The sequence below is a fragment of the Psittacula echo genome (genome assembly GCF_963264785.1).
Source record: "Psittacula echo genome assembly, chromosome: 3".
In the NCBI taxonomy this organism is placed as follows: Eukaryota; Metazoa; Chordata; class Aves; order Psittaciformes; family Psittacidae; genus Psittacula; species Psittacula echo.
This window is the reverse complement of record NC_137736.1, coordinates 48258678-48402856: the sequence shown is the minus strand read 5'-3', so window position 1 is coordinate 48402856 and position 144179 is coordinate 48258678. Positions and strand designations below refer to the sequence as shown.

At 42.1% G+C, this 144179-nt stretch overlaps 4 protein-coding genes across 7 annotated transcripts in view; 2 read left to right on the top strand and 2 right to left on the bottom strand.

Annotated features, from left to right (window-relative positions):
- Positions 1 to 35911: 35911 nt before the first annotated feature.
- BMX (BMX non-receptor tyrosine kinase) lies at positions 35912 to 65569 on the top strand (the record flags this gene model as incomplete). Its single annotated transcript, XM_080613520.1, is given in 19 exon segments — positions 35912 to 35957; positions 35960 to 36048; positions 37039 to 37080; positions 37084 to 37143; positions 44655 to 44797; positions 46782 to 46832; positions 47765 to 47824; positions 48603 to 48657; positions 49220 to 49299; positions 49668 to 49738; positions 49741 to 49791; positions 56174 to 56279; positions 62055 to 62163; positions 62167 to 62173; positions 64360 to 64377; positions 64380 to 64489; positions 64493 to 64516; positions 65495 to 65518; positions 65522 to 65569. Coding segments are annotated over 19 exon segments (1194 nt in total).
- A 3432-nt stretch (positions 65570 to 69001) lies between these two features.
- Positions 69002 to 97584, bottom strand: ACE2 (angiotensin converting enzyme 2; the record flags this gene model as incomplete). Its single annotated transcript, XM_080613256.1, has 18 exons — positions 69002 to 69122; positions 69761 to 69955; positions 71205 to 71321; positions 74132 to 74232; positions 78302 to 78360; positions 79300 to 79472; positions 79825 to 79947; positions 80580 to 80678; positions 85935 to 86079; positions 86894 to 87120; positions 88106 to 88275; positions 89778 to 89875; positions 90606 to 90714; positions 91257 to 91369; positions 92176 to 92319; positions 92905 to 92998; positions 94884 to 95042; positions 97396 to 97584. The coding sequence occupies 18 exons, from the start codon at positions 97582 to 97584 to the stop codon at positions 69002 to 69004; spliced, it is 2436 nt and encodes an 811-aa protein (XP_080469382.1).
- Positions 97585 to 107582: 9998 nt separating this feature from the next.
- Positions 107583 to 131678, bottom strand: CLTRN (collectrin, amino acid transport regulator; the record flags this gene model as incomplete). Its single annotated transcript, XM_080613762.1, has 6 exons — positions 107583 to 107739; positions 112387 to 112578; positions 117023 to 117139; positions 124727 to 124812; positions 131168 to 131226; positions 131612 to 131678. The coding sequence occupies 6 exons, from the start codon at positions 131676 to 131678 to the stop codon at positions 107583 to 107585; spliced, it is 678 nt and encodes a 225-aa protein (XP_080469888.1).
- Positions 131679 to 139347: 7669 nt separating this feature from the next.
- ZRSR2 (zinc finger CCCH-type, RNA binding motif and serine/arginine rich 2) overlaps positions 139348 to 144179 on the top strand; it is a 15570-nt gene continuing 10738 nt past the window's right edge. For 2 of the 4 annotated variants that reach the window (XM_080612579.1, XM_080612576.1), the window contains exons 1-5: positions 139348 to 139425; positions 141265 to 141344; positions 141479 to 141578; positions 141873 to 141981; positions 142324 to 142410. In XM_080612579.1, the coding sequence (XP_080468705.1) occupies positions 139379 to 139425; positions 141265 to 141344; positions 141479 to 141578; positions 141873 to 141981; positions 142324 to 142410 (423 nt within the window). In that variant the 5' untranslated portion in view covers positions 139348 to 139378. The other 2 variants (XM_080612577.1, XM_080612578.1) reach the window with 2 other exon arrangements.

Below are 144179 nucleotides of genomic sequence, written 5' to 3'. Positions count from 1 at the left end.
CAAAGATGGCCAAGGCAATTATTAGTTCTATGCATGTGAATTTTTACTTTTGTTAGGACAGATCATTGTGATAATTTTTTACTATCATTCTTTTGTTGTTTTCTGCTTTTGCAATGGATATCCTTTCTGCCAAGATCACAGCCTATCAGTTGCATCTGCAAACAGAATTCCTTTCAGCTAAACATAATTTCACACCAGTTCAAGATTCTTCCTATGTAGATAGACTTAGATTATAGACTTTTCCAGGCAACGATCACATTTGTGTGATTCTATGAAGTGCAGAAAACACTTTGGACAGCTAAAAACCTTCTGCAATCAAGAAAAAATTTTACACTGGAGACAGTGTTTAAAGACTACAAGCCAGTGGCATGATGGTAAGGAGAGTGAGAAGGAACAAAATCTATTTCATTTTTAAGAGCAGTAACAACCTCCAAGTCAATAATTTCCTGGCAGTTAATGAACAGACGGATTAAGATCTCCTCCAGATGGCCATTAACTGCCAGGAAATAGTCGACTTGTTGTCCATTACTGCTTAAAACACCATTAGGATGCTGCTCTTCATTAGTCACATTCACATGATGTTACTATGCATTGAGGATATGAATGCAGCAGAAAGCCTTAGTTTGAAAAGACAGAACAGAACAAAAGAAGAACAGAAGAAGAACAGAACAAAAATAGCATCGGAAAAAGATGGATAGTTTCACTAATGCAGGGCTGTGTTGCTGCTAGAACAGTAAGAATGTGATACTTGCGGAAATCACTGTTAGCAATGTAAGACTCCAGACACTAATCCACTTAGGTGCCTTCTCTTATGTCCTGAAGGGACCACCCCAAGGGGTCAAAGGTTAGTCTCCATGCCAAATCAGCTGATGGTTTCCCTGCTAAGATGTCCAGAAAAGTATGTGACTGTTGAAATTAGGTTACTTGACAACTATTAACAGACAAAAATTCCAAAGCATAGAAAGCACAACCTTTTAGTTTTAGGTACACACATACACATAAGTTAGCATCTTTAAGACAGACTACAATTTCTTCCAAGCAATCTATCTCTAAACACTGTAGTTTACTGTAGTTTATATATATATATCTTACTATATATAATAAGTTATATTTTATATATTCTATGCTGTAGTTTATTTATACTATACTATAGTTTATATATAGTTTTCTATGATTTATATAGTTTACTACAGAACTATGGTTTTTTTGAATCATGTTGTATATACATATAACTACTCCTAGCTATTAAAATATATGTACTGACCGATGAACTCACAATTAATTCGAGACTTATTTATCATAAAATTTCCAAAGTTAAAGCTGGATGACTAATCTACCTTTAAAAATAGGTTTTTTTTCTGATTCTTTTTATGTATGTGATCAAACATGAACATCTATGAACTGAAAAGGGAGCAATTTGTGAAGTTGTAGGTAGAATAGTTGGGGAAAAATAACCTGTTCATGTCACTAGTGCAAGATAACTGAAGGACAGCAGAATTAAGGACAGCAGTCTTCAAAAGAACAGTGAATACACCTGGAGCTGTGTTAGTCTTACTAGTTTTAAAAACAAATACAAATACTCCTGTTTGGTCACCAGCCAACCCTTTTCCAAAAGAGATAGTCAGTCTCACTGTATCTTTGCAAATTTATAGTATTTTTGCAACATATTTTACGCAAAGGGCATGTTAAACCTTACCTAGATAAATCTAGTGAAGAACTCACAAGTTTTTCTGCAAAATTAAATATCATTGCTCACTTGGTGCTGGTGCCTTGAGGCTGACACTGCAGCCCAGCTTACCCATTTTGAGAGATGTGCTATGTAATACTGTAATATTAAAAAATATTTTAACAGTCAGGTACACTGCAGAGGAGCTGCCAGTAAGGTCTTCTTACCAAGATCCCCTGTATTGCATTGTCCCTGAGCTTTGTCTCCTACATATGCTAAAACCTGTTTCTACCAGATGCTGCAGACATGTTAAAAGATTGGACAGAGCTGTTTGACTGGGTCAAAGCTGTCTTCTTGAAAAATGAGGATTTTTCCATTACTTTCTTCTTTTCTTCTGCATTATTTTACTACAGCAGATTATATTTGCAATATATTTGCTGAGGTCTTCTTAGGGGGGAGATGCAATTCAAAGTAAGCCAATGCATTAAAAAAATATAGCTATATAAAAAAAATAAAGTTACAAAAATGAGCATTCGCAGAAGATTCTTAGATGCTTTCTGAAACACAGAAAAACACAGAAAGAAATCCCCCCCCAAAGGAATCATTCTAAAAGTGCCTGAAACCAGAAGGTTTATAGAGGAGGAGTGAAGGAATATTTAGTGATGCGAACATGTGTAAATAGTAATTCTGGATGCAACTGTTGTGAGCTCTTAAAATAATCCATCAATTAATGAGGAAGACTATTGAAAGCATACATGAACAACTGGGGCTGGCAACCAGCCTGGGTAGTCATGAAGTGTAATCTTAACACCTTCATATAACTTCTATCAAGCTGCTTATCTTCACAGACACCTGAAAAAAAAACAACGTAGTGCAGCCACAGTATGCTATTGTAGCCCAGTGGTGTATTAACACAGCATTTGGCTGACACTTATGGCAAAATGCGACAACGGGAGAGAGCAGGATTTCTTTTAATCCATGCACTCTGCATTGGTATGCTAATGTCAAAATGATTTCAAACAACAAGCTCAGAACAGGCTTCTGAATGTCCTATATAGCAATGACTGAACATGCCCAAATATGCTACTCAATTTTTCACTTAGTTCCTTGTTCTAGTGATTTATATGCTTTTCTTCTGTATGTGCCCTGCTAAGCCTGTTCTGGTGAGCAATCAGCTGGTTTACTCACTACTTGATTACCTCATTCCTTTCTTAGCTAACAAGAGTCTCTGCCAATTACAGGGTACAGATGTCTTACAGAGTTCAGTGCCAAAGAAGTAGAAAATGCTCCTCTGTCCACAGGCAAGAGCAACACTAGAAACTTACCTTTTATAATGAGGAATGATGACTTAAGTTCCAGCTTTGAACAATTTAGACATAAAGCAATCAAGTTGTATCTGAATGTCACCTGCCTCAGGCAGAATATACACAGAATATTCTCTTCATCTGTTGATGGCAAAACATCTACTGCCTTCACGAGGAACAGAATTGCACTCCAGAATTTTTCGGGTAATTTGTATCATTAGGAATGCTAATGTGGGAAAAAATGGCAATTATATTTTTGCGGTTGATTTTATTGGCAATAACATAAAGTACTGATTTGTCAGTACTGTCACTGTGTGACTGAGTGTCCCTTTGAGGAAGTCTGTTGAGGATATTTTACAAAATAGCAAGCTGCAATGATAATGTGAAAAGAGGGTGTTTCTGAAGACAGCACCTGGGCCAGCAAAGCAGAAGATCAGTCTCTGTATCCAGCCCTTCTGCCAATTATCTGGCTGGGTAAACACCTCCTTATCTATTAACAAAGCTAACAAGTGGTGTAGTATCCTCCATTTTACTCCTATTTTGCAAGCATTTTTTTCCCCATTACTGGCTGGAAGAGATGTGAAAGACAAACAAAAAGAGAAGGTTTCCTCCCTTTTTTTGTTAAAGGGGAGGGGGGAGGAGGAGAAATAAAAAAAAACCCAACCACATGGACCCACTACGTTCTTGCCAGAGGGCAGTAAATGTCAACACTGTAGTATATTTCCTGCTTTGAAAATGAACCAATTTAATTCAGAACTATTAAACTTCACAGCAGTGGTAACTCCTTCCTGTGTGTTGTTATTCTATTGGGCCAGTCTCTTAAATCATTCAGCGCTGTGCCTGCTAGAAACTGAATCCTCAACAAACAAATCTACCCCTGCAGTCAGATTTCTGCAATAAGGCTATGCTTTGATCAGAGCCTTACTTCTTTCCCCAAGGATGAGTTAACCTCATAAAAATGCATATCCTGCCCAAATGTTTGCTTGCTCTCATTTATTTCTTCCTTAATACTAATAGCAAAATCACTGAACAAACAAACAACTGTGTCTGGGTATAAATACCCACCCTTCAATGGCCATTTGTTGAAAGTGATCAAGGCCATCCTACAATTCATGCTCTACTTGGAGGCTGGGCAGATGCTGTTTTTCTTGTGTTGGTTCAAAGACACCCACTGAGAACAAGCACCTGGTCTTGGAAAGGGAGCAGGGACATAAAATCTGGACAGTAGGAACAGACACAAATCTGAGGGTTTTTTTTAAATCTGTCTATAAATTCTTCTGTACTCCACCTCAGTATAGACAGTAAAATCCTTTTGGGGAATGTAGATATGTATGTAGCCACAATTGCCTAAAAGGCTTTGTTCAGCACCACCTGAAATTAGATCTGGTAGTACAGGCTCCTTCCCTTAGCTGCACCCTACTCATCAACGAAAGGATTGTGGAGCAAGACAGGGAAGACTCATCTATCTATAAAAGTGTTTGGTGCAAAATCATAGAATCATAGAACAGTTTGGGTTGGAATTGACTTTCAAACATCATCTAAATCATGGAATTATTCTCTATTTTATAATAAAATACTGTAGATTACTATCTGAGAAGTAGGCAGCCTAGTTTCTCTTCCTCAAAGTCAAAATGAATGATGTAGTAGATGTACCGGAGACAGCCCATAAGTGTTAAACATACTGTGGCTGCACACAGGTTCTGTCCCCAGATGAAAGACTGAGACATATTATATGATAATATACCTTATTACTAACTGGAAAAAAAGACTATAAAAGCAAAGATACAAGGCACATGTAATGCCATCAAATTCATGTTACATTTGCAACTTTGTCCACTGTTATTTCTTCAATACTTTTACTCCTAAAGGATCTCTAACACAAAGCTCATGCTTTCCTTGGTATTAGGGATTTAGATTTGTACTGGCTTTGTCAGTGATGCTGGTTTTTGAGAGGTTTTGGGGAGGGTAAACAGAAGTCTCAGTAGGAAAGTTACCAACATCATCCAGCCACTGTCACAATTGGAAATGTGCTGCCAGCTTGAACAAAAAACTTCAAAAGGACTGAGCTGTTCTCACATTCAGTGTGCCTTTCCTATGGATAAGGGGAAGCATTCCAGCTTTTCAGAACACTAAGAAGCTTGTGTTTAACCATTAGACATAACAGAACCCATGAAAAACTGAAAGGCATCTGATTACAAATGCTAGTAGGAGATACAGAAATGTTATTTCAACATGTATTCACCTTTTCTTTCTCTCCTAAAGGTTATTCTTAATAAAGATAATAAAAGCACAGAGATGTGTATCTCTGCAAAACAGATAAACAGGCATAAAAATGAAGGAGCTACATATGACTGCCTTATGTCATGCAGCAAGGGTGTCTAAAATGCACTACGTCAGAGGTAGTTATTAACTGGGGATGATTAGTTAATAAACATTAATTCAGACCTTTCACTGAGACAACAGTTTAAATTGCAACGGCCTTATTAACCATGAAAAATGCAAAAAGCCATGTGCGCTTTCATAAACTAAGGCAAAGCACCAATTATTTTCTGGCAAAGAAAGTCTCCCATGGCATATGTACTGAAAATCTGGCTCCACCCTGTTGGTAATGAATAGTTGACTCTTATCTTGATTTGCTGAATTGTTTATAAGCTCCAGGACATGTCTCTGTTGCCCCCAAAATACTGGCGCAGCAGTCAGAAAGCAGTAAGATTTTGTTTTGAATGGACAAAACAGCATCAGAAGTTTGGCTTTAAATGAAAAACCAAGTAGTCTACACCCTCGTGTCAAGCCTACAGGACCTGGCAACGCTGTCTGCAGAAGGGAAGGAGCTGGAGAAGGCAATGTTCTTCTTGGTAACAAGACTTTCTTTAAACTCAGTTTTAGTGGAGTCCAACAAATCTGTGAAGAACATAGTTCCCAAACTTCACCTTTCCATATGTCCGCCCTCATGAAAAGTATTATAGAATCATAGAATCATAGAATAGTTAGGGTTGGAAAGGACCTTAAGATCATCAAGTTCCAACCCCCTTGCCATGGGCAGGGATGCTTCACACTGAACCATGTCACCCAAGGCTCCGTCCAACCTAGCTTTGAACACTGCCAGGGATGGAGCATACATATTTTTAAGTAAGTTCATAGAGATGGCAGAAGCAGCTCCAGTTCTGTGTCCAAGGCCTGTGAAAGTGTGTGGGGAAACAAAAAAATTCTTATCTTCTCCAGAGACAGCTGAGACCTCTAAAATCAGGGGAAATCATTGCACTCTTTGCCTTTCAAAAAAATCTGTCATGCAGCATCAAGCCCAGAGTCCTGCTATTCAGCATCCCTCTGTGATCTTTGACACTTCAGTTACATCCTTTTCTTTCCCTTACTGTAAATACGTACTTGCTCCACCTGCCAAGGGGGAAACCATAAACCTCCTCTGACTCTACTTGTCATTCTGGCATATTTGCAGTACTTCACACAGACAGAGTGTATTTAGACAAATGGCAGAAAGAAAACACTTCTGCATGCGTGTAAGTGGAAGCCTCAGCTACAAACAGTATTTCTACTGTGAGTTCCTGGTGCTGCACATCTTGAACTCAGCTGCATCGTCTGTCTTTCAGCACGACATTCATTGTTTCTTCATGACTGCTTCTGTCAGAAATACAAGATTAGTGGATGAAAAGAATGCATCAAATACCACCCTTGAATTATAGCAATCTGCCTTACAAAATCTCACTTGCAAAATTAATGTGAGCCAGCTAGCATGAGAACAGTAATGGACTGGAAAACTCCATGAACAAAAGCAAAGAGGAATGATAAATAGCCAAGTACAGAGGTCAGGGGTTGCAGCTAATGGAAGATTTAGGGATTAGTGTAAATCTGGTTTTATTTAGAGTATATATTTAGGATCAAGAAAAGTAAGGGGATACCACAGAAGTGTCACTTTTTGACATTACTAAACCAGAAGGAATGTCAACCACCAGTCAAAAGTGAGTAATCATGCAAAGAGTCTTTAACCAAAAGTGTAGGCTGAGAGCTTGGTGAAACCATTCTGGCAATCTGAAAAACTGAATGCATAGAACAATAGAATAGTTAGGGTTGGAAAAGACCTTAAGATCATCTACTTCCAACTCCCCTGCCATGGGCAGGGACACCTTATACCATGTCACCCAAGGCTCTGTCCAACTCCACCTTGAACACTGTCAGGGATAGAGTATTCACAACCTCCCTGGGCAACCCATTCCACTGCCTCACCACCCTCACAGTAAAGAACTTCCTCCTTATATCTAACCTAAACTTCCCCTGTTTAAGTTTGAACCCATTACCCCTTGTCCTGTCACTACAGTCCCTGATGAAGAGTCCCTCCCCAGCATCCTTGTAGGCCCCCTTCAGATACTGGAAGGCTGCTATGAGGACTCCACGCAGCCTTCTCTAATCCAGGCTGAACAGCCTCAATTTTCTCAGCTTGTTTTCATATGAGAGGCGCTCCAGTCCCCTGATCATCCTCGTAGCCCTCCTCTGGACTTGTTCCAACAGTTCCATGTCCTTTTTATGTTGAGGACACCAGAACTGCACACAATACTCCAAGTGAGGTCTCACGAGAGCAGAGTAGAGGGGCAGGATCACCTCCTTCGACCTGCTGGTCACACTCCTTTTGATGCAGCCCAGGATACGGTTGGCTTTCTGGGCTGCGAGCGCACACTGAAGCCGGCTCATGTGCATTTTCTCACCAACCAACACCCCCAAGTCCTCCTCTGCAGGGCTGCTCTGAATCTCTTCTCTGCCCAACCTGTAGCTGTGCCTCGGATTGCTCTGACCCAGGTGTAGGACCTTGCACTTGGCATGGTTAAACTTCATCAGGCTGGCATCAGCCCACCTCACAAGCGTGTCAAGGTCCCTCTGGATGGCATCCCTTCCCTCCGGCGTATCAACCAAACCACACAGCTTGGGGTCATCAGCAAACTTGCTGAGGGCGCACTCAATCCCACTGTCCATGTCAGTGACAAAGATGTTGAACAAGACCGGTCCCAACACCGATCCCTGAGGGACACCACTCGTTACCAGTCTCCAGCTGGACACTGAGCCATTGACCACAAGTCTTTGTATGCGGCCATCCAGCCAGTTCTTTATCCACCGAGTGGTCCACCCATCAAATTGATGTCTCTCCAATTTAGAGACAAGGATGTTGTGTGGGACAGTGTCAAAGGCTTTGCACAAGTCCAGGTAGATGATGTCAACTGCTCTGCCCCTGTCCATTAGTTTCGTAGCCCCATCATAGAAGGCCACCAAATTGGTCAGGCAGGATTTCCCCTTAGTGAAGCCATGCTGGCTGTCACCAACCACCTCCTTGTTTTTCATGTGTCTTAGCATGCCTTCCAGGAGAATCTGCTCCATGATTTTGCCAGGCACGGAGGTGAGACAGCCTGGTCTGTAATTCCTCAGGTCATCCATTTTCCCCTTCTTGAAAATGGGGGTTATATTTCCCTTTTTCCAGTCGTCGGGAACTTCACCTGAGTGCCATGATTTTTCATGTATGATGGACAATGGCTTAGCAACTTCATTCGCCAGCTCCTTCAGGACCCGCGAATGGATTTCATCAGGTCTCATGGACTTGTTCACATTCAGGTTCTTAAGATGGTCTTGAACCAGATCCTCTCCTACAGTGGGCCTGAGGTCTTCATTCTCACAGTTCCTGTGTCTGCCTTCCAAGTCTTGGGTGGTGTGATTATAATTATATTATCCCTTAACACGGATACTAGAATTAAAGAATGTTAGAAATCCCATGTCACATAAGGCATGCAAACAGAAGTAGTATATTCCATAACAATTAGGCTCGTTAGCCTCATGAATCAAAATACTTTTCCCACTCTTTGACCTTCTGTTTTAGGGCATTGTTCATGTAGACAGTGACGGATCTAGCATGGCCTTTAAAGATGAGAGATACAGGTCAAGAGCTATAGAGGCTCATGACTGAAATGTAAGGTCAGAGAACACCTCGAAAGCATTACTTAGCTCATGCTCCTTGATGAGATTTTTACTGCAACATGGCTTTACTTTAAGGAAAGTCTGGGACACCCAATTTATCACTTAATGTATCCAGCATCCAGTTTCACTGCCTTGTGTAGGTGCTCTGGCATTGCATCAAAAGCTGATAGGATAGATGTCAGTGAAAGCAAGCAGAACACACCCTGCAAGAAAAGGTGTAACGGGAGTAGTGACTAGCTGCTGCAGATGGTTTCAGTGACTTACAAAAGGACAGAAATTTAGCAGCAAGTAACAGTGAGATCTCAGCAGTAGGGGCAGGAAGAGATTTCCCTACAAGGACAGAGCTGGGAAAGAAGTATTAAATTTAGGAGAGGAGCCTGGCCAGGTAAACATAATTCCATACCTTGAGGAACAGACAGAATGACAAGTAGAAAACAGGCAGGCAATAACTTTTGTTTTATATTTTCAATAACCCAGGACTGATGAGGTCTATTCTTAATTTGGCAAATGGGCCATGTATGATGCTGCTAACTACCCCACGGACACAGTGAAAGCGAAACCAGAGACAGAGACTTCCGTGAGGGTCCACTGAAGTGTAGTCTGCTTCAGCTTCATGAACTTTGAGATGGTATTTCACATGATTTTCAAAGCCATAAAAATGCAAAGAACCATCTGAAGAATAAGTTTGTACCTGAGGCTTTTGTCAGAAATCTTCAGTCTTAGAGATAAAATAAATTATTAAAACTTTTTACGCTCCACTTTAAATGGTTCTCATTACTATTTTCATTAGTGAGAAACAACTTCATACAGCAACTGGGGATCTGTGAAATAAGTGAATGTGTACAATCAATTATGTTTCAGGAATTTGTTAGAAGTGGAAACAAAAGAAATGAGAGGCCAAAGCAATTCAGACAGACATCTGGGTTTTCCACTGCTCTACTCTTTCTATATGAGATGATCTCTGCTCTTTGGTTTACTATAACAGTGGTCTGGCAAAGAACAAAATGCTAACAGGAATATCACATGCTAGGTGTTACATACTCATATATAAATGCCCATAAAAGAGAAAGAACTCACATCTTCTGCCTTGAACTGTTTCAAGGATCATTTTAAATAAACACATGTGAAAATGATACAATATATAGAGACAGGGAAAAGGAATTATTAAATTAATACGCCCAGCATCTACCCAATTGGCCAGCATCCTTTTTATAAATAGCAACAAGCACTAGGTACTTCAGAATAAAAGTAAGAAATCCCACATTAGACAGATGTGGGAACAGAAGTCTTTCTGGTTTTTAACAGAGACTGTCTCAAGCCCAGAAAGATGTGGTTTAATAGCATTCTGATTTTATATTAACCAAAATTTTACATAACTGCCACAAGCTTGAATGTTATTAACGCTGTAATTCTGTCAAATTGTTTATATATTTTTTATATTCTCAGCATCAACAGGCTCCTATGGCATGAGTTCCAACGCCTAAATACAGTTTGGTCAAAAAAGTATTAGCTTTCATCAGTCTTCAATTTGAAAACTTCACATTTTCACTGAATATCCCCTTCTTGTCTTTTAACATCAGAAAACCAAGTGTTCCTAGATCTATTTAAGTATCATACTCTGTTTTGAAAAACAACATTGTTCTCACTATTAGCTCACTTCTCATAGTTGTGTATATTATTTGTTAATCTCTCTTTCTCTAAATAATTTGGTTTGTTAATAACCACTCTCTCTAAAAAATGTCCCAGAATACATTTAATTTTTCACTAGCTCCCTTCTGCTGAAATGGAATGAGACATTTGGTGTGACATCAGGAAGTTGCCTGTGGTACTAAACAACCACCAAAAGCTCTACCTGCGCTACAGAAAATAATGTAACAATATAGTTAGAAGTCATCATCAATTAACTTGTAATATAAACACAGTGGGGTTTTGTGTCCCAGGCTATTACTGCCCTAAACATAGACCATTCGGGTGCATGCACATCAGTTGGATTTTCTCTTTTGTTGAAAGAGAAGTTTTGACAAGGAAGCACTCATTTGTCCAGCATTCTGGATGTAGCAATAAATCCTGATTCTGTAATGTCCTTTTAGCTCCTATTTGTTCTTACAACTAATGAGATGATCATTACATACTCATGGCATCTTTGCTAGAAGACATTTAGCTACTTACGTTTTTAAGTCTGGCTATTTGTCTTTGCTCCTTTAAAGAGAGGAGAGATCCTGAAAAACCTTATTTTTTAAGCATGAAGCCAGCAACAGCAAAACTTTTCTTGCAGAAAAAGTACAGACACGGATTGAAGTATTTCTTGAGGGACCTGATTTCAGGTGAACTTCCTGATGACTGGAAAAAGGGAAATATAACCCCCATTTTCAAGAAGGGGAAAATGGATGACCCGGGGAATTACAGACCAGTCAGTCTCACCTCTGTGCCTGGCAAAATCATGGAGCAGATTCTCCTGGAAGGCATGCTAAGGCACATGAGAAACAACGAGGTGGTTGGTGACAGCCAGCATGGCTTCACTAAGGGGAAATCCTGCCTGACCAATTTGGTGGCCTTCTATGATGGGGCTACGAAACTGATGGACAGGGGCAGAGCAGTTGACATCATCTACCTGGATTTGTGCAAAGCGTTTGACACTGTCCCACATGACATCCTTGTCTCTAAATTGGAGAGACATCAATTTGATGGGTGGACCACTCGGTGGATAAAGAACTGGCTGGATGGCCGCACGCAGAGTTGTGGTCAATGGCTCAATGTCCGGCTGGAGACCGGTAACGAGTGGTGTCCCTCAGGGATTGGTGTTGGGACCGGTTTTGTTCAACATCTTTGTTGGTGACATGGACAGTGGGATTGAGTGCGCCCTCAGCAAGTTTGCCAATGACACCAAGCTGTGTGGTTTGGTTGATACACTGGAGGGAAGGGATGCCATCCAGAGGGACCTGGACACGCTTGTGAGGTGGGCTGATGCCAACCTGATGAAGTTCAACGATGCCAAGTGCAAGGTCCTACACCTGGGTCGGAGCAATCCCAGGCACAGCTACAGGTTGGGCAGAGAAGAGATTCAGAGCAGCCCTGCAGAGAAGGACTTGGGGGTGTTGGTCGATGAAAAAGTGAACATGAACTGGCTTCAGTGTGCACTCGCAGCCCAGAAAGCCAACCGTATCCTGGGCTGCATCAAAAGGAGTGTGACCAGCAGGTCGAAGGAGGTGATCCTGCCCCTCTACTCTGCTCTCGTGAGACCTCACTTGGAGTATTGTGTGCAGTTCTGGTGTTCTCCAAATAAAAGGACATGGAACTGTTGGAACAAGTCCAGAGGAGGGCCACAAGGATGATCAGGGGACTGGAGCACCTCCCATATGAAGACAGGCTGAGAAAGTTGGGGCTGTTCAGCCTGGAGAAGAGAAGGCTGCGTGGAGACCTCACAGCAGCCTTCCAGTATCTGAAAGGGGCCTACAAGGATGCTAAGGATGGACTCTTCATCAGGGACTGTAGTGACAGGACAAGGGGCAACGGGTTAAAACTTAAACAGGGGAAGTTTAGATTGGATATAAGGAAGAAATTCTTTACTGAGAGGGTGGTGAGGCACTGGAATGGGTTGCCCAGAGAGGTTGTGAATGCTCCATCCTTGGCGGTGTTCAAGGCCAGGTTGGATGAGGCCTTGGGTGACATGGTTTAGTGTGGGGTGTCCCTGCCCATGGCAGGGGGGTTGGAAGTAGATGATCTTAAGGTCTTTTCCAACCTTAACTATTCTATGATTCTATGACTGTTCATTCTTAAAATCCTGGTCCTTTCTGAAAGTCCCTCTTTGCTTGAGTCTTCTATGGTTGAAGGAATTCTCCCTAATTATCTACCAGTAACACAGATGACAACAAATAATTTCTCTAGTCAGCTTGCTTATTCCTAAAGGCATATTTTTTTCAAGAAATTTAATCACAGCATTTCATATGACCTGCATATTTGCAAGCCTGAGACTTGTTATGCACCCAGCTGAGGTTTTAAAGTTAACATCCTTGTAACTCCAACCAACTTACCTAGGCAATAAAGAATTTAGAGTGATCAGGGTTGCACAGCATCGTGGAAGTGCCTATTACTCTTCACTGAGAAAGGCTATGATGAGTATAGGCATTGCTTAATACAGGTAGCAAGGAACTAAAATTGAAATGAACCTAGGCCTATCTTTTATTTTATTACATTTTCAGAGGAACTCTCAAGCTTTTTCACTTAGAAGTAATCTAGCATGCATTCTTATACTGCATCTCTTAAGAACAGTTCTGCCTTCTGTTTTTTTGCTGGCATAACCTTGCTTGATATTCATATTTTTTTAGTGCCAGGTTTTCAGCAGGCATGTCTATTTTCGTTATCCCCGGTATTTCTAAATACGCTGCAGTCAGCTAATTATTTTGTTTGGGATAAAAGAAAAAAGATATTTTGGTGCAATCTTGGTAAGCCAGGACATAATTTCCAACAAGAGGTAAGAATCTTCATATATAGCAATTCTTTTGTACATGAAGGAATTTCTAGCTGCAGTATCTTCTACTTGCAGAATGATTTGCGTCAGTCTTAGAAATATACTTTTTAAGCAAATTCTTTGAATGACATGAGCTCTGTGTTATGAAGCAATGCTCTATAATTTTGAGTTTCTTGCTTCAGTCATGGCACTTACATGTTGTTGACTTTGTATGAAACAACTGTACTTCAGGCTAAAGGTGTGTTAGGACAGCATCCACTAGTAATAGAAAGAGGTCTATAGAACAAATAATAAAATACCGCAACACTTCGTAAAAGATACCCCAGAGGACACCTAATTTATAAAATTTTTCCTCTGATGGTATTCCTAGAACTTCCTTTAAGGCTACTCCCCAAAAATCCTTTCTATTATCCATAACACTCTTGACAGCCAGTGAAAAAAGCTTGTGCTCTGTGTTCACTTTTACTATGCTTCATAGACTGTTTGGAGAGGAAGAAATTTCCTGTGCCAAGCTACAGTTTGTAGGAGAAAAATTTGATCCCTTCTCATCCATAGTTCCCAGTATACTAGTTTATATCAGCCTATCAAAAACAAATTAGAACAGCCAAAAAAAGCTAAACATTCCTGAAACTACTGATGCTGTTTCTTCTCTTCATTTATCTGTCTGCAATTACAGATGGAACCCATTACCACCCACTTCCTCAGTTAAGAAATGGTTCCTCTGTACATTTTATACATCTACTCAGATACTCTGGGTGCATTTATCTAGATAGTTATGAGTGAGTTCTGTCCCTACTGCAAGCGAGTCAAGCGTAAGCCAGCTATGAAGCAGATGCCTTATGGATAAAGTCAAAGATACCAGCAAATAAACCCAATGAAAAATTTGGGATTGCCTGAGCATTTCACCAAGCTGCATAGCAGAGCTCCCTGCCCCTCTGAACCAGCTCAAACGTCTGACAGAGAAGCCAAAATCTGTCTGAAAACACTGTGTAGATGCATCTCTCTATAGGGGGCTTGTAATCAGAGACTTGCTAGATAAGCTGGTCATGATGCCCTGTTACTTATATGCGTACAGTTCATTTCTTTCAACACTGCATTATTTACAGTCAGCCTCCAAAAAAAACCACGTCAGGCCCACATCTTATAATAAGAGTTTTTGCTGCCTAACCTTCTGTAAAAAAGGTGAAGAAAGAGAAGCACCTGCACAGTTAGTTCATGTGGTCTGAAGAACGTGTGTAAAATAGAATCTTCTTTTCTCATCAATTACTCATGATCTCCAGATGTTAAGCTAATTTCTGTAGAGCCCTACATGCTTTACAGGAAACACAAAATGGACAAGCTTTCTGACTGAAGAAAGTTACAGCTTGGAGATATTTTTGGCCTGGGAAGAATACAAGGATGTTGTCTGGGAAGCTAGGGACCAGGTTAAGAAAGCTAAGGCACAGTTAGAATTAAACTTGGCTAGGTATGTTAAGGATAACAGGAAGGGATTCTACAGGTACATTGCAAATAAAAGACAGACTAGGGACAACGTGGGCCCTCTCCGGAAGCTGTCAAGAGAACTGGCTAGCCTGGATTTGGAGAAGGCTGAGGTTCTTCATGACTTCTTTGCCTCAGTCTTCACTGGCAAATGCTCTGACCACAACTCCCAAGACTTGGAAGGCAGACGCTGGGACTGTGAGAATGAAGACCCTAGGCCCACTGTAGGAGAGGATCTGGTTCAAGACCATCTTAAGAACCGGAATGTGAGCAAGTCCATGGAACCTGATGAAATCCATCTGTGGGTCCTGAAGCAGCTGGCGAATGAAGTTGCTAAGCCACTCGCCATCACATTTGAAAAATCATGGCAGTCAGGTGAAGTTCCTGATGACTGGAAAAAGGGAAATATAACCCCTATTTTCAAGAAGGGGAAAATGGATGACCCAGGGAATTACAGACCAGTCAGTCTGACCTCTGTGCCTGGCAAAATCTTGGAGCAGATTCTCCTGGAAGGCATGCTAAGGCACATGAAAAACAAGGCAGTGGTTGGTGACAGCCAGCATGGCTTCACTAAGGGGAAATCCTGCCTGACCAATTTGGTGGCCTTCTATGATGGGGCTACGAAACTGATGGACAGGGGCAGAGCAGTTGACGTCATCTACCTGGACTTGTGCAAGGTGTTCAACGCTGTCCCACACAACATCTTTGTCTCTATATTGGAGAGACATCAATTTGATGGGTGGACCACTCGGTGGATAAAGAACTGGCTGGATGGCCGCATACAAAGACTTGTGGTCAATGGCTCAGTGTCCAGCTGGAGACTGGTAACGAGTGGTGTCCCTCAGGGATCGGTGTTGGGACCAGACTTGTCAACATCTTTGTCGGTGACATGGACAGTGGGATTGAGTGCGCCCTCAGCAAGTTTGCCGATGACACCAAGCTGTGTGGTTTGGTTGATACGCCGGAGGGAAGGGATGCCATCCAGAGGGACCTTAACACACTTGTGAGGTGGGCTGATGCCAACCTTATGAAGTTCAACCATGCCAAGCGCAAGGTCCTACACCCAGGTCGGAACAATCCCAGACACAGCTACAGGTTGAGCAGAGAAGAGATTCAGAGCAGCCCTGCAGAGAAGGACTTGGGGGTGTTGGTCGATGAGAAACTTAACATGAGCCAGCTTCAGTGTGTGCTCGCAGCCTAGACAGCCAATGGTATCCCGGGCTGCATCAAAAGGAGTGTGACCAGCAGGTTGAAGGAGGTGATCTTGCCCCTCTACTCTGCTCTCGTGAGACCTCAATTGGAGTATTGTGTGCAGTTCTGGTGTTCTCCAAATAAAAGGACATGGAACTGTTGGAACAAGTCCAGAGGAGGGCCACAAGGATGATCAGGGAACTGGAGCACCTCCCGTATGAAAACAGGCTGAGAAAGTTGGGGCTGTTCAGCCTGGAGAAGAGAAGGCTGCGTGGAGACCTCATAGCAGCCTTCCAGTATCTGAAGGGGGCCTACAACGATGCTGGGGAGGGACTCTTCATCAGGGACTGTAGTGACAGGACAAGGGGTAACGGGTTCAAACTTAAACAGGGGAAGTTTAGATTGGATATAAGGAGGAAGTTCTTTACTGTGAGGGTGGTGAGGGAGTGGAATGGGTTGCCCAGGGAGGTTGTGAATGCGCCATCCCTGGCAGTGTTCAAGGCAGGTTGGACAAAGCCTTGGGTGGCATGGTTTAGTGTGGGGTGTCCTTGCCCATAGTGGGGGGGTTGGAACTTGATGATCTTAAGATCCTTTCCAACCCTAACTATTCCATGAGTCTTTGATTCTATGATCTGACTGACAGCCCTTATTCATCCTCACTGAGCTGGAGTCAGAACAGTAAGATACAGGCAGTTATTTAGGGCACTAAGAAGTATCACAGAATGTTCCGTCTTCATGCAGTGGGAAGAAGGAAATCAAAAGGATTCATCAGAAGGTAAAACAATAAGTGCTTCTCCCTGCACATGTTGTTTATTTTGCACATATCCTTTTTCTAATTCTGCAGGCTCTCTCCTGTAAAGCCCCTGCTGAATGAGCACCTGGATCGAACTCCCTTTGGGCTGAGGATTGCCAAATAGATGTGTGTATCTGACAGCAACACTTACATGCTCTTGACTTGCTACAGAGCTGGCTGCCAGGTCAAAAGAAGGGGATGAATGCAGAGGCCTAGGTCAGAGTTGAAGCTCGGAGTAAGAGGGTGCATGCACCACTTCCCTGTGTGGGCACAAGGAAGCAGCTCTGCAAGCTTTGTTTTTCCTTCCCAACCTTCTCTGATATAAACAAACATCCTGCTGGTTCACAGCAAAGACAACTCAGTTTTCTTTCACAAGACACATTCCTGTAGATCACAGAGGCATTCTTTCTTTCCAGAACCTCATATCTGAAGAAACTGACTCTCTCTTTCATTTAATTCTAGATCTGTGTGTAAACAAACCCTAATAACACATTGCATTCTAATACCAAAACTATGAGTGAAAATAAGCAGCTTGACTCATGCACATTCAATATCTTTCATCCCAAATACAAGAAAGATTGGATTCTTTGTTTTAATGGCTCAGAAACAAGAAGTAAAACATGAAACAAAAGCACTTTTCATTGTGCTGTCATTCTTCTGACACAAGGCACATTTTGCCACAAAAAAAAAATAAAAATACTAGGATAGGAAATTACATAAGCAGGTGAAGTTAAAAATTATTTTTTGCCATTATTTAATTTTTTCCATTTCATATTACGCTAGTACTCCATAGATATTTTTCCAAAAATAGTTCCTGTTTGACCAGATATTTGTAAAAAAAAATGTGGGTTCTTTATTTTTTTTTTCTTTTTTTAACAATAAGCTAATAAGGTAGCTGTCTTTCTGATGCATGTAACTTTCATTACCATGTGCTACAACTATGTATTTTTTAATACATCTCTCTTCAGATGTAAAGAAAATCTCTCTTGAGGCTTTGTAACAGCCTGTGCCATCAGTTCTCACAGGTGGAAAAAGATTGAAAGACTGCCTCTCTGTCCCCTTTTGCTTGGGTTTAAGTGAAAACATAATATCATGCAGAACCAGGCCTCTTTTTGCAGTCTGCTTACTGCAATTCCCAGATACCCTACAAAGAGTAGCATGCTCCTCCATGCTAGAGGAACATAACTGCACCAGGACAGGAGGAGCAGGTAAACATCCAGCTTTGTAAACCTCTTCTGACACTCAGTCCCTACTGCACAGACATCCTAGGAGGGCATAAAGCCCTATTCATGCTACCTACCTTGACACAGTTTTTCCTACTACTCTTGCTTCAAACTCTTAAGCCCACCCCATAAAAAGCTATACAACAGGACCTATTGCCAACATGACAAGACCCCTGGATGAGTTATTTTAAAGAAATACTGTTATCCTGGTTTAAGCATCTGCAATCTGATGTTAACTAGCCCCTCTCAGACAAGCAATTAGGGTGGATTCAAACTATACATGGGAGTCAGCTGTACAGATAAGCCCTGTGCAGAGAGACATTGATGATATTCGTCCCCTAACAACATGTATACATAAGACTCTTTTTCATTCCGAGTGGAGAACCGCATCATAAATACGATTTATAGTGTATCAAATGAAGGAATCATTGTAATAAAATTAAGTATTGCAAGAAATGTATCTTGCTAATTAGAAATGACAAGATGGAACATTTACCACAGAACTGCAATTCTCAAAACTTATTTATAAAATCCAGAGAATCTTTAGTCTTAAAGTACAAGGAAGCTGAGACAAGCTAGGTTTAAACTTGTCTACAGATGTATGATAAATAAAGCTCTATAGCACACAAATCACTTGCATATACTGACCAGTTGTCACAGTGTTCTAAAGAATTTACCTTTACCCCCAGCATCTCTCCTGAAGTGATGGATGGGATTATTTCATTCTTGCAGGGTTTTGGAATTGCTTCAGTTGTCTTTCATGATCACAGAATGGTTTCGGTTGGAAGGGACATTAAAGCTCATCTAGTTCCAACCTCTCTCCCATAGGCAGGGGCACCTTCCACTAGACCAGGTTGCTCAAAGTCCCATTCAATCTAACCTTGAACACTGCCAGGGATGGGGCAGCCACAACTTCTCTGGGCAACCTGTGCCAGTATCTCACCATCCTCACAGGGAAGAATTTTTTCCTAGTATCTAATCTATTAGATTAATCTAATATCTATCATTAATTAAGATAATAAGATATAATGATAGTGAGGCCTTACCGTTTTCTCTGATCTGCTCAAATTGATTCAGATTTGCAGGTCATGGACTAGTTTCTCTGAGTAAGAACTCTCTGCATGAAGACCTGTTTGTCTCATCCACTAAAGAAGAAGAGGCTAACAAACAGATAACAAACAAAAACCAGAAGTCAGACACTGAATTTTAGAACACAGGATCACAGGAGCATAGCAATGTCACAAAACATTTCCCAGTGTAAGAAAGACACACAGCAAAATACTAAAAGACAAAGTACAGCGTGGTGACATAGGTATAAAACTCAAAGTATTAAAGGCATCATAAATATCCCTACACTCCTTCAACAGGGGATACCAGATTAGAGGAAGTATGGATGGAGAAAAATATACGAGAATTGCATTTTATGGGACAAATTTATACAGCTGAGGCTTTCACCTGATTGGAAGATAAGCTAAGTAAACACTTGCTTTCATACCTATTATCTGTTGATTTTCTTGTGTTCAAATGGTGCACTGAAAAATACCACTAAAATGTTAATCAGCATTAGCAGATCAAGAAAACATGGTAATTCACTGCTGGTGGAGATTTAATCAGCGCAAACCTAAAGATTCTCAGTAAAGCATGACATGTTGAAGATTCATCTGGAATGTAAACATGCTACATTCATGAGGGCAAAATATAACATTTGGCTGACTTCACCAGCTGGTTGCAACATACCAGAGGGATGCGGTAACAAAGGTAGGCAATACTTTCCGGTTGCAGTCTTCATCAATTCACATACAAAGGCAGATGGAGCCTCGTAAATATCAAGTACTCTTTTCTGTCAAGATTCCCTTACCTATGAACCTTGGCTTCAGTTTAGTCACATGTCCACAGAAATACTCATAAGCCATAAAACCTCTAATAGTTGAATGACCTTGAAGAACAAGGGATACAGATTAACAAGTGCTAGCTGTTTTCAAAATAATAACAAACCCAGACACTTCAAACTAACTATAGAAATACACTCTTTCTAGTTTTGTTTGCATTGTTTCTAGGACAGGAGAAAGAGGAGAAGAAATAAGCTAAGAAATTAAACCTGCACACCACGGTTTTTGTTACAATGGTAATACAGAAAACCCCACATTTTATGAAGACTGTCCTGAGGAAAGCAGGAGGAGAAGCACCACAGCACAAGCCATGGGCCATTTTTCATGCAACAATATATTGAGGAAAGCACTGCTGAGACATCTGCAGGTCTGGCTGTTCCTACAAGCACATAATGCTCGCTCTGAGGTTTTCAAAGAACTGCAAATTAAATCTGGGTGAACCAGCTGCCGAACTCTGTGCTTAGCTGAACTGTTAACTGCTGTGCTGAGGCAGGAAGAAATATCTTCCACTAGACAAGCATCTCTGGGCCTTAGTTAGTTTCAGCTGCCAGTTTGGTGTAGGCTCATACATTTCTCCACCTGCTTTTGCTCACCTCAGATGAGCCCCAACATCTGAAGCTGTAAAATGGTGTTGTGCTATCTCCTCTCTGGCTCAGTTTCACAAAAACAAGTTGTAGTTTGAGCAAAACTTAGGTCAAACAAGTTACAGATCTGGGAGAAGAAAGCCAAGAATTGAAAAAGGACAGAGTCTAATTACATGGAAGAGGAGTCAGAAGTCAAATATAAAGCAGCATTTGTGGGCATCTAGAATAAATAGCCAGTTAAACCAAATATGAACCCCCATGTAGGGACTGATGCAGAAGCAATTATCAAAAAGCCTACTTGTCTTTTGTCTGCCTACTCCAAGTGAAAGCCCATCTTAAGCATTTATAAACCACATGTCAGGCCTTCAGAAATCCTGCTGCTCTAATATATATATATATATATATATATATATATTTAGACATTGCCTACTGTGTCTATTTATTTTTTCAGGAAGCCTCCTAACTTCAGCACGCAAGTAAACAGTTCAAATTCAGTAGTCACTACAAAAGGGAAGCAGCAAGTAAGAGTCCCCTAATATCCACATGAGGGAAGCTCCATCTACCATATCAAAATCCCCTGTGCCAGGCAGATGGCTATTTCAACTCACCTCTCCTGTAACGTGTAGTCTCATCTGCACTATCTATTTCATAAGCCTTCACAAGCCCCCTCCCAGGACATCTCCTTTATCTCCTCAATCTGCCTACACACTCACATTGCCCTCTCTTCCACTGCATCCCACCCACCCAAGACCATCACATCTGCAGAATGCAGCTTTTCCTTTTTGTTCTTGTTTGGATTTGGGTTTTTTGGGGGTTTTTTTAGTAAGTTGAAAATGTCTTTAAATGAGTAAAGAAAGACAATGGCAGCCATTCTGATCCACCCTGACTCCATTGAAAGTGATGGGAAACTTTAGTTTTTATGAATGAGAAAATAAAATTCCAGGAGATGGAAGGCAGGAATAAGGAAATGTAAATTAGGGACACATCTCAGTATTAGGAGACTAAATTCACAGATATGTCACAGAGAGCAATAGTGATATGCTCACTTATGCCATGAGTGAATTTGGTCCAGAACAATTTTCATATTTATGAAGATGAAGAAAAATTTTCTCAAAATATTAAAAAGCAGTTTTTGCAGGTGTCCGCACAAATTATCACACACTCAACAAAAACATCTGTATCTTTTTGCAGCCATGGATTTATTTATGTGCTATAGTAAGGCAGTATTTTATACAGTTATGACTTTGTTTCAGTATTTGCATATAAAGGTTGCTGAAAATCAAATTTTAAGGACAGCTAATCCATCTCCGGAATTATACCCACAGCAATATTCTTACTCAACTCATGTTGGAGGTTACAGTAAAACCCTCTCCCCTTTTTATCAAAAAGCTTCAACCAGAATAATTTTTAACATTTATCCTGGGTATATAACAAGTTACTTCAATGTATGACTCAACTGCAAGGGTATTGCTAACAATTTTAGCTCTTTAAACTTAGATTTTTGTAGTTTATGGTGTTTGTAGTACACCATGCACCATGCATCAAGTGAAATACAATCTGCAGGATATTTATTATTTTACAATACCATCTGGTGATTTCCATCTAATCTGCTGTTTTCTGTACATCCCACTCCTTTACTTTGAGCTTCTGGTATTACGAGCAGTGTTTCAAAACAAAAAGCCGTGGTTATCATCTCCTAGTGATTTTCAATATGAATTGTAATCTGTGATATTGCATCTTTATTCAATGCCACCTAGTAATCTAACAGCAGTATTTCTCCACCGATTTTCCACCTCTTTACTCATGGAACTTTGAATGCCTTGTCCACTCTGCAAAAAAACTTATTTTCTCTTAAATTTATTTAGACATTTAGTTAATATGTTTCCTGTGATGTTGAAATGGTTTAATCATCAGTTATCAGTAAAACCTGCGTTTTATTATTTCTCCCAAGACACGAGGAGAACTATTCTGTTAAAAAGAAGGGTTAATTTACTACTACTACCACACTTAGATTTATGCCACTGAAACTTCACAGTGAGAAAAAGTCACCAGTGTTACACCATTACAAAACTGAAGTTGTACCAGGCCCTTGAATGGAGATCTAGAAAAGTTGTATGGATTAATCTGTGCTGAATACTTTTTTATAGGTTAAGTTTCACCTTTCATTCTGTTATACTATGAATAGGTCCAGAAAAGTTAAAGCTGCTTTAGATTTTGTTACCACATCTTTACACAGCTTTTTGTTTAAAAGACCTGACTTGTTTTTTTTCTAAACCTAACAATCTAAAGTGCATAAATTCAAAAGAAAGAACTGCCGGGTGTCTGAGCTATGGGAACAGGTAATGCAGTTACCCTTGGATCACCTCTTTAAGGTGAGTTTCAGAGAGCTGCCACTGGCAGAAAGGCTGTTCATCCAATTGTAGAAGCCCAGAAAAAGAGAAGTTTCATTCTGCTGTACAGGTGACTTTGGATCTCTTGCTGAAAGGAAATACTGCTGAGATAAAGCAGTAGAGAAGAGAACCAACAATAAGAGAGAAACATTACCAGAGACCCCGGAATGTTTTCCAAGGAAGAAGATATCAAGCATGCATTGCTGCTCCACAATTATTAACTCCGCAGCAGTTTTACTGCTGGCTGTGCTCAGGCAATTTAAAATGCAATGCACCAGTAGAACAATTTACAGATGCGTTAATCACTACTTACTCATTAGCAAAGAATGTATGAAGCATCTTCCAACTTTAAGGCAAGTGCCATATAAAGTTCATCTGATAGAGCCAATTTTCATCCTGAAACAGTGCATGGTTTTATTCGTAACATTTATTGCAATGAAGGAGAGCTTAATTTTCAAAGGGAGACTACCATTCATTAAATAGTTGAAGAAAGTTTTACACACAAATTCTGTTTCATAACAGCCAAATCAGACACACGCATAGGGTAATAGTGTCTCATCAACTCAGAGTGCTCTGTCCACAATAGCATTTATAGATTTTAACCAGATCATTATTTTCTGTCTAGGAGATTCTGCCAGATTAAAAAAGGTGGCAAAGGAGGAATAAAAACCACTTTAATAGTAACTAAAGAATAAAGAGTGGTTTTGCCAGTGGAACATATTTGTTTGGGGCAGTGTCAAGAAAAAGAGAAAACCTGAGTCTTTTAACATAATTTGAAACCAGATCCTGCTCTGAGGAATGGAAACAGGAAAAAGAAAAAAGAAAAAAAAGCTGTTGTCCTGAGGCTAGGCATGAAGGCACTCTGCAATAACCCTAACTAAATGTCGTTGCCTCCATAAGCATCCTCCTGTAGACACATACTGCTGCACTGAAGCAACACAAGGCTGAGGGTACAAATGAAGTGGGACTACTTTATTAGATTTATTTTCCCGTGGGAGAATCCAATCAATGTGTCTAACATTAATACTCCTTTGAAAGTATTTCCTTTTAGATAGCATGGCTGGCAGATGGGGGCAGAGCAGGAGCCAACAGTATGAGAGAGACTACTCTGATGGCTAACAGCAGGAAGGCCCCACCACCTCAGGTGGTGAGCAAGAGAAAGAGGTGAACATGAAGCCCAATTGAAAAAATGCACTGAAATAAATGTTTTCAGGGGAATATTTTAACAAAATAGTGAGTCCAGAGCAGGGCCATGAAGATGATTAGAGAGCTGAAGAACAGGCTTAGGGCTGGGGTTGTTCAGCCTGGAGAAGAGAAGGCTCCAGCGAGACCTTAGAGCAGCTGACAAGAAACCTGGAGAGGGACATTTTACAAGGGCATGTAGTGATAGGACAGAGGGAATGGCTTTAAACTGAAAGAGGGTAGATTTAGATTAGACATTAGGAAGAAGCTCTTCATTATGAGGGTGGTGAGGCACTGCCCAGACACTGGCACAGGTTGCCCAGAGAAGCTGTGGCTGCCCCATCCCTTGGCTATGTTCAAGGACAGGTTGGGCGAGGCTCTGAGCAGCCTGTCTAGTGGAAGAGGTCCCTGCACATGGGAGGGGGTTTGGAACTAGATGATCTTTAATATCCCTTCCAAACCAAACCAGTCTGATTCTATGATTCTATGAAAATTATTGATTTAAAATAACCAAGATTTTCACTGAGAAGAGGGACTTGAATCAGCAATTGAACCAGGGCAATGGAGTTGCCTGGCAGTCAGCAGAGATGGGTTTCTATTATTCTAGCACCTCCGTTCCTTGCTCTCCCAGCCCTTCAGTCCCTATGCTTCGTTTAAGGAACAAGGAGGAGGCAGGCAAGCAGACAGCAGCTAGACAGTTAATTGCATTTCAGTTCTCTCAACAAACTTTTTTTCTCCCTCTAAATATCTGGTGGCTGTAGTTGAATCCCTTATGAGGAAAGGCTGAGGGAGCTGGGTCTCTATAGTTTGGAGAAGAGGAGACTGCGGGGGGACCTTATTAGTGTATATAAATATATAAAGGGGGAGTGTCATGAGGATGGAGCCAGGCTCTTCTCAATGGCAAACTATGATAAGACAAGGGGTAATGGGTATAAACTGGAACACAAGAGGTTCCACTTAAACTTGAGAAGAAACTTCTTCTCAGTGAGGGTGACAGAACACTGGAACAGGCTGCCCAGGGAGGTTGTGGAGTCTCCTTCTTTGGAGACATTCAAAACCCGCCTGGACACATTCCTGTGTAACCTTATCTAGGTGTTCCTGCTCTGGCAGGGGGATTGGACTAGATGATCTCTTGAGGTCCCTTCCAATCTCTAACATACTGTGATACTGTGATACTGTGAATCTATTTGCTTTCCTTAGTGTGAATCCAGACATATGAAGGTCCTGTCTCATTCCTACATCTTCCCTTTTCAGTTCCTTATTTCTAATCCTGGATCACAATTCCCAGCCCTCATAATGAAAATACCCTTTTTTTTTTAGCACATAGCAATGAGTTTATGGCAAAGACCACAAACAGTTTGTTAGTACAACTGAAAACAGTTATGTTAGTACAACTGAGAGGGTTGCAGGAATATGAAAGAGCAGCCAGCAGATGACAAAGGGCAAAAACTTCTTGTCTCCAAAGAAAACACACTGCAGAGCACTCTCCTGAGAGCTCAGCCAGCTTCAGCCAGACTCCTGGCTCTCCAGGACTATTCCCCAGGCCTTGGCCCAGCACATCTGCTCCCTCTCAGCATCAGCTGTACTTGCCATAGTAAGGTGAATTTCACAATACTAGCTGTTTTCCAGTAGCTCTTCTGCTCTGGAATAAAGAAAAAAAAATCACTTACCTTAAGAAACAAACAAAGAAAAAGCATTTGTGGTTTGAAAGACAAGTTTGATAATGTGAACCCTGATGACTCAACACATCTAGAAGGAAAAAAGCAGCATGAAACTAGTAATTTTTTAATGGCTTGATTTCATTTCTCTGTGGGCTGACTTATGAGCATAACGCTTAGTACCTGCAACACTCCACCTGCATTTCACTAGGACACAGGGTTGCTTTCCTCCAGTTTGTCCATGGTTTCCACCTAAAAAAGTCAACTTCCCTGTGTCTATAATGTGAACAGAGGTGCTTTTCTTATATATACAGACATGCCCACAATAAAGCAAAAGATTGCAGAATTAGGAAGAAGGCCATTGGCTTTATCCAGTCCCAGATGGAATAAACAGATTGACCATATAAATGAAGTTTGAGAACACCTGCTCTTCACCAGCATTATGACAGAAGCAGTTTCATGACACATGGCGAGCTACCATAAGAGCTTGCTCTTGCCAGCTACACACTTCCTGTTGCCTTAGTTGTGCCAGCTTTTATGTTGTTCATCATATTTCTCCATGAACCAGAGTAACTTATGCAATGCACAAAAACAACCTGACAAATAATGAAGACATTTCTGCTGTTATAGTGAGTCAAATCAGTTCAGCAGAAGGTGAACCACTAACCAACAACCTCTGCCAAGGAGAAAGCAACCTGAGTGATCTTGCTTAGATCATTTTCTCCTTTACCTCAGCTTCCTTTTTGTAAATGAGGCTCCTGCAGAAAAAGGCATGCTATTAGAAATGGTATTTTTCTTCTGAATGTTCACGAACTTCACCCAGTTGTTTTGGCTAGACTTGCTTCTGTTTTCCCAAATTTTGAGTTTCCTGTAGTTAACCAGAAGCCTATTACATGGAAAATGGAGGCTAAACAAAAAAGGCAAGTGGTCTCTAGTTAGCAGTTTGCCCACTGTCTGTGATTAGCAGTGAGCTACTCCATTATGCAAGGCTCTATCTAGTATAGCATAGCTATGTAACTCTGGAGGCGTATCAGCTTCAGCACAGCTGGCTTCAGTTCCAATGCTATACATGTTCTTGGGAAGCATAAGCATCAGGAAGTGTTTAGATCAGTCAACAACAAAGGCTTCTCTCACCATAGACTCTTATTTTCATATCCTAAATGAAAAATTTCCTTTAAGTGAAATTTGTAAGCATCAGAAACAAAGATATCAGACAGCTAGTATTTTTGTTCTGTAAGAATTGCAATTTCAGCACTCATCAATAAGTTATTCTTACGACAAGAAGAGAACACAGAAGTCTATACAGTACAATTTCTGACAGTTAAAAATAAATCCAGTCAACCCTTTCCAGACTTTTTTCTTGCTATTATTTTTGAATTTTGAGATTTAACCATTACTCTTCTTAGAGCTCTTCACAAAAAGAAGACATATTTAAATAACAAAGATTCTCTCAGATATGAAGAATGTATGGCCTGATACATTACTAATTGTTCCCTTCCTCAGTCTGCTCACAGTTTCACTACCCTGAATCATCAAGGCTCAGATTTGAACCATATTAGGTCATAAAGGTCGTTATTATCTTAAGCATTATTTCCATGTATTTCAGAACTTTAGTTGGAACATCTGTAACTCAGAAGATGGCAGGAGTCCTTTCTGGGGGTAAATTTACAAATCCAAACATTTTGAGTTAACAAAACCATTATGCAACTTAGTCTAAACTCACAAACACAATTCAAGCTCAAATCAGCCAGCTAGTGCAATGTTACACTTTCATTCAAACCACATCCACAACGATGTGTAGCACTAGATAGGATTATTTTGTGTGAGATTTGGCACATTTTCTTGTCTGAGCTTTATATGGGTTTGTACCTAATGAATCTTATTTAGAATTTGAGCCTAACTGCAAAATTGCTTCCTAAATTTGCTGCACAGGTCATGAAAGTTGAATCCCATATATTACACAAACACATAACAAGGGCCTTGGGTGTGAGGAAGACTCATGAAACCATCAACACCAACAAATGGCTACAAATAAACAAGAAGGCAGATTTAAATCTAGTTCTTTTAAAACATTTATAATCCTCTGTGAATTATTTGGCAGTCTTTTAGAGAAAGAACATTGACGTTAGTCCGGAAAGAGTCAACAAGAATGATAAAAATTGATGGTTAACATGCACAGAAAGTCTGGAAAAGCATGAATACCATAAAGTGAAATGTAAGCTTTTAAACTCTTCAAATGGTGTTTCATAAAAGAATAGAGCAAACCCAGCAGTTATCACTCCAGGAACGAGGCAGTGCATTTTGCAAAGCAATAATGGAGCAATAATGGAGTTCCTTGCTTGTGCTTTTAGGAGTCAGAGCTCTGTGGTTATACCCTGCTTAGCAATGAAGAACCTTGAGCCCAACTCTGAGCATTTTGGGTACTTTTACTCAGAAGTCAGCATTCCACACTAAACTGAGATACAAAGGTTCGGTTCAGTACAACCAAGCCCTTTCCATTACTTTGTCATTTCACACATTTTAAATATCAAAAGAAAAAAAAAAAAAAGGTAAGTGAAAGGAAAGATCAAGTTTTTTCTTCCTATAGAAGCATGTGATACTGTTGTGCACACGAACTGCCATCCTTACATGGGGGATGCAAGAAAAAGTGTATGTATCCACAGTGTGTTTCCTGGCACTGCATCACATTTCTGAGGATACATCCTATTTCCTGTTCCCCCTCTCCCCCCTTTTTGTCCTTACTCTGGACCTTATTCAATGGCATTATTTTGACATTAAAGGGAATTTAGATTAACAATCACCATATGTTATTCTTCATGACCCTTTGCTATGGCTGGATCCTGGTGTCAGAGCACTGACATTATCAGGCTGATGACAAACAAAGCTCACGAAATTCCAGCACTCCTAGGGCAAAGAGCTTCCTACTTCAGCACATGGTGGTAAGTGACTCTACAGACTCTACCCGCCTGATGAAGCTAGACTGAAATGTTCTGTCCTTCTCTGTTTGGCCGTCATTTCTGGCCACTAGACAACCTCTGCTGCTGTTAATTTCCATCAACTCATTTAACTGACTCAATTTTGAAGCCCCACCTTGTCTGCTAAATTCAGTAAGTGTTGAACATTATGAGGAATGGGAGCAGTAATCTTTTTTCAAAGTGAAAGCGTGAGTGAGACATAAGGAAGACATTAAAATGGCTGAGGGCACACGTACACTGTGCAGTGGATTATGGCACAGAGATCCTCAAACTATCATGCAATAAATGAGCTCCAGCACAAGCAGCATTAGAACTGCACTGTCTGTGGTCTAATCAGACTTGCCGAGAAGCACTTCATTAATGCAGTTATAGTGTTTCCAAGATGCAAGATCCCTGGTTTTGTGGTTAAATCAAAACAAAAACTCATTTCTGTTAATGCAAAACTTTGAAAAATAGTGATCTGGGCAAAAATAACATTAGAAACCCCAATAATTTATTGCTATTCATTGTGGGCATTTTTTATAATGAACAATGCTAAACTCGTAAGGGCAGAGAAGCAGCCCTGAAATCTCTCTCATGTTCCCCACAGTCTTGGCACCTTTGCAGAAGGGTGCAGTTCACTCCTCTGCTTCACTGTGAGTAAAAGTTTTAACTAAATCTTTGTCTCCTGCCTCAAGCAAAGGTGGAGACCCATTACATTCATCCTTTTACACCAGTTCCAGTACCTAGAAAACTACTGGCCACAGGGAAAGAGACTGACACTGTGATGGTGATTAACAAATTCTTTGGAGAGGTTTTGGTTTCAGCTCTTAATCCAGTACATATTTCAGAAAAGCAGCTTCAAAGATCAGAAGAAACCACCCTGAATCCCCTGCAGCCTATGGCAAAAAATCTCCACAGGAAAAAAAGGACCACATTTCAAATTCATTTCCCAAACCTGACAAAGAAATGACTTAAGGAAAGGTGTTCTTTTTCCTCCCACTCTTCAAAATGAGTACTCTGACCACTGTGTTATGAGGGTGGGCTTCCAGGGCTAGCACTAAGTCCATTGAATATTATTCCTGAATTTAGTCAAAACAAGTTTCATCAAATTCACCCCATACTACCATTACTCACTCAAATGCTCCTTCGGACACCTCAGTTTGTCCCACTCAAACATTCATACAAGTATGTTGCTACTTCATCGTATTAAACACTTTCAAACTGTTCAGTTTGGACCTGCGTCATTGTCCTGTAATTAGGAGCAGCAGCATTTCAACACCAATAAAAGATAAATAAGCCTTTACTCCAAGAACTCAGCTAAAATTTCTAAACTGACAGTAATCACAAAGACTTCAGGTGCAAATAGTCATCAGCTTATAAAAACTGTTTATACTACATGTCTGCTCATTTCCGTGAGCTTTTCCCAGAGGTTAAAGTAATGCATACATACAAGCTGACAAAAGCTAGGGAAAACCTTCCAGTTGTGACATTAACTTATGCTGGATGTACCTGAACACGGTACATGGCAATTACTCACTTTCTCATTCATATCTGTTTACCAAGGCAAATATTACTTAACCAGAAGTCTTTTGCATCACTGGAATTTTTTTATCCCATTACATTTGTTTTTATATATTTATGCTTGTATCAAAGCACAATAACACGAACAGCATAGTAAATCAACAATAAAATTAGATGGAGCCTAATCATAGAATCATAGACCAGTTTGGGTTGGAAGGGACATTAGAGATAATCTAGTTCCAACCCCCCTGCCACGGGCAGGGACACCTTTCACTACACCAGGTTGCTCAAACTCCCGTTCAATCCGGCCTTGGACACCTCCAGGGGTGGGGCATCCACAAATTCCCTGGGCAACCTGTGCCAGTGCCTCACCATCCTCACAATAAAGAGCTTCTTCCTTATATCTAACCTAAATCTGCTCTCTTTTAATTTAAAACTTGCTCTTATACAAAGTCCCTAATCATCTCTAACAACCATTTCTGTTCACGTGAAAAAAATCACACAGAAAGTGCAGCCTGCTCCCTGCCTCTGCATTTCCCAAGGACTCCACAGATGCTCACCAGAAATGAGGTATGGGCTTTACTGTTAAGCAGCAAGGTCCCAGATGCCTGCTGTCTTTAAAGTTCCATGTGCTGGTCCCATTGATGACTGGTGGTGCACCTTTCTGAGGACCAACCTCTAATGCCTCTGCCGTGTTGGAGGGCCCATGTCTTTCGTTCACTCAACAAGCTCATACGCGTACATGAGGTCATGAGGCTGCCTAACTATAAGACACCTATAAGGTGCTCCTGAAAAGGCCTTCCTGTGAGAAATGGAGAGCCAGGGAAGATCACCTTTAACCTATGGAGCTAATGCTATGCTACCAGGAAGGCCTACTAAGGTAGTGTAGTGTTACATGGCTTGGGCACACAGGCGCACAACACACCCTCAATGCAAAATTGACCACAAAATAAACTTTTTTTTTTTTTTTTTAAACTATGCTGAATACCCCTCTCTGAAGTAGAAGTGTTTCTTCCTGAGTCCTTTTTCTAAATAAACATGGGGTTTTTTTCTATTCAGTGTGTAGCACACCTTACTGCTGCTTGCAGATTTTTAGTGCTGTTGAACCGTGCCATCTGCTGGCTCTCTTGAGAAAGACAGACCACAGGATGCTCGCCGGGCTGAAAGGGACTTCCAGAGAGCCTGTTGCCCAGATTCCTGTGGGAAATGATGGCCTTGCATATGTCAGACTGAGTCTTGGCTATTTCTGGCAAAGAAGATCCACCATGATTTCAATATTAACTCTTCTCACAGAGAAGTATTTTTTCCTTACATGCAGACAGAATTTCCTGAGACCTGTTGCTTCTTGCCCCATTATTATGCATCCTCATGAAGAATGTCTCAATCTTCTCTATAAATACCTTCCATTATTTGATATTTAATATTTGATTAATTTAATATTTGAAGAATGTACCTAGTTCCCTCCCCTTCCCTCTATCTCAGGAGGCAATAAGGTTGGTTATGCACTGTTTACTCTTGGTAAATCTGACTTAGCTTGTTCCAGCCACCTTCTTGCCCTTCACAAGTAAGCAAACAGCTTCCATGAGGACATGTTACATACTGTTCCCAGGGTGTGCTCACCAGTGTGCAGTTTTTTCTGTGTAGTTCTTTCTTTTCATAGTTGGGAATAGTACTTTGTCCTCTTCCTGTTGTCCACAACTTCCCTCTGGTTTCTGTGACCTTTCAGAAATGATAGAGTGGCTTTGCAATTACATCAGCTAGCTCTCTTAGAACCCTCAAATACACCCCCACTGTCCCACAGACCTTTTTAAATATATTTGTCTCCAGTTTGTACAGACAGTCCCCAGTCACTACTGTTGGTGATGTGCCATCTCAGCCTTGCTCTTTGGCACAGAGGAAATGCTGGTGGCTACAGCACACATAAGTCTGTTATGAAAGCCTTATTCAAAACCTGGGTAGAACAACGTCAAGGCACTTTGTGATTTGCTTAAATCTTTGGCTACTGAAATCAGGCATGTATGTGAAAACAAGCAATTCTCACTGACAACAAAACTAGATTCCAAGTTTGTGTAAAAGAAATTAAAGTGACTTTAAGGTGATAAAAAAACCCCTTAAATTCTATTTATTTATTTTTTTAATTTCATGGTCATTTGATACCTGACTGGTACTTTGATTGCTTGGCAATAATATGAAGATATTACACCATACCTGATACATAAATTACAAACATATATAATTTATGTTGTTAGCTTTATTTGTATAGGTAAGTGATCACTGCTTAAGAAATACTGGACAACGTCAGCAATCAAAAAGATACTTTATCAGGGTAACGGACTGTGCTTTTTAAGTATATTAAGCCCATGCTTCTTTCAGAGAAAGATCAGGTCACAAAACTAGTAGAGTAGTACTCATACAATATGACATCACTAGACTACTTCCTGAAACACTGTCTTATGTAAGCAAAGAAAATTTGAATATCCTCAGTACAAGCACAACTGTTCGGAACACACATTTCGAGCATGCAAAAGTAATCAAAGATCACTAGATCCTTTATATCTCGTCAAATTATATGGAACAAATGTTCACAGTTAATTCCATATGGCTTTTTATTTTATTCCAGAGAGAAATCAGCTTTCACAGTTGAAGCAATTGAGCTCCACCCAGCAAAGAGGGAGGATACTATACCCTGCGATTCTCTAAGTAGGCAGAATTTTGTACACAGCACAGGCCACTCTCTGCACTTTCTCCACTGAAGGATTATCCCTTCAGCACAACTGAGTGGTTAGAGCAAGCACATTCTGACTTGCTTAGAAGAGTCTGGTTACAGAGGAAGGGCAGCCGGGGTAGTGAAAAGGCAGTGCAAAATGAGCACGTTTTATTCCTGGAACTGTAACCTTATTTTTAAAAAAGTAAAAAAAAAAAAAAAAAAAAGAAAAGACAAAAACAAAACCCAAAATGTTGTTTCATTTGACATAATTTCAGCTATTACAATTCCTTTTCCACAAACAGACAAAGAAGAGTGAATAGTGGATCTGCACAGGGATTAGTTTTGCTGTCAATATTTTTTTTGAGTTTGAAATTGTTTTCTGTCTTAAATTGTAATGAGAAGTCAAAGTCTGGAAAACGTTTTTTTTTAAACTTGAGCCAGAGCACTCCAGTAATGAAGTGGCGTATATAAGCTGCAACATAAGCAGCTGCTCCCTTGAAGGCTGAAAACACAGTATTCTGTTTCAGAGAAACCAAGGCATGTAATAAACTTACAGGCTATTTTACATTTTTCTTTTAACCTGTACCTTTAACCATCTATTGCATCCTTACAAATAGGTCATGTGCTTGCCACAGATCCACAGACAAGGTAGAAGGTATACTATTAGATCACAAGGCAATCCAGGATGTCATATACTATAGAATCATAGAATCATAGAATAGTTAGGGTTGGAAAGGACCTTAAGATCATCTAGTTCCAACCCCCCTGCCATGGGCAGGGACACCCCACACTGAACCATGCCACCCAAGGCCTCATCCAACCTGGCCTTGAACACCGCCAAGGATGGAGCATTCACAACCTCCCTGGGCAACCCATTCCAGTGCCTCACCACCCTCTCAGTAAAGAATTTCTTCCTTAGATCCAATCTAAACTTCCCCTGTTTAAGTTTGAACCCATTACCCCTTGTCCTGTCACTACAGTCCCTGATGAAGAGTCCCTCCCCAGCATCCTTGTAGGCCCCCTTCAGATACTGAAAGGCTGCTAGGAGGTCTCCATGCAGCCTTCTCTTCTCCAGGCTCAACAGCCCCAACTTTCTTAGCCTATCTTCATACAGGAGGTGCTCCAGTCCCCTGATCATCTCCTTGTGGCCCTCCTCCGGACTTGTTCCAACAGTTCCATGTCCTTTTTATGTTGAGGACACCAGAACTGCACACAATACTCCAAGTGAGGTCTCACGAGAGCAGAGTAGAGGGGCAGGGACATATGCACAAACATCGTGTTTGTGTTCAGCTAATTGTTACAGAAAGAAGAGTATGTGGGTTTGCCCATATTAAAAAAAAAAAAAAAAAAAAAAATTGCAAGTATTTATATTTTTAAGAAATACGTTTAATAAATCTTGCAGGATTTTAATATTTATTTCATATTTTGTATTTTATATATGTAATATTCCTGTATTTGTAATACCATTTATTAACAAATAGGTGTTACAAGTTATGATTTATAGAACATAAGGTTCTAATACTTAAATGAAATTATATATTGTGATAAATCTTTTTGTCTTTACTCGTTTCTTGGTATGCACTCGTGGCACAACTTTGTCAAACCCAGAGGTTGTTTTGTTAGTGCTTCTACAAGTAGTAATGGAAGTACTTGTTCTCTTTTCTAAGCCACACCAAGTATAGACTGCAGTCACTCCATGTGGGTTCAGCTGATATTCTCTGGGCTCTCAGTCATTACAGTGTTAGAGTCCTTACTACTGAAAGTCTGACTTTGCTGAAATGTTTTCAATTTATTCAGGTAATTGCTCAAAGTAATTCAAGCAGCAGTTATTTAAGAAATTTTGTAAAGATCACAGAGTGACAACCCTGGAAAAAAGATCTACAAATAATGCTTTAAAATATGGTAGATAAAATTCCACCTCACCTATCCTTTCTCTTAGCCTCCAGTAGGTTAGTAAAGCCCCCTCTTTTCCTCTTCAGACTGTTTCTACTAGATATTTGTTACTTTCTGGTGTTGGGTGGGATTCAATGGAGAGATCAAGTGAGTATGATGAGCATCATGCAAATTTTCCTTTCCTGCTGGGCTCTCTGAAGTGAACAGGGAAAAAATTAAGTGGGTTGCTCAGCTTAGCACTTCCCCTTGGAGCTCCACAGAGTGAAGGGCAAAAGACGTGACCTACATTCTTCACATTTCAGTAAGATAACCTGAAATTGTATTAAATTTGTAGAAATATAATGGATCTCATCCTTCTTGTCATTTTCCACTGTATGCTTATCAAGGCTAAGCAAACATGCATAGCTATAAATACATATGCATATACATACCTTGCAAGAACATTTTTTATTTTTTGATCTTTCTATGTGTCACCATTCTGAAAAATGCATTTATTTCAGTTGAAAGACAAGAATGAGAAATTTCTAGTTCAGGGAACACACTTGTCAGCACTAGGTATGTTTTTCTGGTCTGTAAATAGAATGGTTTTCTTTCTTGTCATTCTCTTTCCTGCTGTAATGACTTGCATGTTATGCTACAGATGTAATACATTCATGGATAAAGCAGACTATGCTCTTTGCCAGAAAGGGTGCATGGCCTTAAAAGCAGAAATCCTCAAGACAATAAAATAACAGAGATTCTTTGTTTAGAACTACAGTATATCTGTAGCTTAATTTTTGTATACTATATTGTAGTATACAAATATAATAAAAGTATATTTTTGTATACTGTTATTTGCATACTATTAATACTGCTTAAACAAATAAGGTTATTTAGTTTATTCACTCAGTAAATTCATTTAAGCAGTATTAAACACATGCTTTGTAACCAGATATTACATAAAATTTTATAAAACATATAGAATACAATGACTCTTAATATATTCATTGCAGTTTCTGTAGTTGATCTTGTTATGTTTATTTATAGTAATAATACAATGGAGAAGAAAATAATTCTAGAAGAACTTCTTTTAAAGAAATCACAATAGAAGAAAAAATATCACTAATTAATTACAAGAAAAGCTTGTTTGTTCAGGTGAAAGGAAACCTTTCTTACTATGAATATGACAAAGGAATAAGAAACATTTTTATACGTAAACTTCTAAGATTTTCCAGTGTCACCTTACTCCTCTGTTTTTCTTCTGTGAAACTTAATTAGACATTATGTGTTAGAACAACAGGTGTACTTTGTTCTGAGTAGAATTATAAGGTATCAGATCCTAGTTTCAGTTGAGGAAAACAGCTGCAGGCTTGAGAGTGTCTTCATTCAAAACAAATCTTACGGTTGTGATTACCATTGAGCATCTGTTTCTGTCTTTCCAAAGAGAATGTAAGCAAGTAATTAACACTGGCATATGCTTATGTTGCCTTGAGTAGGGATGTTTTCCTTTTTCAGGCTTCCCTCTGAACTGATTTAAACAATGGGCTTCAGAAGTTACATGTATAAGGAATAATTAATTCAGAATCTCATCCATCAGCTGCACAAAGCAAATGATTGTCCCTTTTTTCCTAAAGAGTGACGGTATATTGCAAAAGAGTGGCTTTTTACTCAGAAGATCTCCCATGATGAATGCAAATGTATGTCCCAGGCAGCTTATTTTAAAGTTTTTGCTTCTTTAAACACATTTGGACTCCTCCTATGAGACACATCCCACTACAAAACTGCAGGGAAGCTCAGTGAGAATAAGCTCCGTTACCTTAACAAAATTATGGATGCTGCTGCTAGGCTTCTGGTTTGCAATTAAAGTGTTTTCCTCCTAATTTCTCCTTCTTCTTTTCCTCCTAGTCCCTCCTTCTGCCCTGTACTCCTGCAGCTGCAGCAGATGCTTTCACAGATGTGTGGCTATGTTGTGCAATTCTTGTAACTGACTTAAAAAGGAATTTGATTAACAGATTATATTAGGGTACAAGTGAGGTTTTTTACTACCTTTATTTTAAAGTTGAACAGACCCAAAGCTGTGGCTTATACAGCTTGAAAAAATGAAATTGAGTGTAATCATCAAAGTAGAACAATTTATACTGTGTTAATATTAGTTTACAGTCTGCTGTGTTTTTTCTGTCTTAGAAAAAAAAGAAGCAAAAAGGATCAATTGAGATTGAGAAAATATAATGTGTTGAAACAGTGAATCCTGAGGAAGCACCACCTCCTGCAAGACAGTATCCTTTTCAGGTTAGCCATGGAATCTGTTTCATTTACATTTTATGTGCAAGATGACAGTCATCCTAAGCTGTTGCACTTAGTGTTCCTGTCCTGCATGGAGATACCTGACATTGCTGAGTGCTGATACTTAATGGTTGGACTTGATGATTCAGAACGTCTTTTCCAACCTAACTGATTCCATGGTGTCCTGGGTACAGCAGTAGCAGTCATTTTTCTCCTTTTTAGTAGCTGGTACAGTGCTGTGGTTTTGACTTTCAGCCTGGGAACAGTGCTGATAACACCGATGTTTTTAGTTACTGCTCAAATGTTTAGTCTGACCAAGGAGTTTCTGAGTCTCATGCTCTGCTAAGGAGGAGAGGAAGCCAGGAGGAGGCAGAAACAGGACACCTGACCCAAAGTAGAAAAGAGGTATTCCATACCACAGCATGTCATGCCCACTATATAAACTGGGGGCAGTTACCGGGAAGGGCTTAGATCACTGCTCGGTCGGGCTGGGTACCGGTTGGCAGGTGGTGAGCAGTTGTATTCTCTTCCCTTGTTATTTCCCTTATCATTATTATTATTGGTGGTAGCAGCAGTGGTTTGTGTTATGCCTTAGTTACTGGACTGCTCTTATCTCAACCCATGGGAGTTGCATTCTTTCAATTCCCCTCCCCATCCCTCTGGGAGCGGGGGGAGGAAGGGGTTGGGGAGTGAGTGAACTGCTACATGGTACTGAATTACTGGCTGGGCTTAAACCATGACACATGGTTCTGACATTTACAACAAATAGAAAAAAATCCCTATTACTGAAGTTGTGACTTTGCGGTAATATTTTTAATTGACTGTGAAAGAATTTAGATCAAGTCTTGGTTCTATTAAGTTCAAAGGTCTACCAAATATTTGCTTTAATATTATCTGGAATATATAGATCACTATACTATGTGATTATCACTTCTTTGAGGCAGAATTAAGCACTTAAAAATTCTTATTTTAATTTTCACTGCCTCTTTCCACTTCTGTTTTGGCCTTAATACCAAGTGCAAGATTTTACTTCTGACTGCCTCATTATCATTCAAATGTGCCACAGTCACGAAAACCAAGCCTATGCCCTGTATCAGAAGATGCAGCTGCACAATGCATTACACGTGTTCAAGAATTAAATGTGACGAGAAAACCATAACTTCAAATTTGCTGCCTTTCATCTGTTTCAGTTGCCCAGCTCAGGTTCCTCCTAAAGCCTCCATGAATCTCAATTCTACAGGCAGTGAGACTTGCAGATGAGAAGCAGCCACATATTCCCTTCTAGAGTGCCACTGCCAAACAGTACAAGTGCCATGTTTGGGAGAGGGAATGCCAGTTTACGAGTATCTGTGTTTCTGCTTTTTAAAGCTTGAATATTTGAAACTGTAGAGCACTGGTAGATCCACTAATTTCAATCACGATTGAACCTTGGTCTTACAAATTTACAGTTGCAATCAAAAAAATACGAACACAAAATTAGAAGTTAAATTCAAAAATGTAGGTGTGAGAAGTTAGGTACCTGATTTAGATCCATGAGACTCCTTGTAACAGGCGTTCTTTTTTGAAAATTTAAATGAATTATACAGGCTTATCTACTACCACTACAGGTTTCATCATTATGGAACACTTAATAATGTAAAGAGTGGTCGGCTGATTTATATCAGTAATGTTAATAGCTTCGTCTAGCTTCAAAATCACTTGTTTCAAAAGCAAATAAGGAGGCCGTGAAACCCTCATCAATTACAAGGACAAGGAAATACCTCATTACCAGTCATGGATGACTTAGCCAAGACAAGAATGATAAAGAGAATTTTTTTATATTGAATGCTTTGTTTATGCCTGAGATAATAAAGCATGCAGGATAATGTGCTGTATCTACTCTAAATTTGTTCCTAAATAAGTTCCTAAGGTTGTCAACAGAGATGTGCTGAGCACAGGGGGACTGTCTATGTGGAGATGACTCCAAATAGCCTTAGTATTGTAACCACTGGGTAATTGAAAACAGTTTTTATCATTGCTTCATGGACTAAAAATATCAATGAAACAATTTCAAAGAACCAGAATAAAAATAAAGCATACATGTGTGTTTCCTTCTGAATGCAATCAAATCAATCACAAAGTGAGTTTTCAGCTCTTGGAGAAATAAAAAGGGGGGGTCAGCAAAACTGCTACTTTGGACATGCAGAGGGCCAAATTTGTCCTGTTTAGAAGCCTGGTTGATAGTTCCTTGGGAAACAGTCCTGAAGGGCAAAGCACTCTAGGAAAGCTGGAAATTCTTTAAGAAGTAAATCTTAAAGGTGCAGGAATAGGCTGTCCCTACGTGCCAAAAGACAAGCCAGTGGAAAGAAGATCAGCCTGGCTGAAGAGAGAGCTTTGGCTGGAAATCAGGAAAAAAAGGAGAGTTTATGATGTTTGGAAGAAGGAGAGGGCCACTCAGGAGGACCACAATGATGTTGTGAGGTTATGTAGGAAGAAAATTAGAAGGGAAAAAGCCCAATAGAACTTAATCTGGCTACAGACATAAAGGCCAAAAAAAAAAATAAAGTTTCTATAAATACATTAGGAACAAAAGGAGGCTAAGGAGAATCTCTATCCTTTATTGGATGTGAGGGGAAACATAATGACAAAGGATGAGCAAACGGCTCAGGTACTTAATGCCTACTTTGTGAGGTGGATGTTGATCTGTTGTCCCAAGTAACAAGCAACAGGATGAGAGGAGATGGCCTCAAGTTGCACCAGGTGAGGTTTTGATTCGCTATTAGGAAAAATTTCTTCACCTTCAAAGGGCTGTTGAGCATTGGAACAGGCTATCCAGGGAAATGATTGAGTCACCATCCCTGAAGGTATTTAAAGGATATGCAGACATGGTTCTTAGGGACATGGTTTACTGCTGGATTTGGCAGTGCTAGGTTAGCGAGTAGACTCAGTGATCTTAAAGGTCTTTTCTAATCAAAGTGATCTTATTATTCCAAATAAGTGAACAGAACTGGGAAAAACACAGAGCTAAATACAACAACAAATTTCTCTAAATTCACATTTTACCATAGATTAAAACAATGATTGATGGGGTTGTTAAGGATATTGAGATGGAGCTTGAATTAAGAGAATGTTGAAAACACAGAGATAGAGCATGTCAGAATATCAGGAAGATGAAATGTCAACTGTCATGATGCTGTTGCTACCACTATATAGATCTGCAAGTGAGAGAGCCCCAGGAGATGAAAACCCACTTAAATTCGTGGGTTTTATTTTAATTCTCCCTCTCTTCTAGATGTGATTCAGCATTGTACAACTGGGTCTCTAAAACCACTGCCTCCAGTCCCTCAAATGCTGGTAGGTGAAAACGTTTGAATATCTGGCTAGAGGAAAAGACCTGGCTTCCAGGTGGTAGGAAGGACTGTGGGATGGAATGAAGAATTGAAACAGCACTCATTGGAAGTTGGTGTAAACCTCTAATCTGCAGTGCAGCTTTAGAATCTTTGTATCCACCGGTTTGTCAAACAGAAAAACTCATCTCCCTCCTCCATGTGGCAAACTGGGAAAGTATCAGCCACATTCAGTTTAATGTGCTGGTGGCTACAGCTATTATATTGTATATATCTTTTACTTTATATACTTATTTCCAGTGGGATCAGGGAATGACATCAAACTTAGCTCTCTAGTTTGTAGGTGGTCTTATTCCTACAGATGCCAGAAACTTCCCTCCACCACACTCCCCAGTGAAAATGCTGCTCACGGTACTTCGAGAAAACATTGTGACTGAAGATGTCAACAGATATACCTGCTTTGTGGGGGTGAGAAACGGTGGATGACCTACATTTATCTCAGGCAAGTCCCAAACTGTGCTCCTCTGGGGCTGGGTCAGGAGTACAGATGCCTTTTTAGTCCAACTTTACAGAGGCAGCCTTTAAGTTAAGAAATTGCAAAGTTCATCTGAGCTTTTTATGTGCTCTTGCCTTTATCTTGACTTTGTGTCAGACAAAAGCCCAAGAGTGTGGTGTCCCACCAGCACCCACTGGGCCTTACTGTACATCTGAGAAAGGTAGGCTTTCACTGATCCAAAGAGACAACACATGACACTAAGATGCCAAAAGGTAATACTTGTGCTCGATTCATCCTGAGTCCCCTAGCACAGCAGTTGCTTGATGAAAAAGGTCAGCAGTTAGCAGGGCTAAAAAAAGTAAACTGGAAGATCTGCTTCTATGCTTATTTCCTCATCTATCCCCTCCTGTAAAATACAAGAGCAATAGTGGTATCTTTGACCTTAATATTACTGCCCAGCTTAATTACTGATGTTTGTATGTGGGAAGGAGGTAACGATGACAAGAGAATAGAAGAGACCAAAGTGGCTTCAGTTATAATGTTTTTGTCTCTTAAAGAAATGTCTAACAGTATGGTTGGACTGTGTATTCACACACTGTTACACAGCCTCCTCCAAATTAAACCAGATTGGGTCTCAAATAATGAGATTTTAAAACACGTATTTCCTGCTTTATTTTAATTTGTCTTCTGTTTTGTATTTTTAGATGCGGGTGTATTTCCTAGCTTTTCCTGAAAGCCAGGGCTTTAAGAAACACATAGATTATCAAGAGACAGAAGATAAAATCACAAAAGCTGTCAAATGGATCTTTACGAAAAATAATAATAAAGCCTTGTAAAGAAGCTATGAACAAAGAAGCTTTTGACATTTTTTCTAATAATGAGATTTTAAAGTAATAGCATTATGAACAGGCAGCAGCATAACTTGTTTCGAATACTGACGTCTGTTTTGCCTGACTTCCATCAGAAGATGCTTTGTCTATCTGGAGAGCTCACCAGTCATGCAAATCTGCTTCTGAACATGCTGCCTTTTGCTAGGCCTTTATGATTTATTTTTATTATCTGCTTGAGTTCAGAGATGACATTTTGAAAGGGAAATTTAAAAAACAGGAACATAACAGTTTTCAGATGGGTACTTCTAGATCAGGTTTAGTAAATGTAGGTATAATAACTACCACATCTGGTTAGAAAAACTTGACTTCATTTTCCCAAGCAGTATGATACAATCAGGTTAAGAAGGCTAATACTGACTTCTCATGGTGAGAAACAGTCTATATTTAGTCACAGAACTACTTCTATAAGCTCCCAGCACATTTTTGTTTTGCCCTTTCATCTACTCAGTTTGGTCATCAGAGGTACTACTGTTATCCCCAACCTTCCTTCTGCCTACCTTTCAGTTCATGTTCCTCACCTATTCAGCCTCTGCAAGTTTTACTCCCTTGCTTTCTTCGCAGCTGACCAGAGGCATCACCTCTGCATGTGGGCAAAACTGACTAGAGGCACTGCATTTTGCATGAGGCATTATTTTTGTATGCTTGCATCCTTCACCTTTGATGCCTCTGTCTCTTTCATCAGTTCAGTTATACCTCAAAGTCTCCCACAGTGGAGCTGGTTCCTAAAGAGCGATGCCATTACAAAGAATAGTGGGCACAAAGGTCCCTCCATGGGAACCCATAAGCACATCTCCTGTGCTTTGATAACAGCTTCTTTCCTGAGAAACACTTTCACCTCTACTGGTGCCTGACATCCACTGTCTTTGCAATAGGAAATGGTTCATGGTGGACAGACCAATACTGCAGTAGATCAGACAGAAGTTCATGGAGTGCACACAAACATCTTCTTATGATTATGTATTGGACAGGTTTTATGGAAGCTGAAGTGCTCCAGCACATGCTTCCAGTTTTATGGCAGGGGTGCAGTTCTGCAGAAAGTAACCATTGCCTATATGCACATCACAGCCGAATCTCAGATTGTCACCTGCATCCCTCTCTAGGTAAGAGTGACACAGTCATCAATATGAAAACCACAATAATATCACTGCCAGCATAAAGGAAATAATAAGATTCACCCAGTTACTATTAGGAAATGCTCTGGACCTTTCTGCTAGTGCTAGAAATGGAAAGCTGCATATATGGACACAAATTAGGACATTAATCTCTACCAGGTTACAGATTAAGTTTATCCAGAATATTGTAACAGACTATTGCAAACAGACATGTTCAGAAGGACACAAATGTCATGGGCTCATGTTTGGCTGTTTCTTTTCCCTGTCCCTGGTTGGACAAAGCAAAACTAATTTCTGTGATAATAATTCTTTATACCATTTACTTTGGCCAGTGCTTTGCAATTTCTTCTGTTGACATAAAAAGATGAAAGCTCCATCAAAGAGTGACACTCTGGTCATTCCACAAGTGAAACACAGGAAATTAAGAAAGAGCAATTTAATCTCAAAAAATTACTAAGGCCAAATGTAGGAGGGGCACATCAGCTCATAAAAGCATGTATTGAGTGTCAGCTTGCTCTAACATCATTAGATGCTTTAAAGAGAAAACACTTTAATCTCTGCATTATAATTTTCTCCATCCTTCTGAAAACTGCAGGAAACTCTAGTTCTGTCATTATTCTACAAAACAAATAGCCAATCTAAAACCTGAATGCTGCCTAACACGTACCCTCAAGCTATAAGCATCTTTCCACCAAAGTCAGATATGACAAAAAAGGAACCACTCTTATTGGGTTCAAGTAGCAGTACCTGATGAGTAACAGATCTGCTTCTAGTCAAATGAAGATGAGTCTGCTGTGAGTGATATCTCTTTAAAGAATGAGTATCTCCACTGGAGCTTAGTGGGATCAGATGAGACTTTGTGTGTCTGCAGGAAGAGATCATGTGTGTCTTCTGGCTCAGTGGACTCAATTAGGCATTCACTTGGCTGTTTGGTTTCTCCTTGTTTAAATTAAATAAATAAATGTCAATGAAGAGAAAACAAGCAAACATACAATGCTATGTTCACTTGGACTTGATTTAAAGAAATCACAGCCTGATTCAAGACACTTGGCATTCTTCCCTGGTGTTTCATTGCAGTGGGTTTCAATAATAAATAGGTGTCATTTGGAACTTTTTCTCCTAAGTCTTTCTTATTTTCCCTCATCCTTTGCTGTCAGTGTAGTTATGTCTGCTCTTAAAGAATTGTGATGCCTGTATTTTCTCAGTTATGTCATTTTCCAAATTTCTAAATGCATTTCATTGCCTTAATTTTAGATGCTCTTTTGCCTATGGTTTGGCTGGTGTCACATAACTTTCATGCCAGGCTTCCAATTCAAGTAATTTGTGTAGGCCTCTTCAACAATCAGTGATGAGTGATAGACATTTCTCTAGGATGACATATTTCACATGAAGTTAATTGCTTCTGTTGTCATTATCATAGAACTTGGTTCTGTTCTCACCTGTCTCACAAGTATGGACAATGATATATGGGATGTGCGTCTGCATGGATGAGGAAAAAGCTGCTTGTCTGTGCCCGTCTTTTTAGCTTTAATTAGTTTGACTAATATCATTCTACATGTTGAATATATAAATGATCATGTACATGACATGTTGTTTATTACTGTACCCTGTGCTGCATCTCTTTATAATTTTATTTCCTCTGTCTTCAGAAGTGGAAGCATAGAAGCATGCCTCAAGTGCCATCATCAGACAGATTCAGTCAGTCCTGAATATAGCTGTGGCCCAGTGCAACTTTGAACCCAAAGGAAATTCAGCTATCCAGCTTGTCAAAAGCAATAAATGCTATGTATTGCAAGAGGAAGACTCTGACTCATGGAATGCAAGGGATTTGGAAAGGCAAGTGTGCCCTGCAGAATACTTTTGTTTCATGACCATGGTCTTCCACATGCCTCATCTTCACAAACAACACTGCAGGCAGTCCTAGTACCTTTCAGGATCTACCTTAGAATTACCTTAGTAGCTTTTAAATGTTGCTTTAGAAGCCTCATTGTCTTCTGTACAACTCCATTTTCATTACCATCCTTGGCTGCCAGGTTGAGTAAGATTTACAACTGTCACTGCCTAGTACACTAGCAAAGGTGGTCTTAATTTTGACATGTGCCTGAAGAAGGGCTTATGTACACAGAAACTATCTTTTTTTTCCCAATTATTTAGTTTAAATGAATAAAAAGATAAAATCTCACAGATGTTGCCTCTTTCGTACACACAAACCATCTAGACCAACACCATTACTATTGCAGTAGCAGTAGGGGAGACCAGTGAGAGCTGCTGAGGCACAAATTACTTATCACTCTAGTCTCTCCCCAGTGTTAGCAATACTTATTCATGAAGACAGGGCACCCAATACTACACAGGGTTTAATTATTGTCTTTGAGGTTCACAAAATGAGGAATCCCCTTTAGCAAAGAAAAAAAAAAAGGTATTTTTCATTAATATCCAGCTGAGGCAGCAAGGAGTGTCTCCTCCCAAGTTATTAAATAAGAAACAGCTTTAGGAGTACACTGGAGACAAAGGCAAGGCAACAAACAGAGGCTGCTTGGAAGAGATAAGATTCCTTGTCTGTCTCATGGTGGATACTAGCTGAGTTTGATTTTATATACTTGATAGAAATGTGGAAGAGAAGAATATTTGAGCTAGGAGATGCCCAAACCGGTTTGGAACAGATTAAAATTAATTCACTCATAATTCATTTATTTGAGTTTACAACTGCAGGAAAATCAGCAAGCTTGATTTAAGCTAAAGTGTCTGCATTTTATAACTCACAAGCTTGGCATACTGTTCTGGATGAAGAAAGCAGCACACAATGCCAACAACTCAAAGACAATAATAAATAAGTAAGCTGAGATATGCTCTTAGGTGTCTTCACTGGACTGTTTTTGGCTATGTAAAAGCATACGATAAAGGGAGCTCTGCCTATAAGGCCTGAATAGAGGGCTCTAAGATCAATGAAGGAGCAGGGAAAGATCAAAAGAAAGGGAGGACATTTACAGTTTTTTCTTTGGCTTGAGAAACTTGAGAGTTTTGCAGTATTGATTCTATAAGGACAAATCACACATACATCATTACAAAACCACTAAATTCTGCTTGAAAAAAAAGATCTTGTTTTGTTGAATGCAATAGGAACAAACATCAGAAGTTACCTGTTTCACCTGTTTTCATGCATCTTCAGTTTTCTTTTCACTTCACTGAGATCTGTGCTAAAGAAACTCTTTCTATGTCTATCTATATTCAAAGGTGCTATTTATTCCCCTTACTTATTTTCCTCTTGGGCACAGCATACAGCCCACCCCTTACTACTACAGATGCTTATTGGGCCCCATAACTTAAGTCTATCTTGCCATGCTGACAGATGCTTTAAGTGCTAGCTCAGCTGTCCATCTTCACTTAGCTTAGCTTCTCAATTGCATCTGGCATTGTGTCAGCAAAAGTGCTGAGCCTACCTATTGACTTTCAGCATTTGACCTTGGATGCTCTGCTGGCACCCATTAATCACTGGCATCCTTCATCACAGCAACTGAGATGACATGTAATGATATTGTTGAACAGCTGTTCCCATCTTCCATATGATGAAACCAATCACAGGGGAAAAAGCCATTTCAGTGACTAGTGAAAAGACTATTTCTTTGCAATGTTACTTTCTGAAACAAATTACTTCTGTATTTTGCTATATGGTAAGTAAAAGCAAAAATGTTTTCACCATGAACATTTCAGGTAGTGGCATTTTAAAAAGTGACTTTCTGATTTACTTTCTAAATCCCTTTTCTTATTTTAAGTGACCAAATTTAAGACGCTGTGAACTGTTTATTTTGTGGAAATGAAGGTTTTGTACTGAGCACTTGAGAAAGATATCTCTGAATGATGATGAGCCAAGGTGAATAAATATGCAGCCATTCACTGCTTAAACATTTTCCTTCCCCCTCCAGTAAAGACTAGGCAATATTTCTGGAATATTTTTCTTTTTAAATAACACTGAGTTTCCTGAAATGTATAGAATCAGATACAATTTGTGTTCCTGACTCATGCAAAAAAACATCAGTTGAAAATCCCAATTTTATTTAAATCAATACAGTTTTGTCACTGACTTCAGCAATGCTGGCATGTCAAACTTTTTACTCATGGAAGTGCTAGCAAGGCACTAAATCAGCCTTGCTAGCACTTCCATGCCTTTGTATGTATGTGAGTAGCTCAGTACAGGATAAAGGGAGTCCAGGTCTGTCAAGGTGATATCTTAGATTCATCTTTCCCTTTTTAGTAAGATGACATGATGTTGTAACCATTAAATGTATGCCATAAATGTATGACAGATTATCTCACCATAAACCATACTGCACAAGATTCAGAGGTTTCCTTAAAAAACCCCTACTTTTACAGCACCCTTTAAAAGGCAAGCATAAATCATTACTATTTTTGCGTAAGAGGTTATTTTAGACATCTCTTTTTCTGCCACTGTTTTCAGCCATACTGAGAACACTTTTTGGAAAATCTAGGGCTTTATATATCTGCCATGTAAATTTTGAAAAGGTAGATGCAATCTCTTCATAAGGTCACTAAAGTAATGTGTAGTTTCATTGCCTGTTACAGCATGCAGAGAGTGTATTTGGCTTTCTGATACATTACACAGCGGAGATGAAAGTCTGTGTGAGTGTTTACCAAGTCACAAAAAAATCCAGACAATTGAATACGTCTCAACTTTTCGAAATATTCACTTTAGACCATGGCATAACCCTTCAAAAAACATATGTAGTATGACTTTTAACCATAACTGATTTTTCATAATTTCAGCATGTTGGTTTGGTTTTGCAGGCAAAACTTCAGGGTCAGTGAACAAGCATTGGCAGAAGAGCAGACTACCATTAAGCATGAGTGAGAGTACATAAGTGTCTTCACAAGAATCCAAAGGATTCTTTGGGCAGAGATTGTCTTTCCATTTTTAATGTCCACTATACTTAGAACAATGGTATCCTACATATGGCTGTCATAATAATTATCATAATTGCAGATATTGTTATCAGCAATATAACAGCCAGCAGACTTCCAAAGGCATGAATGTATTTGCTTTCAGACAAAGAAGTCATTGGACCCATCAGTCTTGTATGCTAAAGGGTTGCTTCATGAAAGTGAACTGCTACTAAAAAGGTTTCATTGAAACTCCCAGAACTGATCTGACATAGCATATTTGGCTTGTTTCTTCCATTTGGGATCTCTCAGTTTACTCAAATATGACAACTAGAAGGTTCAAGATTAGAGAAGAATTATGCACCTCCCAGCTTTTAGGGAGACAGCTATGTCATGGTCTGCAGGAGACAGAGCAAATTACTTCTGGTAGCGCTCCTAGCAGAACTTTAGGGCAGCAGGATCCTTCTCTAAGGAGCTACTGTAAGTCAGAGTCACAGAGTGGGTCCAGATATTTCAGGGTGAGGAGAGCCATTGGAATAGAGGAAGCAGATGGGAACTAGCAATTTCTCTTTAGTGTCTTAAAGCCACATACACAGGACAAGTCCCAAGTCTACCCTCTGGCTTTTAAAAGCAGTTTTTTTCAAAAAAATTTTCATACTTGCAATGACTGGCATTTTTTATGTGCCTGCTGTGCCTTTTGCAGAAATCAGCTTGTGAATAATAAGCCCAATATTCCTCTTTGCAGTTGGTATGCTGATAATATCTCCTGTGTCCAGTCTGAGCAGCTGCTCCATCAGAAGGTTCTACATATCCTTTATTGTTTATATATGAACAACCGTGGAAATGTTTGTTGAAAAACAATGAACATTGAACAACAATGGAAATGTGTGTGTTGTCTTCACTACACTGTGTAGCTAGAGGATGCTGATGCACTTCAAATGGATGTAGTATTACAAAGTACTAGAAATTCTTCTTCTAAATTGATATCAACAAACACATCTCAAAAAATGACACTTCCACGTAAGTGAATAAATGAGGCACCTCCAAGATAAGCTTGGAATAAAGCCACACTGAGTGCATTTCCCCTCAAAGCTCTGCCTTTTGGTTTTACTTCTAGGCTTGCATTGTTTGCTCCAGTGTGATACCACAACCAGCTATCTAGACCTGCCTTTTAGTGGAAAGAAATATTTCTCAGGCATAATTCACCTTGTTCTAATGAAGTCCTTAAAGGAGGTCAGATGAGTCATGTCATCTTCCCTCCTTTGTGGATATTACAGTATAAAAGCCTAAAGTTCACTGAAATGAATCCCAACCTCACTGATCCTTGTAACTCTTTTTTGATTTATTTCTCCTTTGAATTAGGGAAAAGAAGGTGCTTTTATGGTCTGGAAATCTAGCCAAGCAAGCATGTATACTGTGTCTGTATACAGCAAGGTTCCAGAGTGAGTATCCAAAGAATGTGTACTATTGCTAAGAGCGTGCTATGGGGCATACATTAGAGCATGCAGCAGAAGTCTCCAACACCCTGGAAGCCTGTATTACATAGCCAGCTGGTGTTGGGGGGGGGGGGGGGGGGGGCAGAAATCAGATCAAGGCAAATGTAACAGTCTTCCTGGTAACATCTACTACATTGTTATTTGGGCAGCTGGTATGTGGCAGTTCATTCGGCAGCCAACTGATCTATTAGCACACGGGCTGGAGGGCACTTTCCAAGGCTTTGATATGTGCTACACTTTGGGGAGTTGGACTAGATGACTTTTGAAGGTCCCTTCCAAGGCAAACTATTCTATGATTCTATGCTTTTCTGAAGTAAAAAAGGAACAATCAAACATTACCATGTGCATAAAACTCCTGAGAAAAAGTATTACCTCGCTAAAAATTACTGTTTGAATCAATTCCCAAGCTTATACACTACCATCAGCACAACTCAGCTGGTAATCCCATATGCTCTTTCTACTTAATTTGCTTTGGCTTATGGTATTTCTCAGCATTATGATGACTCTCTTCCAATACCGAATACTCTAAATATTGAAACACATTTTAGGAAAGCTTGGGTGGAACTTGATCTAACGTATTCACAGCCAATACAGTTGCTTTCCTTTGTCATACTGAAGAATTGCACAGCTGCAGGCAGAGGTGCCCCACTGCTGAGTGGACACAGCTGGCAGAGCTGCTTCATCCAGCTGTATCCAGCCAACACCCACCCAGCCTCATCCTCGCCACTGCTGCTGCTCCGGCTCCACTGCCGGGTGGTACCAGCTGTTCCGAGCAGCATGGAAGCACCCCTCAGGCTGGCAGCAGAGGGAAGAACTGGCTTGGGTCTCACACAGCTCTTTTTCTGCCCTTTCCCTATGCACAGACCTCCTGAAGGAGTGCAGGGAGCCCGGATCACTCAGCTGCCCTCCATCAAGCTGGTGCTCAAGGAGCTGAGTGGCCACAATTCTGTAAGCGTCCCTCTTGCCACAGCCCTGGCCCCAGGGCCTGCCCCAGCCCAGCATCAACTTCGTCGCTCCTCATCTTCTGCTCTTTTCCCATTGCCCAGGATTCAACACTGGATGCCAGCAGCCTGGAGAAGATGCTCCAGCACCAGGCTCAGGTCAGGGTCACTTTCATTACAATCTCATCCAACCCCACCTCTCACACAGAGCCAGGGCCTGATGCAGCTCACCAGGGGCCTGGTCTGCTGCGAGGCTGCTTGGTGAGCACAGTGCATTTCTTGCAGGCTGGTGCCAAGCAGGAGCCACCTCCCATCACCTCTGGAAATCGAGGTGGATGTGGCCACGTGGATGCTGAGTTTGGAGAAGAGGGGCAGGATGGCCCTTCTGTCCTGCTTTTGCAGGTGGGCAAGTGTGCTACGACGTTGCCCTTCCCACAGGGCACATCCATCCCCATTGCTCTGCGGCAGGCAGGAGCTGAGCCCCAGGGCCCCTCATTCCCAAGTGCCACCACCTCTCCCATGCCCTGAGCGGTGGGGGTGGGGACAGCTCCCAAGTCTGGGAGCACTCTCCTGGTGCTTCTCCTCCACAGCTCTTTGCTCTGTTTCCCTTGGCAGCAGTGGGATCCATAGGAGCAGGAGGCAGCTGCCCTGGCCATTTGTGTGGCCAGGGTCCTCAGCTGCAGTAGAGGCACTGGGGCTGTCAGGCTCTGCTGGTGCAGAGGCTCTCTTTGGCTAGCCCTTGGCAGCTCTCTGCCGACAGGATGGCATACTGCCCCAGTCCATCCAGGTAAGCCAGCCTGGCCAGGGGGTCCACCCATCCCATCCCATCCCATCCCATCCCATCCCATCCCATCCCATCCCACTGGCTGCTCCAGAGAGAGGCTGTCCCCAGCACCTACCTTAGGACCTGTCTCCAGTACAGCAACTGTCCTCTGAGCCCTCAGGACCTGCTGGTTCTGCTGAAAAGCATGGGCCATCCACAGAGGGGATCTTCCGGCAGGCAGTCAGCGAGCACGCCTCCCGTGAGATCAGAGAGGCCCTCTACAGCAGGGTTGTGGTCCACCTTGAGAGCTAGCCTGTGCTGCTGCTGGCTGTCAACTTCAAGGTGAGCCCTGCTGACCTGGAGCCCAGCAGCCCCCGGCTCTCTTGGTGCTGATGGGCACCTGCAGGAGCACAAGTGGAAACCCAGTCACCTGCTCATGAGCCAGAGGGGCTGGGGATGCTGCGGGTGCTCCTGGGGGCAGTGGCCAAAGCCTCACACGGAGCCCTTGGCATTGCAAGACCTCCTCTGCAAGATCCACTTCAAGCTCCTTGACATCCAGCTATACGAGGAGTGGATGAGTGCCCTTCAGAAGACCAGCAGGCAGGAGAGGCTGGCAGCACTGAAAGAGTAAGTGTGGCAGCAGCCTGCCTGCTCCGCAGCTACTGGCACAGGCCGGGACTTGCCTGCAAAGCAATGTCCTGTCTGAAATAGCCATGGTTTATGCAAGCCACCTCCTACTGCTGTGGGGTTTGGATTTGGGGAGAAAGAGTGACAGAAAATCATTTCTCTCTGGGAATCATTTTCTGCAGGCACTGGGGCTTGCTCCAGCAAGGGCCTCTTTCAGAAGGGCAGGGAGGGAGGGAGGTGGCTGTATCTCAGAGAAGGCAGTCCCTCCACCATAGACCAGGCAGTGGCCTTGGGTGAGATCAGCCTGGGAGACTTGTGTTGTCAACACCAACTTCATTAATGCTGTGCTTCTGTTCCCTCTGGGTGGCCAGCAAGTTACCTGAGGCCAACATGCTCCTGCTTCAGCACTTGCTGTCCCTGCTCCATAACATCACCAGGAACCTGGCCCTGAGCAAGTTGACAGCTACGAACCTGGCCATCTGCCTGGGGCTAAACCTCATCAGCCCCCACCATGAGCTCCCCCTGGATGTCCTGGCAGGAGACAGGGAAGGTACACTATGTTCACTTCCTGGCTACAGCCTTCCCAGCCGACCTTGGCCTTGCTGCTCAGACGGCCCTGGCTGCCTCCTCCCATCAGCAGCTGGGAAGAGCAGCTCCGTGGCTGCACCTTCCTGCACAGAAGCATGGATCAGACTGGGAAAGGCTGTTTGAACCCTTATCAGCCTCCTCGGTGAAACCAGAGCTTTGCTGTGTGCAGGTGACACAGCTCGTGCAGTTCCTCATAGAACAATAGGAAGAACTCCTTGGGGAGGAGGTGGCTGGGCTGGCCAGCGAGGGGGATGAGGAGCCATCAGCACTGCAGAGGGCACCAAAAAGAGCAGAGGTAAGTGAAGCACACCAACAGTGTGACAACAAAAGCCTCCCCCCTCAGAAGGTGGGGCTGCTGCTGCAGGGACAAGTACGGTCATCCATCAGCCTGCAGCTCTGCCAAAGTGCAAAGCAAGGCTGATGCAGATTGGCCATCCCTCTTTGTGCGGTGATCCCACCACAGCTGGCTCACCTGAGCTGAGCAAACCTATTCAAGGAATGTGCCTTTCAGAGCTAGGGCACCAATTGGGCAGGGAGGACCTTGCCCCCTGCTAACTTACACATTGCCGTTGCAGGTGCTTCCCATTGCTCCCAAAAGTGAACACCTGAAGAGCTCTTCCAGGGAGAGAAAGTAAAACTACCTAGCTTTGCTGGGTTCAAGGTAATCATGGCTTCACCTGTCTAGCTATACTATTGAATGGAAAGGTTGCCTGGTTCTTCACGGGACACCTGAATGCGAAGAGCAACCTGTGAAGAGGGGAGCGATGGGCAACTGGTCATTAAGAAGAGAAGGCTGGCAACCGAGCTGCCGGGGATGGGCAACTGAGTAAATCCAAACAGGGGAAGAAGAGCAAGGCACCCAAGTATATAGCAGATCCTGTTTTCCATCTTTCAAAACTCTGAGTCTCTTTAGCTTGGAGAAGAGGAGACTGAGGGGTGACCTCATCGATGTTTACAAATATGTAAAGGGTGAGTGTCAGGATGATGGAGCTAGGCTTTTCTCAGTGATGTCCAGTGATAGGACAAGGGGTAATGCATGTAAACTGGAGCATAAGAGGTTCCATGTGAACATCAGGAAAAACTTCTTTACCGTGAGAGTGACAGAGCACTGGAACAGGTTGCCCAGGGGGATTGTGGAGTCTCCTACGTTGGAGATATTCAAGGCCCGGCTGGACAAGTTCCTGTGTGATGTACTCTAGGTTACCCTGCTCTTGCAGGGGGGTTGGACAAGATGATCTTTTGAGGTCCCTTCCAACCCTTGGGATTCTGTGATTCTGTGATCCCTGAGGTGAACAGGATGGTCCTAAACAGGGGCATGTACATGCCCTTGGGGGAACATGGGTGTCAGGTGCCTCTCTCCTGTGCTAGGCATGACCCCTTTTACAGCATACTTCCAAAAAAAGCAGGGGTCAAGTTCCACTTGCTCTTGCCCTCATGGCTTCATCAGCACTTTCTGAGTGTGCCCTTGTAGGTGCCAATTTCCTTGTGCTGCTTGGATTCCCCAGATGGTCTCTGCTGCCTGGGCTTCCAGTTCTGCCCTGCGGCCCCAGCACCACCTCGGCAGCAGCAAGGACAGCGTCACCCTGTCCTTCTGCTCTGTCTGGAAAGTTCCACCAGCTCGCTCCAGAGTCAGAGCAGCGCCCTCAGACCCATCCCAGACCTTGCAGGAGGCCTTGCTGGCTCACTTGTCAGCTCTCCCAGCAAATGCCTACTCGCTGGCCCATCTCCCCAAGTGGGGAGCTGGCCTCTGAACTCCATCTCACACATGGCCGTGAGGATCATCTGAGTGGGACAGAGGGCACAACACTTATGCTGGGCCACTTGTTTATTACTGTGTTTGTTATTGTGTTTGTTACTACATTTATTACTGTGTTCATTGCTATGCTTATTATTATGTTTATTACTATGTTTGTTACCATTATATATTACTGTTATTTATTACTGTGTGTATTATTCCTACTATGTTTCTGAAACAAATTTTAGGATATACTTTAGGATATATTTAGGATATATTTTAGGAAACACGTCATAGGATATAGGATATATTTAGAGTGTAGTTTAGGAAACATGTTATAGGATAGTATTTATTTCATATTGTTTGAGTACACACTTCATAGGATCATAGAGTAGTTAGGGTTAGAATAGGGTAGTTAGGGTTGGAAAGGACTTCTAATTTCATGTTATGTCACAAGACTACTCTTAGAGTGATTTTTCAGCTATATTACTAAAAATGCAGAAAGAATTACAAAAGTCATATCTCTATCTTGCCATCTGCATCCTGTAGAATGCAAAATGGAAAAGAAAGCATACTGAGAGTGTCTATGGATTAGGAAAGAAATGACGGAAAGATATTTATGAAAGCAGAAGAAGAATGGAAAGAAATGACGGAAAGATATTTATGAAAGCAGAAGAAGAATGGTAACTTATCACATATCAGACTTGACGCTTCTGAGTGGGTGTTAAGAAAGTGGATAATGCCAGCAGAGCTACACTGCCATTTGGTACAGGAACAAACCACTACACCTTGAAAAGGTTCAAAAGATTCATTCTACGCAGAGAGATGCTGAACGAAAAAAACCAAAAACCACACAAACAAAACACCTAACAAACAAAAAACAAACAAACAAACCCCCAAAAAACGACCAAACAAAACAAAAAAAAAAATCAAAAAAATAATCCCCGAAAAGACCCACAAAAAAGAAACAAAAAAAACCCCCTAAATTCTTTTTTGAAAATAATAATAAAAAAAAAATCCTTAGATCCCTCTGCACTCAAAAGGGAGGAACATCAGCTCTCAAGATCTCAGTGGGATCTCCCATAGAGGTCCAGTGTATAAAGTGATACTTTATAAATAGAAGACTATTTAAATGCCATTGGGAAATTACAGCAGGCATCCCAGCTGTCTGCAAACAAAGCTGTCTCAAATCTGTGTACCAACAGAGTGATTTGTTTGTAATAGGGCTGAGTGACAACTGCTACAGCATGGCATGGGAGAGAGGAAAATCTGACTTGAAACCTGCATCCATGGTTCAGGCTCTTCTGTTCTTTTTAGAGGAAGGTTTAGGGTGTGTTTTTTCACATTTAGATGTAATTTCCACTGAAGTTTCAGAATGGACTGAAAACCACAAAGTTGGCAATACTGTGGTAGTCTTGCAAATACTTTGAGACAAAGAAAGCCTGAAAATATTAGAATATCTAATTAATTTCCAAAATTCTTGATTTAATACAATATTATTAGTACTCCTCAAACAACTCAAACTCTCAACCTTTCAGATCAACAAAAGACAAGAATTATTTTCTTCAGCCTGAAGTGCTGCAATTTATCTGATTTCCCAAAGATATGAAACTCACTATAGTGCTCTATGACCGTGTGTGTATGTCACACATGTGTGTGTACATATTTTCCATTCTCACCATAATAATTTCAAATATTTTACCCAATTTTAACTCCATTTCATAAGGTTCTACATTTTTACAAGTGCTGAAGAATTAAGTCATTATAGACATAGGTAGGGACTATTCCTGCCCCAGCGGAGAGAAAGGCTGTTATGCAAGCACTGACACTACAGACAACTTACAAGGGAGGTGAGCCTGAACGTGTAAATTCATAACAAAGGAAGTATCATCTACTCTGCTGATGGAAAATCTACCAGCTTTTGGAACTGCCAGAAAACCAACAGATTAGTTCTCTGAGAAGCCAGTCTTGGCTATAAGGTATCTTGAGACCATTTTGTCTCCTGGACAGAGTTATCTTTCCCATCCAGATCACCGTGAATGTTAACTGGTTTTGGCTTCCTTTTTGAACCTCTAAGATGTGCTTTGACATAGAAAAAAAATCCCATTAGTGATGCTGAAGGGCTCACTTCTTCCTTTCCCACCCCTAACATGTCTTTTTTTCTAGTTCGACTCCCAGATGACCTTCTCCCTCCCCACCTGAATCCTATAAATATTTTCCTAAAGGTTGCTGGGTTTCTGCACCACTTCACAACCCAGTTCAGCAATACACAGTAAGCTTAAGCTGGTTGTCGTGGTTTAAGCCCAGGCCGTAAATCAGAACCACGCAGTCTACTTCCCCCCTCCCCCCCCCCCCCCACTCCCCAGAGGGATGGGGAGGAGAATCGAAAGAATGTAACTCCCACGGGTTGAGATAAGAACAGTCCAGTAACTCAGGTATAACACAAATCACTACTGCTGCCACCAATAATAATAATGATAAGAGAAATAACAAGGGAAGAAAATATGATACCGCTCGCCGGAAAAGAGCCCAACCGAAAAGAGGACGTGCCCTTCCGGGTAGCTCCCAGTTACATCCCCGGGCATGACGTGCTGTGGTATGGAATACCTCTTTGGCTAGTTTGGGTCAGGCGTCCTGTCCCTGCTTCCTCCCGGCCCCTCCTCCTCCCTGGCAGAGCATGAGACTCACAAAGTCCTTGGTCAGTCTAAACATCGGTGTTATCAGCTTTGTTCCGAGGCTGAAAGTCAAAAACACAGTGCTGCAACAGCTACTAAGAAGGAGAAAAACTGACTGCTACTGCTGAACCCAGGACAGTATCCACCCCTTATTCCATACCATTCACGTCATGCTCAGATCCCACATTTTCCATATACCCTCACTCTCATTTCAGTGCATTGTTATCTTAGTGCACGGACCAATTCCTATAAAGCTACTGAGTCCGTTCGGTTCATGATGTTGGGCTCCATCTCTTATAACAGTCTTTCAGAGCAGGAGAAGCTGTGTGCAGTGTTGGATCGTTGTCTGCTGATGCTGATCGTTCCTTTACTGTAGAACTCATCCGGTTCTATCAAAGTTCATTCTCTGTTGGGATGATGGTCGGAGGGAAGTCAGGGCCAGTCGCTGGTGCCCTGCAGACTTCTAGTTGATGGCTATAGCAGGCAACAGCGTACAATTGAGTTCATTGTCTGTTTTCCCCTAAAATCAAATCCCCTTGAGGTACGCATCGGACTTCCCCATCTTCCTGCATTACCCACCAAGTATATCCAGGTCCCTGAGCAAAAGCAATCCCACGAGTGGGTTTGCCTTTACCTGAAGCAGGAATAACCCAGACTGTCTTCCCCAGCAAATTCTTCATGTGCACCACAGGAACTTTGTCCCCCTCTACAATATGTAAAAGTTCTGACTGGGCTGGGCCAGCCCTGTTGGCAGATCCTCTGGTGTTGACCAACCAGGTGGCCTTTGGTAAGTGTGTATCCCAATGCTTGAAAGTTCCCCCACCCATTGCTCTCAGTGTAGTTTTTAACAGCCCATTATACCGTTCGATTTTCCCAGAGGCTGGTGCATGGTAGGGGATGTGATATACCCACTCAATGCCATGCTCTTTGGCCCAAGTGTCTATAAGGTTATTCCGGAAATGAGTCCCATTGTCTGATTCAATTCTCTCTGGGGTGCCATGTCGCCACAAAATACAACGAGACAACAACCTTAGCCCAAGCCCCACACTTGAAAAACACCAACACAGCAAATACCGGCTCTAAGTAACCTACGGCATATTGAGACTGTGAGATCAAAAACAACAACTTTGAGAGCCAATAAATCAGCATTGTGACGAGTGACTATTAATCCAAAACACTGAATGCTTATCACAAATACGATTAGACACACTCCGGTCAGATCTGTCGTTATCTCAACCCTTCGTGCCCCACGTTGGGCGCCAAAAAGAACTGTCGTGGTTTAAGCCCAGGCCGTAAATCAGAACCACGCAGTCTACTTCCCCCCCCCCCCCCCCCCACTCCCCAGAGGGATGGGGAGGAGAATCGAAAGAATGTAACTCCCACGGGTTGAGATAAGAACAGTCCAGTAACTCAGGTATAACACAAATCACTACTGCTGCCACCAATAATAATAATGATAAGAGAAATAACAAGGGAAGAAAATATGATACCGCTCGCCGGAAAAGAGCCCGACCGAAAAGAGGACGTGCCCTTCCGGGTAGCTCCCAGTTACATCCCCGGGCATGACGTGCTGTGGTATGGAATACCTCTTTGGCTAGTTTGGGTCAGGCGTCCTGTCCCTGCTTCCTCCCGGCCCCTCCTCCTCCCTGGCAGAGCATGAGACTCACAAAGTCCTTGGTCAGTCTAAACATCAGTGTTATCAGCTTTGTTCCGAGGCTGAAAGTCAAAAACACAGTGCTGCAACAGCTACTAAGAAGGAGAAAAACTGACTGCCACTGCTGAACCCAGGACACTGGTGCACTGAAATCAACACTAATGTGCCTAAGTGCTTCACTGTAAAAGGGACTGGATGGCCATAAGGCCATTGCCTCATCACTCCATGTAGAGTGATCTCCGTGCTATGCAGTAGAACTCTGTAAATGTAACCTGTTCAGTACAGAAGATAAATATCTCTATTGGAACATTCATGTAGGGCTTATTTGTGACATGTGTCAATGTTATTTGTTAGAAAATTTAAACATTATTGCAGCCAATTAGAAAAGCACTTTTTATTACTTGCAGCCTTTGCTGCTGCCAGTGCCCCATGTCCTCCCCCTTGACACCACTGTTACATACAGGGCTCATTTGGAGAGCTTTAAACTAGATTCGAAGGGGGATGGGGTTGTAACTGGGCTTGCCCCAGTGGGGCAGCACTCTAGGATTGATGAAGACTGGGAGGCCTCCTATAATCCTAGGGTGAAATTGGTGAGCTCAGCTCCCTCCTTGAAATGCCTATACACCAATGTGTGCAGCATGGGAAATAAGCAGGAGGAGTTGGAGACCTGTGTTAAGTCAGGAGATTATGATCTGGTGGCAATTACAGAGACGTGGTGGGACAGCTCGCATGACTGGAATATACTCATGGAGGGCTATGTCCTTTTCAGGAAAGACAGGCCAGCCAGGCGGGGTGGTGGGGTTGCTCTTTATGTGCGAGAGCAGCTGCAATGTACTGAGCTCTGTCCAGGGACAGAGGACGAGCGAGTTGAGAGTCTGTGGGTGAGAATTAAGGGGCAGGCTGGCAGGGGCGATACTGTTGTGGGTGTCTGTTACAGGCCACCAGATCAGGGTGAGGAAGTTGATGAGGCCTTCTACAGGCAGCTGAGAGCAGCCTCACAGTCACAGGACGTGGTCGTCGTGGGGGATTTTAATTTCCCTGATGTTTGCTGGAAGGACTACTCAGCAACCCAGCCACAGTCCAGGAGGTTCCTCCAGTGTATGGATGATAACTTCCTCATGCAAATGGTGGATGAGCCAACCAGGAGAGGAGCGCTGCTGGATCTCATCCTCACTAACAAGGAGGGTCTGGTCGAAGCAGTAAAGGTTGAGGGCTGCCTTGGTTGCAGCGACCACGAGATGGTGGAATTCAGGATCTTGTGTGGTAGGACCAGTACAATAGCAAGTAGAATTGCAACCCTGGACTTTAGCAGGGCAAACTTTGGCCTTTTCAAGCAATTGCTAGGGGAAGTCCCATGGGCAAGGCTGCTTGAAGGTAAAGGGGCCCAAGATAGTTGGTTGACATTCAAGAATTGCTTATTCCAAGCTCAAGAGCAGAGCATCCCGACACGTAGGAAGTCAAGGAAGAGGGCCAAGAGACCTGCGTGGCTAAATAAGGAACTGCTGGGTATGCTCAAGTGGAAGAGGAGAGTTTATAGGTCATGGAAGGAGGGGCTGGCCACTTGGGAGGAATATAAGGCTGCTGCTAGAGGATGTAGGAAGGCAGCTAGGATGGCTAAGGCCTCCTTAGAATTAAATCTGGCCAGAGGGGTCAAGGACAGCAGAAAGAGCTTTTTCAAATACATAGCTGATAAAACTAACACCAGAGGCAAGGTTGGCCCACTGGTGAATGGGATGGGTGCCCTGGTGACAGAAGATACTGAGATGGCAGAGTTATTGAATGCCTTCTTTGTCTCTGTCTATTCTGCCGGAGGCAGTCCTGAAGAGCCCTGTACTCCTGAGACCTCAGATGAAGTCAGGTCACTGGAGCGGTTTGCCTTAGTCCATGAGGAATGGGTTAGGGACCAGTTGAGCAATCTGGACATCCATAAATCCATGGGTCCAGATGGGATGCACCCGCGGGTGCTGAGGGAACTGGCAGAAGTCATTGCTAGACCACTCTCCGTCATCTTTACCAAGTCTTGGGAAACGGGAGAGGTGCCTGAGGACTGGAGGAAAGCAAATGTCACTCCAGTCTTCAAAAAGGGCAAGAAGGAGGACCCGGGTAACTATAGACCGGTCAGCCTCACCTCCATCCCTGGGAAAGTGATGGAACACCTTATCCTTGATGCCATCTTAAGGCATGTCAAGGATAAGAGGGTTATGAGGGGCAGTCAACATGGCTTTACCAAGGGGAAGTCATGCTTGACCAACCTCATAGCCTTTTATGAGGAAATAACATTGTGGATGGATGATGGCAGAGCGGTGGATGTGGTCTACCTTGACTTCAGCAAAGCATTTGACACGGTCTCCCACAGCATCCTCACAGCTAAACTGAGGAAGTGTGGTCTGGATGATCAGGTGGTGAGGTGGACTGCAAACTGGCTGAAGGAGAGAAGCCAGAGAGTTGTAGTCTATGGGGCGGAGTCCAGTTGGAGGCCTGTATCTAGTGGAGTGCCTCAAGGGTCAGTATTGGGACCAGTATTATTTAATATATTCATCAATGATTTAGATGAGGGAATTGAGTGTACTGTCAGCAAGTTTGCTGATGACACTAAGCTGGGAGGAGTGGCTGACACGCCAGAAGGCTGTGCTGCCATCCAGCGGGACCTGGACAGGCTGGAGAGTTGGGCAGGGAGAAACTTGATGAAATATAACAAGGGAAAGTGTAGAGTCCTGCATCTGGGCAGGAACAACCCCAGGTTCCAGTATAGGTTGGGGAACGACCTGTTAGAGAGCAGTGTAGGGGAGAGGGACCTGGGGGTCCTAGTGGACGGCAGGATGACCATGAGCCAACACTGTGCCCTTGTGGCCAAGAAGGCCAATGGCATCCTGGGGTGTATTAGAAGGGGGGTGGTCAGTAGGTCGAGAGAGGTCCTCCTTCCTCTCTCCTCTGCCCTGGTGAGACCGCATCTGGAATATTGTGTCCAGTTCTGGGCCCCTCAGTTCAAGAAGGACATGGACCTGCTGGAGAGAGTCCAGCGCAGGGCGACAAAGATGATTAAGGGAGTGGAGCATCTCCCTTATGAGGAAAGGCTGAGGGAGCTGGGTCTCTATAGTTTGGAGAAGAGGAGACTGAGGGGTGACCTTATTAGTGTATATAAATATATAAAGGGGGAGTGTCATGAGGATGGAGCCAGGCTCTTCTCAATGGCTAACAATGATAAGACAAGGGGTAATGGGTGTAAACTGGAACACAAGAGGTTCCACTTAAACTTGAGAAGAAACTTCTTCTCAGTGAGGGTGACAGAACACTGGAACAGGCTGCCCAGGGAGGTTGTGGAGTCTCCTTCTCTGGAGACATTCAAAACCCGCCTGGACACATTCCTGTGTAACCTTATCTGGGTGTTCCTGCTCTGGCAGGGGGATTGGACTAGATGATCTTTTGAGGTCCCTTCCAATCTCTAACATACTGTGATACTGTGATACTGTGATACTGGCTCACTTAAAAGGCACAGGGAGCAAGCATGCCCAGCTCTGCAAAAGTTCTGTAATCTGAACTCCAGGTGTGATGGTAGTCTGACTTCAGCTGTGCTGCTTGTGCTAAAACTCAAGCAGACATTGCAGGATTCAAATCTCCACTTGGATATTTGAGCCATTGACCACAACTCTTTGAGTGCAACCATCCAGCCAATTCCTTATCAGGCCAGTCACAACCAAGTTTGGTTCTTGCCTTGTAGATATGTTCTGGATGACCAGTATATAAGTTCACTAGGAACCAAGTTCCCAGTAAAGTGGTCAGCACCAGAAGCTTTTCATTACACCAAATTTAGCAGCAAGTCAGATGTATGAGCCTTTGGTATGTATGGAATTTGACGTATAAATACATATGCATATATGCCACTATGTTTGGACTTCCTCAACTTACTAAGCAGAAATGCTAGACATTTATACACTTAAGGAATATAAAAAGCATTTACAGCTTATATTCTTGGTTAATAGTTTTATGCATCCAAGCCCTATCCTCTTCAGATTTTTCTAACTATACTGTTTTTCTTCTAGGCACATAAAAACTGCCCACTCCCTGTTTACCATTTGTGTGTTTAATATGGTAGACTAAACTGTTGGCAGTGGAGATCAAACAGTATCTTTGGTGTATCTAGACCACAAATCAGTGCTGCCCAACTCAAAAAAGCTTTTCTATTAGTCACAGAGGTCAGAGTGGACTGCGTGCATAAGCCAGCTGTGGAAGAGAGTGAGTAAACTAGGACTGTGTATCTCAGCAAAAATAAAATGTGTTTGCAGATCACTTTCTACCCAGGAATTTCAAACATTTGAACTTCTACTTCAGTGGTTTTCAAGCTATGATTTCCAAATCCCTGGAATCTGTTCAGTGTTTCTAAAAATCTGCAAAAGGTATCAAAGGGAGCCTTTTGTGAATGTGCTTAAATTCTGCTTACATGGGTTTGCTCCTAAAGCAGGAAATTTTTTTGTAGCTGTCAAGTTGACGAAAGATTGGCAACCCACTTTTCTTGACACTGAACAATGGTGAATAAAGCAGACAAAACTATTTCAAAATACTGGGCTTCTTCTTATCTTTAACTTAAGCCTGTCTCCCAGTATTAACAGCTGCAAGAGAAACAGCTCATTCATGCACTTTACAGGTTATTTATAATATATCCGATTAAATCAGAAGTTGGATGTTCTGGCGATACTTTTTCTTCTTGCTCTTATTGATGAAATCCTTGCTTCAGGCTATATTGTTGTTAACTTCAATATTGGCATTAATTTCAATGAGAAACATTAATTTTCTTTGGACGATCTTTCCGCATTTAAACACTATCCATTAATGCAGTGGAAGCAAGGGGAGAGCAAAATCCATCAGTTCTTGTTTGGTTGGTTTTAACTAATGAGTCCTTAAAAGGCTAAAGAACTAATGTATTCATATCCCAAAAGCAGATGTCAGAGAATAAATAACCTTGTTGTTTAAATTTTCTCATCAGGGAAAGCTGGGATTCAGATACCATTTTATTCTGATCCGACTGTGATATTACAATGCTTCAGTCTTGAGAATAATTGTTGATAGTGTACCTGGGTCTTGAGTAAGCCAGAGAGCGTTTGGGTGCAAGGTCGGGATGGGAAGCAGCCTGGGGAGTGATTGTTTATAGAATGGAATTTATAGTGACTGAAAACAGTCACTGGGAATGATGTAGTTGCTATTTGGCTTCATGGCTCAGACCTGTATCTGTATGCTATATATTACCATGCTTGGGTGAATAAAGAAGAACTAGTTGTGAAAGCAGTGTATGTGTGCGTGTGCGTGTTTAGCCTCTTTCTTTACAGACGCTGCAATCATTGCTGACAGTATTACATATCACCATGAAATAAATACTTCACTTTTTTTTCACTTTAGGGTTGGCATGATTATCACATATGTTCAGTTACAACAAAAATTGTTTCTTGTAAAAGCTATCATTATGAATTAATGATTATGATGTTATCCAGTGTTTCTATTGCTTCAGTATAATCCTGTGTTTTCAGGCATGTGTAGCTGACACTATGAAGTATTTGGCTATCTTTCTGATATGTCCCACAGAAAAAAAAAAATCAGTAACAATCTTTCCTATTAGTCTAGAAAAACATAGATACCTATAGCTGTCATTTTGAGTTTTTTCCCCTCTCTCTGTGTACATTCACATACATAAGGGGATGTTTGAATGGATTTTGTAAAAAAGCTCAGTCCATGGATAGCTATGTCTTGGGATTTCTCCATCATTGACTACTTTATCCATCATTGACTACGTTAGATATATTTTATAACTGTCTTTATCGTTTAATTTTACTTTCTTCTGCAGTAGAAGTTGTTTTATATTTGTGTACAGAATCACATTTGTCAGTCATATCTGTACTTTTTCTTTGGACTGTATTCTCTCTAAAGTCTGCTCAGTCACATGTTGCATGTGTGTCTTGTTCTGGGAAAAAGGACTAATCTTCCATGTCTTGACTTTCATTTTTTGTCTTCCATTGCCATGAAAATTTTTGCAGGTATCTTAATGTGGGAGGTGTCACTTTGGGAAAGCACCCCTACAAGGTTTATGATAACATGAAGGTGACCGAGAAAGTTTCTCAAGGAGACAGACTTTATAGAACACAACTGGTTTCAGACATCATCTACTAGATAATGTACAACTGCTGGCATGAGGTATGTAAATCTCCACATACAAACTGGAGAAAAGAAAATAATAAGGGTCACTAGGATCCGCTCTTGATAGCTGAACTAATGTTCATAGTGGAAAATACCCCTTATAAAAGCCATTGCTTGTACATAGTGCATTCTATATGTTAGTAGAGGAAACAGGCCATGAAGGAAGATTGGCTCCCTTTTATCAGAACCATTTATTTAGCAAATAACAATAAGTGTGCTTCAACATCAACATGATACACAGGATGAGATTCTTTTCATCTAATTTAATAGTTTAAAATTTGGGTGCTGAGCTAGCTAACTGCCTTGATTCTTTCCATGGTTACAGGACCATTACTGGTACCTCTCCGTGGTCATTTATCTTTTCTATCTCAGCCACCACAGAATAAAATATATCTGCTTTCTTATACAGCGGTCTTAAACAGCAAATGTAGATGATACCTCTGCCTCTTTAGATAGCTAAAGTTCTGTGAAGCAACCCCACCCTTAGAATGACAAGGATGTGTTACCTTATCAGTGAGTCTTCTAGGAGTTGTAAGTCAGATGCTGATCATGCTCATTTTATTTTGACACCTGCATCTTCTCTACCAAGAATTATCCTGATTTATTGTTCCTCTTCATCGAAATTTTATTCAGCTGTCTGTGGACCATGACTTGTTTCTCACCAGCAACAAAGAACTGTGTGGCACATTAGTAGTGATACCATGAAATGACAGTGATGTTTAGTGGTTTTTTAATATAATTGTCAAAAAAACAAGAAAAATAAGTTACATTTGAGGAAATGTTAATGCAAAGAAAGAAGTTTAAACTATAACAATATAAGACATATATAAAAGGTAATTTAATTTTCATTATCTCATAGTCATCACTGTCTCTGCAAATTTCTGCATGCTAAAATCAGGAAAAACTAATGCAAATTACAGTTCCTGAATGATTTCAAAATTAAATAACCTTATCCATCATCTTTGCTTCATTTAGCTACCAGAAAAGTGCCTTGCCTTTTAGCAGCTTTTATCTTTTTTTGAGGCACTGAGAGAAGACAACAGAGCTTGAAAAAAAAGACTCTGCATACTGGTTCCATATCATCTGTCTTCTGTATGAGAACTAAATCTGAAATCTGCCTGACATTAGCTATCCCTATTATTCTGTATGTTAGCATTCTTCTCATTTAATCAGCATATTGAGGAAAGAAGCATACAGAGAAAGCTTTTGTGACACTCTGTAGGTGACAGAATTTGCAGGGATACTGAGGTAAAATGTAATTATTTTGTTAACATCGTCTCAAAAGACTTCTCAGACACTGAGATATATATTCTATTTGTGTACACTCCTTCAGTGCTTCAAGCAGTCATTATTTGGCCTTAACTGGAAACGTAAACAAGGAAATATATGCTTGTTAGGTTTTCTGATTATCGTAACTCACCTGAATGTGTTTTTTCTCTGTAATCACTTAAAACCAATGCCTGAAGTAAGTCAAATTTAGAACTGCTGCAAGTGACAGAAACACAGATAGTTACAGCCTTGCTTTCAATTACTAAGAAATTATTACTGGTAAAATATTATATGTTTGCTTACAAGCACTATTGACTTAAGTTTCAGTTCAAGGTGTATATTTGATTTCAAATTTATTCTAAGCTACATATCTAAGATATCTGCAACTTAGCAATATATGAGGTGTTTACTAGAGCATTATTGCTTCCTGCTACAGGTAAAAATAGAGAAAAAAAAAAGTTTTATGCAGAATTCCTTAGTCATTGCAATAGCAAATGGTAAATCTGCTGATCTCTATAAAACCTGAAGAGAACTAAAAATGCTATTAATATAATTACTTTGCCAAATACTTTACTACTGAGGAGGTGAAATTTGGCTTCTGACTTTAACAAATAAGAGCACCTGACTTTCAAATGTGCACAGCACTGCACAAATTAGTGCTAACTACAGAAAGTCTAGAGATACCAAATACATCTGAAGCTACATAAGTGAGGCATCTAAACTTAGACACTGACGTTTATAAAATGCTGATCTAGTATGTATAAAATAAAGGGGTTTTAAAATAGAGTCTAAAAAACTACTCTCCTCTCTCCTTATATTCGAGCTAGTTCAGTGTGTGATGCCTTTAAGAGTCCAAGTCACATCTGCTTGCCCTTTCTGTGATGGAACTGGCTCTACCCTATCAGGGACACTTCTACAGCTCCAGTTTGAGCTCACCTGAATGTAAAAAGTAAGAAATGCCTGGTGCAGGCAGGTGGGGAGAGAGGAGAAGGAAATTAAGCCAGAGGTCCCAGCACTGTGCTCGCTGGCGTTGCCTGGTCCCAGCACTGTAAGGTGGCTGGCAGAGCACATCCCTGTCTGCTTTGGGAGCTGTGAGCAAGTCTGAGGGAAAGCAGCGTTTGGGGACATTCAAATGACTGTGGGGATCTACACAGGCCTGGGAGGCCATGGGAGGTTTCATTTGATGGAGAAGTAGTGGCATGGTATGATGCTGCCTATGCATCAAGTTGGGCCAAGGGGTACTGACCTGGAGAAAGGGAGAAGAAAGAGTGCTGAGACAGAGAAAATCTGAAAGGAGTGTGCCCTTGCAGCACAGAGGATATGAGGTATTGTTGGGGCTAATGCATGTGGTTGATTTTTTCAATATAAATGTTTTATTTCTGTTCTCCCAACGTCCTGCTGTATTTTTTTCAGTGGCTTTATGTGCTGACAATTCTGAACAGTGTTTTTTGATTCATAGCACAGCTTTTAAAATTAATTGCTTGCAATGAAAGCTTTGCTTTAATGGAAATGTTAATCTTAACAACAGATCTGAAGATGGCTGGCATGACTAATTATGTTACTTGATTGTTTCCAGCTTTGCCATTCCCTTATTCTGTTACCACACATTAAGTGGGAAGACCACATATAGTTGAATTATTTATCTTAGAAGTTCAGCTGAAGTACTAAGGTTTGGGGATGTTATGGCAATGGGATATGTGATGTAGGTAGGCAACTTAGAAAAAATTATTTTTATTGCTTTACATTCCTGTCTAATTTGCAGTTAATCAGTATCATCTGCCTACCATCTGAATTGTCTCATTTAAGGGGTTTGTCTCTTAAATATGAAGTGAGAGTGAAACATTAAGATAGTGTTTTATGAGTCCAGAGTCCAACTGTATGTTTTCAGATATGTTTGCCAGCTTTCTACAGTTTCTGATCATTTTGGAGGCACATTATTTTAAGAGCCTATGTATTTGTTGAATGCTTTCATGCAGGCTTGTGTTTGCTACCAGCTTTTTGTCAGAATGCATGACTGAGTAGATACCTTGTGCATTTCAGTGACCCTGGTGTGACAGAACAACCGTACTGGCATGGTGGCAGGTACGGCATAGGTCCTACAAGAGACAGAATCACAGAAATGCTGGCTGGAAGGGATGCCTGGAGGTCATTCAGCCAAACATTTCAGTCAGAATGGGACTGTCCCCACTGCTCGATCAGCCATTCCTTTGTCTACCTGGGTTCTGGACGCTTCTAAAGGTGAAGATGCCACAGTCTCTCCCAGAGCATGGAACACAGAACCTGTTCCAGTATTGCACTACTGTCCTGGTGAAGAGCATTTCTTTTTCAGGTGCAACTTGAACCTCTCAAGCCCCAGTCTACTGCCCCCTGTATATAATAGTGCAATTTGTGTTTGTAGTACGCAGTATTTGTAGCGCAATATTTGTAATAGTGGTGGTAAGGTACTGAAAAATAAAACTACTTTAATCATTTGGTTTTAAGAAAGTTTATTCCATTTTTGGATGATAAAATAACACAGAGATCTTTCAGTTTCTTTTTTTTTTTTTCTTTTTTGAGGGAGCAAGGGCTATGTGTCTCTACAATACTTATCAAGCAAGCAGTTAGAAAAATAACTTACGTTACAACTTCCTAACAAAGTTCCAGTGCTTGTTAGCCTTCATCTAGTATCCATTTCACATGGATATAGATTTCCTGAAGGTGCAAAAATTGCAGTTCCATAACAAATTGAGTTCTTCATCACTAAGGTTCTTCTGGTGGTCAGTGTGGGTTTTTTCTCACTGTCTATTAGATACCCTTTTAGGTCTCTATCTTGAATGATCAAGATTTTCCTCACAGGCATTAGGAGTTTGTGAACTATTGTTATGTCTGGCTTGACCTGTATACAACAGTATACTTCCAAGTTTTTGCATCTCATTATAGAAGAAGCAAAAAGAAGTTGGATACAGCACACTTATGGAAAGCAGCAGTGTATAATATTATGCACATAATTCATAGAAAAGCCACAGGACATATATATCTTCAATTTTTGCATGTTTTCTAGTTACCACATAGACTACAGGTGTAGTTGATGCTGTCTATGAACGAGTAAGTTAGTGGTCAACCAGAAGATACTATGCAAAACACTATGACATCCATAGTGGTTTGGTCCTTGCTAGGCACTACTGCAAAAAGTGAGATGAAAAATCCCACAAATCCTTAGTGTACCCACATCTTCTAGAATGATGTTTGTGTCTCTTCAGATGGCTCAAAACCCATGTTGCTTTTTCCTTCTTCAGCATAAGGGTTCACCTCTCGACACTTTGATCCTGCTTCACCTTTACTTTCTCTCTCTTTCCTGTAACGAAAATACAGTTTTTTATTAGAAGCCTCTGTTCTGTTCAAGTCCTTCTGGATCCCCAGAATCCCCTACTGTAAATAATACTGTGTTTAAATAGGAATATTTATATAAAAGGAATTGTGTTGGGTTTAAGGGAACTGTAGCAAACCTACTGCATTCTTAGAAACACCATTAATGGAGACACAGAGAAAACCAACCCAGCTATATTGCTGTTAGTGCAGTGATATTTAAGGAACATTACATTACTGGACAGCCTCCAACAAGATTACTAAAAACTGCCAGTGCTGATGAATGTGGGTAACTCTGCTGTTGGAGAAGGCACTGTGTTCCCAGCAGGCCACTCCATCAATCTTGCAGTGAGGCTGGCAGAAGCCTAGCCCCTCATAGCTCCCTGCAGCCACAGCATCCAGCTGTGATGATGATGGGGAAATTGCACTAAGCTGCCAAATTTGCTGTGCACTGAAAAGCAGGGAGCTGAACCTTTAGCTATCACTGTTGGTGGGAGGGGAATTATAAGCATTAATTCCTTAACTTGCTTCAGTTAGATTTGGCAGCCTACTTGTGAGCTCCCTGGCGATTCAGTTATCAGGACATCTTCCAGTGGTCATGATCATAATATCAAAAATATTACTCACTTTTTGCGATCTCTCAGACCAGTGATGATCAAGAGAATAACTCCAATGACAATCAGGCTAATGACCACCCCAAATATAATTAACCAGATGGTGACTGGTGGTTCATAAGGTGTGGCCAAGGTTGGAAGTATGCCCACAAACTCCAGCGTGTTATCGTCCAGTCTGAAAGCCTCATTGATTCGTCCCCGAGACATCCTGCCATTGAGAGCAAATTCAAAGAGTTTTGCATGTTTATTGGAAGCATACAAACAGTTTTCAGTTGTTTTATAAATTTCCAATGTCAGCTTCCCCTGGAAGCTCAGTTGGAAAGGCTGCAACGGAGGTACTGCTAAGCCCATGCTCCTGCTGGCATGGGTCGGTGAGTGACAACCACAGTAACTTAAGCTCTTAATGTGTTGCAGCTTAACTGGCACGTTCAGACACTGAATGAACTATTAACCTCAGTCTTAACATTTATAAAAATGAGGCAAACAGCCTTCTGATCTCCCTATCTATTTGCATTTCTCCCATGATTCTCTTTACCTTAAGTGTCTTAGCTATCCATAAGTTTCTTCAATGTGTGATAGAAAACCACAGCTTTGAAGAAAATCACAGAAGACCTGGTTCCCTCCTACAGTGTTCCATAGTTTTTATTCCTGTGTCTTTCACTGCCCCGTAAACCCTTTCTCTGATGCATTTTCTGTGCTTTATTTTTCCCTGAACTTCTGCTATTAAGTGCTAACAGTGACTATTATAGCCATATTCTTCTCCCTTGGTTCACCAACTTATCTCACCACTTTTTCAACCCCATCTCATACTGCTGCTGCTTTTAGATTTGTGCCCTCTTCATTTCCCACTGTACATTATCCATGACCAACTGCAGAACTGCAGTTTTACTTATTATTTTTACAGCAGTGACTTACAGTAGTGTCATACTGTGCTATAAGGAGCTCTTCTTCATTGATTCATAAGTAGGAACAATCTCCTGTTCTGACCTCTTCTTTTCTGTATAATTGAATACATCTGGCTATCTTTCTTATACATCATTGTTCTGGAGTTCTTGCTGACAATAAATCTTCCACTGAATTTTCACTTATGAGAGGAGAAAACACACGTGCATTCACACACAGTTACTGTGCCCCGTATTTCAGAATATAAGATCCTGTTAAAGTTCAAGCACTGATATTTTCTGGCAAAGTGTGATGCAGTTAGGTGTGTTACAGCAGTTTTACAAGCATGCTGAAGCATTTTACATTGGCTGTTGTCCAAGACACCATCAGATAAAGGGACTGTTTTCTTTCTGTCGTAACAGTTTCTCACATCCCACTATTTCTGCTAACTGCATAACTGACTTTCTTATCATCCCTTCTGCCTCAGCTGACTTGAGCATTACTTTCCTTTCCACCCTTTCACCTGGTTGTTTGGCTGATGAGGTTTTTTCTTTCCCCAGAGAGCAAAATCTCACCTGATGGCATTTTCCACATCAGCTTTGGGCACAATATCACTGATATTGCCTGGCATGCTGACAGTAAGGTAGAAGGAGATCCTTTGTGTCTGTTCCCCAACATGAATGTCTGTAGTTCTGAAAAAGAAACAGAAGAAAAAGATTTTTTTTTAATTGCTGAGACAAAATTAGCTTTAAATTTGGTCAAGTGAACAGATGTGATGGGCAATGCAAGGGGGTTAGTTTATTTAAGTGAATTTCAGTTATTTAAGTGAATGCTTCCTAGTGACCTCAACTGGGAACTGAAATAAATTTCCTCACAGAATTTCTTTTTCTATGTGCTTTGTCTTTACTCAGATGGAGAAGTTCTACCCCATACCTTTTCCAAAGCACATAATCAGCTTCAGAAGAAAAAGTGTCCAAGGCAAGTCTTGTGAATGAGGTGCTATATGAAGTACCTAACCAATTTTCCTTATATCCTGCTGGCCATAGGTCCTAGGCAGCCCAGAAAGTCAACCGTATCCTGGGCTGCATCAACAGGAGCGTGACCAGCAGGTCGAAGGGGGTGATCCTACCCCTCTACATGGCTTCACCAAGGGGAAGTCGTGCTTGACCAACCTCATAGCCTTTTATGAAGACATAACAAGGTGGTCGGATTACGGCAGAGCGGTGGATGTGGTCTACCTTGACTTCAGTAAAGCGTTTGACACAGTCTCCCACAGCATCCTCACAGCTAAACTGAGGAAGTGTGGACTGGATGGTCGGGTGGTGAGGTGGACTGCAAACTGGCTGAAGGAGAGAAGCCAGAGAGTTGTAGTCTATGGGGCGGAGTCCAGTTGGAGGCCTGTATCTAGTGGAGTGCCTCAAGGGTCAGTACTGGGACCAGTATTATTTAATATATTCATCAATGATTTAGATGAGGGAATTGAGTGTACTATCAGCAAGTTTGCTGATGATACTAAGCTGGGAGGAGTGGCTGACACGCCAGAAGGCTGTGCTGCCATCCAGCGGGACCTGGACAGGCTGGAGAGTTGGGCAGGGAGAAACTTGATGAAATATAACAAGGGAAAGTGTAGAGTCCTGCATCTGGGCAGGAACAACCCCAGGTTCCAATATAGGTTGGGGAACGACCTGTTAGAGAGCAGTGTAGGGGAGAGGGACCTGGGGGTCCTGGTTGATAGGAGGATGACCATGAGCCAACACTGTGCCCTTGTGGCCAAGAAGGCCAATGGCATCCTGGGGTGTATTAGAAGGGGGGTAGTCAGTAGGTCTAGAGAGGTTCTCCTTCCTCTCTACTCTGCCCTGGTGAGACCACATCTGGAATATTGTGTCCAGTTCTGGGCCCCTCAGTTCAAGAAGGACAGGGACCTGCTGGAGAGAGTCCAGCGCAGGGCGACAAAGATGATTAAGGGAGTGGAGCATCTCCCTTATGAGGAAAGGCTGAGGGAGCTGGGTCTCTATAGTTTGGAGAAGAGGAGACTGAGGGGTGACCTTATTAGTGTATATAAATATATAAAGGGGGAGTGTCATGAGGATGGAGCCAGGCTCTTCTCGGTGGCAACCAATGGTAAGACAAGGGGTAATGGGCTCAAACTGGAGCACAAGAGGTTCCACTTAAACTTGAGAAGAAACTTCTTCTCAGTGAGGGTGACGGAACACTGGAACAGGCTGCCCAGGGAGGTTGTGGAGTCTCCTTCTCTGGAGACATTCAAAACCCGCCTGGACACATTCCTGTGTAACCTCATCTAGGTGTTCCTGCTCCAGCAGGGGGATTGGACTAGATGATCTTTTGAGGTCCCTTCCAATTCCTAATGTTCTGTGATTCTGTGATTCTACTCTGCTCTTGTGAGACCTCACTTGGAGTATTGTGTGCAGTTCTGGTGTCCTCAACATAAAAAGGACATGGAACTGTTGGAACAAGTCCAGAGGAGGGCCACGAGGATGATCAGGGGACTGGAGCACCTCCCGTATGAAGTCAGGCTGAGAAAGTTGGGGCTGTTCATCCTGGAGAAGAGAAGGCTGTGTGGAGACCTCATAGCAGCCTTCCAGTATCTGAAGGGGGCCTATAAGGATGCTGGGGAGGGACTATTCATTAGGGATTGTAGTGACAGGACAAGGAGTAATGGGTTCAAACTTAAACAGGGGAAGTTTAGATTGGATCTAAGGAAGAAATTCTTTACTGAGAGGGTGGTGAGGCACTGGAATGGGTTGCCCAGGGAGGTTGTGAATGCTCCATCCTTGGCGGTGTTCAAGGCCAGGTTGGATGAGGCCTTGGGTGGCATGGTTTAGTGTGTGGTGTCCCTGCCCATGGCAGGGGGGTTGGAACTTGATGATCTTAAGGTCCTTTCCAACCCTAACTATTCTATGATTCTATGATTTTATGACATTACACGGCTGATGTTCTATAAAGCAGCATCAAACAGCTTAAGTAGATAGCCTGAAAAATTTTTGAGAAACCTAATAATAATGGTTGTTTTCCTACCAGAATCAATTTCAGATGACAGATTTTATGTGTTAATGAACCTAGATGAGATTAGTAATTCTGCACAGAATTCTAGCGTTTTGTATTCAACAAATCTTTCCTTGGCCCAAAACCTCTTGTATATTCAGTATCATACACATACATTGTCAGAAATGCATCTTCCCTGATATTCCAATATAGGTGTCAAATTCTTAAGGCTCGCTTCAACCACTGATAACCTGTGGGAGGCAAAGCCTTCTACATCCACTGAAGTGACCTAGCCTTCGCACATTGTTCCTAAACTTCAGACTCTGGAGTGAAAAGACAGCATGTAACCAAGCTGGCACCTTTTGCAACCAGCTGATGTTTAACACTGTTTGCTATCATCTTATGTTTGACAGAAGGCACAATTAATTCCACCAGTTCATGCTGCTAGCAAACCAGAAGCAATATAGACATAGCTGGCACAATTAAGCAAGTCACTCACTGGAAGTTAACTTCCTGTTGCTTCACCTCTGCAAAGTATTTTCTCATGGCATAGGCGATGGATGACTTGAACAGGAAGAGCTCGCTTTCATCCCATTCATACTGCAGAAACAGCACAAGAGAAATTCATCAGAGATGGCAAGTTACCTGACACCAAAAATCATTCTAAAAAGAAATAGCAATTGTAATGCTTGGCATGCACTTCAGTATTATTTATTTGCGCCATGATAGCACTTCAGGAACCTACTTAAACCTTTTAGGTCTGTTAATCTGAGTGTTTTGCAGGAGAATAAACATGCAGGCAGCCTTGCTGCCAAACACTCCATCAGACTGTTCCTCTGCAATTTCTGGTACCTTTACATGAGGTTGCTGAAGGTGCTGTAGTCCCAACTCATCATTTTATTTGCAGACCTAGTCTTTTGAGGAGAAACTTTGGGGTGGGATTTTTATGTTAAGGTGGCTTATTTATTTGCCTGGTGAGCTGGGATTTTTATTTGGAGTTTGGTTTATTTCAATAAAAACTCTTTTCATCAGTATTTCTGAAACAGGCATATAATTGCTGGTTTTCGCTGAAGAATTGAGAGGGGATATAAAAAAAATGCACTGCCTGTGTGCAGACTCATCCTGACCTGCCTTATGAGTCCAGAGTTATTTGCAGTGGAAATCAAAAACAGCTTCTTAGGGCCAGGAACTGAAAGCTGTACACAGGACAAAAACCATCACAGGAGCTGATAATGCAGCCTGCTCTGTTGTGCAACACTGTGTGCACAAAGGTAAAATTCCTGTCTGAACTCTGTAGCATTTTTTTTATTCCCCTAGATTTGCCTAGATTTGATTGGGTTTATGGTACCTGAGCAGGAATGCCTATAAATGTTGACAGTGATAGTTTTACACAGCTCCTGACTTTCTCAAGTCTCATTCTGGAAGGTGCGGTTGAAGGCAGCTCTCTTGTAACAGGTTTTATAAAACTCATATTTCAACCCTGTCCTCCTCTTGACACTGATATAAAATGAAGAAGGAGACATACAAGGGAGGAAAAAGCAGAAAGAGCCTGCTGTTGTCAATTTGTGCAGGATCAGGCCCCGGGAATACAGCGGTGTCCCAAAGCCACTGCTAGCGGAGCAGCCTCATTAGAGAGTGGAGGGCAAGGGCTGTGCCAGCTCTGGGTGTTCCCATCAGCAAGGGTTGAAGCTGTGAATCACCTTGGCTAATGCCTGTGGCTTTTTCCTGTTTGCTGAGTGGCAGGCAAATCCCTGTGCTGAAGCAATTGTTGTTACTGCAGTTATCTCCAGCAGCTGGCAGTGTTCACCATCGCAGCCTAGGATGCTGCTGCGGGAGTTTCTCAATTTTTCATTTATCCCCAACATCTTTAGACTCTGCAGTGCATTTTTTATTTATTTTTTTTAAAACCAGGAGCTAACTGAGCTTGATTCCTCTACTGCTGCTTTCTGTACTTAGCATTTTAGCTTTTTAATTATTTATTCATTTCCATAATATATATTTTGGGGGTTTTACTCTAATGTATTTTAATTGCCACTATGCCTCTCAAGTGCCTTCATAAATACCATTAGTGGTTGTGTGGATGGGAAGTATCTGGCTGGCTTCTGGTCTGTGTTTGAGTAATGACTACCCACCCTCCCCCCAGGCATCTCAGAAACCTACCTTTGATCCTCGCTATTCATCACAGAGGATGCTTTGCTTTCAGAACAAAATGAACTTTGCTAAGTACCTCTGCTCTATTATAGCATGTTCTCTCCAAGATCCCATGTGTGACTTGAAAGACAGTGTAAGTCTGGCCTCTGATTCAAAAAGCATTTTCCATTGTAAAATATGTCCAAATGCCCGCAGGCTGATAGCTCCCCATTCCCTAACGCTGTCTTGTGTGACAGCTTTTTACAGCGTAATCAGATGCATGACAGTGACCCAGTGGAGAATCTTGAATCAATGTTTGAAGAGGAGTCCTGTTATCAAGTTGTGCTCAGGGGACTGACACTCTGGAACCCTTTAATTTAAATAACACAGACCCCATGTGATTCAGCAGTGGTCTTGTAGTGGTTTCCCTTGGGAGGGCACTTTTCATAAAGCCCCAGCTGAAGCAAAAGCTGTGGGTGTTTCAGCCTCACTGATGATCCAGCAAGGCTACGGCTGCAGCTTTAATCTCATCAGCCTGAAAACAGCTAGCAGGGTAATTGCAGTAGCACACACTCTGGTATAGCTGGTGTAAACCCATCCATCAGTCTGGGAGCTTAGTTTGCAGAACTTTGGCCTACATCTCTGCTGGTAATAGCCAGGTTATGTAGTTGTGGGTTGCGTGACTGCCTGCACGAGCTGCAGCCACCCCAGCGCAGCTCTCCCTCTGCTGGGAAGGGGGATCTTTCCTTTTCTGCTCAACTCAGTGCTAAAAAGCAGAAATAGTAAAAGATTTGCTGGCATACTCAGACTGTTTTCTGCTGTCATAATGGTGCAAAGCAGCTCGAAATACATCTTCAACAAACAGTTGCATCAGGTTCTCAGCTTCTGTACGCTCTGAGGTGTATAAAGCAGCCAAAACATCTTGCTCTGTGTAGCTGGGCTGAGATTCCTGCCTGAGCTTCTCCCTGCCTTTTCTCTATGCCAGTTCTTGCATGTACCATTACTCGCTGCTGGCATACAAATATACAGAGTGATGTGCCTCGGAGCTCAGCATAAGAGAAATTTGTGGTGAGGCAGAAAGCTACTGTACAAAAAAGTTTTCTTGAAAGTTGGTAATGTGGACTGGTTTTGAGAGGAAAATGCATGGCTTGCTCCTCAGAGCTTAGGAACCTACTGTCCATACAATAATTCAAATTGAGTAATCGGTATGAGATTGTTTTACAGCTGCTCAATTGTACAACAAAATACTATGATGGCAAAAAGCAGGCATAAAAATGGTATTAAGCTAAACATTAACCATAATGACTAATAAATGTGTTGTAATATGGAACCTTTTTGTGCTCCTGATGTCAGTTTTGAATTGTATCTAACTCGACTCAGTGGTCTAGGAAGCAATAAAACTCCAGTGGGGTTTGCATGTGAGAGAGCAATAGAAGCAAGAGCATCCATTCATATGAAAAATGAGTCCATGGTATTGTGTCCTTGCTAGTCCAATAGGCTCCAGCATGCCAGTCTAAATGACCTGCCTGATGACATACTCATTCCTGGAAAATTACTAATGTTCTGCAAGGTGAAAATGGCTATTGACAGGAGTGAAGCGCTTGCACTTAAGCCTTCTATGTCGCCTCTGTGAGATTAGCATAAAGAGGCACAGCTAGAGTAGGGAGCAAATTTTCAGCCTGGGTTTAGCAGCTGGGCTAAGACAATGCTCTGTTTAAAATCATAAGAGCCATCTTTGGCTTTGATGAGTTTTTCCAGTTGCTGTAATGCATTTTATTGGACCAGCTGGTATAACTGGGGAAAGCAGACAAGCTCATGGGAATGAAAGCCCTTCTTGTCTGAAACAGAAGCAGCTGCGCTGCCCCCCGCAAACTTAATGACAAAGCTGTCTCTGCGTAAGAGTTGGAGGGCAGGGAGGCAGCCAAATATATCAGGGCCTGGAAAGATTACAGCAAACAGGCAAACAAAAATCTACAAAGGAATGCTGACAGAAGGGTTTCAGCATGAAATCAAGAGCATTTGAGACTAGCTAGTGGGATTCAACTCCTCTGCATTAAGCCCCACATTCAAATGTGAAGTAGCTGCTCTAATAGCAATTTCTGAAGACAACCACTGTAGCATTCATAAAGGAAATTAGAGGAAATTAGATAGAGGCTTTGTTTAGACACACAAGCATAGCTCGGAAAAAATACGGTCATTTTCAGGTACACAGCTTCCCCTACACTACCCTCCAGGCATGTCCTGGAGTAACAGGTAAAAAAGGATCAGTATTTCCACAAAATAACTCAATTCATCTAGCTGAGATGTTCATCTAAAATGGGTAGGATCACTCCCTGGAGAGGTCCCTCCACCAGCTGTAGCAGGAGTTTTGAGCCAAACTCAGACAAGACATTTTTTATGTGATAACCCTTCACCTGAGCTGATGCCACTCTTCAGATGCAAAGATCAGCTATACCCTGCTTTATTTTCTGAGAATCATTAGCACAACATCTCTGTTGCCCAGGCAATGGGAAGGGTGCCACAGCGCAAACACACTTACCGCCTGGTCTCCCAGTGCTGACTTCAGGCTGATGCGTACTTTGATGGCATTGTCGGAATCTGGTTTAAAAAGAAACAAGGGCTGTGTCACAGCTGTAGTGACAGAGAGTCTGTCCCTGGGAAATGCTGAGGGGACTAGAGTTTCCTTATAGGTTCCACTGCTCCAAACGGCCAGCTTGGTGGGATTGATCTTGTTTCGTTTCAGCCACCTTTACTGCAAACATCCACGTCTGAGCTGTCAGTCACCCATGTGGCTTTGTAGTAGACAGAGTGAGCACTTCTAGAGTGCAGTCCTCTGGTCTTCTTTAAACATCTCCCAGAGGAAGTGCCTCTTTCCCACCACTGGGAATGAGCAGCTCAGATGCAAATATTGGTTTCTGTTTGTCTGGTTAGATAAATCCCACCATTAGGCACATCACTGTGTTATGGTATGCTCCAGTACTGACAGTGATTACACATATATAACCTGGGTGATTCAATGCTCAATGTCATTACAATAGGCTGAAATATGCAATTCCTCCCCTTGAGCTCCCTTCTTTGACTAGCACGTGACAGCAAATAAAGAAATAGTGGTAATTTTTTGGTACTGGTTTTCCCTTGTGCCCCCAGCTCGAGGTCCTCTGTTTCCCAGGACTGGTGGCTCCCAGCCTTGCAGAACAGCCACACTACTCCCAGGCAAGCACCAAACAAGTCCAAGCCTCTGGTCTTTCTTCCCTCTGCACAGCCATCCCACATTTTTAGTGCTGCCACTACTGAATAACAAACTATTTCTGAAAACTGATGAAGCTGTGACAAACCTCATGTATGCCAATTTCTCCAGCTTTGGCCATGAGGAAGCTAGACTGCCTTCCCATGGTTGAAACTTACTGCTCAGTGTGTGTTTCCCAAAACCCCGCTTCCCTAGGAAGAAGAGCCTTCAATAGCTGAGAGAGAGGGAATTTGCTGATCAAGAGTTGTGAGCACTACTGCGTGGCCCTAAATACACCAAGCCATACATACATGGAGCCCAGTCTGTTTTCCAACCAATGTATCTGCCAGCGTTGTTTTTTTGCAGCCAATTATATAAAGGTTCAAAGTACTGGAGCAAGGGTGATGCATTCATGTATTTCTCTCCTGTTACGTTTTCCAGTGCCTGGGTCCAGGGCTTGGATCTGCCTAATTCAAGCAATTGTCTGTGTACATGGAAGGAGAGGTAGTATATGTTATTACTATGTTCCATCCAGACAGCTAGCAAAACAGTCTGCAAGCAGTATCAAAATTTTCTTTTTGCTTCTGAATTCCCCCTTTCCTCCCATCACTCCTATTAATAAAAACAAATTATTTTCCCATTAACAGGCAATTAAACCTTTGATGTTTAGATCCAGTGGATATAAACTTAGTCAACTTATCAAAATAAACTAAGTAGATAAATGCTAAATTTTTAAGCTAGGTTCACTCTAGGTTCATTGACTCCAGAAGGTTTCAAGGATGAATTAGGCTTCATTATACTCCGATTTGTTATGCGCAAGAAATTTGTTTTGTTACCTCAGCTTTTGACCAGCTGCTCTGGAGTTGGTAATGTCACACGTGTGGAGAGGGCCAGTATGGTTAGCTGCTTTGCAAAGCGCCTCCTGAAACTGGAACTGATAGATGGTGCGGGTGTAATACCTAAAGGAAGGGAAAGGATAAGGAAGGCACAGTTTTCGTTAGTCATCTGGCAAGGAAACCTATAAGCCCTTTGCCTTTGGAGAGCTCTGCTTGTCAGCTGGTGCTCCTGCTGATATTCATAGGCTATGCTAACTCAGATTTAACAAAATGCCAAGATCAGATGCAGCAGAAGAGTCCCAGATCTGTTTGCTGCCACATAAACCAGGAGCAAGTAAGGTTTTTAAGGCCCAACTCTCTGCCCCAGCTGAGCATTCTGGAATGAGATGGCTGGGGCATAGAGGAACATCCAGAGTTAGTTTCTTCAGGGCTGCATGTGCATAGCCCAAGTGACTGTGGTACACGGTACACTGTCTCCTAAGAAGGCAAGCACCTCCTACAGATGTGCTCCCAACAGTTTGATGATAGCACAAAGCTTCTTTGCTCCACAAGAAGCTCAGCAGCCTCCCCACTGCTTAGACGTTGCTATGCAGCAGCCCCTGGTGTTCACAGAAAAACTTCCACTGAAATCAGTGACCTGATCAGAACTTTAAACCAAGTAAGATTGTGTCCTGAGCCCTCCCCCCCAGATGTTTTAGGTAGTCGGGGCTTGTTCTGTACCCAAAATGTAAGGCATTAATTAAACACTGAGCTACCTTATGAACGAGTAATCGTTAGCCACATGAAACAGCACTGCAGGGTCACAATAGGTTTCATCATGAGGGACTGGTTCAACAACACCAACTATTTCTCTCCTGGGGTGAAGAAAAAACACAGGATTTCTGTTAGCAGATAATAAGGGGGGAAAAAACCTGACTCTGCTCTTCCTCTGTATTTTCTGATTCATACGGGCACCTCTTTCACTTCCAAACAGAAGTCAAAAAAAGTCAACAAAAAAAGGAGGAAGAGGACAATTAAAAGCAAGTGGCCTCTTCCTAAATCTGATGTCCCCACCCAGAACTGCTTCACAGTTCTGCAGGGGGCTAACCAGGAAACACACACCTTACCACATGAACAACTGGCTGATGCGCCAATAAAGATGATCACTGCTGGTGGCACCAGGAAAAAGCAGTGGGTCATAGTAGTAGGGGACTCTGGACAGGCACAGAGGCACCCATCTGTCAGTCTGACCCAGTCTCAAGGGAGGAGTGTTGCCTACCAGGGGCTCGGATCAGGAGTGTTGCAGAGAGGCTGCATGGTCTAGTGAGTCCCATTGACTATTACCCACTTCTAGTCATCCATGTGGGTGCTAAATAGCAGTAGCCTGGAGAACATTAAGAAGGACTACAGAGCCCTGAGAGAGGTGGTTAAGGGCTCTGGGGCTCAGATAGGTTTTTCATCAATCCTCCAGGCCAAAGGGGAGGACCTTAAGAAAGGTAGGCTGATTTGGCAGGTTAATAAATGGTTAGAACAGTGGTGCTATAGTCAGGGGTTTGGGTATTTAGAACATGGGACTAGATTTGAGAGGCCAAGTCTACTGGGGGCTGGTGGAGCTGGTCTGACAACAAAGGGGAAGAGTAGTTTTGGTAGGAGGCTTGCCAGACTGGTCAAGAAAGCTTTAAACTAGATGTGTTGGGGGAGGGGAACGTCATTCCATCCCAACACTCCCAGTCAGTTGCCAGTACCTACAATAAATGCTCGGAATGATTAGAGATATTCCAGCCGCTCCAGCCAATGAGCCAGCTTCATTTGGAGCTCGGCTCAGATGCCTCTATACAAACGCTCATAGCATGGGGAAAAAACAAGAGGAATTAGAGATGTGTGCACGACTGCAGGGATATGATATAATTGGCATCACAGAAACATGGTGGGATGGCTCCTGTGACTGGAGTGTTGGAATGGAAGGTTACAGGCTCTTTAGAAAAGACAGGCCTGGAAGGCAGGGAGGGGGAGTCACTATTTATGTTAGGGATAGGCTGGAGAGTATGGAACTCTGTCTGGGAAAGGGTGAGCAGTCGACAGAGAGTTTGTGGGTCAGGGTTAAAGGGAGAACAGCGATGGGAGACATTATTGTGGGTTCTGTTACAGATGCCTGATCAAGAGGAATCTGTGGATGAAGTGCTCTATAGACAGGAACAGCCTCACACTCACAGGCCCTTGTTCTCATGGGGAACTTCAATCACCCTGACATCTGTTGGACGGATGGTACAGCCCGGCACAAGCAATCCAGGAGGTTCCTCAATTGTGTGGAAAACAACTTCCTACTGCAAGTAACAGAGGAGCCGACAAGGACAGGTGCCATGCTTGAGCTCGTGCTCACCAACAGGGAAGGGCTCATTGGAAATGTGACGCTCCAGGGCAGCCTTGGTTGCAGCGATCATGAGATGGTTGAATTCAAGATCCTGCGGACAGTGAGAAGAGCGTGCAGCAAGCTCACTGCCCTGGACTTCAAGAGAGCAGACTTTGGCCTCTTCAGGAACCTGCTCAGTAAGGTTCCATGGGGGACAGCCCTAGAGGGCAGGGGGGCACAAGACTCTTGGTTGTTATTCAAGGATCACCTGCTCCAAGCTCAGGAGTGTTGCATCCCAATTAGAAGGAAGTGCAGCAGGAGGGCCAGGAGACCTCCTTGGATGGATAAGGAGCTGCTCAGGAAAATTCAAAGGAAAAAGAGGCTTATAAAAGGTGGAAGCAAAGACAAGCAGCCTGGGAAGAATACAGGGACGTTGTCTGGGAAGCTAGGGACCAGGTTAGGAAAACTAAGGCACAGTTAGAATTGAACTTGGCTAGGGATGTTAAGGATAACAGGAAGGGATTCTACAGGTACGTGGCAAATAAAAGACAGACTAGGGACAACGTGGGCCCTCTCCAGAAGCTATCGGGAGAACTGTTTCCCCTGAGTTTGGAGAAGGCTGAGGTTCTTAATGACTTTCTTGCCTCAGTCTTCACTGGCAAATGCTCTGACCACACCACCCAAGTCTTGAAAGGCAGACACAGGGACTGTGAGAATGAAGACCCTAGGCCCACAGTAGGAGAGGATCTGGTTCAAGACCATCGTAAGAACCTGAATGTGAACAAGTCCATGAGACCTGAGGAAATCCATCCGCGGGTCCTGAAGGAGCTGGCGAATGAAGTTGCTAAGCCATTGTCCATCATACATGAAAAATCATGGCACTCAGGTGAAGTTCCCGACGACTGGAAAAAGGGAAATATAACCCCCATTTTCAAGAAGGGGAAAATGGATGACCTGGGGAATTACAGACCTGTCAGTCTCACCTCTGTGCCTGGCAAAATCATGGAGCAGATTCTCCTGGAAGGCATGCTAAGGCACATGAAAAACAAGGAGGTGGTTGGTGACAGCCAGCAGGGCTTCACTAAGGGGAAATCCTGCCTGACCAATTTGGTGGCCTTCTATGATGGGGCTACGGAACTGATGGACAGGGGCAGAGCAGTTGACGTCATCTACCTGGATTTGTGCAAAGCCTTTGACACTGTCCCACACGACATCCTTGTCTCTAAATTGGAGAGACATCAATTTGATGGATGGACCACTCGGTGGATAAAGAACTGGCTGGATGGCCGCACGCAAAGAGTTGTGGTCAATGGCTCGATGTCCAGCTGGAGGCCAGTAACGAGTGGTGTCCCTCAGGGATCGGTGTTGGGACCGCACTTGTTCAACATCTTTGTCGGTGACATGGACAGTGGGATTGAGTGCGCCCTCAGCAAGTTTGCCGATGACACCAAGCTGTGTGGTTCGGTTGATACACTGGAGGGAAGGGATGCCATCCAGAGGGACCTTGACACGCTTGTGAGGTGGGCTGATGCCAGCCTGATGAAGTTTAACCATGCCAAGTGCAAGGTCCTACACCTGGGTCGGAGCAATCCCAGGCACAGCTACAGGTTGGGCAGAGAAGAGATTCAGAGCAGCCCCGCAGAGAAGGACTTGGGGGTGTTGGTCGATGAAAAAATGAACATGAGCTGGCTTCAGTGTGCGCTCGCAGCCCAGAAAGCCAACTGTATCCTGGGCTGCATCAACAGGAGCGTGACCAGCAGGTTGAAGGAGGTGATCCTGCCCCTCTACTCTGCTCTCGTGAGACCTCACTTGGAGTATTGTGTGCAGTTCTGGTGTCCTCAACATAAAAAGGACATGGAACTGTTGGAACAAGTCCAGAGGAGGGCCATGAGGATGATCAGGGGACTGGAGCACGTCCTGTATGAAGATAGGCTGAGAAAGTTGGGGCTGTTCAGCCTGGAGAAGAGAAGGCTGCGTGGAGACCTCATAGCAGCCTTCCAGTATCTGAAGGGGGCCTACAAGGATGCTGGGGAGGGACTCTTCATTAGGGATTGTAGTGACAGGACAAGGAGTAGCGGGTTCAAACTTAAACAGGGGAAGTTTAGACTGGATATAAGGAGGAAGTTCTTTACTGTGAGGGTGGTGAGGCACTGGAATGGGTTGCCCAAGGAAGTTGTGAAGGTTCCATTCCTTGCAGAGTTCAAGCCCAAGTTGGAGAGAACCTTGGGTGACATGATTTAGTGTGAAGTGTCCCTGCCTATGGCGGAGACCAGGCTGCACCCACAGCCTGTTCTCCTCCCCTGCCCATGGCAGGGCAGCTGGAACTAGATGGTCTTAAGTTCCTTTCCAACCCTAACTATTCTACGATTCTATGATTCTAAGTCCATACAGCTCACAGTAATCCCAGATGAGTACTGCTCCATAGCTGGAGACCACAGAGAGTAAGCTGCTTTGAAGCTGATAGTGCAAGGAAGGGATTTGTGTGACAGCAGAGTGTGAAGGGAGTAATTAGTGGAATGAAATAATCTACAAGTCATAAGCTTCATGCGTACACCTCAAGCCCTGGGCCATCCCTAGTTTGGAGACTAACACTTGTGCTTTTTGTGCTGTATGGCCTGTTGTGCCACTAGGCTGGAGATGAAATTTCTCTTTATTTTCCTCTCCTGAGAGTGTGATTCGTGGAAACAAGCCCATTCCCTAAATTTTGAAAATGGTAATAAGCTCACATGGAAATATTTTCCGTAAACCTGCACTTCAAGGTCTTGCTCCAGCAGAGAGCTTTGCAGTGCTGCTACAACAGATGTGATAATCTTCCCTGAACGATTTGTCATTCTCAATTTTCTGACATCTCTGCTACTTTTGAATAAATTGAAGCTGACTGATTTTTACAGTGAATCAGGAGGTTTGCTTATATCAAATTTTGTTATAGATTTTGTTTGCTGATGGAGGCTCTCTGTTTGTGGTCATGACTCCATTTTCAGTGTGGGCTTGTTAGGTTTCTTTGCATTTTTCTGCCCCCATGTTAACAAACCCAGGAAATTGCAGTCTCCAGTTTGAATCAAACTACTTTTTAATCTTGAGCTCCAGGGTGCTGAAAATACGTTGGCTGGTGGGCATTATCTGGAAAGACACCTCTGGACACTACTTGCCAAGGGAACTGTATTTCCTTGATCGAGAAAAGTAGTATCTCAATAGGAAAGTAAAGGATTGGTCCGGAGTCTTTCAGACAATTTGCCTCCAAAACCACGTGAGAAGGGGGAGATAAGAGTGCGCAGATATTTGGTAAACCGAGGTCCCTATGCTTCTCAGGCTGGCAAGTATCATGAACTTCACTTTCCACTTGTCCTTAAGGCAGTGGGAAGCAAACCAGAGTTTATGGCTGATGAGACCTAGGGGAGGGCTACACCTAAGTGATGAAGATGTCTTGGGGTGTGTGTCAGGGAAATGGCAGGGTCAGTCCTGGGATCTGGAACATCTCATGTGAAGGCCAAGGGCTGTCTTTATCAGAGGAGCTGACATTAGAAATGAGGGGATAGTCTGCTGACAGGCAGAGTACACTGCTGGGGACTATACGCAGTGCTAATGGGGACACATTGCTTGTGAGATGTTGTCTGTACCACACTGAGCGTTTGTAGCTGGTATACTACCAGGCAATGTAGAAACAGCCTGAGAGACAGATCCTGTCCTGTCGGGGCACAGGCATTTCACTGCACTCAGTAACTATGAAGGGCTGGTTTTGCAGGTTCATTTGCAAAAAATCGCTTTTGTTTCTCAAACTTACTTCATCTCCCACCACCGCTTCGTCCATTCCTGCTTTGTAATCTCACCACTAAACACCATCCACCTCCACTTCTCCAGCATGTAAGTAAAAGGCATTGTTCCAACAATCATTAGTGCTTGTTTGAGCAGAAAGTTGATTTCTGTTTCTGAAGAGAGAAGTAGTTAAGGTAATGGTTATGGTAGCAATTAGTATCTGATTAGACGGCTAAAGTTGCTTCCTTTTACAGCTAATGCTTACATCCTGTTTGAATTACAAATTTTCACTAAAGAAAAAGTGAATACTACTGAAAAAAGCAACGTGAGAAAAGATCACCTAGGTATAGTATAGAATTTTGCCTCTTTCTTTCCCCCCCCCCCCCCCCCCTTAAATAACCTAGTACTTTGGCATTTACATTTCATTATATACCACTGGAAATCTTCCCAGGCTCTGGAGAATATCAAGTTGAAGACATCTCAGAATGTACAAAATGTGCATCTCCATCTTTATAAGGTAATACTCAGAGAAACCAGACAAAATGAATTATAATGAAGGCCTCCCTACATTGTCCGCTCAATATTCACTTAAGTAGGAGATGGAAATCTCAAGGTTTCAGTTTCATTTGAACTGCTAAGTACATACTTGGTAGAAATATGTACAAATTCATGCAACAGAAATTGAAAAGACTATTGGAGTCTCATTTAAATGAACAATGAAGATTTGGGAATGAATTGTTCAGTACTGAAGATAATGAAGTGCTAGCTATTCATTTCTAAATTATGTAGCAGCATTATAAAGTAGTGACCCTTGCTTCATTATGTGATCTGGGAAAAAAAAAAAAATAGTATTTCTGGTAAGTTAGTGGGGTAAGACTTTCAGAAGCCTTTCAGCTGCTCACTCAGTTTGCAGACACAATCTTCCGCTACAAAATAAGACCTGCAAGTGTTTTCACATAAATATATAATATTTATGTATGCATTTACCTTCATCCTCTTGGAATGTTTGCTCTAGGAGGTCAAGAGATTTCAAGTGCTGAGGGGTGGCTGCAGAAAGTGACATAATTTCACCCACTGCTTCGTGGAAGCCCTCGTTGGCACCGTCTCTTAGCAGGTAGGGCTGCACGGAGTACGCCATGTCATACTCAATGTGGCCCATCTCATGGTGTGCGGTCAAGAAGTCGTCCATGGTCACTTTGGTGCACATCTTGATCCTGCGCACCAGGGCAACATGTTTGTGGTTAGAGTGGTTTAGCCAGATGCTGCCCAAGCCCTGTCTACAAAGCAGCCTCCAGAGCTTGCAAACACCCTTTGCCCCTTGCAAAGCCTGGGGTGCAGTTTCTCCTGCAAGAGCTATACTTGGATGGGGAATTCAGCAGAACACTGTCACCCACCTTGAAATTGTGCTGGGGGTAAGTGAAAATTGTTGTTTTGTGAGAAGCAGTGCACTGTGAAACTTGGCATTGAACTCACTGTGTTAGAGCGAGTACCCACCATCAACCTCAGGAAGAGAGCGGTGTAAAAAAACCTGTGTGCCACTGACTCTGGCTACTTCAGCCTCCCATTGGCACTATTAAATAATGGAATTTCTTCCAAATAGTGTTTACTTTCACCTTGCTAAACTAGTGAGGTGTGAGGCTGGCAGCTTTCACTAAGGCTCTGCTGGGGAACAGCCCCTTTCCCCAGGTAGCCGTGGGGACTGCAAGAGGGTACAGAATTTGCCCCAGGAGACTTCCGTGCGTGGGAATTTGCTGTCCCTCTCCTTTCCCAAATATGGAAGAGATGGTTGGATTTTCACGAAACTGGATAGATCTGCTAAGGAAGATGGTGGGCTCTCAGGTTTCCACTTGCTGTTTAGGAACCCTGTCCCATTTCTGCTAAGTGGGCAAGTGTCCCCAGATCTCACTGGTATCCACAAACACCAGTATTTATGCTTATTCCTTAAGCTCTAGAACATAGCCATTCATGTAATTCATATAAATTTGAGAGTAGTCATTAGATCTTCATAGTAAAAGTTACACAGAAAGGTTTACAGTTCCACAGGAATGCCTGCTCTTTTATCTTCCTTTCCCATCTTATCAGCTAGAAGAAAATTATTAATAATGAAAAAATATAACTTATACCAGTATGGTGTACCATTAGTGAAAATATGAATGTTTTATGAGATGGTATAAAAAGGGGTTATAGTAATCGCAGTACCTGTAGTCATTTTTCCCCAGATCCCATGCTGTAGGATGGCAGACAACTTTCCTGTTGTCTGCTGGCTCTGTGAGCATAGAGTTATTCCAGAAGCCCTCAGTCATTTCGTCGAGGCCAATGGAGGTGAAGAAGGCCTCAGCAGCTTTAAATATTCTCATTGCATCCCACTGCTGAGGGAGACAACACCATCATTAACCATTGCTTCCCACAGAGCCTGTTCCCTGCGGTTGGCTTAACACAGGGCAGCTGACTTCATATTTATCTCCCATGAACTTCAGATCAGCACCTCATTTTCTGGGAGTAAGATGGCAGTGTTTGTCTTTGGCATTTCTGTAAATTCTGCTGGTAACTGGAATTAAGTGTTTTCTCCACAAACAAAACAGGTTTCTTCACTCAGAGGTTCAGCTGATAGCACCTGACCCAGACCAGAGAAGCCCTCAAGCAAAGCTAAGTCAGTGCACATAAAAAAGGCATTCCTCTCAATAACATGTCAGATCTGGGATGCAACCCTTTGGCCATTTCAACTGGGGACTACCGATTTGAGAGAGCGAAGCCGCTGTCCCAGAAGATGAGCATTAGAGGAGAGCTCAGCCAGAACCATAAAACCTGGCAAATGCATCTAGAAGACTTGTTTATTAGATTGTAACTGCATGGTAATGTTCAAAACATTTTTGTCGTTGAGCAGTTTTATTATTCTACATGGCAGGACCTCTATGTACTGGACTGAGTTTTCAGAGTGATTTAGGTGGCAGACAGATCAATTAGATGAGAATCCTAAATTGGGTACATCCACTAACAAGGATGAGTTCAGCCTTTGCCTCAAGGCTCTGTAAATAATGCTTCCCTCCTCACAGTGGTACTTTAATATACGTAAATTTATGACTACAAGGGAGTCACTACTGTAAAATAAAGGTGAGATTGATGCAGACTTGTTCAAAATGCTTATGAATCAAATTTCTCCATTCCTTCTCTTGCCAGCATAACTTTTGCATGGAGTGCTCCTATTGAAAGGGAGGTAAATTTTAGGTGAATAATCACGTTTTAGAAATCAAATTCCACCAGAGCTTCACTTCTTTTACCTTGTAAAAGGAGTGAATCTTAGTCAAGACTACAAAGATTTATCTTCATCCATGTTCCCGTTCTGGTAAAGGTGCCGTCACACCTGTTAGCACTACAGATCTCAAACACAGACCTTATGGTGCTATGCAGCTATCAAAAGATAACAGGCAGCACTGCAGTTTCCTAGCTGTATTCAAATAAACAAGACTGGAAAAGAAAAACAAACAACAACCCAAACTGCAATACACAAACTATTTGATTATGGTAATGGCTGGCAAAGGTCATATTTGATACCAGCCAACTCCATGAGTTCTGAAATATTTATATGTACAAAATACATTTCTTAATGGATAGAGGTCCCTGAGGAAAATAGATGTGGAGCCAAGATTAAGTCGGTCAAAGAGAGTGGAGAAGAAAGAGAGGAGAACAGCTAAGGGAAAAGGTACAGTGCATGAACACATTAAGGTGAAGAGCAAACAAAAAAGGATGCTGAAAGCAATGTTTTGCCTTAGGGCAGCTATGGCTTTCTAAAAAAGCAGCTGAGATCTGCTGTATAATCGTTATTCCATCTAGATTTCTTGCATAATTCATATTGCATGAAAGCACGTCTTACCTTTTGAACCATTGTAGAAGTTACATCAATGTTGGGTTTGGCTGGATAGGGAACTGCCAAGGTATACAGATTTGTCCAAAATCTACCCCACATATCACCTTCAAAAAAAGACAGAAACATAGAAATAATTTAAATGATTGGTTATATATTGTTCAAAAGTGCCAGACAGTTCTAGAAATTGTGCAGTGTCATAAACAGATATCCTATTTATCTAAATAGGTCTGATCCAGCTCTGGAGGGCAGAAGTTCTAGGAAGTCAGCATAGGTCAAAGTCAGATCAAAGATCCTTCTATTCCACAAGATCAGCTATTCTTTTAAAATACAGTTTCAGGACAGGTCACCTTCTCAAAGCTCTGTTCACAACTGAAATTCATGTTGTTAGTCCACGTGATTGTTGATGCCGTGTTCAGGTACATTACAGTTACAGCAAATTGATGCTTCGTGCTTTGGAAGCAAAGTTGTGGAAATGTGGATCCTTAAAATACGATTTAAAAGGAAAAATGAGTCTCTCTGAAACTCTCATTTCTAAGGAAGACAAGCACTGCAGAGGGGAGGGAAATGTCACAGCCCAGTGCTGGAGTTTTGAGCTGAGAGTTACCAGCTCCAGCAAGGATGAGGACACCTGCCTTCCCTACCCGCCACTGCTGCTAAGCACTTGTGTCATCTCTGCCAGGGACTTTACTCTGTTTCTCCTCTCCCTTTCTCTTATCTGTAGCCTGTTTGTTAATATCCTGATTAAACAGGCAGATTACTCTCTTTCCTTATGCCTTGAAGGGGTCTGCCCTGAGTACAAAGTCAGGCTTGCGTGACATGGCCATGTTGACATACCCAGCAAGTGAGCAGGCAGGCATCCTGTGGAGCTGATGAGCTCAGGGCCGTAGACCTGCTCCAGCTGGTGCCTCACATAGGCATGCAGCTGCTGGTACAGAGGTTTTATCTGGAGGCAGAGGAGAAGAAGGAAACAAATTATTTTCACTTGCTCTATGCCACTCATCCCTCTTAAACAGAGAGCCTCAAAGGTGTCTGACAAAATTGTCCTGTCAGGTAAGTGTACCCCAAACCTGAAGCCAAGCTTTGCCTCAGGGCTCAAGTGCTGAGTCCAGATCCTAGCCCCAGAAGTCCTGCTCAGGTATGAGGGAGGAAGCATTGCTAACTTTACATGAGGAGTATCACAGATGCCATCTACCCATAGGAAACATGCTTTCCCTCATGGGCCCTGCCTGGAGGAGAGATATCTCAGCTCTGCAGAGCCCCTTCTTTTCCAGCCTTTGGCAGAGTGCAGCCAAAGGGGACCAAGCTGGTCTTAGAATGGCTGCAGAGGTTAAAAAGTGTATGTTTCCCAACATCTGTTAACCCCATGCAGACTAGGATTAGTCAGTTTAAAGCAGGTTTTATCTTCCTTTCACAACATTGACAAAGGAGACTTCCATCACAAAACACAACCCTGAGGCTCAGATGAGAGTTTTTTCCTGCCTCTACCTGTTCAAATGTCTTCTCCACATCTCTGACCAGTTGGTCACGGCTGTATTTGTATTCTTCTGGATAATCTGCTTCGTAATTTGCTCTCCAGTAATCTCCGTAGTCAGAATAACCTGTAAAGCACAGATGCATCAAATCAGGATACCACACATGGAACCACCTAAGTCTGCAGAAGAAGTGCTGCTCCCTGCTGATCACATGCAGACCTGCAAAGGGTCTCGGCAGGAGGAGGGTGCTCCTGCATGGCTCTGTTCCATGAATATGCAGGTACGGTAGTGTTCCAAGAAATGCAGTTATTGCAGTCACGGTTATCTGCTAATTAAGGTCATTCCAGTTGGAGGTCAAAGGAAATTGTCACTCCTGACTGGAGCTCCTGCAGCTATGAGGGAGGGCAGCCTTTGTCAGGCTGTGCACTAAGGGGTTCAAACTGGAGATGTAAGGTGGTGGACCCTGAATATGGGGCCCCCCTTCTAGCAACAAAACCACCAGGGCAGGTGTAGATACCACGATTGGAATTCAGCTCTCAGTTCCACCAACTCTTCCAGTCCACTGAGCTCCATTAAGCCTGGAGTGGAAATGTCTCATAGCTGAGGCCCCTTCCTTAGTGATATGGAGAAAGTTCTTTATGATCATTTCTTAATATTTGATTTTTTTGTGTCTAATTATTCAGACTATAATTTCTTATTCCTTGTGTCTAGCTCCAGCTTGACAATTTTCACAAAACAAGGATATAGGAAAGCAGGTGATACAGGTGCAGTTTGGCCAAGAGACAGATAATATAGCTACTTCAAAAGCTATTTTAAAAGAAAACTAGCAGACATCTGCCATTGTCCCTTGAGAAAACAGTTCCAAATTGTGCAAGACTCACACATTTGTTACTTTCTGGGTGCCAGAAAAGAAAGATAAAATTGTGACTTACTATTAAGCTTTGCAACCTCATTTTTAAGTTCAACATACTCTTCGTATAATGGTCTCATCATTCTGCCAACGCCAGCTCTCCAGCCTTCCCAGGCCCACAGCCTCTCATTATAATCCATGCTGTTAGCCATAATAGTGTCAAGACCTGTCAGAACAAAAAAATACGTACTAAGGCTTGAAAAAGCAGAATCTGTATTTTTCTTTCACAGGAGGCAAATGAGCCAAAGCAAAAGAATTTTGCAATAACTCACTATTTTATTGCGTCCTTTTCTGATTTGAGCTTTTCCTTTAAGCCTTTCTCTTTAAGAGACATGGAGCAGATCATAAGTCCCTTATATGCTCTCTCTACATTAGCTTCCCTTAAATGGGCAGTGTTCTTGGAACTGGCCTCAACGTAATTTGAGTCCAATAAGACTTTGATGATGGGGAAAAAAATGGCCTTTCTGTGACACAGGCAAACTCCAGGTGACAGGCAGACTGTCACACAGGCTGGACAGCTCTCTTCAAATTCTGTCTACCACAGGTAGGAGACAGTATGTCTTGTGGGCAACAGGCCTGCTGGAGGTCCCTGAACCACAAGATGCAACCAAATTATGACTAAGTTTTAGATAGCAGGATATATCTATTGAAATGACAGCCTGGTCTCTTGCAGTCAGGAGCCACTCTTGGGCTTTTTGGTTTTGAACCCTCAGTGTAAAGGACAGAGTAGGGGCTATGGTTAGTACTGTACCTGGCTCCAGCACCAAACACTCGGATGGTTCGGTGATTTTACAGACAGTCCCAGTGCTGTAGATGGTACTCATTGTATTTAGCACAGTGCTCAGCTGCAAGTTAGATGTGAGATAGTCTGTTAGAAACACACTTTGTGCAAAATAGCAGCCAATTATGCTAATTCCTTAAAAGCTCGATTCAACACTTCACCCACCAGCTTAGCATTTAAACATACGGTTAAGCTCAGCAGAGATTAATGAAGGAATTTTCCTAAATGTGTTACTGAACCAGGACCTAGCTGGAAAAGGCAGACAATCTCCCAAATATATGACGTAATATTTAGGTCCTTATTATACAGTCAGAGAGAGCTCTGGATTTAATGAGCGCAGACCGTCATGACAGCTAGCAATGTACAGCAGCAATCAAACAATACAGTTCAGCAATGTGCTTCCATAAGCGTGGACGCATCTAAATTTTTTCAGTAGGTCATGGTTTTGAGAGGCAGCAAAAAGGGCCCCTTCTGCAGATGCTGCGAGGCTCCCTATTACTTGTGTTTTTTAACATCGCATGGCACTGATTGCATGGATCTGCTTATACTTCATTACACGGAAGTTACGGCTTATGTCTTGTGTCAGCTGAAGGCCAAATTAATCTGAAATCATTCAGCTCTACCTCTGAAACTATGCTACATAGCTCTGGTTTGGGGTGTTTTTTTATGTTTCAGATTTTCATTCCTCAAAACACCCATGTACCACTTCCAGCTTTTCTTTTTGGACTATGTTATTTCTCATTTAAAACTTTAAATCATAACTATGTAGATCTGTCAGTGGGAGGGGTAGTTAATGACTAGCTCTAACTTTATCTCTATCAGCATTAAAGTAAGTTGGTGCCTAGAGAAATTTTTGTATTGATGAATCCTATCGGACTGTGCGAAAAGTCACTTTTCAATCAAAAGTCAACAATTTCATCCCCAAAGGCCATTTATCTAGGAAATTGCAGGTGTTGAAACAGGGAGGATACTGAAAAAATTCCTCCTCAACAGAGAAAGCATTGCCATCAGTGCACTGCTGTGCTCCAAAATAAACACAGCTTTGTTAGGAACTGTCAGCATCCCCACCAAGGTAATCTGCCCAGAAACACGTCTCATTTGGATCAGACAGGAGACCCAGCCAGCCTGCTGCTTTTCTTGCATGGTGGTTAACACTGCTGATCTTAGCAGAAAAATCTCAGGATCCTTCTAGAATCAGGACTGTAGGATCCCAAACTCAATGCTCTTTCAATTTAATCTGCAGCAAAAGGAAACTAATTTAGCCTTAAAGTGTTTGGTTATAAATCCCTTTTGAGTCTGCACAGCTGCTCACTCCAACTCCACATATAGTCGTTATCCATGCACATGCCTTTTACATGAACTTGTCAGTGGAAACATCAAGCCTTACTATGAATCTTGCTAAATATTGATGGCCTTCAGCAGCTTTCTGTGCAAGGAAGTCACCAGCCTTCTCCAATTTCAGGCATCCCAGGGTGCCCGCTGCATAAAACAGCCCCCTTTTCACTGTTTAATAATGCTACATGAGCAGAGAAAGAAAGTCTTCCTCCACCTTTTTGACTCATTGAATGTCCTTTGACCCATCTCTTTCCGCTCATTGCCCTAGGTTTGGACTTAGCCAAGCACTTCTCACAGGTACTCTTTTCCTCTTAGGACCAATACAGCTATTTGTCAAGAACACCTTTGAGGCATGTGTTCATGTTTGAAATTCATTGCATGGATTACACAGAGAAACTGCTGACTTGGATGGGAACCAGCTTGGTAAACCAGACCACCCCATCAGTCCTGTACTGCTATGAGTACCTTGAACAGGTACACTCTCCATTCCGGTGCTGGAAGAAGGCATCATCCTGTGACAAGCAGGGTGACAACAACACTCTGCCCTTGCTTGGGGGTGTTGTGGGAGGCAGCTCAACTCACCTCACAAAAATGAGCTACATTCATCAACTTACTCTGCTGTATTTTTCTGGTGACAGCACAGATGATCCTCTGTCCTGGAGAGTCTGAATCTGAAGCCTGGTGAGAGCATCCTGGATGCTGGATAACGGGAAGCTGCTGGCATTCCTGGAAGCCTCCTCATAAAACGCGGACCACTTGGCGCCTGCCTCATTCTGAAAGAAGTTCACACAAACGCTGAATTACTCTGCCAAAAGAGTGCAGCGTCCTGAAATACTCAGTAGGCAAGAATGTTACTTCTGGGAAAACTTCCTTTGTGGAGACCTCCTGTGGATTGCAGGTCGAGCATTTGCACTGCACAGTGAAATGATTGAAGAATGCTTTGGCTTTGCTTTATTTGCATATCCAGATAACTATTTTTCTTTGGAAACAGCAAAAAGCAGACCTGTCACCTCACACCATGCTTGTTATAATCGATCCAGCATCACCTAGCTGTGTTCCCTGATACTTTAAAACACCACGTGTTCTTCCCTTAGTGCTTTTTTCCACCCACCTATGCCTAACAAAAACCAGATACAAGTCAGGGCACGAGAGATCTGTATCCCAGATGTCATTCCCCATTTCTGCTTCAAGTAGCAGTGACAGACAGCAGCCATATGCATATATCAATTTATATATCAATAATATCATAATATATCAATATATATAAAATCAATAACCATATGCAAATATTAATTTCTCCTGAAGTTCTGGTAAATAGACGATTATACTTGAGCTCAGAAGCCTCTAAATAGGTGCCTAAATTGGGCATGCAAAACGTAAATGTTTAGCATGAGGTTGCTTTTATCACTGCCACAAGCACATACCATGAAATGTGAAACTCCCCAATTTCAGTGCACAAAGTAGCCCCATAAAGACATTATTTGGATTTCGGACTGTCTTATTTTTACTCACCTTCTTAAAATGTGTTTGTACATTGTGTATCAGTACCAATCCCAAATGGTAACAAGAACAGTACTAATTAACCTGGGTCCTCAGGACATTTTAATTAATTGTGCTCATGCCAGAGCTTCCTGGGTTGTGGAGAGGGCGCCTGTAACATCTCCCTCAGCAGAGCCCCTCCTTGCTGAGGCATCAGGAAACACAAATGTCATATTGTCTCTGAAAAGCTCTTTCATACATACTGTATAAATCTATGTCTGAACTCCTTGTGCTGAGCAGGGATTGATAGGTGTCTTAGTAGCAGTGGGGCAGAAGAGGGGGCTCTTTGGCTATAAAAGCTGGGGGAAAGAAGTTAGCTTGCCGTCTGATTTTTCCTCAATTAGAGGTACTGGTTGAGAAGTCAGAGGAATAGTTAGGGTGTTTGTGGCCCAGTTTACAAGGAATATGGTTGGAAAGGGGCCAGATCATTAAGTCTGATTCTCATAGGTGGGCTTATTTCAAGTGTTACTGAAGAGATCAAGTGAGAGAAAATGTTCTCTTTGAGCACTGAACTAATTGATTCTTCTTGCTGGTGTCTCCTCACGTATTTTATTATCATCTCACTGATGCTGAAGGTACTATATGGGGCTTTTATTTTACATGTTTGGAAATGTTAGAGTTTAAGTACCTGGTGTCTCAGAAAACATTCCAGCTTGACAATGATTAGCCATTCAGATTTCTCCCAGCAACCAGTCTCCTTGCTTTAATTAAGAAATGCGATCATTAAACCATGTTTTAATTAAGCTATAAGACCACAAAGTGGAAGAGTTAAACCATTACAGAAAATTGGATGTAGGATGTTCAGCTTCATTTTTCTGCTCTGAATTGTTTTTCTGTAAAGCTTGAGTTAACCTTAACATACACACAGCTACAAAATTTAAGGTGGCTTTGTTCATTTTGAAGGGCTCCACTGTTATGAAATGCTAGGCTGACACATGGCAGCCATGATCTTGTAACCACCTAGGTCATGGCTGACTGCTCTTTATAAACATGGTACTTGCCTACGGATCCCATCTGCCTCGACAGCGAGAGGTTGAGAAGCAGGGAAAACTGTACTGCAAGATAACATAAGTACAAATGCTGTGGTCCTTCCTGCTGCAAGGCAGCATCTCTAGCCTGGGCCCTGAAAGAAGACCATTCCCTCCAGCCTGTGACCTCTCCAAGAGGAAAGGAGCCCTGCACAGGAATGGTGCACCAGGAAGCAGTGGTGGTGGTGGTGGACCCCAATCAGAAGGAAAGATCTCTCTCAGATTTTGGGGCAGAACATGCACCACTTCCTTGCCTTTTCCCTTCACTCACCAGGGTGACTCAGGGTAATGGCTAGGGACAAGGCCAGCCTCTGACCATCCCCATGTACTGCATAGGCAGCCTAGGCACCAACCCTAAGCTGTAGAGGCTGGTAGAGGCCCGGGCACCTCCAGCGAGGCATTGCTACATTAAAGCAAGACCCTCTACCCTCCTGAAACTAAGCCACAGCTACCAAAGAAGTAGCAGTCCAATTTCAGCCAACTTAACTGGAACCAAAATAAACTAGAAAGTAGCTGTCAGATTCCTCAAGCAGTAAAACCCATGGGATGGAGCACTTACCATTAGCCTGGCAGTCTCCTCAGTGATGTTGGTGTTGTAGTTCCATGAGGCAAGGGAGCTTTCATAGCTGATGTCTTCTGCCTTCCTGTTAAACTCTTCTAGAAACATTTGGGCTTGTGGTGTGACATCCTGGGGGGTCACGACAGCGCTCAGACCACAGACAAGCCAAAGGTGGACCAACATATTCATGTCTGGGCTAAGAACCAGCCAATGAAGTAGGTTTCCTCAGGTAAGCTTCTGTGTCAGGCTATGTCTCATCAGCCTTCAAGCATGACGAGAGTGAAGAAAAAAGGCTGAATCCAATTTGCGGGGCCTTTTATAGGTTTTATCCATTGTAGGAGAGAAAGGAAAATGTTTTCTACAAAAAGACAAATAAACAAAAGTCAATTATTAACTTTGGGAAAACATAATTACTGCTGCTATTTTATGGCCTTCTTATAAAAAGCTTTTACTTTTGGTTAATGTTTCCCAAATGTGCTGTCAATGATAGAGCTGGTCACTTTATCTATAGCCTGCCCTTGCCTTTGGTAGCTCAGAATCTGTGAATGCTTTAACAAGTTGGTGATAAGCTGTAAAAATATTTAGAAACTTCACTGAAACACCAAGCTGTGAACCTTAAATCCCAGGAAGGAGGAAACCCCAGTTAGCCTGACATAGGGTACGTGGCTGGGTGTTTAGGGCCATGTTTCAAAAGCCTTTGCAAAGCCCAAGTGGTTTGGACGATATACCTCATTTTCAAAGCAACTGGGGCATATAAAACCAGATTTTTAAATGTGTTCACTGAACTATTGGAAAATAGCAAGAGACAACTGGGATCACAGCGTCTTGCATAGAGACCTAATCTGAACTATAAATCACCTGGATTTAAGTACTATGGTGACTAAGACTACTAATATGACCCCAGTTTAACATATAAATACCTTTGCTAATCTAGCTTGGAACCTAGCACTTACTGCAGATCAATGGGAAAATCAATGCATGAATTAGTTCTGGAAATGCAGCTTGGGTTGAGTGTTAGGGTTCAGACAATACCTTGGTATTTTTTAAATCAGCCTGTTTCTACCCAGGATCACCTGGCTGCTTTTGGTTTGGGTTCTTGGTTTATTTCTTGGCAAGGGGGAGCTTTTTGAGACACAACTCTGCAGCCACATCCGTGGGTTTGGTTTCCAGTTCCCAGCAGAGCCCTTCCAAAACCACTAAGTCTGTCTACATATTAGCAGCAGCAATCAGTCTCTTCATTGCCAAACCCAACAAGGTAGCAGCAGCCTTTCCATCTGCAAGAGGCTGAAACCAGCACGGCCTCAGCAGGGTCACCAGCAACAGGCATCCCCAGCAAGCAGAGACAGAAACCAGGGACCTTGAGGAAGCACCTTGTATCAGTATTGTCTGATACATGTCCCGTGGACCAGGTAAAAGTGATCTGTCATCCATGTGCAATCTTTTAACAATCTTTTTTTTTTTTTTTTCCCAATAACATTCATTCAACCATTCCCCATGCTCCCTAAATTACATGTTACTTTTCTTGGTGCCATCCAGACTCACTACATTTTGTGCTTTCTCAGTGATTGTGTCCACATCTGATCGTAACTGAAACCTTATCAATGATCAGTAGTGCAATCACCATCCATATCTTGCATGATGTACCTTGCTGATACACACCTTCTTTCTGGCAACGTTAGCCAACATTGACTTATATTGCAGTTGTGACCTTTCCAGTAGCACTGCTACTTGCTCAGCTGTTCCTTTTTTGTCTCTGTACCTCTGGTTCCAGGGTGGCACTAATTAGCACATTTTGAATTTGTCTAGGCTGAATCCACAGCACTGATTTCAGACCAGTTTTCCAGTTTTTTTATGATGATTTGGAATTCTTAATCCTTCAAAAGACTTCCACCTGGCAATGCTGCAAATCTGTTAGGCTTCCTCTTCCCACATCCAGATTGTATGGGATACAGCAAGGCCCAGGAGAGTTATCACTTAAAATGGCCCCTCTTCTTGACTGATAACTGTAAAGCCTGTTTTTTTAAGTAATTATGTGCCTTTTGTGATTCTTGTCTAGCTCATCGTTCCTCAATTTGTCAGTGAGTCTGTCATGTAGTGAAATGTTGACAGGTTTTTGTGGTGTTGTTTCATCTGCTGTCTGTCAGAGCAGAGAATTATGTGTATTATTACCTTGATACGATTTCTTCTCTCCCATTAGTCAACAGGGATTATGTTGACTGTTCACTTTAACTCTTTTATTTTCTCCTCTATACTGGTAAATTACCTGAACACTCACTGGACCCAGTACTTCTTCAGGTACTAAAACAGTGAGCTGAAAATGGTAGCAGGGAGAGCCACACTGAATTACGCCGCAAATTTTCAGCCTTATTTGTAAGTTCTTTTCTATTGCATACCTAAATGCAATACTTGATATCATATCTGAGAAATAATACAAGAATTACACTGCATCTTTCTTGCCATTGCCTTAACACAACAGAAAAAACTCTAACCTGTGAGATTAATTAGCACAAAGACATGTTTTGAAAACCGGTTATAACAGTGGGGCTCCACACACATCATACTTTCATGGATGGATTTGTTTCCGCAAGCAGACACACGGAAGACCACTGGATACAGACTTGTTTGTGTCAGCCTTGCTACAGGCTTTCTGAAGGATGGCTGGGCTCTGTGCTTGGAGTGACTTGTGTGGTCTAAGATGGTGAGGGCAGGTCTGTTGGGAGAGGATGCCATCCACTCTCAGATGAGCTGGGAGCATTTTTTGGGGTGGACATTCTGGCTGGTCTGGCAAGAACCTGGGGATAGTTTGTGCCACAGCAAAAAGGAAACAGCAAACAACTGAGAAATGGAAGTAGCTTGATCCTTTTCAGGAAATCCAAACATCCAGCAAGGGCAGCAAGGCAGCAGCCCTTGGGCTTGGGTGATAGGAGAACATCAACCAGGAGTTAAAATCCAGTCTCATTCAAAGATGTTGTATGCAATGGCAGGCAGCCTGCTTGGCTCAGAGCAAAGATGACTATGTCAGTTTGCCACAGTACAAAGGCTGCAGATAACCTGACATGACAGCACAAGCTCATTCTTTTCCAGTGTGCCAATCCTCCCCTCCACCCCTCGGGTCGGCAGTGCACACTGTGGCTCCCAGCTCCTACCTGATACTCCCAGTCCAGTAGTCTCGAGGGTCTGAGCTGTCTGACATCTACTTAAATAGCTGCCCACCAATGTCCATCTGTACTCTGGCTCTGTTAGAACAGTTTTCTGCCTCATCACTCATGTTGTTGGCTGAGCTGTGCTGTGAAACTAGGACTGCAATAACAAAGAATTGCAGTCAGGGCATGCCTCAATAAGAAACTCCTGTGTTGTGGATTAGGCACCACAAACTCTTTAAATTGCTTAAAATATCATTATCAGGCAATTTTTCCAGGCAGGATAATTACCTAAGCTCTCTGCTGCACTTTGTTATTCTGCCTAGTGCATAAAAGATGGACATAAGCATTACTCAGCGACTGATTTACAGAGAGGCGGTCTGAAGGGCTGTGGCTGCAAAGCACCAGGGCTGTCTGGCCTGGAGCATCCCCAGGGAGGACGAGCTGCTGTGGAACAGCCATCCCACTGCCTGTGCAGGGTTGCGCCTCACCCACTCTCTGCCATTCCTCTGCTGTTTGCCAAAGAGCTGCTCAAATCAGTTAAATACCTGGCAAATCCTTGCTCTGAGGGCTCTCCGTAAAGTGGCTTTGTGAAGGCAGTGGATGGCCCAAGCGTGGCTTCAGCCCCGGCGCACATTTCTCTGACACTACAGTAGTACTTGGAGAGAGGCCACGCTGCTGCAGCTGCACCTGGGCATTGCTGGGGGTGCAATCCCAGCTCCTCTCCCTCTTCCTGGTGCTTCAAACTGGGGGCTGGGCAAATAGTCCTTTTAATCCCCTGAGCAGCCTTTTTCCCACATGACTAACTCTTCTGCATGCATGACATATGCCTTTTTTCAGACAAAAGCCCTCCTGCCAGTGCTGGGACCGGGGTGCTGGCTTTCTGGCTCATCAGCTGCCCTCAGCTCATGTGACGGGGCCTTTCCCCTCACTGGGAGCTCTCCTACAAGAAGGGGGTTTTGTGACATCCTTGTGTCTGCTCCCTAGGTTGGGAGCAGAGCTGTGCTGCAGCAAGGAGGACGGACATCTCTGTTACTCTGCAGGCAGGCACATCCTGTCCTGCTCAACCTCTGAGCCACCTGGGACCAGCTCCTGTGCAAAAGGCACATACCAGCAGCCAGTCTTGGCATAGCTGGCTCTTCTTCTGCAGGAACAGACAGGGTGGATCAATAGCTGGTCGAATTAATTCCTTGCCCAGCAGGAATGGAGGTCAAGGCAATGAGTGCAGGGCAGAAAGACACCCCACCTGCTGCCCCACACATAGGACCTTCATCTCAGAGGGGAAGAAGTGAGGCAGGGGGAGCTTCTACCTCGCTTGCACCCACCTCTTGCAGCTGATTTGGCCACACAGCCATATCCCAGTAACTTCATGGAGCAGAGAGGGGTTTGCACCCTGCCAACCTGGGGTTGGGGCCGGCGCCTTGGATGACTAATTCGTATCCCTCCATAAACTGCTGTCCCATGGCAGGCTGCTTCACTGCCTGGATTTCAGATTTGAAGAAAAGCTATGACCTCTGCACCACATTTTTTAACTCCAAAAGAGGCACAGACTCTTGGCTGTTCCCCAAGCCAAAGCGTGCTCACCATAGCCAAGGAGAGAATTGCCCTGTGGGCAGGGGCAAGCCCCAGATCTGAAAACAACATCACAATATCAGGAGTTGTGTAAAGATGCTGTCAGTTGCCCAAAGCATCAGGAAACCAAAGTGGTTTTGCATGGTTTTGGAGAAAGCTTTGAAGCTGAATGATTTTTGGGAAGGCAGATGAGCGTACAAACCAGCAGGTTAAATTAGGATATCATAAAGTGTCATTGCTGAAGGCCACAATCAGAATCAAGACCATATGCTAAGAAAGCAAATGAGAGGGAAGCTCCCAGGGGCACAGTACTCTGTATTCCTTATGCCCTGTCCATTACAAAAAGCCACCTTGCCCCAGCAATGAAGGGAAAGGTACTGATCCTGTGAAACACAGCTTTTCATCTAGGCATCCAGTGTTTCTCATTTCAGTTTTACTGAGTGCTCCCAGTTTATTTTACACTAAACATGTGTCTACACATCCGCATCTACAATGTTGTTTCGATACAATATCTTAGTGTACATCAGTCCAAAGTCTGTTGGTCCACAACTGATAAAAACTACACACTGTAATTTGTAGCAATTAGGATCTAAATGATAGGAGAGAGGCAGAAGCTGACAGAAAGAACGCTCGAACACACTCTCTCATTATTTCTCAAAAATTAAATGCTTCCTATTTAGCCATTGCTGTAGCTAATAAGACGCTTTGACGGCTTCAGATTGCCACCTCCAAGGGAAAGGGAAACACAGAAGGAAGACAACAGCAAAATCAAACTTTTCTTTTTGATCTTAGGTCAAATTCAGTTCACACTGAACCTTCTAACTTTACTTACAACAAAGTTGGATATACGTTATAAAGGTGGAATTCCTCTGGATTGATGTTTGCATCAATACAGCCACAGAATATCCAGTTAAAACGCAAATGCATTACTCTAAGTGCATGCACGATGCTTAATGTATTCACAGGACTGAATATACTGACACATTTGTGCTGGCAAGTGCGTATCACTCATCACTGTCAATGTACTTTAGCTTTATGTGATTTGAAAACTAGCAAGTTCAGTCCATCAAATTAGGCATATCTAACAGTGCAAATTTTTCATTAGCAATTGTCAGCGTAGGAAGCTGTGGTGTCACTCCATTGCACACATCCCTCCCTGCATGCCACATTAAAAGGAAACAAAAACCATGAGAGGCTAAAAGGAACTGCTCATAGAAAACCAAGCACAGATTGCTCATTGCTAATGGATTGTGGACAGTTGGTCAATGCGTTTTGTATAAAAACTTGGCACATTTAAAACAGCTTATGAGTCACAGGTTACTGCACTGATGAACTGACCAAATTTCTGAGGGCAGCAGAGCCATGTTTTTAGGAGTATCTAGAAATACAGACTCACATTTTTCACTGGGAGTTATTTTACATTTTTGTTGCCCTTCTGCCCTAAGATTTAAAGTAATTTCTTTTGGTTTTCCACATGTGGGAGGTTACATACAAAAAACTCTTTCCTTCAAGGTGTGGTACTGCTCCTTGCTTGGAAAAAACTGACCCCCAGTTCATGGAACCAAATTATCAAACCAGAAGCTCCTGTTCTAATTCCATGATTTGTATTAATTTGGGAATTATTTCATTCTCACAGTGATGAAGGAACAACACTTGAATCCTACCTTAAGGCTCCTTGTGCCCACTTCACCCTTCTCTTTTGTGAACAATGGCAGAAACTGTGAACTGGCTCCTGTCTTCCCTCAAAATGCATAACAAAGGTGTCCCGTTATGAAGGCATAGCCAGGAAAGAGTTCTCCATTAAGGTCAATGCAACAGAAGCAAATGTCATACCCGGACAGGCAAATATGACCACGTAGGGCAGAGCCTGTAGGAATACTGGGTCCAGTTGTGAGCGCCGGACTTTAAGGTGAGCTAACAGGGAGATGTTTAGGAGTGAGAACCACAGACTCTCTCAAGATATTGTACGCTATCATGGAAGGAAAAAGACAAATGCTGATGTGACAGAACAAGCTTCAGTCTAGTTTTCTCTAACACAGAGTAAGCATCAGTTTGCAAGGCATAATGGTTAGCTTTCCTTCAAGCAAGTGGCAGAATGGCTCAAGCAAGGACTTCAGCATCTGCTCACAGTTTGCAATCTTCCCTGCATAAATATGGGTAAACAAAGACTGCTAGCTTCATCTACAAGACCAGTCTGTGATCCATACAACACTGAAGGTTGCGCACAGCAAACAGTTGCTTCACAACCAATGTGAATTCAAGGAGGGCACTGCAGAATTCCCAATATTCTCTAGCATTACAAATATGTAGCTAATGACTGACAGTGTAAACAACTTGTTCATGCATGATTTGTGCTCATTCTAGCCTAGACATCTCTCTCAAGTAAGATGAACAGAACTGTAACATCCTTCCTGAAATGTCGACTCTTCAAACAGAACTTCTTTGCCTTTATTGCTTCATTTAACTGAATTTCCTTTTCTACTCTCTTTTCTCTCAAATGGAGCTCTTGAAAATGAAAGCAAGGTAGTCTTGGGCACAGCATGTTCCTTTGTCAAAATTCATTGGCATGGCACGAATGTAACTGAAAGCAGACCCGACTCACTGTTTTAGGAAGTAGTTTACAGTACAGTCGATATTGTTTGTTCTTCACTTTCCTGTTTATTATCAGGTTGTTCGATGGCAGGTGGTTTAGAGGGGGAAAAAAAAAAAAAAAAGGTGAAAGCTACCTAAAACATCTGGGTGAGATCCTCAAGGAATATAAATTGTTACTGTACCATTTGCAGGCTCTGGACGACAGCCTTTACCAAATCAAAATCCTCTTTGTTTTCTAATACGATCCTGCTGCACACAGAGACTAGAGAAGAGATTTATTTCTTCTGTAGCACTGTGCCCTTGATTAACCCAGTTTGTGGTACCTATTTCAGTGAAAGAGCTAATACCGACCCTGACTTCAAAGCATTTCTAAGTGTGATACGTGCCTGTTCATGTATCATTTGCTTCTCTCAAGCCATTTTCTGTCAGCAGAGAGGCAAGCAAGATGTACGATCTGGGTGAATCCCATGTCATCATTAGCAGAACATTACACCAAACTGCTGTAAAGTAATTACACAGTTAAAAGGTGAGCTGGGAGGAAGTCAGTGATTAAATACTTACGACCAGAGTCAGCACACATCACATAATGTTTTGTTAAGAGGCCAGTGCCATGGGCTGAATTGAACCTTCTTCGCTCAGACCTTGATAATTATTTTGCTCAGATATGCTTGGCCCTTTTCCATATCGAATGAATTTTATTTTGGTATCATATAGTACAAGACAGGACAATAGTAATTCTTAGTCGGTAGCTTGAGGTTGCTCTTGCACCACCAAGCTATTCTCACCAAAATCTTTCACGGGTTCTTACAGAGGTGCTGCAGTTACAGCAACCCATTGTGATCACACTGCAGTGTAGCTGTCTGTTCTACAAAAAATGCAAAAAGTGCGAAGTTCTAGAAATTATGGGATCTGAATTACCTCAATAAAACTCTGCCTAAGTGAAAGACCTTGGGGCAATGACTGAGGAAGCAACAATAACACTCTGTATCTTCCCTCCATACGATTTTAAACACCAGTAAGCTTCGTCTTTGATGTTCCTATGAGAAATATATCTCCACGTTGTGGATGGTAATTTTGAAGCCCTGAGCTATTATCATGAATAACTGATTATATTAATCCTTTTCCAGAATGGAGCAGCACGCCCTCTGGGACACGGAGAAGATGCCATCCTTGTCCAGAGGGACCCACCAGCAGGACAACTGTGACAGATGAGACCACATGAGGCAAATTATCAGTGGGTTCCATATTTTATTTTGCATTTAGCCCTCTTCTCCCCCAACTCCCCTAGCCTTGAGCTTCTCCCTCTCAGCTTCCTCCCCTTGCCCTGCAGCTTACCCTCCTCTTCCCCACTTCTCCCCTTCTGCTCACCCTGTTCCCAAGAGCCGGTGCTAAGTAAAATTGACAGCCAAAGGTGCTCAATACAGCCAAAATGCTGAAGGATGCATACCCTGGGAGACAAGAAACCTTTTACCCTTAGGACTGCATGGTCCTTTACAAGCAGCTTTGAGCCTATTTTACCCTGTTCTTATTTGTGAGGAGTCTGATGGAATAACCCTGGTAAATAAATGGGTTTTCTAATATTGCCTGCAAACACAGCAAACAGGATGCCTAATGGTTAAATTCTGCCTCCAGTGATATGGGCAGCTGTTTGGTGACTGCAGATACTGCATCACACTTCCACACTCTGTGTACAGTTACCCACACACTTGAACCCTCTTTCACTGGAGCTCAGTTCCTCTGAAATCAGTCAGAATTTTATCACAGATTTAAATGGGAATGGGATCAGGGCCCAGGTAGTGCAGTTTGTACGTATGGCTGACTTCAAAGCAATCCAACAGTGCAGTTCAGGGTCTGGCACCATTTGGTGCCCTCAACTCCTAGCCACACAAATAACAACATAGGTCTGAAAAGTCTCTCCCAACTTACCACCGCCTACATGTTGTCACGCAGGTCGGGTACACCAAGCCTAGCAGCTGGTGTCTCAGTCACTGAACCTTTTCAGAAGCTCTCCAGCTGTCATACAAAGGTTCACCTGACCCCAGGCTGGCTATGTCTTGGACGTCTACTCTAGTTTCAGTATTTAAAAACGTAAGGGGGATTTTTTTTCAGAGCTGTGAAATATCCTCATAGATTTAATGAGAGCTGGGCCACTCACTACAGACTGCACCTTCAGAAATCTGCCCTTTGTTGAAACTTCTACTTTCAACAGATCTTAAACTTTTGCAACTTTTAATTTCCTGGTCATATGCTATGCGACTTTGACTGTTAAATGAAAAACAGTTTCAGTAACAGATCTTTGCTAGCCCTAAAGCTATATATGGTCCAGCTGCTTTTTAATCTGCTCTTATGGAGGCTGTGAAAGCCTGCTTTTTTTCCTCAGAAAATGAAAACTTTCATGCACTGATCACTATTCCATCCAAAGGCATACTGCATATCAGCAAAACCAAGTCATTTTACAGAGATACTTTTGCATATGGCTTGAAAGCAAGCCCAGCAAGAATTGACAATGATAAATGTTATTCCCAGTGACATTCAGGAATAATGCAGTTTCACATTCATATTAGGGGAAAAAAAGCGATGGACATATTTAAATAATCATTGCAAATTAAATGCCTGACACAAGGCAGGTTTCAACCTTGTTTTGCTGCACATCTTCTGGAAATCTTTAGTGGCTATCATTTGAGGTCTTCTCATTTGCTTTGCCCATGAACAAAAGCTTTGTAATGGAGGTTCACGTGTATGTGTCATCAGCAAAGGTTCTCTTGAGGGAAATTAAGTGAAATGACATTTTTCTTGTCTTCATGTTTGACACTGAGGAGTAGTGACGAGATAGGGTAGGCACAGGAGTCTTTCAAAAAAACACCAGATAGCAATGGCAGCATTTCATAAGGATGTGAACCGTTCATCATCTGCTGCAAAGACTCCGTTAATATGGCCTGCTTTTAAATCCAGTGCTTCACAAGGAATCCCATTTTCTACTGTTATTGTCACTTCGCATTTCTCTTCTAAATTTTCTCTCTCTGTTGACTTTTTATTCTTTCTAAAAACAAGAAAGAGAAAATCATCTTATTCTGTTGACCTGCAGCACTCTACCATGATTCCACAGCCAGCAATTGCACATATAGTCAGAAGTTCATGGTAGGTTATGAAAAGCATAATCTGGTGCACCTCTTTGCTGCTGTAAGCATACCACAGAGGGTGGAAGCTTAAAGACTGGAAACCCTGGTTTAGTGGTTTGAGGTCAGGAATCAGGAATCAGAAAACCTAAAGTAAACATGTTGTAAGTATGTTATAAATACTACTTCACCTTCTCATTCTGTAGAATGACTGGAGAGTGCAGAAGGAAAAGCTGGTGAAAAACAAAAATGGAAAAAAACCTCTACATCTGTTTTTGCTTTATGTCAGGAAGGACCACACTAAGCATTTAGTCTGACCCTGTTAGGTATGTTATAGATTTTACCCCATGATGTGGGCAAATTAAAACATAATTTTAGAAACCCATCATCTTAAGACTATAGTCTCCAAATGTGAAGACTTGAATGCCCTCACACTCCTTGATGATCTCCAGAACTTAGGTACTCTTAATGCTGCAAATCTGTGTTTTTCATTCAATCTTCATTAACAGCCACCTTCCCACCCAGTATTCATACTTCTGATTTCTACATCAAACAATTGCACAGCTTTCACTTTTCCAGGCTCCAGTTCTCACCGAAAGCATATTAAAATTATCCAAAAATACAACCACAAGAGAATGTAATACAGAAATATCAGTCAACATGTCATGATGTTCCTTTAGTCCCAGATTTATTCTGACCTTGAGATCTACTAGTTCATAGTTGAAAAACTTGCTACACTTTACAGCCTGCAGCATCAGCGGTTTCAGAGGGTAAGAAACTCAAAGGTCAGCTCCACTGCTTCTTCCTATCCTGCAACATGTACTGTAACAATCTGACTCAGGACAATCATGACAGCCTGAGTCAGTGTAACTGCTAATAACAGTGATATTAACAATAATAAAATTTTATTGGCCTTTGGGAGATTCTTGGCATTACAGACTTGCTAAAAATAAACATGGGCAGTAGTAGTGGAAACCTCTGACCTCTGACTGCTGTACCTGCTCTTACATTGCTAAAAGGAGTGTTCTTTAACACAAAAACTGTGGGAGCAGAATGTAAAAGAAGATACTAACAAGCAGGTTTGAAAGAAATTCTCTTCATCAGGGATTGTAGCAGTAAGACAAGAGGTAGTGGGTTCAGACTTAGACAGGGAAAGTTCAGGTTGGATATAAGGAAGAAGTTCTTTACTGTGAGGGTGGTGAGGCACTTGAACACGTTGCCCAAAGAACTGGCAAATGCCCCGTCCCTGGCAGTGTTCAAGGCCAGGTTGGACAGAGCCTTGAGCGACATGGTCTAGTGTGAGGTGTCCCTGCCCATGGCAGGGGGGTTGGAACTTAATGATCTTAAGGTTCTTTCCAACCCAAACCATTCTATGATTCTGTGACTCTATGAAATTACACGAAGAGGAGATGTGTAGAAGTCGTTGCCATAGGAATTCAGAGAAGCCAAAAATTTCTGAGTCCAAGGGGAGACTAACAAGTTAAGGAGAAAACATTGTGGGTTACCCAATACATGAAAACCCAACACAGCTCAGGAAGGTCCCCAGCTGTAAATTAGACATTGGGAGAGTAACAGAGGGAAAAAACATGCGCTTACTATGTTTTCACTCTTCCCAAGGCAAATGTTTATGGCCTCTGCTGCAGATGGTATTTTTGGGGGTAAGGATAGAGTTCAGTCTAGTTCAGCATAACCATTAGAGGATGATCCTGCCCTGGGTATGTGCCAAATCTATTATCAGACAGGGAGGTGTCCTATAGCTGCAATGACAGGAGAACAAACATAAGGCTGGGAGACAGTTATGTCTGAAACAGCTCACTGTAAAGTCAAAGGCTACAATTACACAGAGCTCTTCAATTGCACGCAGCTGTGGGCTGGAATTTTATACGTTGGCAGTGATGCACACTGAAGGACTAATTAAGAAAATCCTTCAATTCAAGAAATAAGCATGAGTGTAACTCATTCCTGAAACTCCATTATAGGCCAATCATGTGCTTCCCTGCTACCCTGAGTACGAATGGCCTGAAGCATGTGCTTTTGGGCTTCCTTTAACAGAGGCTTTTAACTGGTACTTTAAAGGCCTATAAATGCAGAATTCCAAATTTTTCTTTTTTTTTTTTTAATTTTTACATTTTTACTTCTTACAAGGGCATGTTGTGATAAAACAGTGGGTAATGGCTTTAATTTGAAAGAGGGTAGGTTTAGATTAGAGATTAGGAAGAAGTTTTTCCCTCTGAGGGTGGTGAGACACTGGAACAGGTTTTCCAGAGAGGTTGTGGCTTCCCCACCCCTGGCCAGGCTGGACAGGGCTTTGAACAACCTGGTCTAGTGGAAGGTGTCCCTGCCCATGGCAGGGTGGTTGGAACTAGAGGAGTTTTAGGTCCCTTCCAACCCAGACCATTCTATGGTTGATATGATTTTATGAGTTATAAGAAGTCAATACTGTTCTTGGGGCCAGATTTCCAACATGGCTTACTAGGCAGCAAAGCTGCTGTTATGTCAGCTGTGGACAGATTTCCAGTAAAACTCATTACTGGGCATGCTTTGACAACCCAGTCACATACTTTGATGCCTGAAAAAGAGATGAATACTTCCTAGTTTCTCTTCTCTGATGTCTGGCTCTTCTCTCAAGCAGCCAAATAGCTTAGATCATCCATGTTATATTTCCAGTCTTTGCAACAGTAGATGGAAGAAATATATGCTTGGTTTACCCTCTCTCTCACTCCTTTGCCCCTAGCTGCAGATGCCATTAATGTAAAAGGAGGGCTGGAGTTCAATCATGGCTGGATCTGCTCTGAGGAAAAGTTGTATGTAAAGGCAAAGAAGGGAAACAGGAGAAATGAAGCGTAACAAGTAAAAGGACAAGAGCATGAGACACAGAGGATGCCAAGTGACCACAGGCAGGCAGCAACAAGTCATATTAGTGGTAGTATGATGATATGAGCATGTAGTTTACACCATATTGAGGGGAACCGCTCAAGCTCAGCCAAGTTGTTTTGAAAATAGAGGGAAGAAAATGCTGTCTTTCAGCATGATATGAAGCACAAATGATTATTTTAGGTAGGAAAAAAAAATCATAGCTATTTAGCATAATTTATTTATATTACACTTATTTGAAACGTTCAAAGACCCTTTAAGTTAAGCACTACATAGACACACGCAGCTATTTTACTAACACAGAGGGCACATATGGGCTACAGATAGCAACATCATTCTCCAGTTTTACAGAAGAGGTTGCCTAGGTTCAGGGATGAAATAACTCAGCCCATATCACATGGAAGGTTGTGACAGGGCCTAAGCTAATCCATCCCAAGTATCTGCCCAGACTCTTCCCCCAACAGCATCTCTCATCTATTGTTTATCAAATTCTGCTTTTTAAAAACAGAGGGCTTGCAAATCATACAATTCTTCTGAATGCAAAATATAACTAAAGGGATTCTGACTACACTACTACAGGTTCTTTATGAGAAGCACTTATCCTTCACAATAAGTGGTGTTCTTCTGCAGTTAAAATAATGTTCTTCAAGGTGATAAGGAGGCAGAAAGGAAGTGTCTCTACAAGACACCACTCTTCATATCTTCTTACAAGAATCTTTTGTTCTGTTGTATTTGGGGATGCAGCTCACCATATAGTCGATAAATTTAACATTATCTAGTTGTCAGCAGAAATTTACCCTTTTTCAGTTCTTCTGCTGTTCCTGTTGCTGAAGTCATAATTTTCTCTTAGCATAACCGTTGTGGGAGCCTAAAGCATGGCAGAAGCTGAACTTCTACAGCAGGATCTCAGATGACCTGAGAAATTTCTATTCCTTATGCCCACTTCTAAGCCAACAGAAAGGGCAGAACCAAAATTCCTCCTGCTCTCTGTCTTGCTCCAACATGCTCACACTAGGACAGCATGAGCAGCCTTCTCTTTTTCACCACTGCCGCCATAGAAACAAAGAGAAAAAGGGCAGAAACAAAAAGAAAAAGAGTGTATCTCTCTCCTACCCTACTGCCAAACAGCAAACACTTAGGCTCATGGGGAGATCTGGTCATGAATCTGTGAAGGGCTGAGTTCTTTGCACTCAATAAGGTGAGACCATGCACCGTTCCACTGAGCAGACCCTCTTCAGCCATACATTAATCATCATTGTGTCCTCTACTGAGTCTTCTCAAACTGCACCAGCAATTTTTTTAGCCCTGCCAGCAGGCGCACAATCACTGCTAGGCTTCTCCCTCTTGGTAGCAATTTGGGTAGTCTGTGAGAGGAGGCTCACCTGTGGCACACTAAACCTTGAGAACAATGACAGCAAATGTCTTGTAAAGCTATTATGTCTAGCTAGGTATTCTCCAGGATCATATTCTTATACTCTCTATTTCCCCAGTACAACTCAACATTACTATACTTCACAGTTACACTTCACATCTATACTTCCTTTTCTCAGAAAAACACAGATGGGTTATCTTTACCTAGTGGGGGGGTGGGGGGGCATAGCTATAATTTCTCTGAGGCTGATCTGAAAAGCAAAACCAGCACAGATGGCTTAACTTGCAGTATTCAGTTAAGACAGAAGAAAAGCTAAGCTGCTTACTTCTTGCGTTGATTAATCCCTGCAACGAGGAAAACAATTCCAGCCAAAATAAGACAAAGAACAACACCAAATACAATAAGCCATACAGGTGTGGAGGGTTCCACAGGAGGTGATAAGGTTGAGGTTATCTTCACAAACTGCAGTGTTTTGTCGCTCAATAGGAAGGCACTGTTGATTCTGTTCCGGTTCATCCTTCATAAAAACACAAAGAACATCACAACTTTATATAACGGTATTTTACAAGTTAAAAAGATAAAAGGAAGGAAAAAAAAATCATATAGGTGCTTCAATCTGGGAGGGCTGAATTTGATCCAGTATGATATTGGCAAGATTACACAGACCTTCATTTTAACATAGACCTTGTCAGTAATCCACAGACATCCACACACAAAGTTTTGAATACTTGAGTTTTGTATGTGTTCATGTGAAAAACTGGGAAATAAAGATGAGACATACAGTATTATTATTTATTTCTAGTTTGGACATACACTGAAGACTTAGTTTGTTGTAATCTGTAACAGCGGCTTTGTTATCGTGTTCATGCAGCATTCAAGATTAGCACAGGAGTGGATTTACTTTTCAGTGCCCCTTGGTTCCTCAAACTGAACCACTATGCATGTGATGGGCCAATACATCTGCCCTTGCTGCTGTAGATTTTCTTAGGTCCACGAGGCACAAGATACAATTTGGTCCAGAAGAATCCGCCCCTATAGCCTACACGCCCTTCCTCCCTGCAGGGTGCATGTAAAGGGATTTATACTTTGCACATTTTTTCCAATTGCTACCCTTTAACACATACTTTCACTCACCGTCACTACTTCTAAGCATTTGCAGGCATTTTTGGATCTGAATCTAAGCAGCCTTAAGAGGCTTTAGCAGTATCTTTCATTAGCTCTTTCAGAATGCTAAAAATTTTTGAGAAAATTTATTACATATATTTGTCTTGAGAGATTCGTTTTGTTTGCAGTTGTATGATTTACAAGCAGCTTTCTTTTATACAAGTCCATTTAATTACCATAAAGCAAGTATTTCCTAAGAACAAATATATGGGAAATGCAGGCAAGATTTTGCAAATTTTTTTTCTTGGAAATTATAATGTTTGCCTTTTTCTTAAACAGGAAGTTCTTAGCCTTAATGAAAAGCTAGCATTCCTGGGGAAGACTGAAAGCCACGGGATATTACAAGACTTGTTATATGGTAATCCGTCTTTGATTTAGAAAAGATTTTTATCCTTACTGATATGAAAGAACCATTGTGAACAGCTGAAATAAGCATTGTTCACCCTCATCTAACAGCTGGAGTTACAGAATTATGTGCTGAAACACATGTAGGCAACTACAGGTGTATTTCATGTTTGTATATGCATAAGCATACCTTGTGTATATTTATGCAAGATCTTGAGTCTCATACAGAGCTCTGAAAAGGTTTACTTTCCTCTTTATTCTTACTTTGTAGAGAATATGATACAATAAAATTCTGGTCCATGAGTAGTGTTCTTATGTGCTACTGTAGCATGAAGAATTAGAATAATGGTTTAGTATGGAAGCCTGCTATCAGAAGCAATTGAAGTATTGTAATTTTATAGATCGTTTTATTTCTCATTTCTAAGTTATAAAAGTTCCTATAAATAGCATATTCTTTATCAGGTGACAGACAACAGTTAAAAACCAAACATACCATAACAGCATCCAATTTCTGGGGCAAACAGGGCACATAAAAGATTTAAATAAATCAGCTTATGCTACTGAAGGTATCAAAGAATAACAGAAATGCAAAACCCCTGCATTCCATCACTCTTACAGAGAGCTTCAGTGAATAAATAATCTGCTTCCTTCACTAATGCTATGAAGCTATTGTTTGGTGTCTCTGTAGGAAATAGTTTAATCTGCTCATGAGCTTATGTTAATCTTTCCAAAAGAACGCATACTCATTCATCAGGAATTAGGCATTACACCTCCATAGAGATAACATGAATTTTCAAGACAAAGTACAGAATGCCTGAAAACAAAGAGGTCTGTTTTCCACTCCGTGCTTCAGAAATGTACGAGTTATGCTGCTTGTGGGAGTCATCCCTATAAACCCCTTATGCAGGTTTGATGGATGGACCACTGAAGTCAGATTACCCTTTTTTTCCTTTTTCAGCTCCACACTCCTGCTTTTATTGGCTACAGAATGTGATATTTAGTAGAAAGCAAACTGCTTTGTACTGCATGGTACTTTGTACAAGCAACGCTCAACAACATTATCGACTGGCATTCTAGAAAGAGCTGATATGAAAAGAATGTGAGCATAAGATTGTTTAAGCCAAGCTGGGACACAGCCAGCTCTTTTCATGAAGAATTCACAGGAGCTCTTGTATTGTGAAAGCTGACTTCTAAATTAAGTCAGATGAACTGTACTTGAGAAGCACCAAAAGGGAGCCTGTGGCCATTAGTCTAGGCATAGATGTGCATGTGTCATGCAATGAAAGTTAAATGACCTTGAATGCTGTGTTCAGTTTTGGGCCTCTCACCACGAGAAAGACATTGAGGTACTGGAACGGGTCCAAGAAGGGCAACGAAGGTGGTGAAGGGTCCAGAGAGCAAGTCCTGTGAGAAGCAGCTGAGGGAACTGAGGTTATTTAGTCTGAAGAAAATGAGGCTCAGGAGAGACCTTACTGCTCTCTACAACTACCTGAAACTAGTATGGCAAGAGGTACGTGTGAGTCTCTTCTTCCAAGTAACAAGCAATAGGGTGAGAAGAAACAGACTCAAGTTACACCAGAGGAGATTTAGATTGCATATTAGGAAAAACATCTTCATCAAAAAGGATGTCAAGCATTGGAACAGGCTGCCCAGCGAAGTGGTTGAGTCACCATTTCTGGAGATATTGAAAAGACAAGGTGGCCTTCTATGATGGGGCTACGGAACTGATGGACAGGGGCAGAGCAGTTGACATCATCTACCTGGATTTGTGCAAAGCGTTTGACACTGTCCCACACGACATCCTTGTCTCTAAATTGGAGAGACATCAATTTGATGGGTGGACCACTCGGTGGATAAAGAACTGGCTGGATGGCCGCACACAAAGAGTTGTGGTCAATGGCTCGATGTCCAGTTGGAGACCGGTAACGAGTGGTGTCCCTCAGGGATCGGTGTTGGGACCGGTCTTGTTCAACATCTTTGTCGGTGACATGGACAGGGGGATTGAGTACGCCCTCAGCAAGTTTGCCGATGACACCAAGCTGTGTGGTTCGGTTGATACGCCAGAGGGAAGGGATGCCATCCAGAGGGACCTCGACACGCTTGTGAGGTGGGCTGATGCCAACCTGATGAAGTTTAACCATGCCAAGTGCAAGGTCCTACACCTGGGTTGGAGCAATCCCAGACACGGCTACAGGTTGGGCAGAGAAGAGATTCAGAGCAGCCCTGCAGAGAAGGACTTGGGGGTGTTGGTCAATGAGAAAATGAGCATGAGCCAGCTTCAGTGTGCGCTCACAGCCCAGAAAGCCAACTGTATCCTGGGCTGCATCAAGAGCAGCATGACCAGCAGGTCGAAGGAGGTGATCCTGCCCCTCTACTCTGCTCTCATGAGACCTCACTTGGAGTATTGTGTGCAGTTCTGGTGTCCTCAACATAAAAAGGACATGGGACTGTTGGAACAGGTCCAGAGGAGGGCCACGAGGATGATCAGGGGACTGGAGCACCTCCTGTATGAAGATAGGCTGAGAAAGTTGGGGCTGTTGAGCCTGGAGAGGAGAAGGCTGTGTGGAGACCTCCTAGCAGCCTTCCAGTATCTGAAGGGGGCCTACAAGGATGCTGGGGAGGGACTCTTCATCAGGGACTGTAGTGACAGGACAAGGGGTAACGGGTTCAAACTTAAACAGGGGAAGTTTAGATTGGATATAAGGAAGAAATTCTTTACTGTGAGGGTGGTGAGGCACTGGAATGGGTTGCCCAGGGAGGTTGTGAATGCGCCATCCTTGGCAGTGTTCAAGGCCAGGTTGGATGAGGCCTTGGGTGGCATGGTTTAGTGTGAGGTGTCCCTGCCCATGGCAGGGGGGTTGGAACTAGACGATCTTAAGGTCCTTTCCAACCCTAACTATTCTATGATTCTATGATTCTATGACATTGAAGTGACATTTAGGGACTCAGTTTAGTGATGGACTTGACAGTTAACACTGTCAAGTGTTAACAGTTTATGGTTGGACTCGATGATCTTACAGGTCTTTTCCAACCTAAATGATTCTATGATTCTATGATATAAATTACACCCAGAAAGTGTGCAATTCTCTCACCTGAGGGAGAAGGCTCTCTCACTGGGAAATATAGCAGCTGGATGAGAGCAGCGTATGTATAGTACACTGGTCGGCAAACTACAGGTAAAGCTCTAGAAAGGGACCAGATTTCTTCTGGGGCTCCAGCAGTAAGGGAGACTCCTTCCAGGTTATAATCCCAATGCCGACATGCTTTGCATTCTGTGAGACTGTTAAAAATCCTCTAATCTCACATGCATGAAACAGTAGTGACCCCTTGGTGTTTGAACTACTTGGACTGGTTCATCCTTAAAGAGGCAAAGTGCTCATTCACACAAGTCCAGAGAGAGAAAGCATCCTCAGTCAGCAAGGAAGAAAAGGTTGCAGAGGCAGTGGCTGTACCTGATGGCTGCTTCTACCTCACTTCCAGGAACAGTTGTCACATTTTTTGAAGAATCTGTGACCACGAACCAAAAGGACACCCGATCCGTCACATTGCAGAGCAGCACATTGGAAATTCTGCAGACAGTTAAAAATCATCATTAAAGTGCACAGAAGGAATTACTGAAATATTACAGATTTTCTTAAAATATTTCTTTCATTTAAAGGGGGGAAAATTCTTACTTTTAAAAAAGTTTACAGTTAATGCTCAAGGAAGAAATATCACTCCCAGCATTTCTTATTTTCCAATACAAATAATAATAAAAAAAAGCTTACTAAGACCAAACTTGAGTCTTAAAATGAATTTCTGAATCTATTACAAACTTGCATAGTCTTGCATATACATTTAGTGTAATCAAATGGAAAAATACATACTTGCATCTTAATCATTAGGGCTGTGACAAAAGCTGAATAAAGGGGCAAATGCATTGGTTGAAATAAGAACTTTGGTTTTGACAGGTAATGCCACAGGAACCAGGAATGAGGGATTCCCCACATGATTTTCAAATGAATGCAGTCCTCCTGTAGGATACATTTGTTGGAGGGAAGAGCAATGAAATTGATGTTATTCTTTTTGACATCTTTGTTCATAGAGTAAGTGCAATGGGCTAAGTGTACACATTCTACTGGCACTGGCCTATGACTTTTAGCTTATGCTATGACAAAGATTTATCTGTTTAAAAGAAGATTGCTCAGCTTTATGTGAAGTTAATAGTGGAAGGCCACAGGCACATAGCTGCTTATGGCATACTATGTAAAAAGTGTGAAAAAAATGTCTTTTAAATGCCTTTTTTTCAGATTCCTACAAATTTGTTTTCTACCACTAATAGTAGTAAAAAGTAGAAGTATCATTAAAAAAATCCATGGAATGACATGATGAGTATCTAAACTAAAGAAGTGAAGGCTAATATATCATAGTAGTGACAGAGGATAGATGGTACCCTTATGTCTTTCTGTGTATTCCTAGTTTATCCACACAACTAAGAAACAAACCAGCCAAATGCATAATACACAGGAATTGTATAATGTGACCTTAATTACAGCATGGCAAGGAACATCGCATGTACCATAAAAGGACTGCTGAAGTCTGAAAGATAGCTAGAGAGACAAAAATGGGGAAAAATATTTAGTTCTATATCATTATACATTATATACATATATAATCATATACTTCCAGGTTGGATGGGGTTTTGGGCAACTTGGTCTAGAGGAAGGTGTCCCTGCCCATGGCAGGGGGCTGGAACTAGATAATCTTTAAGGTTGCTTCCAACCCAAACCATTACGTGACTCTATGATTTTATGATCATTAATAAATAACCTAAGGAATTTGGCTCAGGATTCAGGTTTACTGGCCATGTCCAAGCAGCGAGCAGATATTCTGAAAGTCTAGGACCAAGAATTATGATCATTTTTATTTCCAGAGAGCAGCCCTGACTCGTTTCCCCTTTGCACAAGTTCTACCTGGTCACAAGCTGCCCTGTCTTGACCAACTCCAGTTGGGATGGTCAGTCTTCAGATACTTCCAGCTGTTCTGGAGAAGGAAACTCTGCAGTATGTCAGTGAAGCAGAATGCAGCCCCTCTTTTAATTCACTGTAGTGATATTTAATTCACTGTAGTGATAGTAACGTCCATTACTACTACAATTGGTTTTAAGATTTGGCCTGTCCATCATCAAAATTCAGGTTTTACCATCAGGTTTTTTCCAATCTGCAATCTTTCTCAGGGTGATGAATTCCCAGCTACAAGCCATCTCCCGTGCCGCAGACTTCTGTTTTGTAGTGCCATCTGCCGGCTAATTGCAATCATAATTAAATGACCCCTGCAGTGGCCTGAGAAACAGGAAGCATGAGGTAGGAGGGAATATAAGGCAGTCAAAATTGCCAATGAATGTGTAGACTTTGTCCAGAAGAGAACGAGTTTGCTTTTAAGGCACAACAGGCATTGGCTTGATCACAGTACTCCATTATGCGTATTTTTTGCACAAATATTTTACTTACTGCTGAAAAGCTTTTTGGGCGGTATTCTGGGTATCTTGGGTAGTACAACCTTTCATTTTACAGAGAAGGTATATTAAACAGAGATACACAATAAAATGAACATCAATAATTTTGCAGTGCTGAAATAGCCACTTTTACCATTATGGAACAATGACAATTTTGCAAATATAGACAATTTTTATGGAAAAAAGAGGAAAGTCATCCCCTGGAATTTGTAAAGATGTTCACATCCGTTTGCTGGCAACAGTCAGAGGATCAAAGCAGATTTATCCCTCCCAAAACAAAAGCAAAGCACAGCATTTAGGGGGGGAGGGGAAAGAGTCTACTTTTGGCTGGTGGCTGAGAAACTCTTGCTGACTTCACAGAATATCCAAAATTGTATCTGCAGAGGAAGTTTTCCATCAGGAGAATTTAGAACAATAGGACCTAAGGCTTCATTTTACTGCAGTTCCTAAAGCTGTGATTTCCGTGGTGCAATCAAAACCTGGCCCAGGTAGAAAATCTGGGTTCATATTGCCCTACAGATGTTTTTGAAATGGGGTGAGTGAGGAAAGTCTGATCCCCAAAGAGATCCCCAGTAAATTTCATAGACAAAGACTGGCAGAACACCCTGACTTTCTTACTCTCATTCAGAGATTCAGAGACACTTCAATCTGGGGTCTTCCCAGTGTCAAAGCTTTCAGCATGTGATAGAGCAGTTGATCCTCATTTTGAGGCAACATCTCTTTCTCTAGAACAAACAGCACTGAATCAATCAATTGGGCAGCAAGACTTACACTAGAATACATGAATTTTGTCTCCTTTCTGCTCCCTATTGTGTCTAAAATCTTTGCTCAATTATAAGAATCAAAAATCTGGCTTTACTGCCACCACCACTGGCAGAATCTGAATGCTGTAAATCCTTCCAGTTTCCAAAGAGAGTACAACTGCTTATGAGAAGTTCAAAGGGGATTGAGTAAACACCAAACCAGACTGGTTCAACAGGCACCAGTGTGGCAATCTCTTTGCAGCATGTACACTTTTTTGGCTTTTTTTCCCCTGTGCTGTTTCCACGCACGTTTGATTCACAGCATGCAGAAGAATTACTACACTATGCTTATATATTGTTTAGATTTGAGAATCTGACATCTCCATGCACTATGCTTATTAAATGTATTTGTAATCATATATGTGGACATCTTTTTACTTCCTTAGCAGGCGATAAGGCTTTTGTCACAGGGACTATAGGAGACTGTTACCATCAAAATGACAAAATCCTGGTTCTGCTTTATGGCACCATGGCAGAAGTCTGAAATTGCATTTCCTTTAATATATGCAAGTGAACACCAGTGAGTTGAGTGCAGGAAACCCTGATGGTTCCTTAGCTTGAAACATCGTCATTGTTTCTTATGGAGACATAAAGAGTTGGTTAGGCTAAGAGCGAGCTGCCAGACTCGGGGAGCTGGCTGCCTCAAGGGGTCGTTAGCTCGTGAGAGAACCACAGTCCCCAAGCCCTGAGCACCTACCTCTAACTCTCCTGAAGGCACCAGGCCCCTTCCAACCCAGTGCTGTGCAGCTGCTCCTGCAAAGGAACGTTATTTTCTTCCTCCTTGCGAACAGCAGCAATGGGATCACCCTGCTGTAACAGCTTTTAACTCTAGAAGCTTATTTTCTTGTTCTAAATAGACACAATATTTTTAGTATCAAAAAAGCCTGTCTTAGGAAGATGGATAATGTTGATGGATTTTTTTCTCATCACTTCATGAGGAAAACTTCAGCTTTCTAATATACAAATGAGGAAAAGACGTACCAAAACTAGATTCTGTTACTTGAATGAAAGTAAATGTGATGACATTCTTTCTGTTTTAAAGATTAACTAGTCTCAGGCCCAAAAGAGATGCATATTATTTCAAATGAGTCACAGATTATAAAAAACAGGGTTACTAACACAGACTACAGACAATAGTTTTTTAACACTGAGAGATCAAAGGTTGGCTCACATAGTTCACTAATGTAAGTATTGAGAAGCCATATGTAGAGCAGGAAATAAAGGGGGTTTAATTCTTCACTGAAAAAGAAATATTTATTTTATACGTATTAATAACTACTGAGTAATTCGATGGATTGTGTCTTTGTTTCACACAAACTTGAAAAGTTTGATAAGCCTTTCAAACATTAAACAGAGCTTCATCATTTATTAAATTCTAGTTTAGAAATTAACTTTAGAGAACTCAAGATGTAATGTGCAATCCTGTCCATTTTGCATTAGTTACACAAGGGCAACAACATCATCAGCTGCTGTTTCCAGCGGCAATTAAAATGCTTGTCATTACAGGCTGACTTTTATTCAGTTCCAGAAGCCTAACAAAAGATGACTTTGAATCTCGAAAATGATGGGACAGACTGCAACAATGGTTATGCTGATCCACCAGACAGATTATTCTGGGGCCTGATCCAGCCTGCTCAATTTAATGGCATTTGGTCTCATGTGGAAGTTAGTTGTGGCTGGGAGTTACTGCAAGGCTGTGGGTGTGTTAGAAATCAGTGTTAAAGGGGAGGTTTGTCACATCCTGGTTATGGATGGTGCGGAATTTATACCCTAGCAGAACCAACCCTAGCAGAACCAGCATTTGCGTACATAAAATATTGGTGAATTTTAAGTAAGTTTTTATTTTGACAAAAGTCTTTAATTAAACAGATGCAAAATTTGGGTAAATTTAGATGCTACCAGAATGCAGTCACAAGCAATTTGTTTGTTCTTTTATGACAGAATAATTATTATTGATTTTTTACAGCTCCCAAAAAAAATGTGTTGGCATTAATCTGTAAAAGCTCCTGCAGCACAATGTAATTTATCTGACACCAGCTCCTGCTCTTGCCTCCCTCTCACACTGCAAGCCACTGCCACTCTCCTTACCAGCTACGCCAGAGTGTGCAGGGCATGCTGCTCTACCCTCTGGGATGCCGAGGGGTCCTGCACTTCCATTCCCACTGCGAAGAAGATGGAGATGGGCTGCACTTCCTCCTCTATACCCAGTTCCTCCCAGCTGCCAGCCACACAGGTGGGGAAAGGAGTACATTATTTCCAGGATTTCTAACACGATGGAGGCTTTCATAACTTTCCTGATCTCAAGTAACACGCAGGTTATTTGGGGTGCACTGAGAGGTTCACCTAGCTCTCTATTGCTGAACTCTGAGGACTCAGAGGTCCTTTGAGACTTGGGAGAAATCTATAAATAGGAAACTCCTCAGCCTGTTGCCTAGTAAGCTGGACCAGATCTCAGAGCGGCACAGCTGTTTGCCAGTTGACATGCTGTCTACGCATGACCCCAGAGGTACCTAGAAGTCCTAGAAGAGTTATCAGTTATACCTTGAAGGTACACCCCAACAAGCTATACTCCACATAAGGAAGTCCTATACCACCTTAAAAAGAGATAAAGATGACCACACCTAGCTGTTTCCAAATATTATACTGACTTCACCTCTGAAAAACACAGCAGCAGGAAATTACTGACATGTGCAACCTCTCCTCAAAACTGCAGTGACACTAACATTATCATATTTGTCCATAGGAAAAATTGTCTTGGTAGGAGACTGAATTAAGTGAGCATAAATTCTGTGATTTCCCAGAGTGGATAGAGATAACTTCCATTCAAACTTTAACTGCTTTCATACTGGCTTGACTTTTTAACTCTTCCTGCACCAAGCTTTCTAATATCAGTTTAACGTGCAGAGAGCCGTGGTGCTTAAAGAGGAAAAAGATCACTGGCTTCTGACCCAGGTTTTTCGCTATGTGAAAGAACTATGACTTTGAAGAAAGAGAATAATTTACAAAAAGGACATGGGACTAAAGTAAGTATACAAAAGCGAATCTTTATGGATCAGATACTCTGAAACCTCTGCTAATTTGAAAACCTGAGAAAAAGCCCTGCATAATCACCTTTAATTAGCTTGTATCTTGAACTAATTTTTTTAAATATCACTTTAATTGGGTGCAGTAGCATACTTGGCTGTTTCTGTTAAGCTTGGTATAATGGCTCTCTTGCTCAAAGGAGACAACTTCTGAGGAATGAAAATGAAACGGCAAGGAACCAAACATTCATGTTACATGGAGAGGGAAATCACCTTCTATTTAAGAGAAAGTGCAGCAGCCACAATAATCACCACACGACTAAAGGAAACTAATACCTTTGCAAATGTGGAATATGCTTCATCTGATACAATGACAGCGTGAAGCAGGGTTTATTAAAGTAAATTGAGAACCTTATTCTCATTAGCCTATCAGAACTATAAATCTTTCTTTTAAGATTGAAAAACAATGAAAAAATAATAGACCTATAGAAATTCACTTACAAGGTTTCTCATTTAAGAGACATACTGCAAATACAGCTTGCTAAATAGTCTGCCTAATCTGATATCTAATTTCATAAATTGCAAGGATCAGAAGCCTGAGAAGAATATTCAATAACTCAGGGTGGATTTAATCCCAAAACCAATTCGAGGCTGATTTATGTCTGAACTGCAATATCTGAAACTTCTTGAAGATACGTAACTCAACCACTGCAATATTAGGGATAGATACACCCAGCAGAACAAAGCAGTAGCATAGCCATCCACCTTCCAGTTCCCCACGTCAGCTCATCTTCAGTATATCACTGGAGCTGTGCTCTAAAATGTGCACCAAAGCTGCCTATTCAAGGATCTGTACTGCATTTCTTAACCTTGCCAATGTGTCCCTTCTCCTCCTTCCTGTATGGTGTCGAGAAAGTATCATGTTTCACTGCCAGATTCTGCTAAAGTGAATCAGCACAATTCACTGAGATCCACAGCTGTGTCGCCTCACATCAACAGGGATACTGGTCCAAAGATTGAACATTGCTTAAGACAGAGTGTGATGTTCAACACAGTCCTGGTTTCAGCTGGGATAGAGTTAGTTTTCTTCCTATTAGCTGGTGCAGTGCTGTGTTTTGGATTCAGTCTGAGAACAATGCTGAAAACACACTGATATTTTTAGTTGTTGCTAAGTAATGCTTACATCAATCAAGGACTTTTCAGTCTCATGCTTTGCCAGTGAGGAGGGGCACAAGAAGCTGGGAGGGAGCAGAGACAGGACACCTGACCCAAACTAGCCAAAGGGGCATTCCATACCACAGCGGCCATGCCCAGCATAGAAATGGGGCAGGGGAGTTAAGCAGGAAGGGACCGATTGCTGTTTGGGTCGGTCTGGATATCGTTTGGTGGGTGGTGAGCAATTTTATTGTGCATCACTTGTGTTTATTGGGGTTCTGGGTTTTTTGTTTTGTGGGTTTTTTTCTTTTTTTCTTCCCTTCTAGTTTTATATGTCTCTCCTTGTTATTTCACTTTCATTATTATTAGTAGTAGTAGTAGCATATTGCACTTTGTTTTAATTATTAAACTGCTTTTATCTCAACCCACAGATTTTACTTTTTATTTTTTCAATTTTCCTCCCCATCCCACTGTGGGGGGGGTGTGAGCAGCTGCATGCTATTTAGTTGCCGGCTGGCGTTAAACCATGACAAACATATATCTGTGTGTCAAAGAAATATAGTGGAATAGTCTGTTTTCAGGAACTTTATATAATGATTTCTACAGCTCTGTCCAGCAAAGAATACACCACTACGTACAGCATTGTTAATATGTATAAGGCAAAACAGAGTAGGTGCTTACTGAGTCGTGCTCTTGCTGGAATATCTTCTCATTGCAAAAGCCATCATTGCTTTGAAGAGGTACTCTTCATTAGCATCCCAGGCATAAAGGAAGATGGAAGATAATCAGTTTCAGCACCAGTGCTGGCAATACAGAAAGGGAAAAGGGTCACTGAACTTGAAATGCTACATTGATCAAGAAAATGAATAAATTCTCTGGTTGTGCTATGAAAATAAATTCCTACCCACTATCTAGCGTTCACTAAGGACTTTTAATAGCAGCTCTTATAAAGCACAATATAAAGTGCAAAGAATGTTTCCAAAAGCTGAATGCATTGAATGTTTCCAAAAGTTGGAGATGCAAAGTTTCTTGTACAAAGATAAGGCATATTACCAGAATTCTCCCTCACACACCTGCACCGATGGCCTTGCCTCTTTTGCTGGATAAACCCTATTGAAGCAAAAGACCTAAATCCACTCTTAAAGACCATTTCACTTTGCCCTTCCCCCCCAAAAAAAAGATAATGCTGACAGGAGTCTCTGGGAGTTGGATGTCAGGACACCAAGAAATAAAATAAGATTATGGCCTTATGGCCTTATTGCTGCATGCCATCCCTGCAACAAGAAGACAGACTAAACTATAGTACAAATTACTACATCGCACATGAGACGAAAGAAAATAGCATCCTTACTAATCAATAAGAAGTAAAATGCAGGCTCCAAAAGTTGTTCTCTGTTTTCTTGATGAAAAATCATGCTTCCACAGTTTCACTTTTCTGAGATAGCTCCACTGGGTTCCCCTGGGCTTTCATTCACATATGCAATTCTAATGACCTGTAAGAACTGCACCTATTACATTTTTATAATAAAAGCCACGACTGAGGCATACTGATTGAATTTCCCCTTTCAGCAGATTACAAAGATTAGTAGTTTCTTGGAATTATATTAATGGAGCTTTCCTCAGTCAATCAGAACACAAATCTAATCTTTAACTTTCAGCATGTAAAAAATCTGCATTGTAATTATCCAAATTAGAAACCCAAGAGGGTAGATCCTTAACCATGTTGACAACTTCCACCTACTTTTTCATGGGCCTTTATAACACACTGAAAAAAACAACAATTTACATCAAAAAAGCAGTAAATAGCATAAAAAATTACAAATGCTAATTATTTTTAATTCTGATTTTGGATGCATGAAGCTTCAAACTCTCTGCAGAAAGAAGGAATTCAGCTTCCAGGCATCAACTCTCATTTTGCTCTGATATCCTGTGGACTGTGAACCTAAGACAGGAAGGAGGCAATCATTTAAAGGTCAGAATGTCATACTGATCATATTTATCATCCCTACACAAATGATGAACTGTCAAATGGGCTCTCTGAGATATGGTAGGCCAGGGACAATAAAGCTCAGCAACAGACAATTTGAGTAGCATTAAAATCCAGCTGCAGTAGTGAGAATCTGGGTTCTGATCACTACTCTTAGACTGTGAATGAAGAGAGGTGTAAGCATACTGTAATAATGCCAGTCTGGGAACTAAAACTGAGGGGAGGGGAGGGGAGGGGAGGAGGAGGGGAGGAGGAGGGGAGGGGAGGGGAGGGGAGGGGAGGGGAGGGGAGGGGAGGGGAGGGAAGGGAAGGGAAGGGAAGGGAAGGGAAGGGAAGGGAAGGGAAGGGAAGGGAAGGGAAGGGAAGGGAAGGGAAGGGAAGGGAAGGGAAGGGAAGGGAAGGGAAGGGAAGGGAAGGGAAGGGAAGGGAAGGGAAGGGAAGGGAAGGGAAGGGAAGGGAAGGGAAGGGAAGGGAAGGGAAGGGAAGGGAAGGGAAGGGAAGGGAAGGGAAGGGAAGGGAAGGGAAAAAGTGAGAGAATCTTTGAAAAGAAGTTATAAAAGCCTGCATTTTGATCCCACTGCACTGATGAAAACGTCAGTAATAACAACAACTAGTACTAAAAGAAAAAGAGATAATGTAGTAGAGGAATTAATACAGATGAGAGCCATAACACTACTTATCATAATTTTAAAGACATTTGTATTTAAACCACGGAGCACAATTTGCAGCACTAAAAGGGAAGATCTTTTTTCTGTGTGTGGTACTATTGACTGAATCCCTACATGCCATCTGCAGTCTTTGACAACAGGTCCACATGGACATTAATAACTAATCTGTTATCCAGATTAAACCGGCTGTAGAGATAATTGAATCAGTTGTCTTGAAAATGGATAATGATGATGCACACTTCATTTCATGGACACAAATGCAATGTAGTACTACTGAGTATATGTACTTGGTATGCTTACATTCAGTGCAGTACATGTATATATGCACAATTTGTCACTATCAAGTATTCAGTTTTCATAAATAATGCAGTAGCCTATAGCTTCTTTATGTCAGAGTAACAAAGGGCATCTTAAAACAGGGAAAATAATTTGTAGTGAGGAACTCAATCCCTAGCTAAAAGAGTAAGCACTTTAAAAAGAAGACAGAATAAACAGAAAGCTGCAAGAAATGGGGAAAGAGAGAAAGCTCAGCAGAAATTGGAAGCCTGCTTGAGATGCTGAAGAAGATGCTGCAAACAACCTTCTGGTCAGAAGGGCATGAAGTCCCAGGAAAACAGTGATCAGACAGAATTTAAGAGGAGATTGAGGTTGCTGTGGGCTCCATATGAACAAGAACCTCAGGACATGACTCATGAAGGAATATGCAAGGGGAAGGGAACATAATGAGGAGGAAAAGTATGGCAAGAATACCTTAAAGCTAACAAACTGTATGAATTCAGGACAAGGACGAGGATGATCAGGGGACTGGAGCACCTCCTGTATGAAGACAGGCTGAGAAAGTTGGGGCTGTTCAGCCTGGAGAAGAGAAGGCTGCGTGGAGACCTCACAGCAGCCTTCCAGTATCTGAAGGGGGCCTACAAGGATGCTGGGGAGGGACTCTTCATCAGGGACTGTAGTGACAGGACAACGGGTAACGGGTTCAATCTTAAACAGGGGAAGTTTAGATTGGATATAAGGAAGAAATTCTTTACTGAGAGGGTGGTGAGGCACTGGAATGGGTTGCCCAGGGAGGTTGTGAATGCTCCATCCTTGGCGGTGTTCAAGGCCAGGTTGGACAGAGCCTTGGGTGACATAGTGTGAGGTGTCCCTGCCCATGGCAGGGGGGTTGGAACTAGATGATCTCAAGGTCCTTTCCAACCCTAACTATTCTATGATTCTATGATTCTAAGTGGGCATGGATTGCCAGAAGTCAATTTCTAATCATCAGCTTTCTCCAGTCAGAGAGGGGTAGATGCAAAGAAACCTGAATTGTTCTACTATCGGGCTTTATCAGTTTCACCTTTATCCTCCAATTGCAAAAGCCTGGACTGCAGTTGATGACTGAGGATGTTGCTTCTGCTCTCACGTTCCTATAAAGTACAGCTATTAATGCACATTTGGTGCTGCTACAGAGGAAACATTAAACATCATTTGCAACCACACACTGTAAGCATAACTGTTATGAATGAAACCTTAGATGACAGTATCAGAAACGTTACTGTTTACCATCTTCTTTGCTACACAGAGGAACACATACAAAGACCATGGCTCAGTTGCGCTTGTCATCCTTCATATGTTACAGAGGAGCAGAATTAGACACACCTGACTGTAAAAGTCAGTTTTAAGCGCCTGTAGCAAAAGAGGAGGTTGATGATAGAATGGGTAAAAGATGATGAGTGTAAGTTGTTGATGAGGTGAAATGGTATAGTAATGCTCTAAGGAAGACAACATTAAATGTTGAAGTAGCAGAACAAGAAAGATTATAATATTACAAAATTGCCATGAGCAACCTGATCTGATTTCAGTGTTGACCTGGCTTTCACCAGCAGGGGACTAGGGACCTTCCAAGGTCCTCTCCCTCCTGAACAGTTCTGTGTTTTAATTAAACAGCCATTCAGGCTACAGTATGGCTACAGACATATGAACATACTTCTGGGTCCCACTTGGTGGAAAGACACCAGATGCACATCAGCCTTTCTCCCCTTCATTCTCTATCCTGGAAATAGCCTGAATACATGAGCTAGAAGGAGGTGCACCTTCTATTTCACCTGGCTGCAGCCCTTGATGTACCAGCTTTTTGACTCTGACATTAAAACTGTGTGGTAACACAGACTTACATGAAATTCTCGGGGCACATAATTTCTATTCACTTCCTAGCTGTCTTTGGCACTTTTGAATTAACTCCCTAGCACTCTGCTAACTCCATGCATAGGAAGCAACTAGTGACTAGCACCTATTCCAGAAGCCACTCATAAAGTTAATATCATCCTCAGACTCATAAATCACTTTTCTTCCATTTAGGCTACAGATACCATGTCTTCTCCCACTAGTTAGCAAACAATCTCAAGTACACCCATTATTTGCAAATAAAATGGTAACAGCTAAATACATACCGTCTCTTAGCTGCTCTTTCCAGCTCCATCGTGAATGGACCATATAAATACGTGAAATGGCACTCCTGCCTCAAAGTACAGCCTACCTTGTAAACAGACTAAAAAATGGTGTCCTGTCTTTATCAGCCTCACACAAAGTGGCATGCGCTAAACCCTGTGGAAAACGACACTAACCTATTTTCTATGCCCCTGCACATTGGAGTTATCCTGCCAGTCCTAGAGCAAAATGCCCACAGTATCAGTGTTTTGTGTTGTAATCCAGCTTGAAGTGACTTGGAAATGAATGGAAAAAAAATCAGCAGCAGAGGATCATAACCAAGATGTTCTAAGCAGGCTATGTCCTACTGTGATACAGTGACATTATTATGCTTTTCTTTGCTAAAATAGATAAATAAAAAGTAAAGTGTCCCAAATTATTCAATCAAAATAAATTTCAGTTTGATAGTAGTTTCAGTTTTCAATTTCAGACCTTTGCAGAGAAGATTGCAAAGGCTACAGAAAGAAGCAACTACTACCTGAGCACTTAGTAAATTGTTCATTATTTGTGAATAATTCTGTATGGCATCATACCACTTTCAGCATGTTGTTGTTCTAAAATGCTGTTCTAAACTGTCCCATTCTTAAGATACCTATGAAATAAACTACTATCTATCTAAAGAAAAAAAAATAAATAGACTCCTCAGTTACTGCTTTTTTCTTGTGATACAAAATGACTTCAAGATTTATTATTTGTATCAAAGCCTTTTTAGATGAAAAAAAAAAATAAAAAGTCTCAAATACCCCCTCCCCCCCCTTATTCTACTACAATTGAAGAAGGAAAAAGCACTAAGAAAGAACATTACTGGGAACTGCAATTTTCACTCCTTGCTACTATTTTGAACCAAGATTAAATCGAAACATTACAGTTATCATCAAGAGGAGCTTCAATAACAGAAGCCATAGAATACTATTTTTAATAAGTTTTTGAACTAATCAGGCTCACACTACTGTTTAATTAAAGTCTCTTAACCAAGTGAATTGATTTCAATATGAATTTCCACAAATACTTTAGCATGAATCTGGAATTTTTCTTCCCAATTTGTCTGTTTAATGAAGTTACCAGCAGGATGAGGTCCCTGCTAATGTTAGTTTAAATTATCTGATATTTCAGGGTAATTTTAGAAAGGCTTCTACAGTCATAGGGAGACTTACATGTATTCAATGTCTTATAATATGTAACCAACTGCTTTTTGTTTCCCAGGGCTCCTAACATAATCAGACACCAGACTTCCAGACAGACAACTGCTCAAGACATTTCGTATCTAATTTTATGCTGTATCACACTGCAGATTTGCTCTAAGCATTCTAAACTGCAAGCAAAGCACTGAGCTCTGCCATATTTCATAGTGTTTTAGATCAGGAAGGACCATTCAGTCATTCAATGTCCCAGTCTCTTATGTATCACAGACCCTTATTACTCACAACAGTACTTCATTAAGCTCAAGGACCTGCTTTAAGCCAAAGCATTCCAGTCCTCACGAGCCTCATGAGAAGAAAGGCCACTGTCTGACAAAGCCCTACATTAGTAGGGAATTGATGAGATATGCTTGAATGATCTCTCCAGAGCAGTCTGAGAGTCTGACATAAGTCCCATTTTATAAAGACCTAGCAATCTTTTCCTGCTTCTCTTCCCAGACATACTTGACTTTACAATTAGCACTGAAGAAGTGCTTTTCCCAAAATACAGACTAAGGTTTATGCAGCATCCCTCATGCATAAAGTGTAACATCTCTACTGTTTTTCCAGGAAAAAAAAATAAAATCTTTGACAGAATATTATCTTTATGAAAACATGAGCTTTATACTTCTCTTAAAGGATCCCATTTTAAGGAGTGGACTAGTTAAATGCCAAGAAATGGATGCCTGGATCATGATTTGAGCACAACTATTACAATTAACACTTCAAAACAAATTGCTTGTGCTGCCTTCATAAACTTTACAGTATACATTACTTCTTATATATTGTTAGGATGAATATGTGAAGATATTTTACTTACTGCATTATCTCCCAAAGCTGTTTTGATACTAAGCCGTACTTTGAAAGCATTCTGTGCATCTGACACAAAGAGAGAAAAAAGGAAATATATATTGACAATCAGCCAAAATAGGACTTAAATGTATTTACTTCTCTGATTATTTCACAAATGGCAGCTCTTCTAAATTTGTCTCTACAGATCACCCGGTTAGGAGGACAGAAGTTACTGGTGTGAAAAAAGCCATAGCCCTACAGAGTCTCAGTGAGAGTTACCATGACCTTTTTAAGTGAGATCAACTTCCAGATTTAATTTGCAAACTCATAAAAGAAGTGAAGACTCAGCATTTCAATCTCCAAACCGGAGACAACTAGTTACAATAAAAATCTGAGAAGCTGGCAGCATCATAGGTGTAAACTCATAGCTACATTTATCTGGGAAAGGGTGGGAATAAGTTCCAAAACTTACCTGGCTTGCAGAGCTCAGCATGAGCAATAGTAACTACAGAGAGAGTAAGCAGCAAAACCTGTAACATCCTGTCAGCATGGAAAGGCTGAAGAAAAAGAAGTGAGCCTCCCCTGTAAAGCACTCTTAAACTTTCTGTGACCCAGGATTAAAGCATCAGGAGCATAAGTGAGCAACCAAAGGTTTAATAATTAACCCCCATTATTTTAGCTAAAACAGGCATTAGAAACAAGTGTCTTCTGTTGGTTATTTACTACCTTTTTATATAGTAAAAAACAAAAAAGCCATAACAACTTCTTAATTTTCCTTCCTCCTTTTTAAAATAATACAAAACTTCACACAGTGCTCCAGACCAACCTTTTTTCCTCATAGATGCGATGTCAGACAGGCATAGAGATGTCCGAGGGACATCGCAGCTGAGCAGCCAGTGACTGCGGTGGTAGGACGCTGTGCTCTTACCCACAGCAGGTGAATTTGAAGCTCAGGTGCCACCAGATCCCAAAGGAAGCTTCCGCCCAGCTTCCTTGGGAAACTGGCTGGCCCCACAGAGGGCCCCTGAGGATAAAGGAAGACTGGGCACCTTTTTCAACCCAAAATAAATGAGTGACGAGCACAGAAGCCCCAGCCCCAAAAAACAGGGCTCCAGATTTTCCTCTTATTTGCCTTTGAACTCACAGAACTTCTGAAGAGCCAGCATCATGGCCCCAGTGGCATGTACCCCCATCCCTGACAAAACCCCACTCCACTTTCTGGCTAAGGAGCTTGTCTGAGCCTGGCAGAGCAAACATCTCATTCCCCACAAAAGCCTCACAGCTGAGGCATTGCTTTGCATGAAAAGAATGTCATAAAAGTGGAAAAATACCATCATTATGGTAGCAACTAGAATAAGAAGTACAATAAAATGAGACTTCATAGGAAGCATGGTGAATAAGCATATATTCTGTTTTGTAGACATGGTACACTGTGTATACATATACGCACACATGGAAATACTTTAAGAAATGCAGAGGAGAATGGATTCAGAAACTGGAACGTATCACAAGTACTTGAACAGTCTTTGCATTCTGGGCAGCAAGACAGGATTATTTTAGTCCACTCTGGTGCTGTAGTCCCCATGTAGCCACTCTGATTAATGGTTAGTTCACAAATCAAAAATAGCTTCAAAATTACTTTCATTTGGTCCTTTAGCACTGAGAAGTCTGTCTTGAGCCTGCAAAACCAAAGACCTTCACAAGAATTAGAAAATTTCACTGAACTGTGGGACTGAATTTATGGAAAACAATAACCAGTATTTACTACATAGGAATACTTGGACTTTTAGGTAATTAAGAACTTAATGTTTTACTAATTTAATCTTATTTTTAGAAGCCACTGTTAAAGGACTCGATATCCCATCTTTAGAAGTCATTAAATCAAACTAATTTCTGGGCACCTGTTTGCTCTCACTAGGCAACCGGTTCTGAGTACAAGATTACTGGATACATTATCTGGTCAGACGTTCGATCTATGCCAATGAAAACATAAAAATCGTGTATTAATTTCTAATGACAGCTTAAACTAACACAGTGCATGTGCATGGATCAAAAGGAGAGCACTGAAAAATGTACAGATGTATGAAAGACATCTCTGTAACATTTGTAATTTAAAAAGTCCTTAGAAGAACGTGAATGTGATCAGTTTCATTCTAAATTCATGTGTTACTTCAATAGTGAGCATGTGAACCTTTTTTTACCTTTGGGGAAAATACTGGAGAACTTAGGAAGAGAAGGGAAAAGCCAAACGTGGCTTCCCTGCTGTCAGAAGGCAAAGAGAATTGAGCGTGAATACGTGGCATCACCATTCCTCCCTGCTGTAAACCACTGTAAATCAGTTCTTTCCCTCAGAATCACATGGAGCTGGTGTCAAAGTACATCGAAGGCACACAACACCCAGCAGGAACAACCTCAGACGACATGACTGGGTTCCATGATCAGGGCTGCTAACTTTCAGCTGCGGTGGCTGATTTTCCCCAATTTGTGTTGCTGGCAAGCAGCAAGACAAATGCTTTTTTCCAGCAGAGAGGGGAGGAGGCCAGGAGAAGCAGCAGTGTGATAAAAACCCCAGCTCAGAGCTCACAGGGAGAGCATCGCGCAGTTAACACGTGCATGGCAGCTTGGATCCAGGCCAAACCCATCCAGCTGACAGCCCATGTGCTAAGCTGGTTGTATATGCACAGAGCACTGCATGTAAGCAACCAATTGCTGCACATCTACGAATCTTTTTCCTAAGCCAGCATGTTTTTTAAACAAGCTAGGAGGACAAGCTAGATTAGAGCAGGTGTTAGCAGAAAGACAACTTTTCTTCAAATTAATGGAATTTTTAAATACTGTCTTAAAAATCTCCCTAATCTTTCAGGTTATAAATGGCATTTTAGATTATGAGCACAATGCAAAAAGACAGACATCCTGTCACTTCATATCTCGGTAATAAATCTACATGCATGGTAATTTTAGATTATTCAGCATGATCTAAAAAGACAGACATCCTGTCGCTTCATATCTTGGTAATAAATCTATATGCATGGGTTTTTTACCCATTTTAGCTCCCATTTTAGATAGATAAGTAGCACTGTTGAAGCATCTCTGCATTTATTTGCCACTAATTAATAAGTCAGGCATTCGTCTGCTTTAACAAATGACAATCTACATGCATATATGCAAGGTATGGCTTTAACTCTGTTACTCTGTGAGGTGTTAGATTTTTAGATAGTTCCTCTTTTATAGTAACTTTGTTTTTCCTGACTACTGTTGAGCTACAGGTGATAGCCATGCAGAATCTCATGCACAATCTACATCCCAGAAATATCACTGATCTAGTGCAAGGACCTATTTCTCTTCCTGTACTAAATGAATTTACCTGGTTGAAAATAACAATATCCCGATGTTTTTTTCAGTGTTTGCAGCTTCCAGAAGTTCATGTATTATCTGTATGCGTGTACTTAACAGTATACTGCAATTTGGACTTCCAAACAAATCAAGAGAGGACTGAAATTTCAAGAAAGCATATGACTCGGTAAAACAAACAAACCCCTTCCATCTTCTCAACATGATTAGCAAGGTACTTTTCTGCTTCTTTCGAAGGCTTTGAAATGGAAAATCCCAGGAAAGTAAAATACTGAGAGCTATCATATAAGTTAATTAACAGCTATGGCCAAACTTAACCTCAGTTTTCAAATTTGACAAATTAACAGTTTTAAACTCTGAGGAAGTTAATCTTTCGTCTTAAATAGTTGTGTTCAACTCTCATGAGGAAAGAGTCAATGTGCTACTGTCAGCACTAGTCACTCATGGAAATGTACCTGGAGAACTGCAGATCTAATTGTATACAGTGCTTTGCAACTCCCCAGGTGAAATGGAAACAAACACTGCACACCTTTTGCTGACTTCAGAAGCTGATGAGATTAGGATCTATGTGAATGACAGTATCATCCAAGAGACCAGGTTCAGTCTCAGTCTCATTAAACGGGAGTTTTTCCAGGAACTTTTGGGGAAACAGGGTGCTGAATGTGGACCGCCACCACTGTTATCATTGTAATAATGCAAAGGTAACTTACACTGTTACGAAGGTTTTATCAGTGCCCACAGATAAGACAATATATGAAAAATCTGAGACAGTAGCGTAGCCACTGGGCAGCAGGCAGGGGAAGGATGTGACCTCCAGATTTCACATATATTGCCTTAAAATGTGCACTCTGCATTGGAAAGCACCAAGGATTGCCCACAGTGGGCTGCAGAGTGTGTGGCATAGGATGATGCTGCTTCCATCATTTCACTGTTAAGTTTATAGTACAATCCACATCCCTGAAGTGTCAACAAAAACTGACCATTTCCTATCTCAAACCCACACTTCCCGAATGTCTCCTGTCAACATCACTTTCTTAGTCAACCAAATCAGTGCCAGTGATTTATTGCCATTTGTATCATGTTCTCTTATGTCCATTTTCTTCAGGAAGGAAAATAAAAGCAGTAACGTTACATGAGGATCACTCTCCTATTGGAGTGTATGGCCAAAATTATGATGAGGGCAACTTTTAGGTAACCTGTATGCTTATAAAAATTACCTTCCTTTTTTCAACACAGGGCTTGGGCATACAACAAAGAGAGTGAACAGTTCTTATCCGCTTATGTCAGCCCACAATGGGAGGAAATATGAGAGAAATGGAAACCAGAATCACGAGGAAATGAAGTGCAAATGTGTGCTAAATGCAGTACCTGTACTCTTGCCCAGAGTGGGTCTGCCGCATGCAGAATTCTGTGCACAGGTCTTAGAAGACACCCAAAGACTTATAATGCAGTATGATGTGTAACTTCGAGTTGTAGGAGAAAAGTTTCTCTGTTCTGCCCTGTTCTGTGAAGTACCATCAGTGCATCCAGTATTGGCCTTCCCATGATGGGGTTCATACAGTACCATACCGTACAGGTGTATTCATTTTTCTTTAGGAAACATGGAAGAGGGGGTTCCACAAACTTCATGTAGGTTTCCATAGAAATAAACTATGCTTGAAAAGGCCTGTCTGTGGTCTTTAATCCTCATGTAAGGGCTAACAGCTACCAACCAGAATGCCACATTACTTTGGGTATGTGAATGGCCATTTTTTGTTTCTTTCTGACACCTTATCAATTAAATTGTATGGAATTCTGTGCCTCCACTTGAATATCAAGCTGCTATTATCTGTATAAATTAATAAGAATAAACAATATGGAGAAAAATGCAATTATTGAATTCCTGTTTCAAAGAGGCATTTTTTCAGAGCTTTTTCCAGAACCATTATGAAGTATCTGTAATAGTTGATGTATTTTGTGTTTTCTTACAAGAGATCCTCCTTTTCACTGCTGAAATATATAAGCTCAAGACAGTTCTTTCCCAAAGTATATCAGGAAAATGCCACAATGAAATGTAACATACCAATGAAAGTCAGGCTTGACTTATAGATAAAGAAAGGTTACTGTTGCAGCACTTACTGTGTTGAAAGGAAGCTGAAATGTTACAGTTGTAATTACTTAATGAAATAAGATTTATAAAACACATTTTGTTGTGTTTTTTCAAAACTTTCATGGGTGTCAATGGTCCATTAGTTGTAAAGTGCACAATACTGCCATCTTCTGTACCTAAGAAGCAGCAAATCATGTGTGGTTTTACATGTATGTTCTGCACAAACAAACAGTAAAAGTAATAAAAATGTCAAATCCTTCATTTTAAAAGACAATCCAGAATCTGAAACGTTGTTAGGTAACAGCAGAGAAGTCACGGTCTGAATATTCACTGGTCAAACAGCAAACATAACTGCTGACTATAGCAGTCACATGTTTGCTTTGAGTAACTTCACTGAGCTTCGGCATAAATAAGAGAATGTTCATTATGCTGTTAACAAACAGCACGGTCAATTAATCCAGTTTTGACAAAGCCTGCTCTGGCATGCTTTTCTGCCTGCTGCTCAGACTATTTATGCAATATACTACCTCTAGGATACACAAGTTCCTACACTGTGGTTTCTGACAATAATTTAGATCTTAATCAACAATGTATTAACGGCTATGCAAAACATACCCAAGCAAAACCTAAAAATTCATTGCTTCTGAAGACTGCAATCTATAATGCATGTCACTGAGGAATCGATTACTGACAACTTGCATATTTCGACCCATCACATCCATGACGGTCTGTGCATTGTAATTCATTTCCTGCCATGAAATACATTTATAATCAAGACAGGTAGTATGCCTCAGAGAGAATTATAGGAATATATCAGCAGCATCAGGTAAATTCATCAATATACCAGCCTAATATTCTCCTGCTACACTGGAGCTGTGACTTTCCTCAGCAGTTTCATAGGCTGTAGGCCAGGACAGCTATCCATCACCCACATTCATAGCAGCCAAGAGACAAACTAGAAGCTCGCCTTCTGGCAAGCATTGCACACCTCATGTTTCCAAATGTATGTCATGAGGTAACCAACACAACCTAAGAGAGGACAAGCTGTCAGCAGCTAGTCACTTCAGCTGGGGAGTTTCTACATAGCACAGGCTGCAACGTGCTGAAAAAACCACAGGCTAGCTGCTGCACAGTGCACTGCTTTACTCAGTAAGGCTGGGAAGATAACCACTATGAAAGATTCAGTGGACTAAATTAATTCTGGTCTTTAAAGACAGTTTAGTAAACTGGAATTTAAAATGCTACTTTTCCACGCGTTTGCTGAATCCTAGAAGTTCTTGGCTGGAGGAGTAACTTTATCTGATCTTCTCAGATGTGAATACAGGAGGGAGGGATGTGAATTACAAGAGTACCTGCTGGAGTGAGTCCAGAGGAGGCCATGAAGATGATCAGAGGGCTGGAGCACACCTCCTACAGAGACAGGCTGAGAGAGTTGTTCAGCCTGGAGAAAAAAAGGCTCAGGACATACCTTGGAGTAGCCTTCCAGTACCTAAAGGGGCCTACAAGAAATTTAGAGAGACTTTTTACAAGGGCATGTAGTGACAGAACAAAGGTGCATGGCTTTAACCTGACAAGAGTAGATTTACATTAGACATTAGCAAGAAATTCTTCACTATGAGGGTGAGATACTGGCAAAGGTTACCTAGAGAAGCTATGGCTACCCCATCCCTGGCAGTGTTCAAGACCAGGTTGGATGTGGCTTCGAGCAATGAGGTCTAGTGGAAGGTGTCCCTGCATCTGGAATATTGTGTCCAGTTCTGGGCCCCTCAGTTCAAGAAGGACAGGGACCTGCTGGAGAGAGTCCAGCGCAGGGCGACAAAGATGGTTAAGGGAGTGGAGCATCTCCCTTATGAGGAGAGGCTGAGGGAGCTGGGTCTCTATAGTTTGGAGGAGACTGAGGGGTGACCTCATCGATGTTTACAAATATGTAAAGGGTGAGTGTCAGGATGATGGAGCTAGGCTTTTCTCAGTGATGTCCAGTGATAGGACAAGGGGTAATGGGTGTAAACTGGAACACAAGAGGTTCCATGTGAACATCAAGAAAAACTTCTTTACTGTGAGGGTGACAGAGCACTGGAACAGGTTGCCCAGGGGGGTTGTGGAGTCTCCTACGTTGGAGATATTCAAGGCCCGGCTGGACAAGTTCCCATGTGATGTACTCTAGGTTACCCTGCTCTTGCAGGGGGTTGGACTAGATGATCTTTTGAGGTCCCTTCCAACCCTTGGGATTCTGTGATTCTGTGTGACAGGGGGGTTGGAACGAGATGATCTTTAAGGTCCCTTCCAACCCAGTTCTATTTTACTTTGATTCCATGAACAGCTCTGGCCTCGTTTTCCAGATTTTAGAGAGGTAACTCTGATAATGCATAAACACGCTAAGAACAGCTGTAGCCACCCGTCACCCAAACCTTGTCCTCTTCCCCCTGCATTCACTACCCAGCTCACTGGAGCTGCAGCTTTACACGGCTGAAGGGCGGCTAGAAAACCATGGCTGCAGGCCGTCAGTCCCTGTGCTTCCCAGCACCTTCCTCAGCGACCCGGCCACAACCGCCGAAGGCCAGCAGTTACCCTTGACCGGTCCCTCCGCTGCCCGGGGCTCGTCCACAGACTTCACTGCCTTCCGCGAGGCGGCCTTAAACGCCCCCATCCCCGCCGGCAGCGCAGTACGCATGCGTGCTCGCACCCCCCCCACCCGGGCCAGCTGCCACCGCCCCCGCCGCCGCTCCCCGTTCGGGCTGCCGGAAGGGATTTGGAGCCCTTCCGCCGAGGGATCACGTGACATCCCCCTGGTAACGCAAGATGGCGGCGCCCATGTTGCTGCCCGAGTCCCCTCTGGGGAAGTTGAGGTGAGGCCGAGGCTGGTACCGGTACCGGGCCTCCCCGCCGCCTCTAGGAGAAAGGGGGAGGGCCTGGAGATCCCCAAGGAGGGTCGTGGCCCAGTCCTGGCCGACACCACCCCGGCCGTACGGCGGCCGTGGCTGAGGCCGCCTCGCGGACGGGCCTGGGAGTGGCGCAGCTTACGTGCGGCAGCGGCCATGGCCGACCGAGCGCCGCCGGGCACGGGAGATGAGCGGGATGTGTGCAATCGGCGCCCGTGGGGGGCGGAGGTTGGAGCGCGGCCTGGCGCTCGGGATGGCCAGTGGGGCTGTGGGGGGCTCCCGGAGGAGGGGCCGGAAGCGGGATGGGAGTGGGGGAAGGTACAGTGCCGCGGGACGATCGGCGCTGCCAAGAGGGGAGCCGGGGCGGAGATCAGCGCTCCACGCCCAGGGGAAGAGGCGGCCACGGGGCGGTGAGAGATTCGGCGAAGGCCGCGACGCGGGGAGACAACCGGCAAATCCGGCCCCCTCCGCGGATGGTGGGATCCCCGGTCCTTGTCTTCGCAAGCGCCTACGCTCCGCGCTTGCTGGAGTGGCCTTGATCGCCAGTGCTGTGTAGCTGGAGGGAGAAGCGAGCCAAGTCGCTACTCCTTGGGCTTAAGCTGTTTGCCCACCTCCTCTTGTGCTGCTGTGGGCTGGGAGTGAGGAGAGTTGCTGGCCCTTGTTTCTTAGGCTTCACGAGCAGCTACGGAAGTCTGGGGACTGGGAAGGAGGTATCCTCACTTGTCAGCCTGAGGCACCTGCTGAGCGGATGAGATTCGCTTCAGGCAGGTGACATTACAAGAGGAGTCACTAGGCTTCTTGACTGATGAAATGCAGGAGGCTTAGATGTGGGCATTGCATGCGGTCAAGCATTGCTCTTTGAGGGCAAATGCTCTGTTGCCGGAATAACCACCATGACGGCATGCAGATGGTGAGGTTGTGAGTAACCCTGAACAGAAGGGTTAGAGATGCAGGTGAGGTTCTGGCTGTCTGATTTACACCTATAGAATCTTTTAAAATTACATACTTCAAAACCTGAAGATTTTGATCTCCTATTTGAATATTTGCGTGGCAGAATGACAAGAGCTGAAGATCATCCATCCGTCCTATTTTCCATTATGAACTGGCTAGAAAGAAGAAAGTTAGAATGAAATATGATAGAAAAGGGGTTGATATGAAAAGGCTTTCAGATACTTAACGGGTTTTATGACCATAACAAAAGCATGGTGTTGTTTCTAGGCAGCCTTGCTGAGCTTTCAGACAAGGAAGGATGAATCTGGCCAAGCTTCAGTAGCAGAACAGTAGACCTGAGTAGACCATTGTCTGCAGTGGTGGTGAAGTGTGCTTTTCTTACCTGTATATTAAGGCTGCTGCCTGTAGAGAATATCAAAGGAGATGGGAAGGGACTTAAAATTTCATACCCTGTGGAAGAGAGGAAGACTAGAATGGAATGGAGGTGTGCCAAAATTGTAGGATAGGAGAGCCACAAATTTTTCTCCCTAATCTTACCTAGTATCCAAGTTTCAGGAACTAAGGGAGATTTCATGGAGTTGGCGATAAAGTCAATACTGCAGAGCTCAGGAAGGTTGAGACCCTCTGTGTTGTGTCCAGATGTGATTGCTGCTGCTGTCTGCATGCAGCTGTGACAGCAGGGCTACAGATTTCATTGTCATGTCAGATGTTCCTGTAGAGTTACTGTTTCATATGAATAGCTGTTAATTTTGTGGTTTGTGGGGTTTTGGACTGCTGGTGTAAATTGAGTGCATGTATGAAGTAAAAATCCTTTGCTTGGCTGTTTTAATGTAATTAATATTCTCTTATCCTCAGCCATCAAAAATACAGAGCTATTCTAAAGAAAGAGAAACGAAAAAAAAAGCGGCAGGCACTTGCCAAACTAAGAGACTCTGGTAAGTGTGGTTTGTATTGTCAGTGGAACGAGTAGGTTGTGATTTTTTTGGTTTTTTAAAGGATATAATTTTGTGTATCTTTGCTGAGTACAGCATCCAGTTATTTAGATGCATTGTTTTGTGGGTTTTCTCAGAAACAACAGAAAAAGATGAATCAGTGTCAGAAGAGGAAGAGGAGGAAGTGGAAGAAGAGGAGGAAGAAGAAGAAGAGGAAAAGAAACTTGAGGCAGAAAGGTGAAAAATCTAAAAAATGCCATATATGCATCAGATGCATTTGTAGTTAATTACACTTTGATACTTTGAAAAGTTTCAGTATAGTCTGTAAAACTGAATCCATTTTGTCTATTTTGGGCAATACAATTTTTTCTCTAAAGTCTGAATGATTCCTATGGAATTTTCTCTTTTAATGAAGATTGGATGACCTGTAGTTATTCCTGAACTAATACATTCGAATGGTGTGCATGAGAATTCCATTAGTTGTGGGTAGTCATTAAATTTTGTCTAAGTGGTATCTGGTTTCCTTGGTAGACAAAAGCTACATGAACAGTGGTTGCTGAGAGAAGAAAAGGCCCAAGAAGAGTTCAAGCTTAAGAAAGAAAAAGAAGAGGCTGCAAGAAAACGTCAAGAAGAAGAAGAGGTGATGTACAAACCGAGTATTACAGTTGTGTCTGGCAGCAGGGTAGATTTAGTGTAGTATATTTTACTGTTCTGTAGCAGACTCAGTTTTCTTGATGTCGGTATGCTTGAAAGAGTAAGCTCTTGTTTCTTCCACTCTAGAAGAGCAAAATTAAAACGGGGAAAAAAAAAAAAACCACTCTTAAAATTTTTTTTCTTTTTTTCTCTAGAGATTTAGTTGCTTATGACTGGATGAAAACTTAATGGTTGGGGAGTTGTATTACAACATGATTGTTTTGAATTTGACTGATTATAAAGCATTAGTTTTCTTAATTTTTTTTTTTTTATTTTTTTAATCATAAAGAGGAAGATAAAAGAAGAGTGGGAAGAGCAGCAAAGAAAAGAGAAAGAAGCGGCACAGCAGAAGCAGCAGGAGAAGAAAGAGAGAGAGGTGATTCCTGGCAGTGGGAGGATAAACGTGTTACATATCTTCTTACATTATCAGATACAGCAGTCTACATGTTGGAAGAGGGATTTCATTCTAATTAGCCATTCATTGTATAAATGTGTTAGAATACTATTTCCCTTGGTTCTGTCTATATTCCTGAAACTGTTATTCACTGTTAAAGAGGATACAGTGAATCCATATACCTAGAAGCAACTAGGTTTTCATAGTATGCAATTTCTGTATCTATTAAATGCAAAAGCACACTGTGAATTCAGGTTGTGATGTACACTTTTTGCATCATGCATTAAAGATAATCCTTACTTAATAGAATCATAGAATGGTTTGGGTTGGAAGGGACATTAAAGCTTATCCAGTTCCAACCCCCTGCCATGGGCAGGGACACCTTCCACTAGACCAGGTTGCTCAAAGTGCTGTCCAGCCTTGGCCTTGAACACTTCCAGGGAAGGGGCAGCCACAATTTCTCTGGGCAACATTTTCCAGTGCCTCACCACCCTCACAGTAAAGAACTTCTTCCTTAAAATGTCTCAGTTGAATACAACCAGTGTTGAAGAAAATGCCCTATGAGGATATGGAATATGAAATTACATTGCTGCTGTTCCTCAACACAGTTCTTAAAAGATACAGCTCTTCTTTACCTGACTCATCCAACAGAACATATCTTTTTTCAGAGCTCTTTGGGTGGAATAAAAAATGGTACTGAAGATACAAGGCAATGATAACTTTTCTGTTAACAATACATTTTTCTTAAGTTTTAGAAGTTGAATGGCCTGGATGTAAGATGTCTTGTAGAGAATTCCAACATGAGGACTGGCCTATCACCAGGAAAGGGTGATTGCAGCTTTCTAGGATTGGTCATGTTAGCTTCTCAACAATCACAAAAGATTGCTGTTGTTTCACTGGGAGGTGTCTTGCTACTGTGTCTCATAGCCACAGCAGGAGAAGAGACATGAGCGAATGGGACTGGCTCGTGCATGTAGTAGTTGGTTTTGTCACTACTTACATAACACTTGCATGAGCAATGAAAAAGAACAGCAGTTGTTGTATTTCATGTCTTACTTCCTCTTGTGTGAAGTGTCCTCTTTCTCTCTTTGTAGAATACGGAGAGAAAATAATGGTTGTGTCCTTATTTAAGGTTGAGATGTAGTTTCAAGAGAGTTGAACCAGTGGGTTCTTTTCCACAAACACATTTCCAGTGGGTTCAACTGCTTCAGTGGTAACAGCTGGATTTTATTCCTTCTGTCTGTCTTCCTTGTGTCTGGCTTTGCCCAAGCCCGCAGTGAGCTAATTTGGTTCCCTGAACTAGATGGAAGTTGCTTTCTTTTTGGTTTGGTTGTTGGCTGGTTGGTTTGGTTTGGTTTGGTTTTTTGTTGGCTGGGAGGGTCTTGGGGTTTGGTTGGTTGTTTTGGATTTTTTTCTGAATTACTATTTTACTGGTTTAGTGGGTTGAATTGGCTCATAGAGGGCATTGACAGTCACCCAGAGGGAAACTGTACCCAGCTGTGAGTGGAGCCACTCATGTCAGCAGCAGAAAGTTGATCAGTTGATTTTGCCTGTTTCTTTAAACAGCAGTTTATTCGAATTCTGACTTAGTGATTTGAAAAATAAAATAAAATGCCCTCCCTAAGGTGAGAAAATAGATTTTCTGATTTGGTGGGGTTTTGGTTTGGGTTTTGATTTTGATTTTTTTTTTTTAGTTTTTGGTGTGGGTTTTTTGGGTTTCATTTTATATGATGTTTGATTTGATTTGTTTT